The sequence below is a fragment of the Lampris incognitus genome, chromosome 6 (assembly GCF_029633865.1).
Source record: "Lampris incognitus isolate fLamInc1 chromosome 6, fLamInc1.hap2, whole genome shotgun sequence".
Taxonomy (NCBI): Eukaryota; Metazoa; Chordata; class Actinopteri; order Lampriformes; family Lampridae; genus Lampris; species Lampris incognitus.
This window is the reverse complement of record NC_079216.1, coordinates 1029839-1174017: the sequence shown is the minus strand read 5'-3', so window position 1 is coordinate 1174017 and position 144179 is coordinate 1029839. Positions and strand designations below refer to the sequence as shown.

Below are 144179 nucleotides of genomic sequence, written 5' to 3'. Positions count from 1 at the left end.
TTTCTGTAGCTAATACTCATCCAAAATGATACCTATCTAAACTAACTGGCAAGACAAGTTTCTGTAGCTAATACTCATCCAAAATGATACCTATCTAAACTATCTGGCAAGACAAGTTTCTGTCGCTAATACTCATCCATAATGATACCTATCTAAACTATCTGGCAAGACAAGTTTCTGTCACTAATACTCATCCAAAATTATACCTATCTAAACTATCTGGCAAGACAAGTTTCTGTCGCTAATACTCATCCAAAACGATACCTATCTAAACTATCTGGCAAGACAAGTTTTTGTAGCTAATACTCATCCAAAATGGTACCCATCTAAACTATCTGGCAAGACAAGTTTCTGTCGCTAATACTCATCCAAAATGATACCTATCTAAAAAATCTGGCAAGACAAGTTTCTGTCGCTAATACTCATCCAAAATGATACCTATCTAAACTATCTGGCAAGACAAGTTTCTGTAGCTAATACTCATCCAAAATGATACCTATCTAAACTGTCTTGTAAGACAAGTTTCTGTCGCTAATACTCATCCAAAATGATATCTATCTAAACTATCTGGCAAGACCAGTTTCTGTCGCTAATACTCATCCAAAATGATACCTATCTAAACTATCTGGCAAGACAAGTTTCTGTAGCTAATACTCATCCAAAATGATACCTATCTAAACTAACTGGCAAGACAAGTTTCTGTAGCTAATACTCATCCAAAATGATACCTATCTAAACTATCTGGCAAGACAAGTTTCTGTCGCTAATACTCATCCATAATGATACCTATCTAAACTATCTGGCAAGACAAGTTTCTGTCACTAATACTCATCCAAAATTATACCTATCTAAACTATCTGGCAAGACAAGTTTCTGTCGCTAATACTCATCCAAAACGATACCTATCTAAACTATCTGGCAAGACAAGTTTTTGTAGCTAATACTCATCCAAAATGGTACCCATCTAAACTATCTGGCAAGACAAGTTTCTGTCGCTAATACTCATCCAAAATGATACCTATCTAAAAAATCTGGCAAGACAAGTTTCTGTCGCTAATACTCATCCAAAATGATACCTATCTAAACTAACTGGCAAGACAAGTTTCTGTAGCTAATACTCATCCAAAATGATACCTATCTAAACTATCTGGCAAGACAAGTTTCTGTCGCTAATTCTCATCCAAAATGATACCTATCTAAACTATCTGGCAAGACAAGTTTCTGTCGCTAATACTCATCCAAAATGATACCTATCTAAACTATCTGGCAAGACAAGTTTCTGTAGCTAATACTCATCCAAAATGATACCTATCTAAACTGTCTTGTAAGACAAGTTTCTGTCGCTAATACTCATCCAAAATGATATCTATCTAAACTATCTGGCAAGACCAGTTTCTGTCGCTAATACTCATCCAAAATGATACCTATCTAAACTATCTGGCAAGACAAGTTTCTGTAGCTAATACTCATCCAAAATGATACCTATCTAAACTATCTGGCAAGACAAGTTTCTGTCGCTAATACTCATCCAAAATGATACCTATCTAAACTATCTGGCAAGACCAGTTTCTGTAGCTAATACTCATCCAAAATGATACCTATCTAAACTATCTGGCAAGACAAGTTTCTGTAGCTAATACTCATCCAAAATGATACCCATCTAAACTATCTGGCAAGACAAGTTTCTGTAGCTACTATCAGTAGATGAACAAAAGTTAACTAACAACTCATTAATTAACACGTGATAAAAATACCATCTTATATGAGAAGATTAACTGAGCAATATAAAATGAAAGGAAATAATAAATTAGGATAACCACAATTTGACCCGGGCCCTAACCACCTATTGGCCAGAGGTTACTGGAATAATACTAGCTGGGTTACTAGAGTGTCAGACATGTACAGAATCAGAGTTACTGTAAAGCTCTCTGAGGAATGTTTGAATTCATGACCTCAGATAAGTTCAGCAACATCTAACACATATGAGGGAGGGCTGTTCATGAGATCGTTATGTGCGTGCATGTGTGTGTGTGTATGTAAGAGAGAGAGTGTGGGTTTTTGTGAGTAGTGTGAGTGAGAGAGCTAGGGAGAGGCAGGGATAGAGAGAGAGAGAGAGAGAGAGAGAGAGAGAGAGAGAGAGAGAGAGAGAGAGAGTGAGAGAGAGAGAGAGAGAGAGAGTGAGAGTGAGAGAGAGAGAGAGAGAGAGAGAGAGAGAGAGAGAGAGAGAATGAAATTTGAATTAACTCAAGTCATTGTACTGACTTAGAGAAAAATACACAACTGCCATCTTCACCTATGAGAGATGAGGAAGTTCTTCCTCTTTTGTGGAAAAGAGCTCTGGTCTTGTGTGGAGATGCATTAACTCTCCTTCCTGTGATCAACAGTGAAGATGACTTGGAAAGGTTGTGAAGTGTTCTACTGTCCTGCTATAAACTGGATCATCATGTCAAAAACATGATTCCTCTGGAAGGTCCTCTGGTCTGGTTGATGTCAGTTTGGTCTCTTTATGTGGGCTGGGTCGAAGGCCACTTTGCGAACTCAGTATATGAAAAGACTTGGCTCACTTATCTCTGGTGAAATTCCAATGGGGGGAAGAGAGAGAGAGTGGGAGGGGCAGGAAGACAGAGTCCTCACTACACCGTTAATACCTTGAATACTTGTTAATTATTTGTTGTCTGTCTCTACTTTGTGAATTTTAAATTAACCTAATTAATTTCAAAATTTCATATATTTTTGTAATTGTATTTATGTTTGGAAAGATGAGGTGATGTGGAAAGGGTTGTAATGGTAATATCCGTCCCTCCATTATCCAAGCCACTTATCCCGATTGGGGTCGTGGGACGCTGGAGCCTATCCCAGCAGTCATTGGGCGGCAGGTGGGGAGACACCCTGGACAGGCTGCCAGTCCATCACAGGGCACACACACACACACACATTCACACCTAGGGACAATTTAGTACAGCCGATTCACCTGACCTACATGTCTTTGGACTGTGGGAGGAAACCAGAGCCCCCGGAGGAAACCCACGCAGACATGGGGAAAACATGCAAACTCCACACAGAGGGCAGAGGTGGCGCAGTGGTTAGTGTAGTTGCCTCACAGCAAGAGGGTCCTGGGTTTGAACCCTGGGGTTGTCCAACCTTGGGGGTCATCCAAGGTCATCCTCTGTGTATAATGGTCATGTAAATATTAGAATGTTTTATTTGTCCCAATTATCAACTATAACAAACTTATTTTCCATTTTTTCCATTATTTAAAAAAAAATACTTTGTTCTTCTATTTAGGCCTGTCATACCATCTCCAACACTCTGGTTGTTTATTCTTGCAGGGATGGAGCCTCTGACGCCCTCTCAGGTGGTTCTGGATGAGGATGATCAGGATGTGGATTCTGCTGATGAGTCGATTTCTGCTGAACTTCTGGTTTCTGCTGACGAAACCAAGCTGTCCTCTGGACCAGGCCGTCGGATTCGCAGGTTCAAGCAAGAGTGGCTGAAAAAGTTTTGGTTCCTTCGCTACTCTCCTACTCTAAATGAGATGTGGTGCCATGTCTGTCGCCAATACACAGTCCAATCATCCCGTACCTCAGCCTTCATCATTGGCTCCAAGCAATTTAAAATCCATACTATCAAGCTCCACAGCCAGAGCAACCTGCACAAGAAGTGTCTACAACTGTACAAACTCCGCATGCACCCTGAGAAGACAGAGGAAATGTGTAGGAACATGATGCTGCTGTTCAATGCAGCATATCATCTGGCTCTGGAGGGAAGGCCTTTCTCTGATCTGCGCCCACTGGCAGAGCTGCTGAAGAAGTGTGAGCTGAAGGTGGTGGACCAGTACATGAACGAAGGAGACTGTCAGATCCTCATCCACCACATCGCCAGGGCGTTAAAGGAAGACCTGGCTGAACGGATGCGTTTGTCCCCATTCCTCAGCATCATCATGGATGCCCAGAATGACGATCTTTTCTCAGACACTGTAGCAGTTTATGTTCAGTTCATTACTGGGGAGGGCTCCCCCAACACCGAGTTCCTGTCCCTTCAGAAGCTTACCATGGTCAGCGTGGATGGCTACCTCCAGGCAATGGACCGTGCCTTTGGCGTGTTGGGTCTCCGGTTCCAGGACATGTTGGTGGTGGGTTTAGGGGTTGATGGCACCAACATGTCCTCGACAATGAGAGCCAACCTGTACATCACTGTCCAGAAAACTTTGCCATGGATTCTCTGCCTTCCTATCATGATCCATCGACCTCATCTGGAAGTGCTGGATGCTATCAGCGGTAAAGAGCTGTCCTGCCTTGAGGACCTTGAAAACAACCTCAAACAGCTCCTCAGTTTTTACCGCTATTCCCCTCGCATGATGGCAGAGCTTCGATCCACAGCTCCAACTCTGTCAGAGGAGACAGAGTTCTTAGGAGATATCAGAGCAGTACGATGGATAATAGGAGAACCAAATGTACTCAACGCACTAATCAAAGATTACCTGGAGTTGGTCTCTCACCTGAAGGAGATCAGCAGGCAAACACAGAGAGCTGATGCTGCAGCCATCGCTCTTACCCTCCTCCAGTTCCTTCTGGACTACCAGTCAGTAAAGCTCATCTATTTCCTTCTGGACATCATTGCTGTTCTCTCACGTTTAGCCTTTATCTTCCAAGGTGACTACCTGTTGCCATCGCAAGTCGATGTCAGGATAGAGGAGGCCATTCTGGAGATAGGCCAGCTAGTAGACTGCCCTGGGGAGTATCTGCAAGAGTTTGAGGAACATTTCCGCGAAAGCTTCAATGGTGTGGCCCTAAAGAACCTGCGTGTTGCAGAGTCCAAGTTTCAGTCTATCCGGGAAAAGATCTGTCGTAGGAGTCAGGGCATTCTGTCGCAGAGACTGGATGTCCACAGCCGCTCTATTGCCAAAGCCTGCAAGGTGCTGGACCTCTCCACCTGGCCTCAGAGCAGGGAGGATCTGCAGGCTTATGGGGAAGAGGAAATCCTGCTGATGTTTGACCACCTGGAGTCAATTCCCTCATCAGGTCAGGAGGGTCACCAGGTGAGGATGGAGGCCCGGGACAGCCTGGTGTTGGAGTGGAGGGATCTGAAAGCTGACTACTTCAGTATGAATGGTTTCAAAGAGGTGGTTGGTCATGTCTGCAGGTACAAACAGCGTTTTCCACTTCTGAATCGGATAATGCAGGTTGTGAGGGTGCTGCCCAGCTCAACTATTTGCTGTGATAAAGGCCGAGGTTCTCTACAAAGGATGTGTAAAAATAACCGTTCGCGTTTGACCCTAGAGCAGATGAATGATCTTCTCACCTTGGCTGTGAATGGACCTCCCATGGCCAACTTTGATGGAAAACGAGCCTTAGACAGCTGGTTTGAGGAGAAGTCCGGGAGCAGCTACTCTATCTCGGCTGAGACTCTGAGCAGAATGTCAACTGAACAGAAGACCGTTCTGCATAGTGTTGACATCAACACGGACTTCTACCCCGACATCTGATCGGGACCAGGAGTCAGGCTATATTCCTCTCAAAAGCTATTGGCAATGGACATGGACTTGCAGGTATCAGTCCTCCCAGATTACAATTTTCCATTTAGGTCACTTTGACTGAGACAAATAGAGGGACTGATGCTGATCCCAGATGAACATTTCCACACTCCATGAGTTCAGGGGTCCGGCTGGAAGAAAACTCTTTGTGTTTCAAATTGATCACTTAGTGTTTGAAACTTGTTCACATCTGCACTACTGAGCAGCTCTCAGCTTTAACTGTCTGGCCATGAGGAGTCTTTTAGTGCCTGGCAGAAATCATGCAGCTGAACTCAGAAGTACATGTCTTAAAAATGATTCAAGGCCATATATTTCTATGAGAAACAGGAACTGAACATCTCTTTATTGTGTGTGTGTGTGTGTGTGTATATATATATATATATATATATATATATATATATATATATATATATATCTATATCTATATATATATATATATATATATATATATATATACACACACACAAGTCCATGCTTGTTCTTACGTGAGGTATTTTTCATTTCACTTTGATGATGGTGCCATTAAGAGATGGTGAGAGTGGATACTACCTTGCTGTGCCACATTTTGTCATATAGACATTTTACTGTTCTGGTGATATTTATATAAAACCTTTTAAATGTCTGTTTGTTAGTTTGCTATATTTCACTAATGCATCAACAAGGCTAACAGCTAAAGATTATGAAAATGTAAATATAAGTTCAAAATGCATTGTGCCATTCAACTCTCACTGCTTTTAGCACACACTTCTGTGTTGCTGTAGAATGATTAATGACTGTTGATAATACACCATGTTGAACCCTGCAGGCCTGTCTGAGGCTGGCTGACCAACATGGTGTTATGATCACCTCTTGATTTATTTTAGTCACAGTTTTGGTTCAGTTTGCTTCAGTGGATTATTTTTGTTCTTATAGTTTCCTGTAACTTACTGGATATGTTCTTATCCTGTCACTTAGAACAAATGAGCTCTGTAATAACGTGTTTGGTTTTTATCAAGATAGCCATGTTTGCATGTCTTTATTATATGCATGTTCTGAATGTTGTACAGTTCCAGGATCTTCTGCAGCCATGGATTTGCTATGTGGTTGTGCAGCTGCCGGTCAGGTCAGTGACTATGAATGTGTTTGATCGACTCCATCCAGACCCGGTCTGTTGGGACCTTTGCTCACAATCCAAAAATATTTGACTTATCAATAACAATATTTTGTGCTATGCCTTCAGTGTGTTTGACAGGCTGTTATCTTGATGCCAACCTTTGACCTGATGTTAATTTGACCTCAGATCAAGACAGAGTCATCTTCATATTGTTCAGCTCTGCTGCAGGTGGAGTCGTTAGCACTCATTTTTTGCTCCATGATTTCTCGTTTCATTGGTTCTTCTTTCATTTGCTTACAATTTATATTTCATGTCACAGTGGTTTGTTGGCTGTGCTGAATAAACGGAAGTATATTTTTATGCTGCTGGGAGACCGTTAATTATTCCAGTGCGTGTGTGGTCAAAGCAATAGGACAAGTCATTTCAACAGTGACGTAATTACACAAGAATACTGCATTGTCTGAGATGTGGTATTCACATATTACTCATCAGGCCCAAATGACTATTCTAAGTAAGACCTTTTAGTGATTAATTTGTTGAGAAATCGAGAGGAAATAGCTGTTTAAATTGACTCGGCGTCAGGGCTATGTTCAGGTCTCAGTTCTGCCATCTTTTCAAACTTGCGCAAAAAGTGACAGTTTCTTTCTGAACAGACTAAGTGTCATGTAGACTGAAGTGGTGGTTACTGTGTTCAGTTCACAGACGTCTGCATTAAGTGTCATGTAGACTGAAGTGGTGGTTACTGTGTCCAGTTCACAGACGTCTGCGTTAAGTGTCATGTAGACTGAAGTGGTGGTTACTGTGTTCAGTTCACAGACGTCTGCGTTAAGTGTCATGTAGACTGAAGTGGTGGTTACTGTGTCCAGTTCACAGACGTCTGCGTTAAGTGTCATGTAGACTGAAGTGGTGGTTACTGTGTTCAGTTCACAGATGTCTGCGTTAAGTGTCATGTAGACTGAAGTGGTGGTTACTGTGTTCAGTTCACAGACGTCTGCGTTAAGTGTCATGTAGACTGAAGTGGTGGTTACTGTGTTCAGTTCACAGACGTCTGCGTTAAGTGTCATGTAGACTGAAGTGGTGATTACTGTGTCCAGTTCACAGACATCAATGTTGTCATGTAGACTGAAGTGGTTACTGTGTTCAGTTCACAGACGTCTGCGTTAAGTGTCATGTAGACTGAAGTGGTGGTTACTGTGTTCAGGTCACAGACGTCTGCGTTAAGTGTCATGTAGACTGAAGTGGTGATTACTGTGTCCAGTTCACAGACATCAATGTTGTCATGTAGACTGAAGTGGTTACTGTGTTCAGTTCACAGACGTCTGCGTTAAGTGTCATGTAGACTGAAGTGGTGGTTACTGTGTTCAGTTCACAGACGTCTGCGTTAAGTGTCATGTAGACTGAGGTGGTGGTTACTGTGTTCAGTTCACAGACGTCTGCGTTAAGTGTCATGTAGACTGAAGTGGTGGTTACTGTGTTCAGTTCACAGATGTCTGCGTTAAGTGTCATGTAGACTGAAGTGGTGATTACTGTGTCCAGTTCACAGACGTCTGCGTTAAGTGTCATGTAGACTGAAGTGGTGATTACTGTGTCCAGTTCACAGACATCAATGTTGTCATGTAGACTGAAGTGGTTACTGTGTTCAGTTCACAGACGTCTGCGTTAAGTGTCATGTAGACTGAAGTGGTGGTTACTGTGTTCAGTTCACAGACGTCTGCGTTAAGTGTCATGTAGACTGAGGTGGTGGTTACTGTGTTCAGTTCACAGACGTCTGCATTAAGTGTCATGTAGACTGAAGTGGTGATTACTGTGTTCAGTTCACAGACGTCTGCGTTAAGTGTCATGTAAACTGAAGTGGTGGTTACTGTGTTCAGTTCACAGACGTCTGCGTTAAGTGTCATGTAAACTGAAGTGGTGGTTACTGTGTTCAGTTCACAGACGTCTGCGTTAAGTGTCATGTAGACTGAAGTGGTGGTTACTGTGTTCAGTTCACAGACGTCTGCGTTAAGTGTCATGTAGACTGAAGTGGTGGTTACTGTGTTCAGTTCACAGATGTCTGCGTTAAGTGTCATGTAGACTGAAGTGGTGGTTACTGTGTTCAGTTCACAGACGTCTGCGTTAAGTGTCATGTAGACTGAAGTGGTGGTTACTGTGTCCAGTTCACAGACATCAATGTTGTCATGTAGACTGAAGTGGTTACTGTGTTCAGTTCACAGACGTCTGCGTTAAGTGTCATGTAGACTGAAGTGGTGGTTACTGTGTTCAGTTCACAGACGTCTGCGTTAAGTGTCATGTAGACTGAGGTGGTGGTTACTGTGTTCAGTTCACAGACGTCTGCGTTAAGTGTCATGTAGACTGAGGTGGTGGTTACTGTGTTCAGTTCACAGACGTCTGCGTTAAGTGTCATGTAGACTGAAGTGGTGGTTACTGTGTTCAGTTCACAGACGTCTGCGTTAAGTGTCATGTAGACTGAAGTGGTGGTTACTGTGTCCAGTTCACAGACGTCTGCGTTAAGTGTCATGTAGACTGAAGTGGTGGTTACTGTGTTCAGTTCACAGATGTCTGCGTTAAGTGTCATGTAGACTGAAGTGGTGGTTACTGTGTTCAGTTCACAGACGTCTGCATTAAGTGTCATGTAGACTGAAGTGGTGGTTACTGTGTTCAGTTCACAGATGTCTGCGTTAAGTGTCATGTAGACTGAAGTGGTGGTTACTGTGTTCAGTTCACAGACGTCTGCGTTAAGTGTCATGTAGACTGAAGTGGTGATTACTGTGTCCAGTTCACAGACATCAATGTTGTCATGTAGACTGAAGTGGTTACTGTGTTCAGTTCACAGACGTCTGCGTTAAGTGTCATGTAGACTGAGGTGGTGGTTACTGTGTTCAGTTCACAGACGTCTGCGTTAAGTGTCATGTAGACTGAGGTGGTGGTTACTGTGTTCAGTTCACAGACGTCTGCATTAAGTGTCATGTAGACTGAAGTGGTGGTTACTGTGTTCAGTTCACAGATGTCTGCGTTAAGTGTCATGTAGACTGAAGTGGTGGTTACTGTGTTCAGTTCACAGACGTCTGCGTTAAGTGTCATGTAGACTGAAGTGGTGATTACTGTGTCCAGTTCACAGACATCAATGTTGTCATGTAGACTGAAGTGGTTACTGTGTTCAGTTCACAGACGTCTGCGTTAAGTGTCATGTAGACTGAGGTGGTGGTTACTGTGTTCAGTTCACAGACGTCTGCGTTAAGTGTCATGTAGACTGAGGTGGTGGTTGCTGTGTTCAGTTCACAGACGTCTGCGTTAAGTGTCATGTAGACTGAAGTGGTGGTTACTGTGTTCAGTTCACAGACGTCTGCGTTAAGTGTCATGTAGACTGAAGTGGTGGTTACTGTGTCCAGTTCACAGACGTCTGCGTTAAGTGTCATGTAGACTGAAGTGGTGGTTACTGTGTTCAGTTCACAGACGTCTGCGTTAAGTGTCATGTAGACTGAGGTGGTGGTTACTGTGTTCAGTTCACAGACGTCTGCGTTAAGTGTCATGTAGACTGAGGTGGTGGTTACTGTGTTCAGTTCACAGACGTCTGCATTAAGTGTCATGTAGACTGAAGTGGTGGTTACTGTGTTCAGTTCACAGATGTCTGCGTTAAGTGTCATGTAGACTGAAGTGGTGGTTACTGTGTTCAGTTCACAGACGTCTGCGTTAAGTGTCATGTAGACTGAAGTGGTGATTACTGTGTCCAGTTCACAGACATCAATGTTGTCATGTAGACTGAAGTGGTTACTGTGTTCAGTTCACAGACGTCTGCGTTAAGTGTCATGTAGACTGAGGTGGTGGTTACTGTGTTCAGTTCACAGACGTCTGCGTTAAGTGTCATGTAGACTGAGGTGGTGGTTGCTGTGTTCAGTTCACAGACGTCTGCGTTAAGTGTCATGTAGACTGAAGTGGTGGTTACTGTGTTCAGTTCACAGACGTCTGCGTTAAGTGTCATGTAGACTGAAGTGGTGGTTACTGTGTCCAGTTCACAGACGTCTGCGTTAAGTGTCATGTAGACTGAAGTGGTGGTTACTGTGTTCAGTTCACAGATGTCTGCGTTAAGTGTCATGTAGACTGAAGTGGTGGTTACTGTGTTCACTTCCTTATGATACTGTGAGGCTCGTGTCCATGAAGCAGCTAGGTTGTCTCCATCTGTGCTCATTAAAACTAAGACGAGGAGGAGCGTCCAGGTGGCGTAGCGGTCTATTCCGTTGCCTACTAACACAGGGATCAGCGGTTTGAATCCCTGTGTTACCTCCGGCTTGGTCGGGTGTCCCTACAGACACAATTGGCTGTGTCTATGGGTGAGAAGCCGGATGTGGGTATGTGTCCTGGTCGCTGCACTAGCGCCTCCTCTGGTCGGTCAGGGTGCCTGTTCAGGGGGGAGGGGGAACTGGCTGGAATAGTGTGATCCTCCCACACGCTACGCCCTCCTGGTGAAACTCCTCACTGTCAGATGAAAAGAAGCGGCTGGTGACTCCACATGTATTGGAGGCATGTGGTAGTCTGCAGCCCTCCCTGGATCAGCAGAGGGGGTGGAGCAGAGACCGGGACGGCTCGGAAGAGTCGAGTAACTGGCCAGATACAATTGGGGTGAAATAAAACAAAACAAAAAACTAAGACGAAGAGGATTTCAGAACTCTAAATTCTTCACTATGAGTAAAAATTCTGGATGAATTAGTGTTAAAGTCATGATTTTACATCAGCTTCAGCAAAACCTGCAGTATTCAGATGAACTTCATGCAACTCTTTCTTGCTGAGCCTCACTGAGGTCCTGTGTCCTTACAACCAACTCTGTTTATACATCCATCCATCCATCCATACATTATCCATCCATCCATCCATCCATTATCCGAACCGCTTATCCTGCTCTCAGGGTCGCGGGATGCTGGAGCCTATCCCCGCAGCCATTGGACGGCAGGCAGGGAGACACCTTGGACAGGCCACCAGACCATCACACAGGGCACACACACACACACACATTATTCACATCTAGGGACAATTGACCTTTCGCAAAGTCCCGCCCCCCTTAGTTACTGTTGCTATGCCCTTCAAGTGTTTCAGAACCATCCAGGAAGTAGCCGGAAAACACCAAAACATAAAGGAAGAAATCAGCGCATTCCCAGAGAAAATAAGTGATGTATTTTGGAGTAATTCATCCTTAATATCACCCCGTGAGAGGCAGAAGGGGGTACAGTACGCAGTGGCGGGATACATTCAGAATATTAACAGTAAAACTGACTTGCGTGGACTCCGGGCTGCCGGGGGCGACTGTGATGGAGCGTAAAGCTTACCGGTCGCATCAAAGATGAGAAACCCCACCAACTAATCCTGAAACACACTGTGGACCAGCTGTGCTCTTGCTCTGTAGGGTAAGTTACATATTCCAGCTTATTATTGGTGTATTTTTAATAACCCATTGTCAACATCACTGTATTATATTGTTGATTTTGGCCAAGGTTCCCCATGGCGTTCTTTTATCCAGGCTTATTCGGGGGTCCTGTATGGGCTCCTGGGGGCCGCAGGGCAGCCAGGGACATGCCCCGGGGCCGGGGGAACCGCCCCATGATTTTTTTTTAGCTTCGGACCAGAACCAGTATTATCTACAAAATAAGGCAAACGAGATGCCTCCTCGGGCGGGATGACTTTTCCGAACGGCCGGTCCCTACCTGGAGCTCCCAGAGGGGGAGAAACGTTTAAAATAGGCCGGATATGAGGAGGTCAGACTGGCCAGAGACCCTCCCAGCCGACCCTCCCCGCGGGTCTTGATGCTCTGAAATGAAAGGTGGAACCTGGCTAACCTGTGACTAGCATAACAAAGCTATGTTAGCGGGCTAGCTATAATTAGCTATCAAATTAGGTATCTCTGGCCACAGACTAAGCTGGTACATTCAGCAGGTACATTAATAATGTTATTTTGTTAGTCAGTAACACGTTGATATGTTGATAATGGTGATAATCATTGTGTGGGTAAAAGTAACAGTAATAATACGTTAGCTGTATTAGCTATCAATAATAGCTAGTAGCCAGCTTAGCTTGGAGCAGACAGGTATTTGTGTTGATTTTGGATGGATTAAGCTGGCCATGGGGTGGGTCTGCTATACTGCCAAATCTACTGCCCACATTGCGTTTCTTGTGTTCTGGGTTTTGGGAAGGGAAAGAAAATTACACCCCTCCAAACTTTTCACATATCTAGTATCCGATTTGCAGATCCCATAGGCACACCGTTTCAGTATTTTGCTGTGTGTTTGAAAGCTTGACGCACCTCCCTCAAACCGAAACCGGTTTGAAACCGTTGCTAAGGTAGGATTGGACAAGCACCGTTCTGGGGCGGTACTTTGCGAAAGGTCAATTTAGTACGGTGATTCACCTGACCTACATGTCTTTGGACTGTGGGAGGAAACCGGAGCACCTGGAGGAAACCCACACAGACACGGGGAGAACATGCAAACTCCACACAGAGGACCACCCCCACGGTTGGACTACCCCGGGGCTCAAACCCAGGACTACCCCGGGGCTCAAACCCAGGACCTTGATGCTGCGAGGTGACCGCGCTAATCACTGCCACTGTGCCGCCCCTCTATATATCTATAGATATTATATATATAGATAGATAGATAGATAGATAGATAGATAGATAGATAGATAGATAGATAGATAGATAGATAGATAGATAGATAGATAGATAGATATTAGATTGTTTATTAGCCACATGACCAAGGCCGGTGGAATGTCTTCATAACACATTAAACTCTGCAACACAATACATACATGGACAACAACAGACACTCCACATATCTTCAGGAACAATACAGTTACACAATAACAGAAATAAACATATCAGACGTAACAGGTGAATGGTGGTGTTTATGTCAGTGGTGTGTGAGGAGGGACTATAGGGAGGAATTCACAGTCCTGATGGCTGGGGGAAAACTGTTTGTGAAGCGTTTAGTCTTAGTGCATGAAACTTATTTAATTTATCTGGGAGGTTATGGTCATTATCTGGAGGGCAGCAGGGGCGTTTTTATTGTAATCTAACATTTCCTCAAGTTATTTCCATATTGATCTGGACTTAGAGAGAATTGTTGTTCGAGTTTTGGTGCGTAGCTGGACTTTGCTTTTCTTATTGCAGCGCGCAGCTTATTGACTAATCCGCCGACCCATTTGTGTGTTCCGCCATCTAGCGACGCCGCCATTACTGCGGTGGCAAGTAGCAGCGTTTGCTACTGCCTGCTAAGTGGCAGCAGCACGGGTAGTTGGATTGACCACGTTAAACAGTGGCCCCCAGTTACTGATGAAGGTACCTTATGGATGGCGATCTCAACGTTATTCAAATTGTACATATTAGTTAGCCATCGGTTGTGTCAACAGCCAGATAGAGAGGAAAAAATTACCACTTAATCATCCACCGCATTTCAAGCGATGAAGTAAGTAACATTTGTGTAGCTAGCTAATATGCTAACGTGACTGTACTAGATAGCTAGTAAACATTCAAGGGTTGCATTTAATCACAGACCAGTTATATTAGTAAAACGTTTTAAAAATACGAACGTGTTTTTTGTAGGTATTCAAGATTATTTCATTATCGCCTGGCTTGTGATGGGCAACAAAATACCAACCACAGGGGTCTCTAATAGAGGGTAAGAATTACCTGAGCTCCGGATGGGTTGGCCAAATATTGCACACTCTGCCAGATAATGAACACATCATTCTAAAAGGACCTGTCCGATACTCACAGTCCATTAACAACCACCATAATGTTAAATTAACTCTGCAGAGAAATTCCACACATCTTGAGAGTGGTAAGAATAATGAGGATGAGTAACAAATACCACAATAACTCAACAATATGACCTAAAATATTGTCCATTACATTACACTGCGTTTCATGTCATAGAAATGGCCTTGCACCTATCAAAATCAACTTAAAACCCACCCTTGAATACGCCACCCAATTCTCCTCGATATCACACAGCAATGAGACGGAAAAACAACTCTCTGAGTGAAGAAATGTACGCTTTTGCAAAGATTGTCGATTTTGTAAATCAATTCAGCTGTTAATTGATGACAAACTGACATAAAATATTGCTAGACTTATTGTCTGCCAAGTTTTCCATGGTTAAGAAATCCCTTCCACTGTGAACCATAGATAGGGCTGCCAGTTACCGTTAGAGCAATGAAGGCTATGTGTTCTCACGATAACGCCAGCTAGCTGGCTGAGTTACTGTGTCATGTGCAGCTAGCTGGCTGAGTTACTGTATCATGTGCAGCTAGCTGGCTGAGTTACTGTGTCATGTGCAGCTAGCTGGCTGAGTTACTGTATCATGTGCAGCTAGCTGGCTGAGTTACTGTGTCATGTGCAGCTAGCTGGCTGAGTTACTGTGTCGTGTGCAGCTAGCTGGCTGAGTTACTGTATCATGTGCAGCTAGCTGGCTGAGTTACTGTGTCATGTGCAGCTAGCTGGCTGAGTTACTGTGTCATGTGCAGCTAGCTGGCTGAGTTACTGTGTCATGTGCAGCTAGCTGGCTGAGTTACTGTGTCAAGTGCACCTAGCTGGCTGAGTTACTGTGTCATGTGCAGCTAGCTGGCTGAATTACTGTGTCATGTGCACCTAGCTGGCTGAGTTACTGTATCATGTGCAGCTAGCTGGCTGAGTTACTGTATCATGTGCAGCTAGCTGGCTGAGTTACTGTATCATGTGCAGCTAGCTGGCTGAGTTACTGTGTCATGTGCACCTAGCTGGCTGAGTTACTGTGTCATGTGCAGCTAGCTGGCTGAGTTACTTTGTCATGTGCAGCCACCGCAGCCCACTACCGTTAGCTAGCTAACTTAACGTACGCTAAGCAGTGTTAGCTTAAAGATGTGTTTCACCATGTTAGCCTAGGCAGCCGCATGCTAACGTTAGTCATTGTGAGATGAATATAGATTGTCCACTGTTAACCAAAACCTACCGTGCTGTTTTTATTGGGAACAGAGTCCTTTGTGTTGGTGTTCTTAATCCACGTCTGGCGAATGTCTTGGTCCTCTGCACGGCCAGGGCATCTGTGTCTATCTACCATGTGGTCTCGGACAGGGGCAGACTTCATGAAGTAAAGGCTTGTGTATTTCGCATTCAGTCTTTTTCCAAACGTGAAGTTTGCCACTACTGTTGGAGCAGCGAGGCCTGCACAGCTTCTTCCCGGCCTCCGAGACATCGCTGTCAAATGTCACGTTGAATAATGTTAAAAAGATCCAAGTAGGGAATTGTACACTTCTTAGCACAGCTTGCACTCACACGCTCACGCATGGTAGGGAAGCGCCACCGCAGTAACGGCCACTCGTTAACTTCCGGCACTTCGCCGGATTAGTCCACACTTGGCTGCTCTGTGCTGATCCGTCTCCGTGTTTGTGCGCCCAGTTCTTTTCTTTGTGTAGGAGGTGTAATTCTGTGGAGAAGCAGGGTTTTTATTGCCGTACAGTGTCACGGTTTTGGTAGGGAGTGTCCTTCAGTGCTAATAGCTTCGTGGCCCAGCAGGACCCGCGGCTCGTGGTGGAAGGAAGGAAGGATCAGCAGAAAAGATCAGTTTGCTCCGGTGGTCAGAAGAGCTGCACGTGTACCAGCGTCGGCAGCAGCGTGTGTGTTTATTGTGCCGCAATAAACACACAAACTTGCTTGCTGGTTGTCCATCGTGCCCGATGATGACCATCTTCTTCTATTTGTGGGTCCTTTGGTGGCTGAATAGTCCGATCCTGGATGCACAGTTGTGGTTGCAGACCGGGCATGTAAAAGTGGTGCTGGAGGGGGTAGGGGTAGCTTTGTGAGCGTGCCTCTTTGCACACTTTGCTACACGGTGTTGTGTGTGCTGGTTTTCCATGTATACTGCTCAAAAAAATAAAGGGAACACCTAAAAACACAATATAGACCTCGATGAATGAAATATTTCAGCTGAAAATCTTTATTTATCAGACAGAGGAATGTGTTTAGAGCAAAATAACCTAAGAATGATCAATGGAAATCAAAATCATTAGCCCATTAAGGTCTGGATTCAGAATCATACTCAAAATCAAAGTGGAAAATGAGAACATAGGCTGATCCAACTTCTGTGGAAATTCTTCAAGACGATTCAAAATGAGGCTCAGTAGTGTGTGTGGCCTCCACGTGCCTGTATGCACTCCCTACAACGTCTGGGCATGCTCCTGATGAGACGACGGATGGTCTCCTGAGGGATCTCCTCCCAGACCTGGATCAGGGCATCGGTCAACTCCTGGACAGTCTGTGGTGGGACATCGCGTTGGCGGATGGTACGAGACATGATGTCCCAGAGGTGCTCGATTGGATTCAGGTCTGGGGAACGTGCAGGCCAGTCCATAGCATCAATGCCCTCGACATACAGGAACTGCTGACACACTCTGGCCACATGAGGACGAGCATTGTCATGCATGAGCAGGAACCCAGGGCCCACTGCACCAGCATATGGTCTGACAAGGGGTCTGAGGATCTCATCCCGGTACCTAATGGCAGTCATGGTACCTCTGGCTAGCACGTAGAGGTCTGTGCGGCCCTCCAAGGATATGCCTCCCCAGACCATCACTGACCCACCGCCAAACCGGTCATGCTGGAGGATGTTGCAGGCAGCAGAACGTTCTCCACAGCGTCTCCAGACTCTCTCACGTCTGTCACACGTGTTCAGTGTGAACCTGCTCTCATCTGTGAAGAGCACAGGGCGCCAATGGCGAATCTGCCAACCAAGATGTTCTCTGGCAAAGGTCAATCGGGCTGCACGGTGTTGGGCTGTGAGCACAGGCCCCAATTGTGGACGTCGGGCCCTCATACCATCCTCATGCATTCTGTTTCTCACTGTTTGAGCAGAAACCTGCACATTAGTGGCCTGTTGAAGGTCGTTTTGTAGGGCTCCGGCAGTGCTCCTCCTGTTCCTCCTTGCACAAAGGACCAGATAGCGGTCCTGCCGCGGGGTTGTTGTCCTCCTGCGGCCCCCTCCACGTCTCCTGGTGTACTGGCCTGTCTCCTGGTACCTCCTCCATGCTCTGGACACTGTGCTGGGAGACACATCAAATCTTCTTGCCACAGCACGCATTGATGTGCCATCCTGGATGAGCTGCACTACCTGAGCAACTTCTGTAGGTTGCAGATACCGCCTCATGCCACCTCTAGTGGCGAGGGCACTAGCACAATGAAAAACTAACCAAAGATCGGCCAGAAAAGATGAGGACAGGCAAATGGTCTGTGGCCACCACCTGCAAATTCATTCCTTTTATAGGGGTTGTCTTGCAAATTGTCTAATTTCCACCAGGTGGAAATTAGACAATTTGCCAACAGGTGAAATTGATTCACAAATCAGTGTTGCTTCCTAACTGGACAGGTTGATATCTCAAAAGTGTGATTGACTTGGAGCTACATTGCATTGCTTAGGTGTTCCCTTTATTTTTTTGAGCAGTGTACTTCACTCCCTCTGAGATGTGAGAGCGCCAGGTTGTGCGGCAGAAAGCAAGTTCCTCCAAAGAAGAGGGGTTGATCCGACATCTTTTCAGTGTGGTCTTCATTTGGTCTTTGAACCGCTTCTTCTGCCCACCAGCAGTGCGTTGGCCAAGGCGTAGTTGGCCGTAGAGGACTTTTCGTGGGAGTCGTTGGCCGGGCATGTGAATAACATGCCCAAGCCACCTGAGTTGATGGTGGTTTAGGGTAGACTCCACGCTGCTGCTGCTGCTGCTGCCAGCCTGCCAGCCTGCCTGCCTGCCAGCCTGCCAGCCTGCCTGCCAGCCTGCCTGCCAGCCTGCCTGCCAGCCTGCCCGCCTGCCAGCCTGCCTGCCAGCCTGCCTGCCAGCCTGCCCGCCTGCCAGCCTGCCTGCCAGCCTGCCAGCCTGCCTGCCAGCCTGCCAGCCTGCCAGCCTGCCTGCCAGCCTGCCAGCCAGGCAGCCTGCCTGCCAGCCTGCCAGCCTGCCAGCCTGCCTGCCAGCCTGCCTGCCAGCCTGCCAGCCTGCCAGCCTGCCTGCCAGCCTGCCCGCCTGCCAGCCTGCCTGCCAGCCTGCCAGCCTGCCAGCCTGCCTGCCAGCCTGCCTGCCAGCCTGCCAGCCTGCCTGCCAGCCTGCCAGCCTGCCTGCCAGCCTGCCCGCCTGCCTGCCAGCCTGCCAGCCTGCCAGCCTGCCTGCCAGCCTGCCTGCCAGCCTGCCAGCCTGCCTGCCAGCCTGCCAGCCTGCCTGCCAGCCTGCCAGCCAGGCAGCCTGCCTGCCAGCCTGCCAGCCTGCCAGCCTGCCTGCCAGCCTGCCAGCCTGCCTGCCAGCCTGCCAGCCTGCCAGCCTGCCAGCCCGCTCCAACACCTCTGTGTGTGGCACTCTGTCCTCCCACACACACACACACACACACGTGTGTACAGAGCAGGGCGTGAGGCTGGTGATGTGGTTAGTGAACTGAAGCTAGTGAAGGAAGGTCTGCTGGCTCTTCTCACCAGGGCCTCGGCTTAACCGCACGGACACGCCCCACTCACCACGCCCCACTCACCACTCACCACTCACCACGCCCCACTCACCACTCACCACTCACCACTCACCACGTCCCACTCACCACTCACCACGCCCCACTCACCACTCACCACGCCCCACTCACCACGCCCCACTCACCACTCACCACGCCCCACTCACCACTCACCACGCCCCACTCACCACTCACCACTCACCACTCACCACTCACCATGCCCCACTCACCACTCACCACGCCCCACTCACCACGCCCCACTCACCACTCACCATGCCCCTCACCACGCCCCACTCACCACTCACCACGCCCCACTCACCACGCCCCACTCCCCACGCCCCACTCACCACGCCCCACTCCCCACGCCCCACTCACCACTCCCCACGCCCCACTCACCACCCCCCACTCACCACTCACCACGCCCCACTCACCACGCCCCACTCACCACGCCCCACTCACCACGCCCCACTCACCACGCCCCACGCCCCACTCACCACTCCCCACTCACCACGCCCCACTCACCACTCCCCACGCCCCACTCACCACCCCCCACTCACCACTCACCACGCCCCACTCACCACGCCCCACTCACCACGCCCCACTCACCACTCACCACGCCCCACTCACCACGCCCCACTCACCACGCCCCACTCACCACTCGCCACGCCCCACTCACCACGCCCCACTCCCCACTCCCCACGCCCCACTCACCACGCCCCACTCACCACGCCCCACTCACCACTCCCCACGCCCCACTCACCACGCCCCACTCACCACTCGCCACGCACCACTCACCACGCCCCACTCACCACTCACCACGCCCCACTCACCACGCCCCACTCACCACTCACCACGCCCCACTCACCATGCCCCACTCACCACTCACCACGCCCCACTCACCACGCCCCACTCCCCACGCCCCACTCACCACTCCCCACGCCCCACTCACCACCCCCCACTCACCACTCACCACGCCCCACTCACCACGCCCCACTCACCACGCCCCACTCACCACGCCCCACTCACCACTCCCCACGCCCCACTCACCACGCCCCACTCACCACTCCCCACGCCCCACTCACCACGCCCCACTCACCACGCCCCACTCACCACTCACCACGCCCCACTCACCACGCTCCACTCACCACGCCCCACGCCCCACTCACCACTCCCCACGCCCCACTCACCACGCCCCACTCACCACTCCCCACTCACCACGCCCCACTCACCACTCGCCACGCCCCACTCACCACGCCCCACTCACCACGCCCCACTCACCACGCCCCACTCACCACGCCCCACTCACCACTCCCCACGCCCCACTCACCACGCCCCACTCACCACTCACCACGCCCCACTCACCACGCCCCACTCACCACTCACCACGCCCCACTCACCACGCCCCACTCACCACTCACCACGCCCCACTCACCACGCCCCACTCACCACTCCCCACGCCCCACTCACCACGCCCCACTCACCACTCGCCACGCACCACTCGCCACGCCCCACTCGCCACGCCCCACTCACCACGCCCCACTCACCAACACAAACCTGCTGGCCTACCAACAAAGGGTAGGAGCTCATGTGTGCTGGACAACAAGCTCGTTCACACACACACACACACACACACACAGGCTGGACACACACACACACACACAGGCTGGACACACACACACACACACACACACACACACACAGGCTGGACACACACACACACACACACAGGCTGGACACACACACACACACACACACAGCTGGACACACACACACACAGGCTGGACACACACACACACACACACAGGCTGGACACACACACACACACAGGCTGGACACACACACACAGCATGGACACACACACACACACACACACACAGGCTGGACAAACACACATACAGCTGGACACACACACACACACACACAGGCTGGACACACACACACACACACACACAGGCTGGACACACACACACACACACACACACACAGGCTGGACACACACACACAGCATGGACACACACACACACACACACACACACACACACACACAGGCTGGACAAACACACATACAGCTGGACACACACACACACAGCTGGACACACAGGCTGGACACACACACACACACACACAGGCTGGACAAACACACACACAGCTGGACACACAGGCTGGTGTTTGTGTGCAGCTGCAGCTCTGCCAGAAGACATGTCAGCATGTCAGCCTGTGTGTCCACACTCACTGTGCTGCAGGACAAGTGTCTGCTTTCTGTCCAACCACACACACACACATCAGCCAGATAACACACACACACACATCAGCCAGCTAACACACACACACTCACACACACACACACACACACACACACTCACACACACACATCAGCCAGCTAACACAACAGTGCGGAGGAAGAAGATCGTTCTGTTCTTTAAGAAGATGTTTTGGGCTCAACAGGGCTCCAGCCAGTGACTTGGTGTCGGTGTGTTGTGGAGACGCCATGGACCAGTCTAGTGACCCGGTCAGCACCAGTCTAGTGACCCGGTCAGGACCAGTCTAGTCACCCGGTCAGGACCAGTCTAGTGACCCGGTCAGGACCAGTCTAGTCACCCGGTCAGGACCAGTCTAGTGACCCGGTCGGGACCAGTCTAGTGACCCAGTCAGCACCAGTCTAGTGACCCGGTCAGGACCAGTCTAGTGACCCGGTCGGGACCAGTCTAGTGACCCGGTCGGGACCAGTCTAGTGACCCGGTCAGACAAAGACACTGTACACTGATGAACAGAGTGACAGAAAGACGGGCTACAACAGCCATAATGTGTGCGCTGTGTGAGCTGTGTGGATGGCAGGAGGTGGAGACGCCATGGACCAGTCTAGTGACCCGGTCGGGACCAGTCTAGTGACCCGGTCAGACAAAGACACTGTACACTGATGAACAGAGTGACAGAAAGACGGGCTACAACAGCCATAATGTGTGCGCTGTGTGAGCTGTGTGGATGGCAGGAGGTGGAGACGCCATGGACCAGTCTAGTGACCCGGTCGGGACCAGTCTAGTGACCCGGTCAGACAAAGACACTGTACACTGATGAACAGAGTGACAGAAAGACGGGCTACAACAGCCATAATGTGTGCGCTGTGTGAGCTGTGTGGATGGCGGGAGGTGGAGACGCCATGGACCAGTCTAGTGACCCGGTCAGGACCAGTCTAGTGACCCGGTCAGACAAAGACACTGTACACTGATGAACAGAGTGACAGAAAGACGGGCTACAACAGCCATAATGTGTGCGCTGTGTGAGCTGTGTGGATGGCGGGAGGTGGAGACGGGACAGGGCATCTTTGTGGTCTTGTACACAAAGAGCTTCTCTCTGCTGTGTGAAGAGCAGCTGACGCCAGACCAATCAGCCAGACCGGATCTGCTGGGCCCCAGTCCACTGCTGCAGCTAGCTCCCCACTACGTGACGGACCGTTCAGTCACATCTGCTTTCACCCCGTACTCCTGGACTGGGAAAGGGCCACGGCCGGGCCAGAACATGAGGTGCTGTGCTGGACTCCGCCTGCTGCTGCTGCTGTGCTTCGGGATGCTGCGTGTAGGTGAGTGGACCGAGGGCTTCGTCCGCTGTCGGGACACATGTAGACGCAGGCTTGCTGCTGAGAGCTTTTCAGAACGCTCATTAGACAAGTGTCCCTCTTGTTTAGGAGCGGGCCTTCGCTGCTACAAGTGCTCCGATTACACCGGACGCTGCCAGAACGTGCAGGAGTGCACGTACGAGGACTCGTGTATTTCTCTGAGTGAACGAGGTCAGTGTGCCGGGGCGGTTCCATTAACAAGCACTCTACTGAGCTGGCTCACACATGTTCTTGCATGGTTTTTACCGGTGTCTTTGCTGCTGTGCAGGTGGGAAGACCATCCGTCAGTGCATCAGATACACAGACTGTGACAACTCCCGTCTGACGCAGATGTTTCCCGCCATCTCTGGCTTCACATACAGATGCTGCAGCAGCAACCTGTGCAACGGCAGCTCTGCTGCCGCCGCTGCGGCGGCGGCGCCCGCTGCGGCGGCGCTGGGATCTCTGCTGGCCGTGTGGTGGTGTTTGCTCTGACTTTGCTGTGCTGTGACTGACTAACTGCCAGGTTTTCCGTTTTAACAAAAGTAATGAGCTGAGAAATGAACATGAAATAACCCGAGCTGCTGTTTGTGTCGGTATCTGGGAGGTTCAGCGTCTCAGGTTGACCTCTGACCTGTTTTGTTTGGATTTGAGAATTGAAAAAGACTTAGAGCATCATGTAGGTTTGTGCTGCCACTACTGTATATAAAGCACTGGAAGTTGCTGTGCTCCTCTGGACTGGCCTTCAGCCGGACAATAATGTCGCATTTCTTTCCATTCTTTTTTGACACTTCCTCATTAAACCATTAAGCCTCCTCAATGTCAATCTCCTCTTTTTTCACACGTTGAATTCAAACATTTTTCCATCCATCCATCCATGATCCAAGCTGCTTATCCTAATTAGGGTCCCGGGATGCAGGAGCCTATCCTGGCAGTCATTGGACGGAAGAAGGTCAAACATTTTTACATTTTATTAAATGTAGATTATTGGAGGCCGTGCTTGCCTCCAAGAATCTACCGACAGTGTTTTACGGCCAGTCTAGAAACTAAATCGTTTTGAATCTGCAGTCTGTTGTGGCGAATGTGGACTGAGTTGTTGGAGTTCAGATCAGATGCACAACAGCACAGCGTGGCAGTGGAATGCTTAGGAACCAGTTCAACCTCAGAATCTACAGAAAGAGACATTTAAAAACTTAAAGGTTTCACAGTAGTTCAAGAGAAGACAAAATAAATTGCCTAATCACATGTATTTAGACACTCCCTGGATGTTTAGTCACTTGTTTCTCAAAGCCCCTCCTCTTCCGTTTATCGTCCAATCACCTCCAGCTGCACCTTCTTCTTCTGCCCATTCTCCTCCATTGGCTTCAGCAGCTCTCTCTCTGATGGAGCATACCAGGGCTGGGAGGCGAAGCCATCACAGGCCCTGCCCCCTCTACGGAAACCGCCTCTGCCAGCTCGGACCAATCCCCATCCCAGTAGCTGGCTCTCAGCCACACCCCCATCCTGTACACCCCTGGTCTGGTCAAGCTCTTTGGCACTTAGCGAGGACATGCGGACAGGAACTGTGTTCCCAAATTTAGAATAGTCCACCGAGTAATGTCCATCCTCCTCTGTCATGATGGAGACGAACCGTTGACCCCACAGGATTTCTTCCGGGGTGTAGGAGGTCCGGGCCTGCATGGTGATCCCTGTGGTCTCCACCACACCTGGAACTCAACCAGACAACCAATCAGGTAAACCTGCTCTCAGCTCTGACCAATCCTAGAATGTTATTGGAACAGTATAGGTTAAAAGTGGCATCTAACCTTCGAGGATGACGATGACCTCCAGGTCTTCGGTGGCCAGTGAGTGGGCGGAGAGCTCGTAGAGAGGACTTCCTCTCTCAATAGTGTGGCTGATGATGAGAGGAGAAACCAGGAAGATCCCATTACTCCTCAGAGGATTCTCCACCTGAATATCCAGCTGACACACTGGGATCACTTCACCTTCTGCTGTCACCGTCCTGCGGATCACCTACCAGGAGACAGCCTCAGTCTAATTAACCAATCAGAAGACAGCTCAAGCGTTATTAACCAACCAGAGGACAGCGTCAGTCTTATTAAGCAATCAGGAGACGGTCTCAGTCTTATTAACCAATCAAGAGAAGCTTGGGTTTGAAATAGCCTCATGGATTTACAAAAAAGAAATGATGTAGTTACCAGCAGCACAAAAAGAAAAGAGAAATAAAGTGCATGTTGTCCTTGATTCTTCTGTTTCCACTTCAGCTCCAACAGGATTGTGCTACAAGTCAACAGTGGTGCATATTTCACAGTTAGTAGTTCATATTTCATATTTACAAGTTCATACTTCATATTTAGTAGTTCATATTTAGAAGTTCATACTTTATATTTAGTATAGTTGATAGTTCATATTTAGTAGTTCATATTTACAAGTTCATACTTCATATTTAGTATAGTTGATAGTTCATATTTAGTAGTTCATATTTCATATAGTTGATAGTTCATATTTAGTAGTTCATACTTCATATTTAGTATAGTTGATAGGTCATATTTAGTAGTTAATATGTAGTAGTGATAGGTCATATTTAGCAGCTCCTATGTAGTAGTTGATAGTTCATATTTAGAAGTTCATATTTCATATTTAGTAGTTCATTGTTCATATTTAAAGGTTCATACTTCATATTTAGTATAGTTGATAGTTCATATTTAGTAGTTCATATTTAGAAGTTCATACTTCATATTTACTATAGGTGATAGTTCATATTTAGTAGTTCATACTTCATATTTACCAGTTCATACTTCATAGTTAGTATAGTTGATAGTTCATATTTAGTAGTTCATATTTCATATTTAGTATAGGTGATAGTTCATATTTCATATTTAGAAGTTCATACTTCATATTTAGTATAGGTGATAGTTCATATTTAGTAGTTCATATTTAGAAGTTCATACTTCATATTTAGTATAGGTGATAGTTCATATTTAGTAGTTCATATTTCATATAGTTGATAGTTCATACTTAGAAGTTCATACTTCATATTTAGTATAGTTGATAGGTCATATTTAGTAGTTAATATGTAGTAGTGATAGGTCATATTTAGCAGTTCATATGTAGTAGTTGATAGTTCATATTTAGAAGTTCATATTTCATATTTAGTAGTTCATTGTTCATATTTAAAGGTTTATACTTCATATTTAGTATAGTTGATAGTTCATATTTAGTAGTTCATATTTAGAAGTTCATACTTCATATTTACTATAGTTGATAGTTCATATTTAGTAGTTCATATTTCATATTTAGTATAGGTGATAGTTCATATTTAGTAGTTCATACTTCATATTTAGTATAGGTGATAGTTCATATTTAGTAGTTCATATTTAGAAGTTCATACTTCATATTTAGTATAGGTGATAGTTCATATTTAGTAGTTCATATTTCATATAGTTGATAGTTCATATTTAGAAGTTCATACTTCATATTTAGTATAGTGTATAGGTCATATTTAGTAGTTAATATGTAGTAGTGATAGGTCATATTTAGCAGTTCATATGTAGTAGTTGATAGTTCATATTTATAAGTTCATATTTCATATTTAGTAGTTCATTGTTCATATTTAAAGGTTCATACTTCATATTTAGTATAGTTGATAGTTCATATTTAGTAGTTCATATTTAGAAGTTCATACTTCATATTTAGTATAGTTGATGGGTCATATTTAGTAGTTAATATGTGGTAGTTGATAGGTCATATTTAGTAGTTCATATGTGGTAGTTGATAGGTCATATTTAGTAGTTCATATTTCATATAGTTGATAGTTCATATTTAGAAGTTCATACTTCATATTTAGTATAGTTGATAGGTCATATTTAGTAGTTAATATGTAGTAGTGATAGGTCATATTTAGCAGTTCCTATGTAGTAGTTGATAGTTCATATTTAGAAGTTCATATTTCATATTTAGTAGTTCATTGTTCATATTTAAAGGTTCATACTTCATATTTAGTATAGTTGATAGTTCATATTTAGTAGTTCATATTTAGAAGTTCATACTTCATATTTACTATAGGTGATAGTTCATATTTAGTAGTTCATACTTCATATTTACCAGTTCATACTTCATAGTTAGTATAGTTGATAGTTCATATTTAGTAGTTCATATTTCATATTTAGTATAGGTGATAGTTCATATTTCATATTTAGAAGTTCATACTTCATATTTAGTATAGGTGATAGTTCATATTTAGTAGTTCATATTTAGAAGTTCATACTTCATATTTAGTATAGGTGATAGTTCATATTTAGTAGTTCATATTTCATATAGTTGATAGTTCATACTTAGAAGTTCATACTTCATATTTAGTATAGTTGATAGGTCATATTTAGTAGTTAATATGTAGTAGTGATAGGTCATATTTAGCAGTTCATATGTAGTAGTTGATAGTTCATATTTAGAAGTTCATATTTCATATTTAGTAGTTCATTGTTCATATTTAAAGGTTTATACTTCATATTTAGTATAGTTGATAGTTCATATTTAGTAGTTCATATTTAGAAGTTCATACTTCATATTTACTATAGTTGATAGTTCATATTTAGTAGTTCATATTTCATATTTAGTATAGGTGATAGTTCATATTTAGTAGTTCATACTTCATATTTAGTATAGGTGATAGTTCATATTTAGTAGTTCATATTTAGAAGTTCATACTTCATATTTAGTATAGGTGATAGTTCATATTTAGTAGTTCATATTTCATATAGTTGATAGTTCATATTTAGAAGTTCATACTTCATATTTAGTATAGTGTATAGGTCATATTTAGTAGTTAATATGTAGTAGTGATAGGTCATATTTAGCAGTTCATATGTAGTAGTTGATAGTTCATATTTATAAGTTCATATTTCATATTTAGTAGTTCATTGTTCATATTTAAAGGTTCATACTTCATATTTAGTATAGTTGATAGTTCATATTTAGTAGTTCATATTTAGAAGTTCATACTTCATATTTAGTATAGTTGATGGGTCATATTTAGTAGTTAATATGTGGTAGTTGATAGGTCATATTTAGTAGTTCATATGTGGTAGTTGATAGGTCATATTTAGTAGTTCATATTTCATATAGTTGATAGTTCATATTTAGAAGTTCATACTTCATATTTAGTATAGTTGATAGGTCATATTTAGTAGTTAATATGTAGTAGTGATAGGTCATATTTAGCAGTTCATATGTAGTAGTTGATAGTTCATATTTAGAAGTTCATATTTCATATTTAGTAGTTCATTGTTCATATTTAAAGGTTCATACTTCATATTTAGTATAGTTGATAGTTCATATTTAGTAGTTCATATTTAGAAGGTCATACTTCATATTTAGTATAGTTGATGGGTCATATTTAGTAGTTAATATGTGGTAGTTGATAGGTCATATTTAGTAGTTCATATGTGGTAGTTGATAGGTCATATTTAGTAGTTCATATTTCATATAGTTGATAGTTCATATTTAGAAGTTCATAATTCATATTTAGTATAGTTGATAGGTCATATTTAGTAGTTAATATGTAGTAGTGATAGGTCATATTTAGCAGTTCATATGTAGTAGTTGATAGTTCATATTTCATATTTAGTAGTTCATTGTTCATATTTAAAGGTTCATACTTCATATTTAGTATAGTTGATAGTTCATATTTACTAGTTCATATTTAGAAGTTCATACTTCATATTTAGTATAGGTGATAGTTCATATTTAGTAGTTCATACTTCATATTTACCAGTTCATACTTCATAGTTAGTATAGTTGATAGTTCATATTTAGTAGTTCATATTTCATATTTAGTATAGGTGGAAGTTCATATTTCATATTTAGAAGTTCATACTTCATATTTAGTGTAGGTGATAGTTCATATTTAGTAGTTCATACTTCATATTTAGTATAGGTGATAGTTCATATATAGTAGTTCATATTTCATATAGTTGATAGTTCATATTTAGAAGTTCATACTTCATATTTAGTATAGTTGATAGGTCATATTTAGTAGTTAATATGTAGTAGTGATAGGTCATATTTAGCAGTTCATATGTAGTAGTTGATAGTTCATATTTAGAAGTTCATATTTCATATTTAGTAGTTCATTGTTCATATTTAAAGGTTCATACTTCATATTTAGTATAGTTGATAGTTCATATTTACTAGTTCATATTTAGAAGTTCATACTTCATATTTAGTATAGGTGATAGTTCATATTTAGTAGTTCATACTTCATATTTACCAGTTCATACTTCATAGTTAGTATAGTTGATAGTTCAAATTTAGTAGTTCATATTTCATATTTAGTATAGGTGATAGTTCATATTTCATATTTAGAAGTTCATACTTTATATTTAGTGTAGGTGATAGTTCATATTTAGTAGTTCATACTTCATATTTAGTATAGGTGATAGTTCATATTTAGTAGTTCATATTTAGAAGTTCATACTTCATATTTAGTATAGTTGATAGGTCATATTTAGTAGTTAATATGTAGTAGTGATAGGTCATATTTAGCAGTTCATATGTAGTAGTTGATAGTTCATATTTAGAAGTTCATATTTCATATTTAGTAGTTCATTGTTCATATTTAAAGGTTCATACTTCATATTTAGTATAGTTGATAGTTCATATTTACTAGTTCATATTTAGAAGTTCATACTTCATATTTAGTATAGGTGATAGTTCATATTTAGTAGTTCATACTTCATATTTACCAGTTCATACTTCATAGTTAGTATAGTTGATAGTTCATATTTAGTAGTTCATATTTCATATTTAGTATAGGTGATAGTTCATATTTCATATTTAGAAGTTCATACTTCATATTTAGTGTAGGTGATAGTTCATATTTAGTAGTTCATACTTCATATTTAGTATAGGTGATAGTTCATATTTAGTAGTTCATATTTCATATAGTTGATAGTTCATATTTAGAAGTTCATACTTCATATTTAGTATAGTTGATAGGTCATATTTAGTAGTTAATATGTAGTAGTGATAGGTCATATTTAGCAGTTCATATGTAGTAGTTGATAGTTCATATTTAGAAGTTCATATTTCATATTTAGTAGTTCATTGTTCATATTTAAAGGTTCATACTTCATATTTAGTATAGTTGATAGTTCATATTTACTAGTTCATATTTAGAAGTTCATACTTCATATTTAGTATAGGTGATAGTTCATATTTAGTAGTTCATACTTCATATTTACCAGTTCATACTTCATAGTTAGTATAGTTGATAGTTCATATTTAGTAGTTCATATTTCATATTTAGTATAGGTGATAGTTCATATTTCATATTTAGAAGTTCATACTTTATATTTAGTGTAGGTGATAGTTCATATTTAGTAGTTCATACTTCATATTTAGTATAGGTGATAGTTCATATTTAGTAGTTCATATTTAGAAGTTCATACTTCATATTTAGTATAGTTGACAGGTCATATTTAGTAGTTAATATGTGGTAGTTGATAGGTCATATTTAGTAGTTCATATGTGGTAGTTGATGGGTCATATTTAGTAGTTCATATGTGGTAGTTGATAGGTCATATTTAGTAGTTCATATGTGGTAGTTGATGGGTCATATTTAGTAGTTCATATGTGGTAGATAGGTCATATTTAGTAGTTCATATATGGTAGTTGATAGGTCATATTTAGTAGTTCATATGTGGTAGTTGATGGATCATATTTAGTAGTTCATATATGGTAGTTGATAGCTCATATTTAGTAGTTTATATGTGGCAGTTGATAGGTCATATTTAGTAGTTCATATGTGGTAGTTGATGGGTCATATTTAGTAGTTTGTATATGGTAGTTGATAGGTCATATTTAGTAGTTCGTATATGGTTGTTGATAGTTCATATTTAGCAGTTCGTATGTGGTAGTTGATAGGTCATATGTAGTAGTTCATATGTGGTAGTTGATAGGTCTTATTTAGTAGTTCATATGTGGTAGTTGATAGGTCTTATTTAGTAGTTCATATGTGGTAGTTGATAGGTCATATTTAGTAGTAGTTGATAGGTCATATTTAGTAGTTCACATGTGGTAGTTGATGGGTCACATTTAGTAGTTCATATGTGGTAGTTGATAGGTCACATTTAGTAGTTCATATGTGGTAGTTGATAGGTCATATTTAGTAGTTCATATGTGGTAGTTGATGGGTCACATTTAGTAGTTCATATGTGGTAGTTGATTGGTCATATTTAGCAGTTCATATGTAGTAGTTGATAGGTCATATTTAGCAGTTCATATGTGGTAGTTGATAGGTCATATTTAGTAATTCATATGTGGTAGTTGATAGGTCATATTTAGTAGTTCATATGTGGTAGTTGATAGGTCATATTTAGTAGTTCATATGTGGTAGTTGATAGGTCATATTTAGTAGTTCATATGTGGTAGTTGATAGGTCATATTTAGTAGTTCATATGTGGTAGTTGATAGGTCATATTTAGTAGTTCATATGTGGTAGTTGATAGGTCATATTTAGTAGTTCATATGTGGTAGTTGATAGGTCATATTTAGTAGTTCATATGTGGTAGTTGATAGGTCATATTTAGTAGTTCATATGTGGTAGTTGATGGGTCATATTTAGTAGTTCATGTGTGGTAGTTGATGGGTCACATTTAGTAGTTCATATGTGGTAGTTGATAGGTCTTATTTAGTAGTTCATATGTGGTAGTTGATAGGTCATATTTAGTAGTTCATATGTGGTAGTTGATGGGTCATATTTAGTAGTTCATATGTGGTAGTTGATAGGTCATATTTAGTAGTTCATATGTGGTAGTTGATGGGTCACATTTAGTAATTCATATGTGGTAGTTGATAGGTCACATTTAGTAGTTCGTATGTGGTAGTTGATAGGTCATATTTAGTAATTCGTATGTGGTAGTTGATAGGTCATATTTAGTAGTTCGTATGTGGTAGTTGATAGGTCATATTTAGTAGTTCGTATGTGGTAGTTGATAGGTCATATTTAGTAGTTCGTATGTGGTAGTTGATAGCTCATATTTAGTAGTTCGTATGTGGTAGTTGATAGCTCATATTTAGTAATTCGTATGTGGTAGTTGATGGGTCATATTTAGTAGTTCGTATGTGGTAGTTGATGGGTCATATTTAGTAATTCGTATGTGGTAGTTGATGGGTCATATTTAGTAGTTCGTATGTGGTAGTTGATGGGTCATATTTAGTAGTTCGTATGTGGTAGTTGATGGGTCATATTTAGTAGTTCGTATGTGGTAGTTGATGGGTCATATTTAGTAGTTCGTATGTGGTAGTTGATAGGTCATATTTAGTTGTTCGTATGTGGTAGTTGATAGGTCATATTTAGTAGTTCATATGTGGTAGTTGATAGGTCATATTTAGTAGTTCATATGTGGTAGTTGATAGGTCTTATTTAGTAGTTCATATGTGGTAGTTGATGGGTCATATTTAGTAGTTCATATGTGGTAGTGGATAAGTCATATTTAGTAGTTCATATGTGGTAGTTGATGGGTCACATTTAGTAGTTCATATGTGGTAGTTGATGGGTCACATTTAGTAGTTCATACGTGGTAGTTGATAGGTCATATTTAGTAGTTCATATGTGGTAGTTGATGGGTCACAATTAGTAGTTCATATGTGGTAGTTGATAGGTCACATTTAGCAGTTCATATGTGGTAGTTGATAGGTCATATTTAGTAGTTCATATGTGGTAGTTGATAGGTCATATTTAGTAGTTCATATGTGGTAGTTGATAGGTCATATTTAGTAGTTCATATGTGGTAGTTGATAGGTCATATTTAGTAGTTCATATGTGGTAGTTGATAGGTCATATTTACTAGTTCATATTTGGTAGTTGATAGGTCATATTTAGTAGTTCATATGTGGTAGTTGATAGGTCATATTTAGTAGTTCATATGTGGTAGTTGATAGGTCATATTTAGTAGTTCATATGTGGTAGTTGATAGGTCATATTTAGTAGTTCATATGTGGTAGCTGATGGGTCATATTTAGTAGTTCATGTGTGGTAGTTGATGGATCATATTTAGTAGTTCATATGTGGTAGTTGATGGGTCACATTTAGTAGTTCATATGTGGTAGTTGATAGGTCTTATTTAGTAGTTCATATGTGGTAGTTGATAGGTCATATTTAGTAGTTCATATGTGGTAGTTGATAGGTCATATTTAATAGTTCATATGTGGTAGCTGATAGGTCATATTTAGTAGTTCATATGTGGTAGTTGATGGGTCACATTTAGTAGTTCACATGTGGTAGTTGATAGGTCATATTTAGTAGTTCATATGTGGTAGTTGATAGGTCATATTTAGTAGTTCGTATGTGGTAGTTGATAGGTCATATTTAGTAGTTCGTATGTGGTAGTTGATAGGTCATATTTAGTAGTTCATATGTGGTAGTTGATAGGTCATATTTAGTAGTTCATATGTGGTAGTTGATAGGTCATATTTAGTAGTTCATATGTGGTAGTTGATAGGTCATATTTAGTAATTCATATGTGGTAGTTGATGGGTCATATTTAGTAGTTCATATGTGGTAGTTGATGGGTCATATTTAGTAGTTCATATGTGGTAGTTGATAGGTCATATTTAGTAGTTCATATGTGGTAGTTGATAGGTCATATTTAGTAGTTCATATGTGGTAGTTGATGGGTCACATTTAGTAGTTCACATGTGGTAGTTGATAGGTCATATTTAGTAGTTCATATGTGGTAGTTGATAGGTCATATTTAGTAGTTCGTATGTGGTAGTTGATAGGTCATATTTAGTAGTTCGTATGTGGTAGTTGATAGGTCATATTTAGTAGTTCATATGTGGTAGTTGATAGGTCATATTTAGTAGTTCATATGTGGTAGTTGATAGGTCATATTTAGTAGTTCATATGTGGTAGTTGATGGGTCATATTTAGTAGTTCATATGTGGTAGTTGATGGGTCATATTTAGTAGTTCATATGTGGTAGTTGATGGGTCATATTTAGTAGTTCATATGTGGTAGTTGATAGGTCCCGTCTTCCTGTTGTGCAGGAAGGAAGGAAGGCTCTGGAGGGTTTTGCCTGAAGGGAAAGTGTTGTTTTCTAGTCAGGAAGCGGTTGAACAACCTGCAGTTTTCAGGTCCGGTACAGCTGGAAGGTTTCAGGGGTGTTAAGCTAAAGGACCGTAATGCGTATGGTTAAACTGGAAAAAAGTAATAATAGTTATGAATATATATTAATAGTAATAGTAAGTAGAAGGAAGAGGTTTAAATGAAGGTGGAGGTGGAGCTTCACCTGCAGCTGAATGGTGGCAGAGATGATCATACTCTTCCTCAGGTCCCCGATGCGGAACATGAAGGTGGGTCGGCTGTTCCGTGGTGCGATGACAGCGTTTCTGGAGAAGATGAGCGTCTCAGCCCGGCGGTTGGCCTGAGCCGTCTTCATGAACACACAGCCCAGCATGACGGCATTGATGATGAGACCCAGGATGTTCTGGATAATTAACACGGTGATGGCGAGCGGACACTCCTCCGTCACCATCCGACCTCCAAACCCGATGGTGACCTACAGATGGTGTGACAGTGTTTTGTTTGGGCTGTTTACTTACAAATATAAACCTTCTAAGAAAGATACAGTATGCAATTGGAAAGAGAATGTGAAGGAGAACTGCCTAAGAACCCTCAAGGGGCTTGAGAAGATGGATTCTCCAGACAGCATGCTCCATGTAGGACACAACCACAGAAATGTGCTACGTATGATGCACAACCTGTATGTTTCATGGCAACAGACGGAGACACAGTTCAGCACGGTGCCTGACAATGCAGCCCATAAACACCCATGTTACAGCAATACAATGAATCAGTCATAGTCACAAGACACACACACACACACACACACACACACACACACACACACACACACACACACACACACACGTCAAAAACACACATTCATGATACATACAAGTATACACAAAACACTATCATTAACAGACTAAGAACACACACTCATGATATGGCTTAGGCGTTTCATAAGACAAGAAAGATAAAGGAGAAAATAAACACAAATAATATATTTTTGATGTATATGTGTGTGTATGTATATAATCCAAAGGAGTTGAATCAAGTGCAGCTGGACTTGGTATATATCCGTGAAGACGTTTCGCCTCTCATCCAAGAAGCTTCCTCAGTTCGGGCCTTTCTGACTAGACCAAGCTAGTCTGACTGGCTGCTGATGAGACTCAGAATTTATCCTCTAGGAGTCGTTGTCAGAACTATTGATGTCCATGGCTCTTTGTGTCCCGATGTTTACCAACGCCCGTCGCTAACAGAGCCATAGATATGAGTGACTCTTTTGTGTACCGATGTTTGGCCGCGCCTGTCGCGGGAGCTATTGATTTGCATTTGTTTAGCAGCAACGGTGGTTGGGGGGTGTTAGTTTCGACTTCACTGTTCAGTGGTCATGAGAGTGGTTGGAGCTGTTAGTGAGCGACTGTTGTTCTTGGAGGCTAGGCTTCTTGAGTCTTCTGGGTAGAGATGAAAGGACGGCATTGTAAGTGGGCGATAGGTGGTGTCGCAGACCTCCTCCTCTGTTGAGGGAGGGTTTTTCCAGTTTCTCATAGATGGCCTCCTTCACCCCTCTTTCAAACCATCTATCTTCTCTGTCCAAAATGTGTACATTGCTGTCCTGGAAGGAGTGTGTCTTCTCCTTTAGGTGTAGATAGACTGCTGAGTCTTGTCCTGAGGAGTTTGGCCTTCTGTGTTGGACCATCCGTTTGTGTAGTGATTGTTTGGTTTCTCCTATGTATAGGTCAGTGCAGTCCTCATTGCATTGGACAGCATACACCAGACTGCTTTTCCGGGTGTGTGGTACATGGTCTTTGGGATGAACCGGTCTTTGTCGGAGTGTGTTGCTGGGTTTGAAGTATACCGGGATGCGGTGTTTGTTGAAAATTCTCCTGAGTTTCTCGGAGACCCCAGAAACATATGGGATGACTGTGCTATTCCTTCTGTTCCTTTTCTCCTCGTCGCTCACCTGGTTGGTCTTTCTGGAACGTGTTGCAGTTTTCACAAAGGTCCAACTGGGGTAGCCACAGGTTTTTAAAGCTCCCCTCAGGTGTTTGTGTTCTTCCCGTTGGGCCTGAGTGCTGCTGGGCACATTGTCAGCTCTGTGTTGCAGAGTTCTGATGACGCTCAGTTTGTGTTCCAGAGGGTGGTGTCAGTCGAAAAGTAGATATTGGTCTGTGTGTGTAGGTTTCCTGTAAACCCCAATGTGGAGGCCCCTGTCTTCCCCAATCTAACTGATGAGTAACGTCTGACTGATGAGTAACGTCTGACTGATGAGTAACATCTAACTGATGAGTAACGTCTGACTGATGAGTAACATCTAACTGATGAGTAACGTCTAACTGATGAGTAACATCTAACTGATGAGTAACATCTGACTGATGAGTAACGTCTGACTGATGAGTAACGTCTGACTGATGAGTAACGTCTGACTGATGAGTAACATCTAACTGATGAGTAACATCTAACTGATGAGTAACATCTGACTGATGAGTAACATCTGACTGATGAGTAACGTCTGACTGATGAGTAACGTCTGACTGATGAGTAACATCTAACTGATGAGTAACATCTAACTGATGAGTAACATCTAACTGATGAGTAACATCTAACTGATGAGTAACATCTGACTGATGAGTAACATCTAACTGATGAGTAACATCTAACTGATGAGTAACATCTGACTGATGAGTAACGTCTGACTGATGAGTAACGTCTGACTGATGAGTAACATCTAACTGATGAGTAACATCTAACTGATGAGTAACATCTAACTGATGAGTAACATCTGACTGATGAGTAACGTCTGACTGATGAGTAACGTCTGACTGATGAGTAACATCTGACTGATGAGTAACATCTAACTGATGAGTAACATCTAACTGATGAGTAACATCTAACTGATGAGTAACATCTGACTGATGAGTAACGTCTGACTGATGAGTAACGTCTGACTGATGAGTAACATCTGACTGATGAGTAACATCTAACTGATGAGTAACATCTAACTGATGAGTAACATCTAACTGATACTCGTCAGTCATTCGTTACTCATCAGTCAGACGTTACTCAGCTCAACACTGGTTTCTGTGTCCCAAAGGGGCCAGGAGATTCATGAGTGAGGAATGGAACCTGTAAATACTGACTCAGAGCTTTTACCTGGACCTCGATGGAGAAGAGGAAGGCTGAGGTGAAGGAGTGAATAGCAGTAACACAGGGAACAATGGCAGGGTCAGCGCTGGGATCACGGGGTTCCAGGTCCCCATGGGCAAAGGCCAGGAGCCACCATACCATCGCAAAAAGCATCCAGGAGCAGAGAAAGGCGGAGGTGAAGATGAGGAGGGAGTGTTGCCATTTCAGGTCCACCATGGTGGTAAAAACATCCTGAAGAAATCGACCCTGTGCACCATGAAGACACATAAACCACACTGAGACAACAGCAGTACAACCAAGTACTCAACGCTACACTGTAGAGGAAAACAGGACTTATTCAGGACACACACCGTACATCAGCAACAAGACGTGTGACATGTTGACGATGCTTCTTGAAAAACAAGAAAGAGGACAAGAATCTTTCATGCTTGTCCTTCACCTTTTGGGGGGAAATGTAGAAAACAAAACGTCTTGATGCATGCTCTCTAATCCAGGTAAGAAAACACACAAGGTTGAATCCGTTCCTCCAGATAAACTGATTCAGCCTTCTTTGATGTAGATAAAAAAGAAGAGTTGTGTGTTCCTAGAGTCATTTTAACTAGCTATTGTGTTGGTGTACCTGTGTTCATGTGCCTGTTGCTCCACAAATACATGTAGGTGGATGATGTTTTCACCAACCTGCTCTCTGATGTTCTTGTGGGCTACATTACAAGAACCGCTCTTGGTTATGAATCGAGCACGCTGAGATTTGGACCTGAAGCGGTTGGGCTGCTCAGCATTCTCCGCCAGACGGGTCAGCACGAAGCCGTCCGGCAGAAGACCTTTCCGGGCCAGCATGTCTCACTGACAGCACAACACAACACATCACACAACAGCTTCACCCTCATCATGACAACCTGCCACAGAAAAACGCCAGCTGACATGTTTCTATTAACACCTTAAAATGGATGCTGCTCAGTAATGTTATGTTATTGATGCTGCTCAGTAATGTGATGTTATTGATGCTGCTCAGTAATGTGATGTTATTGATGCTGCTCAGTAATGTGATCTTATTGATGCTGCTCAGTAATGTGATGTTATTGATGCTGCTCAGTAATGTGATCTTATTGATGCTGCTCAGTAATGTGATGTTATTGATGCTGTTCAGTAATGTGATGTTATTGATGCTGTTCAGTAATGTGATCTTATTGATGCTGCTCAGTAATGTGATGTTATTGATGCTGTTCAGCAATGTGATGTTATTGATGCTGTTCAGTAATGTGATGTTATTGATGCTGTTCAGTAATGTGAGGTTATTGATGCTGCTCAGTAATGTGATGTTATTGATGCTGCTCAGTAATGTGATGTTATTGATGCTGCTCAGTAATGTGATGTTATTGATGCTGTTCAGTAATGTTATGTTATCGATGCTGTTCAGTAATGTTATGTTATTGCTGCTGCTCAGTAATGTGATGTTATTGATGCTGCTCAGTAATATTATGTTATTGATGCTGGTCAGTAATATTATGTTATTGATGCTGTTCAGTAATGTGATGTTATTGATGCTGTTCAGTAATGTGATGTTATTGATGCTGCTCAGTAATATTATGTTATTGATGCTGGTCAGTAATATTATGTTATTGATGCTGTTCAGTAATATTATGTTATTGATGCTGATCAGTAATGTGATGGTATTGATGCTGTTCAGTAATGTGATGTTATTGATGCTGCTCCGTAATATTATGTTATTGATGCTGTTCAGTAATACTATGTTATTGATGCTGTTCAGTAATGTGATGTTATTGATGCTGTTCAGTAATATTATGTTATTGATGCTGCTCAGTAATGTGATGTTATTGATGCTGTTCAGTAATGTGATGTTATTGATGCTGCTCCGTAATATTATGTTATTGATGCTGTTCAGTAATATTATGTTATTGATGCTGTTCAGTAATGCGATGTTATTGATGCTGTTCAGTAATGTGATGTTATTGATGCTGTTCAGTAATGTGATGTTATTGATGCTGCTCAGTAATATTATGTTATTGATGCTGCTCAGTAATGTGATGTTATTGATGCTGTTCAGTAATGTGATGTTAATGATGCTGTTCAGTAATGTGATGTTATTGATGCTGCTCAGTAATGTGATGTTATTGATGCTGTTCAGTAATGTGATGTTATTGATGCTGCTCAGTAATATTATGTTATTGATGCTGCTCAGTAATGTGATGTTATTGATGCTGTTCAGTAATGTGATGTTAATGATGCTGTTCAGTAATGTGATGTTATTGATGCTGCTCAGTAATGTGATGTTATTGATGCTGTTCAGTAATGTGATGTTATTGATGCTGTTCAGTAATGTGATGTTATTGATGCTGCCCAGTAATGTTATGTTATTGATGCTGTTCAGTAATGTGATGTTAATGATGCTGTTCAGTAATGTGATGTTATTGATGCTGCTCAGTAATGTGATGTTATTGATGCTGTTCAGTAATGTGATGTTATTGATGCTGTTCAGTAATGTGATGTTATTGATGCTGCCCAGTAATGTTATGTTATTGATGCTGTTCAGTAATGTTATGTTATTGATGCTGCTCAGTAATATTATGTTATTGATGCTGCTCAGTAATGTTATGTTATTGATGCTGCTCAGTAATATTATGTTATTGATGCTGGTCAGTAATATTATCTTATTGATGCTGTTCAGTAATGTGATGTTATTGATGCTGTTCAGTAATGTGATGTTATTGATGCTGCTCAGTAATATAATGTTATTGATGCTGCTCAGTAATATTATGTTATTGATGCTGTTCAGTAATGTCATGTTATTGAGGCTGTTCAGTAATGTGATGTTATTGATGCTGTTCAGTAATGTGATGTTATTGATGCTGCTCAGTAATGTGATGTTATTGATGCTGCTCAGTAATGTGATGTTATTGATGCTGCTCAGTAATGTGATGTTATTGATGCTGTTCAGTAATGTGATGTTATTGATGCTGCTCAGTAATGTGATGTTATTGATCCTGTTCAGTAATGTGATGTTATTGATGCTGCTCAGTAATGTGATGTTATTGATGCTGTTCAGTAATGTGATGTTATTGATGCTGTTCAGTAATGTGATGTTATTGATGCTGATCAGTAATGTGATGGTATTGATGCTGTTCAGTAATGTGATGTTATTGATGCTGCTCCGTAATGTGATGTTATTGATGCTGTTCAGTAATGTTATGTTATTGATGCTGTTCAGTAATATTATGTTATTGATGCTGTTCAGTAATGTGATGTTATTGATGCTGTTCAGTAATATTATGTTATTGATGCTGCTCAGTAATGTGATGTTATTGATGCTGTTCAGTAATGTGATGTTATTGATGCTGCTCCGTAATATTATGTTATTGATGCTGTTCAGTAATGTGATGTTATTGATGCTGTTCAGTAATGTGATGTTATTGATGCTGTTCAGTAATATTATGTTATTGATGCTGCTCAGTAATGTGATGTTATTGATGCTGTTCAGTAATGTGATGTTATTGATGCTGCTCCGTAATATTATGTTATTGATGCTGTTCAGTAATATTATGTTATTGATGCTGTTCAGTAATGCGATGTTATTGATGCTGTTCAGTAATGTGATGTTATTGATGCTGTTCAGTAATGTGATGTTATTGATGCTGCTCAGTAATGTGATGTTATTGATGCTGCTCAGTAATGTGATGTTATTGATGCTGTTCAGTAATGTGATGTTATCGATGCTGATCAGTAATATTATGTTATCGATGCTGTTCAGTAATGTGATGTTATTGATGCTGCTCAGTAATGTGATGTTATTGATGCTGTTCAGTAATGTGATGTTATTGATGCTGTTCAGTAATGTGATGTTATTGATGCTGTTCAGTAATGTTATGTTATCGATGCTGTTCAGTAATGTTATGTTATCGATGCTGTTCAGTAATGTTATGTTATTGATGCTGCTCAGTAATGTGATGTTATTGATGCTGTTCAGTAATGTTATGTTATTGATGCTGCTCAGTAATGTGATGTTATTGATGCTGTTCAGTAATATTATGTTATTGATGCTGTTCAGTAATATTATGTTATTGATGCTGTTCAGTAATGTGGTGTTATTGATGCTGTTCAGTAATGTGATGTTATTGATGCTGATCAGTAATGTGATGTTATTGATGCTGTTCAGTAATGTTATGTTATTGATGCTGATCAGTAATATTATGTTATTGATGCTGCTCAGTAATATTATGTTATTGATGCTGCTCAGTAATTTTATGTTATTGATGCTGTTCAGTAATATTATGTTATTGATGCTGCTCAGTAATATTATGTTATTGATGCTGCTCAGTAATATTATGTTATTGATGCTGTTCAGTAATATTATGTTATTGATGCTGCTCAGTAATTTTATGTTATTGATGCTGTTCAGTAATATTATGTTATTGATGCTGTTCAGTAATATTATGTTGTTGGTGCTGCTCAGTAATATTATGTTATTGATGCTGTTCAGTAATATTATGTTATTGATGCTGTTCAGTAATGTTATGTTATTGATGCTGCTCAGTAATATTATGTTATTGATGCTGATCAGTAATTTTATGTTATTGATGCTGTTCAGTAATGTGATGTTATTGATGCTGTTCAGTAATGTTATGTTATCGATGCTGTTCAGTAATGTTATGTTATTGATGCTGTTCAGTAATGTGATGTTATTGATGCTGTTCAGTAATGTGATGTTATTGATGCTGTTCAGTAATGTTATGTTATTGATGCTGATCAGTAATATTATGTTATTGATGCTGCTCAGTAATATTATGTTATTGATGCTGTTCAGTAATGTTATGTTATTGATGCTGATCAGTAATATTATGTTATTGATGCTGCTCAGTAATTTTATGTTATTGATGCTGCTCAGTAATATTATGTTATTGATGCTGCTCAGTAATATTATGTTATTGATGCTGTTCAGTAATATTATGTTATTGATGCTGATCAGTAATATTATGTTATTGATGCTGCTCAGTAATTTTATGTTATTGATGCTGCTCAGTAATATTATGTTATTGATGCTGCTCAGTAATGTGATGTTGTTGATGCTGTTCAGTAATGTGATGTTATTGTTGCTGTTCAGTAATGTGATGTTATTGATGCTGTTCAGTAATGTGATGTTGTTGATGCTGTTCAGTAATATTATGTTATTGATGCTGATCAGTAATATTATGTTATTGATGCTGCTCAGTAATTTTATGTTATTGATGCTGTTCAGTAATATTATGTTATTGATGCTGTTCAGTAATATTATGTTATTGATGCTGATCAGTAATATTATGTTATTGATGCTGCTCAGTAATTTTATGTTATTGATGCTGCTCAGTAATATTATGTTATTGATGCTGTTCAGTAATATTATGTTGTTGATGCTGTTCAGTAATGTGATGTTATTGATGCTGTTCAGTAATGTGATGTTATTGATGCTGTTCAGTAATGTGATGTTATTGATGCTGTTCAGTAATGTGATGTTGTTGATGCTGTTCAGTAATGTGATGTTATTGATGCTGTTCAGTAATGTGATGTTATTGATGCTGTTCAGTAATGTTATGTTATTGATGCTGTTCAGTAATGTTATGTTATTGATGCTGTTCAGTAATGTGATGTTGTTGATGCTGCCGTGAACAAATGTGATATGAGCAATGAGGGCAGGATTCTAACACCAAGATAAAAGCTATTGTTTGTGTTAACATCGATCATTCATTTGTATAGCTGATTACTTGTGCTTTAACAAGGCTTTGTAACGTTAGCTGAGCAACAGCACAACAAGAGGGAGGCGCTGTTAGTAAACATTGTGAGAGAGAATGGGAATAACGGGGACGTTACCCGTTTGGAGAGTGGCGATGCGGGCTCTGTCTGGAAGCTGACGGATGCCTTGGGAGGAAATATGGACGATCCGGTGAGTTTCAGTTCAAAACACTTTTCGTGTGTAATTCTGGGACACACGGAAAAGAAAGTCCATCTGAGGATGCTGAGGAGAAAATCCGGCTGCAGAGCGGCCTGCAGCAAACCACCAGCGGAACGGGAGGTGACCGCTAGAGGGCAGCACAGCACAGAACGTATTAATGACGTCATGACGCTCCTCGGCGCCCCGGTTCCTGTCCGCCCAGCCGAAGATAGTTCAGCCGCTTAACGTTTGTCTCCGCTACGTGTTCCGGGCGCCCTCGCCTGCAGCTCCCCAGCCCGTCTGCATGAGGGGGCTCCAAGGCCGAGACGCGGCTGCGTGCTGAAGCCTTCTAGCTCCTCCCTCCAGCTCCTCCCCCCAGCTCCTCCCTCCAGCTCCTGCGGCCGCCATTAACACACATGCGAGCACACGTTCGTGCTGTGATCCGCTGCTGCCGCTTCTTTTTTATTCCAGACTTAAAATCTGCAAAACGTCCGCAAGGCCAGTAGGCTGTAAAAGAAGAGCCGCTCGGAACAGCGCAGCACACAAGGCAGGCGACGAGAGCCAGACAAGCCGACCAATAGCAAGCTCAGAACACATCACATCCAGTCAAATAGGACAGCACAACAGCCCACGGGTTCAATTACATTCAGCTGTTCAGATGCAAAGAAGTGGGCGTTTCTGTTTTTCATACATTTTAGAGATTTGGACAAAGTTACTAATTCGTTTTTGAAGGCTGCTAAACAAGGAGGCGTTTTGCAAATTTACATTGTGTATAAACAAACAAGCAAACAAATCCTACTTTATTCAGACACAAAGGTAGGTCCGTGTTAAAGACAACATAATATAAAAGTAAAAATAATATAAAGTATTTTGCCAAAATAATTCCATTATTCAACAAGAATTCTGTATTTCTATCTTCCATAAACAATCCAAATTTGAATTTCTGCTTCTTCTTCTTCTGCTGCTGCTGATGCTTCTTCTTCTTCTGCTGCTGCTGATGCTTCTTCTTCTTCTGCTGCTGCTGCTTCTTCTTCTGCTGCTGCTTCTTCTTCTTCTTCTTCTTCTGCTGCTTCTTCTTCTGCTGCTGCTTCTTCTTCTGCTGCTGCTGCTTCTTCTTCTGCTGCTGCTGCTTCTTCTTCTGCTGCTTCTTCTTCTGCTGCTGCTGCTTCTTCTGCTGATGCTTCTTCTTCTTCTTCTGCTGCTGCTGCTGCTTCTTCTTCTGCTGCTGCTTCTTATAAAAATAAAAATAAAAATTTTTAATGGCGAATTGCCAGCTGTGGGGTTACGCTGTTTTCCCCAGTTCTGTGTTTTGGAGAAAACAGGATGTAGCACCGGAAATCCAAGGCTGTTTGCGAAGATTGTTTTGAGGTACATCTGTTTGTTCTCTTTACGTTCCAGTTCATTCCTTAATATCTGTTTTTCATTTGCATATTTTAGCGAATTCGGGGGGCAACCACAAGAACTGCGCCGCTGCCGGGACGCGAACCTCCCTCACCCGCGCCGCGGGCGACATCGCTGACCGCTCGACTACAGGGTCTGACCCGCCAGCTAGCGGCTAACGTGTCCCCTTATCCAGGCACGTTACACTATTTAAGACAAAGGACCATAACATAATCCAGCCTCCGTCTGTTTGAGACGTCACATGTTTCCCGGCGAGGTGTGGAGGTGAATTTAATGTGGCGCGTCCCAGTCTGGTAGTCCTACTGTTTGTATCTGACTGCTTATTGCAGCCCCGCGGGGAAAGTCTTCCTCTGCATGTGACCCATGCTGGCTGCGTAGCAGTGCGGGGACCAGCTCTAGTTGGTCTGGCCATGCCTCAGTCAGGGGCACAGACAGGAGTATTAACCCTAACATGCATGTCTCTTGGGTGGTGGGGGAAACCGGAGCACCCGGAGAAACCCCACCGCAGACACAGCGAGAACATGTAAACTCCACACAGAAAGGACCTGGATGACCTCCCAAGGTTGGACAACCGCGGGGTTCGAACCCAGGACCTTCTTGCTGTGAGGCGACAGCGCTAACCCCTGCACCACCGTGCCGCAACCAGACACTTGTAGCGAATTCAGGGGCAGCCGGGGCGCGACCCTGGATCACCCGCACCACGGGCGACTGGGCTAACCAGTCAACTACAGCGTCCAGCCACCACCGCAGCTGTTACCTGTCTACCCTGCACCAGGACTGGTTCCATGGCTACCACCCTTGCAGCAATACTACATTCAGCCACCCTGTATGTATGGACTCCAGCAAGCGTGAGCCTACAAGGGTGGCATGTTCGATTAGAACCATGGACTACTTGTAGACTATTGCCATGGACAAGAGAAGGAAGAGTCTGGTCTCAAAGTTTCCTGAAAAGCTGTGAACATCTTCTAGGAACCAAAGGTTGAGTCTGAAATATTAAATGCCCAAACACACACTCAGACAGCTGTTACTGTTATTTTGGATCTGCATGCAAGCCATACAACTTGTTTTGAGTCTTTGCTGTTGTCCTGTTTGTGTTTACATAGTCTGAAAAAGTTGTAAGTGTTCAGTCTCTCTTGGAAAAACTTCCATGAGATATCCAGATGAAAAGAGGGGAGCCTCACAGAGCTTCTTTTCAAAGCCAGAGCTCCTGAGTGTGGTGTCGGTCTCAATACACCACGTTGTTACTGTTCACTCCTGTTAGATGAACAAACATCTGGAATGACAATAACTATGCCTTTGCAGCAGAGATGCCAGTTTTCCTTCTTCGCTCCATGGGGGAAAGTCAGAGGTGAGGGTCCACCGTAGGATAGCAGCAGCAGAAGCTGATTGTAGTACAGCAGCTCAAGCAGCACATCTGCCTGCCAACACAGGCTCTGCAGTGTGTGTGTAGATATGTGAAACGCCACGACCAGAGACCAGCGGGTCTGTTGAAGATCCCTCTGGTCCTGTGTCCATTCCTGTGCCCACTACCCCTCTACAGCGTCCGGCAAGAGACCGGCACCCTCCACGCCACTTGGCGGATTTTGTTGACTGGGGGAAAGGGGTGTAATGTATTGGGACTTATGTTAATGCGCATGCTCTCTGGTTAGTCTTTGATGGGGGGCTCTCGCGAGACGAGACCAGGAAGTAATGTTAAGTACGAGCCGAACTGGAGGGAACGCAGATGTAGCCTGATGGCTGAGTATCCCAACTTTGCTAAATTCTAAGTAAAGAGTTCGTTTACAACCAATGTCTCTCTCGTCTCTAAGTCGAATCTTACAGCCATGATCCTAGAGGGGCTCCCTGACTTTCTCAAGCCGCTTGTAGTTCATGTTACGCAGAATGAAGACAGCGTAACCTTCACAGATTTCAAGAGAAGGCTGAGAAACTACGAAGAGGCTGAAAGAAGGAGCGCAGCAGCTGACAGCACGGACAACGTGATGAAGACGGCGACACGACAAGGCCGCGGCCTTCTACTAACAGTCCAGGGGATAACAGAAGGGAGGAAACAGCGAGCGTCACATGTTACAGGTGCGGAAGAAAAGGACACAAAGCGAAGGGCTGCAAAGCAAAAGTGTGGTGCAATTACTGCAAAAGGGACAACCACGCCGAGTCCATGTGCAGAAGAAAAGGACAAGACGATGCCAGAAAAGTGTTCGACGAGGATGAGGAGGTCGGCGACCAGGACCACGTCTTTAAAGCAAAGCATCGCAAAGAGGAGAGAAGCAACATCCCACAACGGAAGCCCCCGAGCAAGGTGAAGATGAAAGGCCTCATGGTGGACGGCGACGCAACGTCGCACATTATTAACGACATAAAGAAGTTCATCAGCTTCGGCAGCTCATTCAAGCCGGGCAGCCATTCGGTCGAGTTAGCTGATGGAACAACGTACAGCGGGATGGCCCAACGCAGAGGAACGGCTTGGTCTCCCTAGGAGGCAGCGAGGGGAAACAACACAGAGCGCAGCTGCCAGACGACGCTCTGTACATGCCGTCTTACCCCTCTGTACATGCCGTCTTACCCCTCTGTACATGCCGTCTTACCCCTCTGTACATGCCGTCTTACCCCTCTGTACATGCCGTCTTACCCCTCTGTACATGCCGTCTTACCCCTCTGTACATGCCGTCTTACCCCTCTGTACATGCCGTCTTACCCCTCTGTACATGCCGTCTTACCCCTCTGTACATGCCGTCTTACCCCTCTGTACATGCCGTCTTACCCCTCTGTACATGCCGTCTTACCCCTCTGTACATGCCGTCTTACCCCTCTGTACATGCCGTCTTACCCCTCTGTACATGCCGTCTTACCCCTCTGTACATGCCGTCTTACCCCTCTGTACATGCCGTCTTACCCCTCTGTACATGCCGTCTTACCCCTCTGTACATGCCGTCTTACCTCTCTGACATCTTTTCTGTCGCCAGGGCTACAAATGGAGGAGCGACGCTCACATTCAGAAAGGGGGACAGCTACATGGTCACCAAAAACGGGAACACTTTCAAAATATATGAAAATGGTAACCTGTACTACTTACCTACCTTTGATGAAAATGCAGACCAGTGTAAAGCATGTTATGTTGTACAAACATGGTGATATGAGCAGATGCCTACTTATTGAAAGTGGTTTGCCAAATTCCTTCTGGAGGTATGCTCTGCAGACGGCAGCATACCGAAGAAACAGGTGTCCCAATAGCAGAACTGAGGAAACGCCATATGACATGTTCACAGGACAAGAACCAAATTCTGTGTCAAAGTTACACAAGTGTGGATCTGCGTGTTTTCCATATAAATCAAACCAAATCAATTTAATTTGTATAGCCCAATATCACAAATTACAAATTTGCCTGAGTGGGCATTGTAAGAAATGCTACGGTGCGCGACAAGAAGCGGAGGGGGGGCGGGTCAGTCAGGAGGCGTGCGGAGCTTGGCTTGGGCGAGGGCCGAGGGCCGAAGGCCGAAGGCCAGGGGCCAGGGGCCAGGGGCCCTCGGGCGATGTGCCGGAGGAGCGAGTACATACGGCAGGGCTGCCGTCGTCATCAGCGCAGCAAAGCCTTCTTGTGGGTGTTGCGGGGCTTTGTGGAGAAGGCCTGCAGCAGCTGTTGGGAGAGGCTTTCAGCCCCTCTCGCCCCGCACATTTGGAGAGGGGAAAGATGACAGCAAACTGGGAAATGGCTGGAAAGGACTTCCTTAATTTAGTTAGTGTGGAGTTCCGTTTAAGCTCAGTAGATGGCGGTAGTGCGATATTTCAGATGCCAACCGCCAATAAAGCCAAGAAGAAGAAGACGAACCCGAAGAAGAAGGAGAGGGCCGAGGGGGAGGGCTTACGTGACGGATGGTTGACAGTCCCGTGCGGGTCGTTGCACAGGAAACCAGAATGGCGGTGCGGTTCCGGTGTGGAGGAGCACCGTCCAGCGCCGCACCATAGACAGCGCGGAGCTGACGTGCCGTCACGCTACGGCCCAGCAGGAGCGAACGCTGCGGGCGGGGCTGCTGCTGCTGCGGCGGCGGCGGCTTGTGTTGTTAGCCTAGCTGGCTAGCTGGCTAGCTGGCTGTAGTCCCGGAGGGGGGAGGGGGAGGGGGTCTTGTGTACCTCGGTGGTTATTCTCGGCACAGTGCACTTCATAGCAACCCGCACACCTGTCTCGACCAGGCCGCAGGCAGCAGGCAGCAGGCAGCAGGCAGCAGGCAGCAGGCAGCAGGCAGCAGGCAGCAGGCAGCAGGCAGCAGGCCGCCACCCCTGCAGGCTGCTCAAGCACATGTAGTTTTGCAGCATCCAGTTGTCCGGCCCGGCTGGGTCCTTCAGGAATACAACCCTTCACTACTTCCAGCCCAGGAGCCCATGAGCACGATGGAGTCCGCCATGACTCCGCTGCCCCATCTTCCAGAAAACTCCTATAAAAGTGAGTCTTTATGCATGCTCAATAATCCAGGTAAGAAAGTCGAAGAAAGTTGGACCACTTCATCTGCACCAGCGTTTATTGACAGATACGTTTCATCATCGTCTAAGAGACCTCTTCAGTCTCACCTGACTGCAGGTACCCCCACCCTTATAAACAACATAGTGACTGCAGGTACCCCCACCCTTATAAACAATACAGTGACTGCAGGTGTCCCCACCCTTATAAACAATACAGTGACTGCAGGTACCCCCACCCTTATAAACAACACAATGACTGCAGGTACCCCACCCTTATAAACAACACAGTGACTGCAGGTGTCCCCACCTTTATAAACAATACAGTGACTGCAGGTGTCCCCACCTTTATAAACAATACAGTGACTGCAGGTACCCCCACCTTTATAAACAACACAGTGACTGCAGGTACCCCCACCCTTATAAACAACACAGTGACTGCAGGTACCCCCACCCTTATAAACAATACAGTGACTGCAGGTGTCCCACCCTTATAAACAATACAGTTGCGTAGCGACCAAAACCAACCATCAGTTTCGTATGCAAATATGGGTGTGACCATTAACTAGAGTTACAGTGGTCATGTGTACTATTCACAGAGGATTTGGGAATGTTTGCAACCACAGCATTGTAAGATGGTGACAGATGTACTCTTAGGCCACCTGTAGTGGCCAACTTGTATATGGAGGAAGTGGATAAGAGGCTCTGGTGTCCTATCCAGCGACACCACCTAGCCGTTGGTTCAGATTTGTGGACGACACCTGGATTAGAATTAAATCTCAGGATGTAGCACATTTCACCACCAAATTAACTCAAGTTCACCAGAGAGGATGTGGAACATGACAGGTTAGTCTTCTTACACTGTGAAATTACAACTGGTGATGGGGGACATTTGATTGTTGATGTTCACTGTAAACCAACACATACTGGTCAGTACTTAAGGTTTGACTCTCATCATCCACTGGAGCACAAACTAGGAGTCATCAGGACACCGGACCACCGAGCTGACAATGTCCCCACCGACACAGCGGCCGGGGAAGAGGAGAAATCCCACATTAAACAGGCCCTGGTTAAGTGTGGTTACCCTAACTGGGTGTTTGTCAGAGCCAGGAAGACCCCAAACAGTGCACCAGCCTATCAAATAGAGGAGAAGGACAACAGCTGTCTAAGTGTAAACCAGTGGTGATTCTGTTTGTGGTGGGAGTGTCAGAACAGTTGAGATGTGTATTTTCCAAACACCACATCTCAGTTGCTTTCAAACCCCAAAACACACTGCACCAGAAGTTGGTCCACCCCAAGGATCGGGTCCCCCGGCACAAACAGAGCAATATAGTGTAGCTGTTAAGTGCCAGGAGGATTGTCATGACTTGTACATTGGGGAAACCAAACAGACGCTGGCCAAGAGGAAGGTACAATTATAACTCTAGTTAATGGTCACACCATATTTGCATATGAAACTGATGGTTGGTTTTGGTCGCTATGCAACTGTATTGTTTATAAGGGTGGGGAAACCTGCAGTCACTGTATTGTTCATAAGGGTGGGGGTACCTGCAGTCACTGTATTGTTTATAAGGGTGGGGAAACCTGCAGTCACTGTATTGTTTATAAGGGTGGGGACACCTGCAGTCACTGTATTGTTTATAAGGGTGGGGGCACCTGCAGTCACTGTATTGTTTATAAGGGTGGGGGTACCTGCAGTCACTGTATTGTTTATAGGGGTGGGGACACCTGCAGTCACTGTATTGTTTATAAGGGTGGGGGTACCTGCAGTCACTGTATTGTTTATAAGGGTGGGGACACCTGCAGTCACTGTATTGTTTATAAGGGTGGGGGCACCTGCAGTCACTGTATTGTTTATAAGGGTGGGGGCACCTGAAGTCACTGTATTGTTTATATGGGTGGGGTACCTGCAGTCACTGTATTGTTTATAAGGGTGGGGGTACCTGCAGTCACTGTGTTGTTTATAAGGGTGGGGGTACCTGCAGTCACTGTATTGTTTATAAGGGTGGGGTACTTGCAGTCAGGTGAGACTGAAGAGGTCACTTAGATGATGATGAAACGTATCTGTCAATAAACGTGTCCAGATGAACTGGTTCAACCTTCTTTGATAAAAGTGAGTCATTTTTGTGGACAAATGTGTTCAAGATTTCTCTTATGTCTTTGTGCTGAAAGCCTTTGACCTTTGACCCCTCAGTGACTGAAGAGGACGTCAAGAGGCTGATCGAGTTCAGGGCATCCAATGAGGCGCTTTTCACAGGGAAAAGGAACTCTGCCAAGATAGCTTGGAAGTAAGTATACATGTGGAAATTAGGCTACATTTCTAATTTGTTTCTTTTCAACTAATTACATTTTAGTATTAATGTCATCTTCCAGTATAATTTTAAAGGGCTTGGGTCTCCAAGGCAAACTGACAGCAGACCAGATTGCTAAAAAATGGGACAATCTGCGAACAAAATACAAGGTAAACTGCAGCGATGGGAGGCAAAGTGAGCACTTTGGTATCATACACATCATGATAAGGTTGAACCTACTGTCATACTGCTGTGTTTATGAGGGTCTAAAGACTCATGTGCTTCTTCATCTAGGATCTGAAACAGCCCTATCAGGGGCAGGAGAGCTTAGGCAGTACTGTGGAATCCTGGCCATGGTTCCACATCATGGATGAAGCCATGCAGGGTCGGCTTTACAACAGCAACCTGGTCCTGAGCCCAGAGTCCGTTGGCAACCACAACCGTATCACCTCCTGTCACCATGGCAGTGAGAAGGTGACCCAGAATGCAGAGAACGCTGATATCCTGGAGTTTCTCATCAAAACAGAGATGGAGGACACAGTGGGAGCAGAAACCACAGAAGATGAAGGAACGGTTCACAGTGAGGCGCCGCCCAATGAGGGCATTCCCATGGGCTGGAGGAGGATGTCTGAATGTACCTATAAAAGTAAGCAACCAAGCAATTCCCTTTTAACCCTAGAGAAATCTAATGGACATGTTGAATGTTTTTCTTCCTAGACTCATTAGTAAGGCTGGGCATCCAGCAGAGGCAAGTCAGACTGCTTTACCCTATAATGAGCCCATCCTGATATCAGGGGAAATCTTTGGATTGTTGACGAGATTATTTGCTACTGTGAGAGGTTCACAGATCCAGTCTTAACCAATGAGATTGACTTGCTGACTTAATATGGCAAAACATGTTTGATAGTCAAAGAAGGTTGAATCAGTTCATCTGGACACAACATTTATTGACAGATATGTTTCATCATCATCTAAGTGACCTCTTCAGACTCACCTGCCTGCAGGTACCCCCATCCTTATAAACAATACAGTGACTACAGGTACCCCCACCCTTATAAACAATACAGTGACTACAGGTACCCCCACCCTTATAAACAATACAGTGACTGCAGGTGTCCCCACCCTTATAAACAATACAGTGACTGCAGGTGTCCCCACCCTTATAAACAATACAGTGACTGCAGGTGTCCCCACCCTTATAAACAATACAGTGACTGCAGGTACCCCACCCTTATAAACAATACAGTGACTGCAGGTACCCCACCCTTATAAACAATACAGTGGCATAATGAGCCAAACCAACCACCAGTTTCGTATGCAAATATGGGTGTGACCATTAACTAGGGTTACAATGGTCATGTGTACTATTCACAGAGGATTGGGGAATGTTTGCAATCACAGCAGTGTAAGCTGGTTACAGATGTACTCTTAGCCCCCCCCCCCCCCCCCCCCAGTTCAGGGATGGTTGTTCCCTCTTCACATAGATGGCCTCTTTGACTCCCTGTTCATACCAGCGTTCCTCCCTATCAAGGATTTGCACATCCTCATCCTTGAAAAAGTGGCCACTGGTCTGTAGATGGTGTAGACTGTGGAGTCCTGGTCTGTAGATGGTGTAGACTGTGGAGTCCTGGTCTGTAGATGGTGTAGACTGTGGAGTCCTGGTCTGCAGATGGTGTAGACTGTGGAGTCCAGTTTTGTAGATGGTGTAGACTGTGGAGTCCTGGTCTGTAGATGGTGTAGACTGTGGAGTCCTGGTTTGTAGATGGTGTAGACTGTGGAGTCCTGGTTTGTAGATGGTGTAGACTGTGGAGCCCAGTTTTGTAGATCGTGTAGACTGTGGAGTCCTGGTCTGTAGATGGTGTATACTGTGGAGTCCTGGTCTGCAGATGGTGTAGACTGTGGAGTCCAGTTTTGTAGATGGTGTAGACTGTGGAGTCCTGGTCTGTAGATGGTGTAGACGGTGGAGTCCTGGTTTGTAGATGGTGTAGACTGTGGAGTCCTGGTCTGCAGATGGTGTGGACTGTGGAGTCCTGGTCTGACGTGTTAGCTCTCCTGTGTTGTGACATCCTCTTTGCCAGCGTCTGTTTGGTTTCCCCAATGTACAAGTCACAGCAATCCTCCTGACACTTAACAGCTACACTATATTGCTCTGTTTGTGCCGGGGGTTTGAAAGCAACTGAGATTTGGTGTTTAGAAAATATGCATCTCAACTGTTCTGACACTCCCACCACATACAGAATCACCACTGGTTTACACTTAGACAGCTGTTGTCCTTCTCCTCTCTTCCATCGGCTGGTGCACTGTTTGGGGTCTTCCTGGCTCTGACAAACACCCAGTTAGGGTAACCACACTTAACCAGGACCTGTTTAATGTGGGATTTCTCCCCTACCCCGGCCGCTGTGTCGGTGGGGACGTTGTCAGCTCGGTGGTCCAGCATCCTGATGACTCCTAGTTTGTGCTCCAGTGGATGATGAGAGTCAAACCTTAAGTACTGATCAGTATGTGTTGGTTTACGGTAAACATGAACAATCAAATGTCCCCGGTCACCAACTGCATTTTCACAGTGTAAGAAGACTAACCTGTCATGTTCCACATCCTCCCTGGTGAACTTGATGTGGTGTCCACAGAGTTCATGTGGTGGTGAAATGTGCTACATCCTGAGATCTAATTGTAACCCAGGTGTCGTCCACAAATCTGGACCACTGGCTAGGTGGTGTCGCTGGATAGGACATCAGAGCCTCTTTTCCCACTTTCTCCATATACAAGTTGGCCACTACAGGTGAGACTGGGGAACCCATAGCACACCCATGCCTCTGCCTATAGTACTGCCCCCCATATGTGAAGTACGTGAACTGAAGACACCGCTTCAGGAGCAGACACACTTGGTCAGTGTTAAGGGTGGTGCTATTGCTAAGGGTGGGGTCGTCCTGTAATTTCATATGGACCACCTGCACTGCTTCATCAGCAGGAACACACATGAAGAGAGACTTAACATCATAAGAGACCATTGTTTCGTCCTCTCCATAATGATGTCCCTCACCTTATCCACGACATCCATAGTGTTGTGAATGTGATGTTCATTACTGCCTACCAACGGGTTCAAAATAGATGCCAGAAACCTAGAGAGGTTATAGGTCACTGACTTAACCATACTAACAATAGGCCGTAATGGCACATCCTATTTATGTATCTTAAGTAAACCACACAGGCTAGGTGTAGCGCCCCCTGGGTATAATCTGTGGTACAACATTCTGTCAATAGCATTGTCCTGTTCTAACAGCTTCAGACCATCTATCACCTTTTTCTTGTAAGCACTTGCGGGATCTCGTTTCAGGGGCTCATAACTTACTGAGAGTCATGAGAGCTTTCCTCTCATCTCTACTGATGTTAGATAGCGGCGCCTTCGCATTGCTGAGGCAGACTGAAACTTTTGTCTGCAGTTGCTCCGCTTCCGGGTCCACGATGTTGTTTTTACGGATCGCTGATTCCGTGGCTGTGATCAGTTTCACTAGCGGGATTTCCCTCGGCATGACAGCAAAATTCAGCCCCTTAGCAAGGATGTCTTTTTCCGCCTGGGTGAGTTGTCTGTTGGACAGATTCTTCACCCACTTGTCCACATCGCAGGCGTGTGTCGCGTGTCCAGCTCTCTGTCTGCTTTTGAGGGCGCGGTCCGTTGTCAGGTTGGAGATACCTGCAGTCAGCTGAGACTGACAAAGTCACTTATAGATGAGTAATGAAAGTTTCTCCCACTAAACTTTGTGTCCAGATGAACTGATTCAACCTTCTGGGATATCCTTACCTGGGTTATTGAGCATGCATAAATACAGATTCTTCCTTTTCCTGCTGTTTTAAGTTTGCTCTCTCTGTGAAACCATGTGACTGAAGCCTGGTTCCCTATCTTCCAGTGACAGAACCAGAGACGGAGAGAATGATCAAGCTGCGTGCTGCCAATGAAGCACTCTTTACCGGCAGGAAGCACTCTGCTAAGCCAGCCTGGAGGTGAGTGAAGAAGGTAAAAGGTAGACAAAATCAAATCTCCTGGTTTCCTTGACAACAATCCTCAAGTTTATTAACATTCTGCTACCAGTTGAGTCCAGAGTGTGGCAGGTCTATGGTTACTTTGGGTTGTTGTCATGGTGACATTACATGAAGACAGCGTGTTTCCTCACAGGGTCATTCTGTTGTCATGGTGATAGTGTATTTCCTCACAGGGCCATTCTGTATGAGTTGGGTCTTCAGGGAAAGGTGACAACAGAGCAACTGGCCAAGAAATGGGATAACCTGAAGAGAAGATATAAGGTAGAAACAATGCATTCTAGTCCCTGTGGGAACAAGAGATAACACGATGCATCACACTTACTGTGGAAAACACATGTTGGCTTTTAGTAACTGAGGTGAAGGCCTTCTGGTCTTCTGTCCATACAGGAGCTGAAGTTTCCAGCACGTGGGTCAGAGGTCAACCCCAACTCCTGGCCTTGGTTTTATAGAATGAACGATGCCATGGAGGGACGTTTCGCAGGCTCTGCCCCCATCCTCACACCCATTGTGGAGGAGGGAGATGAGGAGTGTGAGCCGTCACCACCTGTGCCCAAAAAGCGTGCCCGGCGGAATGTGGGGCGGGGGACCATGTCCGAGTTCTTGACAGAGTCTGAAATGGATCTCCTGGTAGACAACGAGGAGAAGAATGGATCAACAGGCCTGGGAGACCTCCACAAGCTGGCAGAGTTCACTTATAAATGTACAGATACAGCTTTTGTGGTTGTGAAATTTTTCATGCCTCCATTATAAATGTACAGTATTTGATGGTCCCCTGGCTTTCTGAAGTACAGGGTCAGGGTTGTCTTGTCTGAGCTGACGTATGACCTCTCCTCTTCATTGACAGTAACAGAGGAAGACACCAGGCGGCTGATTGAGTTGCGAGCTGCCAATGAGTTCCTCTTCACTGGCAGGAGGAACACGGCGAAACCAGCCTGGAGGTAAGACTTTAATTAGATTCAAGATCATTTATTGTTACGTCTCATTATACAAGTACAAGAGAGTAAAATTCTTGTATTTCGGCTCCTCAACACTGCAGCAACAATAGCAATAAAATAACAACAAAACAGAACAAAAAAAGCAGTAATGATAATAAATAGTGTGTGGTGTATGTAAGGTGCTGTGTGTATGTAGGCCCAGCCCTAACACATGTGATGTGCATATGTGTGTGTAGTTGTTTGCATATTTGTGTGTGTTTGTGTATGCCAAGTTACGTCTGTGTGTGTGTGTGTGTGTGTGTGTGTGTGTGTGTGTGTGTAAACTGATGCTCTGCTGTGGCGACCCCTAACAGGAGCAGCAATAGCAAATCCTGAAGACCATAGGTCAGTTCCACCAGTCCAGCACCAGGCTTAGTGTCTTTAATGTTGTTTGTTCAGAAGCCTGGTTGCTTGGTGGAAGAAGCTGTTCCGGAGCCTACTGGTCCAGGCCTTGAGGCTGTGGTACCGCTTGTCTGACGGTAGCAGCTGGAACAGTCCATAGTTGTTCCGGAGCCTACTGGTCCAGGCCTTGAGGCTGCGGTACTGCTTGTCTGACAGTAGCAGCTGGAACAGTCCATAGTTGGGGTGGCTGGGGTCTTTGATAATCCTACAGGCTTTGCTGACACAGCGTCCATTGTCTATGTCCTGGATGGAGGGAAGCTCTCATCCACTGATGTCCTGGGCCGTCCGCACAACCCTCTGCAGTGTGTTGCGGTTGTGGGCAGTACAGTTCCCGTGCCAGGCTGTGGTGCATCCAGTCAGGATGCTCTCGGTTGTGCCTCTGTAGAAGGCCCGTAGAATCCTGGGCCCCGTGCTGAACTTCCTCAGTCGCCTGAGGTGGAAGAGGCGTTGCTGTGCCTTTTTCACCACATGGCTGGTGTGTTCATCCCAGGTGAGGTCCTCGGTAATGTGGACTGGACACCGAGGAACGTGAACCTCTTGACCCTCTCTACAGCAGTCCCGTTGATGGTGATGGGGTCCAGCCTCCCCCCTCTTCCTGTAGTCCACAATCAGCTCCTTGGTTTTGTCGATGTTAGGAGAGAGGTTATTCTCCTGGCGCCACTTTGTTAGATTGTTGGTCTCTCTCCTGTACGCCGTCTCGTCATCGTCAGTGATCAGGCCCATCACCGTCGTGTCATCAGCAAACTTTATCACCACGTTGGAGCTATGTGTGGCCACACAGTCATGGGTGTACAGGGAGTAGAGGAGGGGACTCAGGACGCAGCCCTGGGGGGCTCCTGTGTTGAGGGTCAAAGGGGCAGAGGTGTTGGAGCCCATCCTCATCACCTGGCGTCGGCTCGACAAGAAGTTCAGGATCCAGCTGCACAGGCTGGAGCTGAGTCCTAAGTCCCTGAGCTTGGTGTAAAGTCTGGAGGGGACGATGGTGTTGAATGCTGAGCTGTAGTCTACAAACAGCATTCTCACATAGGAGTTCCTTTTCTCCAGGTTGGGTGAGGGTGGTATGGAGTCTAGTGGCTATTGCATCATCAGTGGATCTATTTTGTCTGTAGGCAAATTGGTGGGGGTCAAGGGTGGGTGATAACATGCTACAGATTAGTCCCTTAACAAGCCTGTCAAAGCATTTACTCACTATGGGAGTGAGCGCAACAGGGCGCCAATCATTCAAGCATGTTACCTTCAGCACCAGTGCGATGGCTGATGATTTAAAGCAGGAGGGGACTACACACAGAGAAAGGGAGAGGTTGAAAATATCCGTGAAGACTCCCGCCAGCTGCGCTGTGCACGCTCTGATCACCCGGCCTGGAATGCCGTCCGGGCCGGCTGCTTTGCGGGTGTTCAGGCGCATGAATGACCTGCGCACATCGGACTCGGCGATGACCAGCGCGCTGCTCATTTCGGCAGTGGTGAGGGCTTCTCCCAAGAGGTTGGTGTCAAATACCTCAAACCGAATGTAAAAACTATTAAGCTCGTCCGGGAGGGAGGCAGCGGCATTGGCTGCACTGCTGGGTCTCCCTTTGCAGTCCGATATTGTGTGTAATCCCTGCCACATGCGACCTGGGTCATTGGCACTGAGTTGTTCCTCAATCTTCATGCCATGATATCGTTCGGCTGCTTCTTTCTTTGTTTTTTCTACTGGAAACCAGTGTTACATACATACACGTTAGACACAAAGAACAGGTCAGTGTTTCACAACATTTTCCCCTTTTTTGGCGTGTTAGAACAGAGAGCTACAATAACACCTTGTTCCAACTCCCACCCATCCCAAATTCTTAAAGAAAACAGGATGGAAAAAAATGATAATGCAGGTACAGAACTGAGTAAGTAAATAAGACACAGACACAGACACACACACACACACACACACACACACACACACACACACACACACACACACACACACACACACACACACACACACACACACACAGACAGACACACACATGCGGGGAGTTGATCAAATGGAGCAAGATAAAGTAGGGAGGTCAGTGCAATACAAGAAGGGGATGCTAAGAGGAGGAGGAGGAGGGGGGACTGTTGCCTGTTGTGCTGCGCTGTTTGTTCACCTGCACTTGCCGTAGTTTCCTTTACACGGAAGAAAGCCTTGAAGCAAACTGCTGTTGTTTACTCCTCATTTGTTCATTTTTCTCTGCTGAACCCTAAAGAGCATATATCTGTAAGTAATACTTACCTATTTATGTTAAACTTACCTGTTATGGTCTTCTGGAACACTTAATAGATGTGTGGTAAACTTAAAAACGCGAGCGATGCCAACGCGTTAGCCTGTCTATGGCATTTTCAATGTTAAGTTAGCATTAAGCTAATCGCTAGTTAGCTGTAGTGGCTAATCCATGATGATTTCAGCACATGTTTGTGTATATTTGTGTTGTGCATAATAATTAATGACTCAGCGTTTGTTGATATAAAGAAAGAGTCAAATACATCACAAATTGTAACATTTTATTCATTTATGTTTTATCTCTGTACTGCAGTTTCACAGTGCTTCTGAAAGTAAACATCTAAACTTAACTGCTGACTCCTGGATGTGTACTGAGGAACCCTGTTAGCTATCTGCCAAGCTAGAAATCAGCTGTATCCTAGTAAGGGCAGAATAATCCGTGAAGACTTCTTCACGGGTATGTAGTACCAAGCCCAGTTGCACTTGATTCAACTCCTTTGGATAGACTTGAGATATGAAGCGGGAGGCTGACTGGCGTTTAAGTTGGAGAGCTAGAAGGCGGCTAGCTTTGTTGCCATATTTGTAATATGTCCCTTTAGTACGTCTCAAGAGGTACTCTGCTTTGCTTGTGGAGAGCAAATCAAATTCAGACTGTAGTTTAACCCTTTTGATATACGGGTCTGGACTGAGAGAGTTGGAATACTCTGTATCTATGCTAAGAATTGCATCAATTAGCTCCTGATGTTTTTGTTTCTTTTTCCTGGCTAGATGTATGCTGTACGAGATAATTTCCCCTTGTTACTGCTTTTAAAGTTTCCCATAATAAAGAGGGTGAAGTTGACTCAGTCTTGTTAATCTCAAGGAAGGCACTGATTCTTTTTGAGATAAAGTCACAGAACTCCTCACTAGCCAGTAGACCTGTATCGAATCTCCATTGGCTCTTAGCATTGGGTGCGAGGTGCTAAATTCAAAATAAGCGGAGCACGATCGGAAATAATAATAGCAGAATACTCAGTAGATTTCAAAGCAGAGAGAAGAGCCCTGTCTACACAAAAATAGTCAATACGAGAATAAGCTTGGTGTACCTTCGAGAAATAGGAGAATTCCTTTGTGACCGGGTGAAAAAAACGCCAGGGATCTATGCAGCCCAATTGACTCATGAGGGATGAGAGTGTCTTTGACATGGCGGAGGGTGTGAGTGTTCTAGGGTGTGAGCGGTCAAGTTTAGGGTCTATCACTAAATGTCCCCCCCTAAAATAAGATGGTGGGTATCCAAATTTGGACTATTGGAAAAAAGGGAGGTCATAAAATGTGGGTTGTCCCAGTTAGGGGCATAAACGCTTGCCAACACCACTGAAGTCTGATATAATGTACCACTTACTATGATATAACGCCCTCCGGGGTCAGAAATAGTCTGTGTGGGGGAGAACTGGGCACGTTTGTTAATCAAAATAGCAGCGCCCCTGGATTTGCTGTTAAGAGCTGAATAGAATATTTGCCCAATCCAGGGTTTACGCATTCTGTTATGATCACTTACACGCAGATGCATCTCTTGAAGGAAAGCGATGTCAGTGTTAAGCCCCTTAAGGTGTGAAAACACTTTGGATCACTTTACTGACCCCCCCCCAATCCACGGACATTCCAACTCACCAGCCTAATAGAAGACCCATCTGTTCCTCTCTGAGGTGTGTTTGGATTAGCCATTGATCACATCTAAAGTGTTTAAGATGGAAGCAGAAATGAGGTGACCATCCCGGAAGTATCCTAGGAATATTAACATAGGATAAAAAACATGAAAAACCTCCCAGTGCATTGCAGTAATCAATATTCTCCCCCAAAAACAAAACATAAATTTACACAGTGAATTAATTTGAAATCAATCAACAAATCATTTCCTAAGCTCGCCATAACAGAACAAGACGAATTGCAGGATAGGATAGTACACAACCGATTTGCAATGCAGCGGATTTCGCCTCTTGACAGTCAAGAATATACGCCATCGTTTGGCTGCTTTGATCACTTACCTGAGATCATAGAAGGCTTTCTTCTTCTCCGCTTCGTCTCCCATGGCGAGGGCGGTGTCTTGTGCCACAAGAGCAGACTGAACGGAACTGTTTATCCATGGTTTCTGGTTTTGATACACCCGGACTGTTTTAGTGGGTGCTGCTTGCTTCAACTTCTGCCTATAGGCAGGCAGGAGCAGGATGGAGGAGTGATCCGATTTGAGGAACAGTAGGCGGAGGAGAGGTTTGTAGGCATTGGGGTAAGGAGAATAACAGTGAGTAAGTAAGCCATCTCCCCGTGTGTTAACATTGATATGCTGTAAGTATTTTGGTAATATTTTCTGCAGAGGCACTTTGTTGAAATCCCCAACCACGATAAAAGCAGCCTCCGGGTGCATGTGCTCCACGTTGCTGACTGTCCTGTACAGTTCCTTGAGTGCCAGGTCCAAGTTGGCATCAGGCGTGATGTACACAGCTATCACAACAACAGCTGTGAACTCTCTGGGCAGCCAGAATCGATGACACAGGAGCGAGAGATATTCCAGGTCCGGGGAACAGAAAGACTTGAGAGAGTGAATGTATGCTCCTAGGGCCACACAAAGCGTTACTGATCATGAAACATGCACCCACTCCCTCGCTTTTCCCACCGGAGAGTTGTTTTGACCTGTCCACTCAAAACACAGAAAATCCCATTGGAACGATTGCGTGGTCTGGGATTTCCTCCGACAACCAGGTCTCTGTTAGGCAAGTGATGTTACAATCCCTTGTTTCTCACTGGAAGGAGATCCTTGCTCTTAACTCGTCCAGCTTGTTGTCCAGGGATTGCACATTGGCCAGTAAAATACTGGAGTGGGGGCCAGTTTGCTCACCGCCTCAGTCTCACCAGCACTCCGGCTCGATGTCCTGGTCTCTTGTGACGCTTCCTTTGTCTCTGTGGTACCGCCATTGTTGTGCGTAGTTCCCCCGCGGTTCTTGTGAGCAGGGGGTCCAAGTGGGAAAAACTCTGGATCTCTGTGTATGACCATCAAATCTCGTATGTTCAGGAATGTGTCTCTGTCATATTTAAAGTAACTGGCTACTTTAGAGGTGGAAAAAAATAGACAAACAGTAAAATAAGTAAAAAACTGCAAGGTCGTTGGGGAGAACGAAACAAGATGTCCTTATACGGCGCCATTTTGTTTTCATTAATGAATCACAAGACTGGTTTCTGGCATCCAGCTGGAGAGGTGTAAAGCACACCGCCATTGAACTATGGAGTAGTGGAAAAGGGTTCTCTGGAGGGATGAATCATGCTTCACTATCTGGCAGTCTGACGGACCAATCTGGGTTTGGTGGATGCCAGAAGAACACTACCTGCTCAAATACATAGTGCCAATTGTAAAGTTTGGTGGAGGAGGAATAATGATCTGAGGCTGATTTTCATGGTTTGGGCTAGGCCCCTTAGTTCCAGTGAAGGGAAATCTTAATGCTACAGCATATAATGACATTCTAGAGAATTGTGTACATCCATCTTTGTGGCAACAGTTTGGGGAAGGCCCTTTTCTGTTTCAGCATGACAATGCTCCCATGTGCAAAGTCCATAAAAAAGTTTGGTGTGGAAGAACTTGACTGGCCTGCACAGAGCCCTCATTTCAACCCCATCCAACACCTTTGGGATGAATTGGAGCGCCGACTGTGAGCAAGGCCTTCTCCACAACATCATTGCTCGTCCTTACTAAGACTCTTGTGGCTGAATGGGAGCAAATCCCTGCAGCCATGTTCAACATCTAGTGGAAAGCCTTCCCAGAGGAGTGGAGGCTGTTACAGCAGCAAACGGGGAACAACTCGGTATTAATGACCATGGTTTTGGAATGAGATGGCCAACAAGCACACATGGGGTTGAGGCTCAGATATGGGTGGTGTGAGGCTCGGGTGTCCAAATACTTTTGGCCATGTTTTGTATATCCACAGAGGGAGTAACAGGCTTTCAGTTACTGCTGTTCTTGTTGCGTCTTTAGTCATGTGTTTTTATTCTGGCCGACCACAACAGCAGCTGATTTCAACGTATACCTTTAAAAGTGGGGAGCTAATGTGTAAAATGTGTTGCTGTTGAGTTCTGACATGATGGGACAGTCCTACCCCAATGTTTGGAGAACAATGTAGATTGTCTTCTAGATTTGAAATATAAATTACTAAAAGTTTGCCCTATAGAGAGAGAGTGAGAATTTCCATTACTATCCCAACTAATCTAATACAGACATAAAACTGATTGTTTCCCAATTCATCACTTGGAATTGTGTCAGTCTGTATCAGAGGTTTACAAACAATACCTTTTTACGGTTTCGCTAAGCCTTACCTAGCTAAGCTAGTTTGGCCGATGGCTATCATTATCTATTGTATGTGCTATCAAAGCTGATCTCAGATGCTCTCAATGGGACGTCAGGGGATTTTTAATTACTTTGAGCTGCTTGTGCTCTCAAAGTTTGATTCTTGTGTTCTCCAGAGGAATCGTAAAGGAGCTGGGTCTGACAGGGAAGATTACACCTGACCAGGTGGCCAAGAAGTGGGACAATCTGAAGACAAAATTCAAGGTAAGAAATACTGAATGTTTTTCAGCTACTGGAATCTATGCATCAAATTCTACCCAAGATTTGTGGGTCTGTGTTGGTCTCTCGTGTTACTGTGACTGAAGTGTATTTAAAGGAAACAATTTTTTTTTTTTTTTTTTTTTGGTTTGTTGCCCCTTTTTCTCCCCAATTGTACTTGGCCAATTACCCTATTTTCTAAGCCGTCCCGGGCTCTGCTCCACCCCCGCTGCCGATACAGGGAGGGCTGCAGACGACCACATGCCTCCTCCCATACATGTGGAGTCACCAGCCACTTCTTTTCACCTGACAGTGAGGAGTTTCACCAGGGGGACGTAGCACGTGGGAGGATCACGCTATTCCCCCCAGTTCCCCCTACCCCCTGAACAGGCACCATGACCCACCAGAGGAGGCACTAGTGCAGCAACCAAGACACATACCCACATTCGGCTTCCCACCCGCAGACACGGACAATTGTGTCTGTAGGGACGGCCGACCAAGCCGGAGGTAACATGGGGATTTGAACTGGCGAGCCCCATGTTGGTAGGCAACAGAATAGACTACTGTGCTACCCAGATGCCCCAGGAAACACAATTCTAACATACATTACCGTCCTTATTAACTGTATTCCTGTTATGTGAAAATGGGAATTTTCCACTTGACAGAAGTTGGTAGTCTGCATTCTAAACAGTACTGGACCAATAGAGTCACACAGTTGTTGTTTCTAACCAGCACACAGCATTATGGGAAATGCTTTTTCTACCAGTTTACATTAAGACCTTGTAAAAAATCCAGGCATTGGAAATGCAATACCGTAGACTTCTGAGGTGCTATGCTACTGTTGGGTGAAGGAGAAGGAGAGGGAGAAGGCATGTCCAGTGGCAGCAGGAGAGGAGGAAGGGTTGGACATTACATTACAGTCATTTAGCCGACGCTTTTATCCAAAGCGACTTACAATAAGTGCATCATTTAACATAGGAAATCAGGAGAACTGCTAGTCATCAGAGGTCATAAGTGCATCTTCTCTCTAAACAAGCATCTAAGAGCAAAACCAGTGCTAAAGTAAAAGCGCGAGAAAGAGATTTTTTTTTTTAATGAGTGAATACAATAAGTGCTAAGAACAAGTAACAGGGTAGTAGTTCTTAAAGAGGTGAGTTTTCAACCTGCGCTGAAAGATGGGCAGCAACTCCGCTGTCCGAACATCAGTGGGGAGTTCATTCCACCACTGTGGGGCCAGGACCGAAAAGAGCCATGACCGGGTCAATCGGCAGCAGGGGCCCCTGAGCGACGGGGCAACCAGGCGTCCCGAGGCAGCAGAGCGAAGTGGCCAGGCGGGGGTGTAGGGCTTGACCATGGCCTGGCGATAGGAAGGAGCTGTTCCTTTCACTGCCCTGTAGGCTAGCACCAGAGTCTTAAACTGGATGCGAGCAGCTACTGGGAGCCAGTGTAGGGACATGAGAAGGGGAGTTGTGTGGGAGAACCTAGGGCGGTTGAACACCAGATGAGCTGCAGCTAGGAGTGTGGAGGTGAGAGTTGGAACTTTGAATGTTGACACTATTACTGGTAAAGGGAGAGAGGAAAGGTAGGCATACTGTGTGTGCAAGAGACCAGGTGGAAGGGGAGTAAGGCCAGGAGTATCAGAGGTAAGTTCAACCTCTTCTACCATGGTGCGAATGGGAGGAGAAATGGGGTAGGTGTAATTCTGAAGGAAGAGTATGTCAAGAGTGTGCTGGAGGGGAAGAGAGTGTCAGACAGAATGATGAGTATGAAGCTGGAAATCGAAGGTGTATTGCTGGATGTTATCAGCGCATATGCCCTGCAAGTTGGGTGTGAGATGGAAGAGAAAGAATTCTGGAGTGAGTTGGATGAAGTGGTGGAGAGGGTACCCAAAGAGGAGAGAGTGGTGATTGGAGTGGACTTCAGTGGACATGTTGGTGAAGGGAACAGAGGTGATGAGGAGGTGATGGGTAGGTATGGTGTCAAAATGTCTGTGAATGTTCTCATTCATCCAGGTCATGGTTATCCAAAGGAATTGAATCAAGTGCAACTGGACTTGGTATATATCCGTGAAGACGTTTCGCCTCTCATCCAAGAGGCTTCATCAGTTCGGGCCTTTCTGACTAAACCAAGCTAGTCTGACTGGCTGGTGATGAAACTCAGATATTTATCCTCTTTTGAGTCGTTATCAGAGCTATTGATGTCAATGGCTCTTTGTGTTCCGATGTTTAGCAACGCCCGTCGAGGACAGCAACGTACACATTTTGGACAGGGAAGGTAGATGGTTCGAAAGAGGGGTGAAGGAAGCCATCTATGCGAAACTAGAAAAACCATCCCTCAACAGAGAAGGAGGTCTGCGACACCACCTATCTCCCACTTACAATGCCGTCCTGTCATCTCTACCCAGGAGACTCAAGAAGCTTAGCCTCCAAGAACAACAGTCGCTCATTAATGGCTCCAACGACTCATGACCACTGAATGGAGCACTAACGAAGTCGAAACTAACACCCCCAACGACCGTCGCTGCTTAACATCGGATCACAAAGAGCCATGCACATCAATAGCTCTGATAACGACTCCAAAGAGGATAAATATCTGAGTTTCATCACCAGCCAGTCAGACTAGCTTGGTCTAGTCAGAAAGGCACGAACTGATGAAGCCTCTTGGATGAGAGGCGAAACGTCTTCACGGATATATACCAAGTCCAGTTGCACTTGATTCAGTTCCTTTGGATATGGTGTCAAGGAGAGAAATGTGGAAGGACAGATGGTGGTGGATTTTGTGAAAAGGATGGAAATGGCTGTGGTGAATACATATTTCAAGAAGAGGGAGGAACACAGTGTGACGTACAAGAGTGGAGGAAAGTGCACACAGGTGGACTATATCTTATGTAGAAGGAGCGATCTAAAAGGGATTGGAGACTGCTAGGTGGTGACAGGGGAGAACATAGCTAGGCAGCAGCAGATGGTGGTCTGTAGGATGACTTTGGAGACCAAGAAGAGGAAGCGAGTGAAGGCAGAGCCGAAGATCAAATGGTGGAAGTTGAAGGAGGAAGACTGTTGTGTGGAGTTCAGGCAGGAGTTAAGACAGGCACTGGGTGGTAGTGGGGAGTTGCCAGATGGCTGGGCAACCACTGCAGAAATAGTGAGGGAGACAGCTAGGAAGGTACCTGGTGTGTCATCAGGACAGAGGAAGGAAGACAAGAAGACTTGGTGGTGGAATGAGGAAGTACAGCAAATTACACAGAGGAAGAGGTTGGCAAAGAAGAAGTGGGATAGTCAGAGAGATGAAGAAAGTAGACAGGAGTGCAAGGAGACGCAGCGTAAAGTGAGGAGAGAGGTGGCAAAGGAAGAGGTGTATGGTGAGTTGTATGACAGGTTAGACACTAAGGAAGGAGAATTGTACCGATTGGCTAGACAGAGAGGCCAAGCTGGGAAGGATGTGCAGCAGGTTAGGGTGATCAAGGATAGAGATGGAAATGTGCGACAAGCGAGGAGAGTACACTTGGAATCCCCCACCACTTCTTTTTACCTGCTTTATATGTCTGTCTCCCTGTCTTTGTCTGTCTCTCATTCTCTCTTTCTCTGCTTGTATACTTGTCTCTGCCTGTCTCTGTTCTCTCTGTTTCTCTCTGTCTACCTGTCTGTCTTTTCCCTCCATCTACCTGTCTGTCTTTTCCCTCTGTCTACCTGTCTGTCTTTTCCCTCCATCTACCTGTCTGTCTTTTCCCTCCATCTACCTGTCTGTCTTTTCTCTCTGTTTCTCGCTGTCTGTCTGCCTGTCTGTCCTTTCTCTCTGTCTACCTGTCTGTCTTTTCTCTCTGTCTACCTGTCTGTCTTTTCTCTCTGTTTCTCTCTGTCTGTCTGTCTGTCTGTCTGTCTGTCTGTCTGTCTGTCTGTCTGTCTGTCTGTCTGTCTGTCCTTTCTCTCTGTTTCTCTCTGTCTGCCTGTCTGTCCTTTCTCTCTGTTCTCTCTGTCTACCTGTCTGTCCTTTCTCTCTGTTCTCTCTGTCTGCCTGTCTGTCCTTTCTCTCTGTTCTCTCTGTCTACCCCTCTGTCCTTTCTCTCTGTTCTCTCTGTCTACCTGTCTGTCCTTTCTCTCTATTCTCTCTGTCTACCTGTCTGTCCTTTCTCTCTGTTCTCTCTGTCTACCCCTCTGTCCTTTCTCTCTGTTCTCTCTGTCTACCTGTCTGTCCTTTCTCTCTGTTCTCTCTGTCTACCTGTCTGTCCTTTCTCTCTATTCTCTCTGTCTACCTGTCTGTCCTTTCTCTCTGTTCTCTCTGTCTACCTGTCTGTCCTTTCTCTCTGTTCTCTCTGTCTACCTGTCTGTCCTTTCTCTCTGTTCTCTCTGTCTGCCTGTCTGTCCTTTCTCTCTGTTCTCTCTGTCTGCCTGTCTGTCCTTTCTCTCTGTTCTCTCTGTCTACCCCTCTGTCCTTTCTCTCTGTTCTCTCTGTCTACCTGTCTGTCCTTTCTCTCTGTTCTCTCTGTCTGCCTGTCTGTCCTTTCTCTCTGTTCTCTCTGTCTACCTGTCTGTCCTTTCTCTCTGTTCTCTCTGTCTACCTGTCTGTCCTTTCTCTCTGTTCTCTCTGTCTGCCTGTCCGTCTTTTCTCTCTGTTCTCTCTGTCTGCCTGTCTGTCCTTTCTCTCTGTTCTCTCTGTCTGCCTGTCTGTCCTTTCTCTCTGTTCTCTCTGTCTACCTGTCTGTCCTTTCTCTCTGTTCTCTCTGTCTACCTGTCTGTCCTTTCTCTCTGTTCTCTCTGTCTGCCTGTCCGTCTTTTCTCTCTGTTCTCTCTGTCTGCCTGTCTGTCCTTTCTCTCTGTTCTCTCTGTCTACCTGTCTGTCCTTTCTCTCTATTCTCTCTGTCTACCTGTCTGTCCTTTCTCTCTGTTCTCTCTGTCTACCTGTCTGTCCTTTCTCTCTGTTCTCTCTGTCTGCCTGTCTGTCCTTTCTCTCTGTTCTCTCTGTCTACCCCTCTGTCCTTTCTCTCTGTTCTCTCTGTCTACCCGTCTGTCCTTTCTCTCTGTTCTCTCTGTCTGCCTGTCTGTCCTTTCTCTCTGTTCTCTCTGTCTACCTGTCTGTCCTTTCTCTCTGTTCTCTCTGTCTACCTGTCTGTCCTTTCTCTCTGTTCTCTCTGTCTGCCTGTCCGTCTTTTCTCTCTGTTCTCTCTGTCTGCCTGTCTGTCCTTTCTCTCTGTTCTCTCTGTCTACCTGTCTGTCCTTTCTCTCTGTTCTCTCTGTCTACCTGTCTGTCCTTTCTCTCTGTTCTCTCTGTCTACCTGTCTGTCCTTTCTCTCTGTTCTCTCTGTCTGCCTGTCCGTCTTTTCTCTCTGTTCTCTCTGTCTGCCTGTCTGTCCTTTCTCTCTGTTCTCTCTGTCTACCTGTCTGTCCTTTCTCTCTATTCTCTCTGTCTACCTGTCTGTCCTTTCTCTCTGTTCTCTCTGTCTACCTGTCTGTCCTTTCTCTCTGTTCTCTCTGTCTGCCTGTCTGTCCTTTCTCTCTGTTCTCTCTGTCTACCCCTCTGTCCTTTCTCTCTGTTCTCTCTGTCTACCCCTCTGTCCTTTCTCTCTGTTCTCTCTGTCTACCCCTCTGTCCTTTCTCTCTGTTCTCTCTGTCTACCCGTCTGTCCTTTCTCTCTGTTCTCTCTGTCTGCCTGTCTGTCCTTTCTCTCTGTTCTCTCTGTCTACCTGTCTGTCCTTTCTCTCTGTTCTCTCTGTCTACCTGTCTGTCCTTTCTCTCTGTTCTCTCTGTCTACCTGTCTGTCCTTTCTCTCTGTTCTCTCTGTCTGCCTGTCTGTCCTTTCTCTCTGTTCTCTCTGTCTGCCTGTCTGTCTTTTCTCTCTGTTCTCTCTGTCTACCTGTCTGTCCTTTCTCTCTGTTCTCTCTGTCTGCCTGTCTGTCCTTTCTCTCTGTTCTCTCTGTCTACCTGTCTGTCTTTTTCACAGAAAGTTGAATCAGTTCATCGGGACACAACGTTTATTGAGAGAAACGTTTCATCATCATCTAAGTGACCTCTTCAGTCTCACCTGACTGCAGGTACCCCCACCCTTATAAACAATACAGTGACTGCAGGTACCCCACCCTTTATAAACAATACAGTGACTGCAGGTGTCCCCACCCTTTATAAACAATACAGTGACTGCAGGTACCCCACCCTTATAAACAATACAGTGACTGCAGGTATCCCCACCCTTATAAACAATACAGTGACTGCAGGTGCCCCCACCCTTATAAACAATACAGTGACTGCAGGTACCCCCACCCTTATAAACAATACAGTGACTGCAGGTGCCCCCACCCTTATAAACAATACAGTGGCATAACGACCCAAACCAACCATCAGTTTCATATGCAAATATGGGTGTGACCATTAACTAGGGTTACAATGGTCATGTGTAGTATTCACAGAGGATTGGGGAATATTTGCAATCACAGCATTGTAAGATGGTGACAGATGTACTCTTAGCCCCCCCCCCCCCCCCCCCCGGTTCAGGGATGGTTGTTCCCTCTTCACATAGATGGCCTCTTTGGCTCCCCATTCAAACCACAATTCCTCCCTATCAAGGATGTGCACATCCTCATCCCTGAAAGAGCGGCCACTCTGGGGTGGGGGTACCTTCAGTCACTGTATTGTTCATACGGGTGGGGTCACCTGCAGTCACTGTATTGTTCATAAGGGTGGGGTCACCTGCAGTCACTGTATTGTTTGTAAGGGTCCAGGACACTTGCAGTCACTGTATTGTTTATAAGGGTGGGGACACCTGCAGTCACTGTATTGTTTATAAGGGTGGGGACACCTGCAGTCACTGTATTGTTTATAAAGGTGGGGATACCTGCAGTCACTATTGTTTATAAGGGTGGGGGTACCTGCAGTCACTGTATTGTTTATAAGGGTGGGGATACCTGCAGTCACTATATTGTTTATAAGGGTGGGGGTACCTGCAGTCACTGTATTGTTTATAAGGGTGGGGTACCTGCAGTCACTGTATTGTTTATAAGGGTGGGGATACCTGCAGTCACTATTGTTTATAAGGGTGGGGGTACCTGCAGTCACTGTATTGTTTATAAGGGTGTGGACACCTGCAGTACTGTATTGTTTATAAGGGTGGGGGTACCTGCAGTCACTGTATTCTTTATAAGGGTGGGATACCTGCAGTCACTATATTGTTTATAAGGGTGGGGATACCTGCAGTCACTATTGTTTATAAGGGTGGGGATACCTGCAGTCACTATATTGTTTATAAGGGTGGGGATACCTGCAGTCACTATTGTTTATAAGGGTGGGGGTACCTGCAGTCACTGTATTGTTTATAAGGGTGGGGATACCTGCAGTCACTATATTGTTTATAAGGGTGGGGGTACCTGCAGTCACTGTATTGTTTATAAGGGTGGGGTACCTGCAGTCACTGTATTGTTTATAAGGGTGGGGATACCTGCAGTCACTATTGTTTATAAGGGTGGGGGTACCTGCAGTCACTGTATTGTTTATAAGGGTGTGGACACCTGCAGTACTGTATTGTTTATAAGGGTGGGGGTACCTGCAGTCACTGTATTCTTTATAAGGGTGGGATACCTGCAGTCACTATATTGTTTATAAGGGTGGGGATACCTGCAGTCACTATTGTTTATAAGGGTGGGGATACCTGCAGTCACTATATTGTTTATAAGGGTGGGGGTACCTGCAGTCACTGTATTGTTTATAAGGGTGGGGATACCTGCAGTCACTATTGTTTATAAGGGTGGGGGTACCTGCAGTCACTGTATTGTTTATAAGGGTGTGGACACCTGCAGTACTGTATTGTTTAGAAGGGAGGGGGTACCTGCAGTCACTATATTGTTTATAAGGGTGGGGGTACCTGCAGTCACTATTGTTTATAAAGGGTGGGGGTACCTGCAGTCACTATATTGTTTATAAGGGTGGGGTACCTGCAGTCACTGTATTGTTGATAAAGGGTGGGGTACCTGCAGTCACTGTATTGTTTATAAGGGTGGGACACCTGCAGTCACTGTATTGTTTATAAGGGTGGGGGTACCTGCAGTCACTGTATTGTTTATAAGGGTGGGGTACCTGCAGTCACTGTATTGTTTATAAGGGTGGGACACCTGCAGTCACTGTATTGTTTATAAGGGTGGGGGTACCTGCAGTCACTGTATTGTTTATAAGGGTGGGGGTACCTGCAGTCACTGTATTGTTTATAAGGGTGGGGATACCTGCAGTCACTATATTGTTTATAAGGGTGGGGGTACCTGCAGTCACTGTATTGTTTATAAGGGTGGGGATACCTGCAGTCACTATTGTTTATAAGGGTGGGGGTACCTGCAGTCACTGTATTGTTTATAAGGGTGTGGACACCTGCAGTACTGTATTGTTTAGAAGGGAGGGGGTACCTGCAGTCACTATATTGTTTATAAGGGTGGGGGTACCTGCAGTCACTATTGTTTATAAAGGGTGGGGGTACCTGCAGTCACTATATTGTTTATAAGGGTGGGGTACCTGCAGTCACTGTATTGTTGATAAAGGGTGGGGTACCTGCAGTCACTGTATTGTTTATAAGGGTGGGACACCTGCAGTCACTGTATTGTTTATAAGGGTGGGGGTACCTGCAGTCACTGTATTGTTTATAAGGGTGGGGTACCTGCAGTCACTGTATTGTTTATAAGGGTGGGACACCTGCAGTCACTGTATTGTTTATAAGGGTGGGGGTACCTGCAGTCACTGTATTGTCTATAAGGGTGGGGGTACCTGCAGTCACTGTATTGTTTATAAGGGTGGGGATACCTGCAGTCACTATATTGTTTATAAGGGTGGGGGTACCTGCAGTCACTGTATTGGTTATAAGGGTGTGGACACCTGCAGTACTGTATTGTTTAGAAGGGTGGGGGTACCTGCAGTCACTATATTGTTTATAAGGGTGGGGATACCTGCAGTCACTATTGTTTATAAGGGTGGGGACACCTGCAGTCACTGTATTGTTTATAAGGTCGGGGGTACCTGCAGTCACTGTATTGTTTATAAGGGTGTGGACACCTGCAGTACTGTGTTGTTTAGAAGGGTGGGGGTACCTGCAGTCACTATATTGTTTATAAGGGTGGGGATACCTGCAGTCACTATTGTTTATAAGGGTGGGGACACCTGCAGTCACTGTATTGTTTATAAGGGTGTGGACACCTGCAGTCACTGTATTGTTTATAAGGGTGGGGTACCTGCAGTCACTGTGTTGTTTATAAGGGTGGGGTACCTGCAGTCACTGTATTGTTTATAAGGGTGGGACACCTGCAGTCATTGTGTTGTTTATAAGGGTGGGGTACCTGCAGTCACTGTATTGTTTATAAGGGTGGGGTACCTGCAGTCACTGTATTGTTTATAAGGGTGGGGTACCTGCAGTCACTGTATTGTTTATAAGGGTGGGGTACCTGCAGTCACTATATTGTTTATAAGGGTGGGGATACCTGCAGTCACTATTGTTTATAAGGGTGGGGACACCTGCAGTCACTGTATTGTTTATAAGGGTGGGGGTACCTGCAGTCACTGTATTGTATATAAAGGTGGGGACACCTGCAGTCACTATTGTTTATAAGGGTGGGGGTACCTGCAGTCACTGTATTGTTTATAAGGGTGGGGATACCTGCAGTCACTATATTGTTTATAAGGGTGGGGTACCTGCAGTCACTGTATTGTTTATAAGGGTGGGACACCTGCAGTCACTGTATTGTTTATAAGGGTGGGGGTACCTGCAGTCACTGTATTGTTTATAAGGGTGGGGTACCTGCAGTCACTGTATTGTTTATAAGGGTGGGACACCTGCAGTCACTGTATTGTTTATAAGGGTGGGGGTACCTGCAGTCACTGTATTGTTTATAAGGGTGGGGATACCTGCAGTCACTATATTGTTTATAAGGGTGGGGGTACCTGCAGTCACTGTATTGTTTATAAGGGTGTGGACACCTGCAGTACTGTATTGTTTAGAAGGGTGGGGGTACCTGCAGTCACTATATTGTTTATAAGGGTGGGGATACCTGCAGTCACTATTGTTTATAAGGGTGGGGACACCTGCAGTCACTATATTGTTTATAAGGGTGGGGATACCTGCAGTCACTATTGTTTATAAGGGTGGGGACACCTGCAGTCACTGTATTGTTTATAAGGGTGGACACCTGCAGTCACTGTATTGTTTATAAGGGTGGGACACCTGCAGTCACTGTATTGTTTATAAGGGTGGGGTACCTGCAGTCACTGTATTGTTTATAAGGGTGGGGTACCTGCAGTCACTATATTGTTTATAAGGGTGGGGATACCTGCAGTCACTATTGTTTATAAAGGTGGGGACACCTGCAGTCACTGTATTGTTTATAAGGGTGGGGGTACCTGCAGTCACTGTATTGTTTATAAAGGTGGGGACACCTGCAGTCACTATTGTTTATAAGGGTGGGGACACCTGCAGTCACTGTATTGTTTATAAGGGTGTGGACACCTGCAGTCACTGTATTGTTTATAAGGGTGGGGTACCTGCAGTCACTGTGTTGTTTATAAGGGTGGGGTACCTGCAGTCACTGTATTGTTTATAAGGGTGGGACACCTGCAGTCATTGTGTTGTTTATAAGGGTGGGGTACCTGCAGTCACTGTATTGTTTATAAGGGTGGGGTACCTGCAGTCACTGTATTGTTTATAAGGGTGGGGTACCTGCAGTCACTGTATTGTTTATAAGGGTGGGGTACCTGCAGTCACTATATTGTTTATAAGGGTGGGGATACCTGCAGTCACTATTGTTTATAAGGGTGGGGACACCTGCAGTCACTGTATTGTTTATAAGGGTGGGGGTACCTGCAGTCACTGTATTGTATATAAAGGTGGGGACACCTGCAGTCACTATTGTTTATAAGGGTGGGGGTACCTGCAGTCACTGTATTGTTTATAAGGGTGGGGATACCTGCAGTCACTATATTGTTTATAAGGGTGGGGTACCTGCAGTCACTGTATTGTTTATAAGGGTGGGACACCTGCAGTCACTGTATTGTTTATAAGGGTGGGGGTACCTGCAGTCACTGTATTGTTTATAAGGGTGGGGTACCTGCAGTCACTGTATTGTTTATAAGGGTGGGACACCTGCAGTCACTGTATTGTTTATAAGGGTGGGGGTACCTGCAGTCACTGTATTGTTTATAAGGGTGGGGATACCTGCAGTCACTATATTGTTTATAAGGGTGGGGGTACCTGCAGTCACTGTATTGTTTATAAGGGTGTGGACACCTGCAGTACTGTATTGTTTAGAAGGGTGGGGGTACCTGCAGTCACTATATTGTTTATAAGGGTGGGGATACCTGCAGTCACTATTGTTTATAAGGGTGGGGACACCTGCAGTCACTATATTGTTTATAAGGGTGGGGATACCTGCAGTCACTATTGTTTATAAGGGTGGGGACACCTGCAGTCACTGTATTGTTTATAAGGGTGGGGACACCTGCAGTCACTGTATTGTTTATAAGGGTGGACACCTGCAGTCACTGTATTGTTTATAAGGGTGGGGACACCTGCAGTTACTGTATTGTTTATAAGGGTGGACACCTGCAGTCACTGTATTGTTTATAAGGGTGGGACACCTGCAGTCACTGTATTGTTTATAAGGGTGGGGTACCTGCAGTCACTGTATTGTTTATAAGGGTGGGGTACCTGCAGTCACTATATTGTTTATAAGGGTGGGGATACCTGCAGTCACTATTGTTTATAAAGGTGGGGACACCTGCAGTCACTGTATTGTTTATAAGGGTGGGGGTACCTGCAGTCACTGTATTGTTTATAAAGGTGGGGACACCTGCAGTCACTATTGTTTATAAGGGTGGGGGTACCTGCAGTCACTATATTGTTTATAAGGGTGGGGATACCTGCAGTCACTATATTGTTTATAAGGGTGGGGGTACCTGCAGTCACTGTATTGTTTATAAGGGTGGGGACACCTGCAGTCACTGTATTGTTTATAAGGGTGGGGACACCTGCAGTCACTATATTGTTTATAAGGGTGGGGTACCTGCAGTCACTGTATTGTTTATAAGGGTGGGGTACCTGCAGTCACTATTGTTTATAAGGGTGGGACACCTGCAGTCACTGTATTGTTTATAAGGGTGGGGACACCTGCAGTCACTGTATTGTTTATAAGGGTGGGGACACCTGCAGTCACTGTATTGTTTATAAGGGTGGGGTACCTGCAGTCACTGTATTGTTTATAAGGGTGGGGTACCTGCAGTCACTATTGTTTATAAGGGTGGGGGTACCTGCAGTCACTATTGTTTATAAGGGTGGGGGTACCTGCAGTCACTGTATTGTTTATAAGGGTGGGGGTACCTGCAGTCACTGTATTGTTTATAAGGGTGGGGTACCTGCAGTCACTGTATTGTTTATAAGGGTGGGGTACCTGCAGTCACTGTATTGTTTATAAGGGTGGGGGTACCTGCAGTCACTGTATTGTTTATAAGGGTGGGGTACCTGCAGTCACTGTATTGTTTATAAGGGTGGGGTACCTGCAGTCACTGTATTGTTTATAAGGGTGGGGACACCTGCAGTCACTGTATTGTTTATAAGGGTGGGGTACCTGCAGTCACTGTATTGTTTATAAGGGTGGGGTACCTGCAGTCACTGTATTGTTTATAAGGGTGGGGACACCTGCAGTCAGGTGAGACTGAAGAGGTCACTTAGATGATGATGAAACGTTGTTTCCAGATGAACTGATTCAACTTTCTGTGATTTCCTTACCTGGATTATTGAGCATGCTTAAAAGACTGTCTCTTTCTCTCCATCTTTCTATCTTCCTCTGTCTTTCTTTTTCTTTAGGACCTCAAGTTTCCTCCGAGGGGGATGGAGAATCAGACAAACCCCGCCTCCTGGCCTTGGTTCCAGCTTATGAGTGATGCTCTCGAGGGTCGTTTGGCCGGAAAAGCTCCAAGAGTGACTCCTCTCTGGACCAACGAGGAGGATATCTTCAGCACATCTCCGCCTCCGGGCGACAGGGATTGTCTGTTGACTGAGAGGAACAGTGGGTCAGAGCTGGAGGAGGGCCTCGGTGGTGGTGATGGTGCAGAGGCTGATGGGAATGTTACTTACATTGATGCCAGTGGAGAGGAGTGTTCAACCCCCTCTGATTTCTCCTATAAGAGTAAGAGAATCCTCCCATAGCCCTACTCATGTTTGCTGGTTGGAAAGACCTCATTACTTGAAGTTACAATCCTGAAGGTCATAGTTTGACTTGAACAGTGTGTCTCCTACATAGGTGTTATGGTGAGTGTTGTATGAGCGCTGTTCAAAATCAGCAAGTCAGCAGTGCTGTTGTGTCAGCAGCTTCCCCACCGCCAAACAAAAAAAACCTGGTGGAACCTGAGCTGTACTTGTGGATGTAGTACTGTGTGTTGGTAAAGGTCGTCCACCAGCTTGTTCTGTCATATCTGGTGGTTAGACACAAAAACTTCACTGATTCAAACACCACACTACCTGCCTTCTTCTCCCTCATTTGGCTGCTGGGATGAAGATGTAAAACATATGCACCCTTTCCGTTTTCCTGGCAGAGTCCTCCCAGACACCAACCATTTACATCAAATACTACTGGAGTCTGCAGGATGTGGATGTTGATGGTTTAACTCTTACATCAGGAAAATGTGTTTGTAGATCTTCGGGATTGTAGTTTCAAACTCTAAGGCTGCTAAACTCAAGCATTTTGTCAGTTTAATTCCACTGACACAGCGACATCCTGAGCCTCTGGTCCACAATTCCTTCATCTGTCTCTGCTTTACATTTTGATGTGCTGTCATGGCAACAGTGACGGAGCAGGACACCCGCAGGTTGATCAAACTACGAGCTGCAAACGAGGTCCTCTTCACCGGGAGGAGGAACGCCGCCAAGGCTGCCTGGAAGTAAGGCTCTGTTTTCCAGTGTGATGGTGTGTCACGGTGGCCGTCCAGCTCATGTCTGTCTTGTTTTTCTGCAGGGCCATTCTCAAAGAGCTGGGCCTGCTGGGGAAAGTATCCACATATCAGGTGTCAAAGAAATGGGACAATCTGAAGAGAAGATATAAGGTAGCACACAGTCAGCTGCATAACCGCTTCAAGGTAGAATGAGGAGGATCTTCCTAAAAATCAGTGTGTAGACTCATACAGATTTAATCCCTCTCAGTTCTCACTTAAGACCACTAGACGTGTGGGGATGCCGTCTCTGCAGAGACCCTGTCCTCTTCCTGTATGTTCTCATTGTTCTTATTTTGCTGTGTTTCTGGGCGTTAACCTTTAGGCAGCAGGACTCGGTTAAAAACGCTTATTATTTTTTATCGTTTATTTATTTATTTATTTATTTATTATTACTGTTTAATTTTTTGATTTATTGTTTTTATTTATTACTGTTAAGATTATTTACTGGGACAATTACCAAAATGTGGAGGTACAATCATTTCCATTGTATTCGTATGGGGTTTTTTTTTTTTAGACCCAATGTTCCTTCCAATAAAATATTATTGGGGGGAAAAAAACAAAACGTAGCGACCAGGTGCCAGATCGAAATCATAAGTATGCATCCAACAGGAAGCTACGACAATGGCGGACACAGCAGCAAAAAAACCCCAAAACACAAATATAGCGAGGCGAAATGCCAAGCGGACAAAGCTCGTTCCAAAACAAGTGTGAATCTGGGGGTTGTTTTCACCCACTGGTGAGCACTGAAGGAGAAGAAGGGGATGAAGAGTGACGCCGAGTTGGCCTGTCCACTGGGATGTGTTCTAGCAACTGTAGTCTGGGGGCGTCCACATCTGGTGACGTTGAGCTGGGGAGGAGGGGCCAACTTTGAATGTTGTGTTTACAAACGGCAACCGACAAATCCTACCGGTTCTACCTTTAGCTAGCTGCTTAACTACTTAACCGGCCGCCAGTCTGCTTAACCAGCTGCTTAACTACTTAAGCTGCCACCACTCTGCTTAACCAGCTGCTTAACTACTTAACATGCCACCAGTCTGCTTAACCAGCTACTTAACCTGCCACCACTCTGCTTAACCAGCTGCCAGGTCTGAACCTGCCACCAGTCTGCTTAACCAGCTGCTTAACTACTTAACATGCCACCAGTCTGCTTAACCAACTGCTTAACTACTTAACCTGCCACCAGTCTGCTTAACCAGCTGCTTAGCTACTTAACCTGCCACCAGTCTGCTTAACCAGCTGCTTAGCTACTTAACATGCCACCAGTCTGCTTAACCAGCTGCTTAGCTACTTAACCTGCCACCAGTCTGCTTAACCAGCTGCTTAACTACTTAACATGCCACCAGTCTGCTTAACCAACTGCTTAACTACTTAACCTGCCACCAGTCTGCTTAACCAGCTGCTTAGCTACTTAACATGCCACCAGTCTGCTTAACCAGCTGCTTAACTACTTAACCTGCCACCACTCTGCTAAACCAGCTGCCAGGTCTGAACCTGCCACCAGTCTGCTTAACCAGCTGCTTAACTACTTAACCTGCCACCAGTCTGCTTAACCAGCTGCCAGGTGTGAACCTGCCACCAGTCTGCTTAACCAGCTGCTTAACTACTTAACTTGCCACCAGTCTGCTTAACCAGCTGCTTAACTACTTAACCCGCTACCAGTCTGCTTAACCAGCTGCTTAACTACTTAACCCGCCACCAGTCTGCTTAACCAGCTGCTTAACTACTTAACCTGCCACCAGTCTGCTTAACCAGCTGCTTAGCTACTTAACATGCCACCAGTCTGCTTAACCAGCTGCTTAACTACTTAACCCGCTACCAGTCTGCTTAACCAGCTGCTTAACTACTTAACCCGCCACCAGTCTGCTTAACCAGCTGCTTAACTACTTAACCTGCCACCAGTCTGCTTAACCAGCTGCTTAACTACTTAACCTGCCACCAGTCTGCTTAACCAGCTGCTTAACTACTTAACCTGCCACGAGTCTGCTTAACCAGGTCATAGTAGCTGTCAGTCTGATCAACTAGCTTTCAAGCTGTGTAACTGTCAGTGTACTTAACCAGATGTTGCCTGCTGAACTAGTAGCTTAGAGAGACACTTGGTGTTGAGTTGATGGGAGGTTTGGTTTATCTCATAGTGAGGCTGCATGTTCCTCTTTCTCTTTCCCGGCAGAACAGATGATCTGGTAGAATCACGCATCAGATTTTCGGTATAAAAACATTAAAGTCATTTCACTCCCCTCTTACCAAAACACACTTCTTTGTCTCTTTTTGCCTCCTCTCTTCTTCTCTTCTCCTCTTCCCCTTCCCTCATCTTCCTTCCTCAGGACTTAAAGTATCCTCCTGTAGGGATGGAGAATATGGCAGAGAACGTCTCCTCCTGGCCGTGGTTCCATTTGATGAATGAGGCCATGGAGGGCCGGCTGGCTGCCAGTGCCCCCCTCCTAACACCCATCACTCAGGACGATGGACAGCACCCTGAGCCCAATCCCCGACACAGACCCCGCCCCCCTAGCCAGGACAGACTGATGTCTCCAGCCTCCTCTGAGTACGGACCGGATTCACTGACGGACGGCACCACAGAGGAGTGCCAGCGGGCAGCAGCCCAGTGTGACAAAGCAGTGCAGGAGCAAAGGCTGGGGGTGGGGCTGGAGTGGGAGATGGTCGAGCGGGAAAGAGCAGCAGTAGAGAGAGAGCGAGCAGCGGTGCAGGCAGAGAGGCTATGGCTGGAGAGAGAGAGAGCAGCTCTGGAACGAGACAGGGCCATGGTCGAGCAAGAGAGAGCGGCGCTGAGCAGAGAGAGAGAGATTTTAGAGAACCAGCGGGCCATGATCCTGAACTCTGTCGGACACAGCGGGCACCTGAGCTCCCTTGGAATGTAGCAAGAAAGAAGTCCACGTTATTTTTGTCAATGTACATGTTACAACAAAATGTGTTCTCTGCATTTAACCCATCCTATTGTATAGGAGCAGTGGGAAGCTGCAGCGCCTGGGGACCAACTCCAGTTCTTCTTTGCATTGCCTTGCTCAGGGGCACAGGCAGGAGTATTAACCCTAACATGCATGTCTTTTCGACGGTGGGAGGAAACCGACACCTGGAGGAAACCGACACGGGGAGAACATGCAAACTCCACAAAGAAAGGACCTGGGACAGCCTGGGGTTCAAACCCAGAACCTTGTTGCTGTGAGGCAACAGTGCTAACCACTGGGCCACCATGCCGCCCTGTAGACCCAGTCCTGCAGCTGATGGGTTCTGGACTTTATGTAGAGACTCTTGTCAGACACTAGTTTGATGGAAGCCTTAAGAAGTGCACTCCTGTCAGTGTCTTATTTGTACACCTCTTTACCGTGAATGCAATAACCTAGTGGTCCTCCACCACCTGCTGTCAGTGCTGAGTCCACACACGATGTAACGCCCTACTCATGCTACGTTAGTTTTGTTAGGGAACGTTTCTTAATTAGAATAATTACCAACAGCATCACTTTGATCCAGTATGAGTCTGCCTTTGTGTCATGTTTACAAGTGTGGAAAGTAAAAACTGTAGCATATTACTTACCATATTCTGTCAAGCTCACACGTTTCTGTAAGAGGCAGTTTAGCAGGCGGGTCTGACACAACAAGACCAGTAGTCAGCATCAGGAGGTATGTCAGGGAATGCCACTCTCCCATTCCACTCCCTTTGGATTAAGGAATTGATGATGTAAATTTAATTGCCAGTGTGTAAATTGTATCAATTGTTTTTTTTATTACAAATTTGCATCAGCTGATAGAGGAGAGGGGATGTGTGCATCTGCTGGGCTGCTTTGTTGGAAGAAGTGTTGGGATATCAGACTTGTCTGACAGGATGAATGCATGTTTCTATGGTGAGTGCACTGGGCACAGCATTGAAGTACCACAGCAGATGCTCGTGAAGGGAATGTTCCCAACAGGTATGTGACAGCACGGCTTCTAAGTTTGGCATTTAATTTTAATATCATTGACTTTATCAACAACTGTTTCCACGTGTCAAACAAAATTTTAACAAACAGAAGAGTGACATGTAAATCATTGTGTGTCTTTATCAGCTGGTTTTAATTAAATAAACAATGCACTGGTCACGGGGAGACTGTCTCACCAGAAGAGCAGCATCTCATGCACTGAACTGAGAGCTTTATGTTCATGGTTTGTTGGTTGAAAGTGAGCAAAACTTTTGTCCTGTTTTGTAACTTCTGTTTCAAAACACCTCACCTTTCCCACCTGATTCTGCACACGGTCAGCTATGTAAGCCTTGTAGTTACTGGTTCTAACCCACATTCAGCCATGCAAACTCCTACTGATCATCTGCCACAAGCACCACATGCAGGAGAGCCGTAGAAAAGAGAAACAAATAGAAAAATAAAAGTCCTGCAGAGTGAAACCTCACAGTGATGTGGTTTATCCCATAAAACTGACCTGCACTTGCCTGTGACACAACAAATATGACATTTGGTAACTATGTGGTTCCAGTAGTTTCCATTATGATGATAAGGTTGACATCCAGGTTACATGTAGTCATGGTGGGACATCTATGGAGATGCGGCCTCCTGCATGACTGGACTATCAGAAGTACAGGTGTGGTGCAGTTTGCACTGCAGGACTTCCCTCAGTAGAAGTACTGTAGTTTGAATAGGGCTTCAGAATGTGCTACATCTATATATTTTCAGCAAACACTCAAGTAGAGTTTACGAATAGTTGTATTTTATTATACTTGTATATTGTACAAATACAGGCTTGTTTGACTGGATTTATTGAAGGATGTAACCAGAGCCTGTTTGCCTTCTGCAATATCTATTTTGTTAGCAGGTCCACTGTATTGTAAGACACTTGTGTATCAAAACAGTTGCTTTTCTAACATGTTTAACATGGTTGATGTTTTATACAGAAGACTTCAGAACCCCTGGTTCTCTCAGAACAGCCGTATGGCAGAGCGGTCAGGTAGCTCTGACTGGTCCAGCTTTGTCTTCTGGCTGGGTGGAGAAATGGCTGTCTGCTTTCTAACACGGGCTGTCAGTCTTCTGGGCTATTAGGATGAGCTGGTCCTGTAGTCTTAGGAGGCTGTGATGATGGTAGCAGAGTCTTCTGGGCTGTTGTGGATGAGCTGGTCTTGTAGCCAGAGGAGGCTGGAATGATGGTAGCAGAGTCTTCTGGGCTGTTGTGGATGAGCTGGTCCTGTAGCCAGAGGAGGCTGGGATGATGGTAGCAGAGTCTTCTGGGCTGTTGTGGATGAGCTGGTCTTGTAGCCAGAGGAGGCTGTTATGATGGTAGCAGTCTTCTGGGCTGTTGGGGATGAGCTGGTCTTGTAGCCAGAGGAGGCTGGGATGATGGTAGCAGAGTCTTCTGAGCTGTTGTGGATGAGCTGGTCTTGTAGCCAGAGGAGGCTGTGATGATGGTAGCAGAGTCTTCTGAGCTGTTGTGGATGAGCTGGTCCTGTAGCCAGAGGAGGCTGGGATGATGGTAGCAGAGTCTTCTGGGCTGTTGTGGATGAGCTGGTCTTGTAGCCAGAGGAGGCTGTGATGATGGTAGCAGAGTCTTCTGGGCTGTTGGGGATGAGCTGGTCTTGTAGCCAGAGGAGGCTGGGATGATGGTAGCAGAGTCTTCTGAGCTGTTGTGGATGAGCTGGTCTTGTAGCCAGAGGAGGCTGTTATGATGGTAGCAGTCTTCTGGGCTGTTGTGGATGAGCTGGTCTTGTAGTCTTAGGAGGCTGGGATGATGGTAGCAGAGTCTTCTGGGCTGTTGTGGATGAGCTGGTCTTGTAGCCAGAGGAGGCTGGGATGATGGTAGCAGAGTCTTCTGGGCTGTTGTGGATGAGCTGGTCCTGTAGTCAGAGGAGGCTGGGATGATGGTAGCAGAGTCTTCTGGGCTGTTGTGGATGAGCTGGTCTTGTAGCCAGAGGAGGCTGTGATGATGGTAGCAGAGTCTTCTGGGCTGTTGTGGATGAGCTGATCTTGTAGCCAGAGGAGGCTGTGATGATGGTAGCAGAGTCTTATGGGCTGTTGTGGATGAGCTGGTCTTGTAGCCAGAGGAGGCTGTGATGATGGTAGCAGAGTCTTCTGGGCTGTTGTGGATGAGCTGGTCTTGTAGCCTGAGGAGGCTGTGATGATGGTAGTAGAGTCTTCTGGGCTGTGTTGGATGAGCTGGTCTTGTAGCCAGAGGAGGCTGTGATGATGGTAGCAGAGTCTTCTGGGCTGTTGTGGATGAGCTGGTCTTATAGCCAGAGGAGGCTGGGATGATGGTAGCAGTCTTCTGGGCTGTTGTGGATGAGCTGGTCTTGTAGCCAGAGGAGGCTGTTATGATGGTAGCAGTCTTCTGGGCTGTTGTGGATGAGCTGGTCTTGTAGTCTTAGGAGACTGGAATGATGGTAGCAGAGTCTTCTGGGCTGTCAGGATGAGCTGGTCCTGTAGCCAGAGGAGGCTGGGATGATGGTAGCAGAGTCTTCTGGGCTGTTGTGGATGAGCTGGTCCTGTAGCCAGAGGAGGCTGGGATGATGGTAGCAGAGTCTTCTTTTTTTTAATAAATTTATTTCTGATTTTTCCCTTTTTTCTCCCAATTTAGTGGCCAATCGATCCCTATTTTAATTCAAACACCCACCCTCGCACTGTATGCGTTCGCCAACTGCATCTCTCCGGCCGGCAGTCTCGAAGGAGACCGCCTCCCCACTTTCGTGACAAGGCGACTCCAAGCCGAACCACTGTTTTTCCGACACACACAGAGACGTAGCAGAGTCTTCTGGGCTGTTGTGGATGAGCTGGTCTTGTAGCCAGAGGAGGCTGTGATGATGGTAGCAGAGTCTTCTGGGCTGTTGTGGATGAGCTGGTCTTGTAGCCAGAGGAGGCTGTGATGATGGTAGCAGAGTCTTCTGGGTTGTTGTGGATGAGCTGGTCTTGTAGCCAGAGGAGGCTGTGATGATGGTAGCAGAGTCTTCTGGGCTGTTGTGGATGAGCTGGTCTTGTAGCCAGAGGAGGCTGTGATGATGGTAGCAGAGTCTTCTGGGCTGTTATGGATGAGCTGGTCTTGTAGCCAGAGGAGGCTGTGATGATGGTAGCAGTCTTCTGGGCTGTTGTGGATGAAAAAAAAGGATAAAGCGTTAGTTAATCAAACCAGGGAAAGGGGGCTTTCTGAAGCTAGTTGATGCTATCCAAGATTCAGTCCTTGGTGTCATGCCAACTTTACAGTTCTGGGATGGGTTTTGGTGCTCAAAGATACCAGTAAACATATAACCACACAATACAAGGAATTACTTTTTTTTAACTTTTACTATTACCACTTTATTGATCCCCGTGGGGAAATTCTTCCTCTGCATTTAACCCATCCAGCTGTGTAGCGAGGAGCAGTGGGCAGCCGCCGTGCAGTGCCTGAGGACACAAAAACATCCATCCAGCTGCTACACAGCCTGTTGCAGCAACCTGGAATACTAAAACTAGTTCTGTGTTAACCCACATTGTACCTGTTAGGGTCTCAGTTTAGAGGTGGGATGACTTGTTGAATGTACACTCCTCGAGCTATTGCTCATCTTCCTTTTCACTGGAAAAATGTGTCCGAATTGAGACAAAATTTAGCATATTGAAAAAGCCACTTAATTTGTCATTGTATTCTTACAACGAATTGTATTCTTACAGTGAGTGTGTTGTCTGCATGGAACCATCTTATTGTGTAGGAGCAGCAGCAGCTGCAGCACCCGGGGACCACCTCTAGTTCTTTCCATTGCCTTGCTCAAACTATGCAAAGCCTCAAAACAAGCAACATAATCTGTCAGTGCTGTACGACATTTCAGCTGGGTAGTAATATATCCTGAAACATGACAAACAAACTTACCTCAGTTGATAGATAAATTTAAATACATCTTGATGAGTAAATGATTCTTGAGACAAGCTGACAAGATCTGTGTGATCTGTGTGACTGTCAGACTTGTTCAGCTATACTGTTCTGCTGGTGGAGCACCATGACAGTCCTACAGGAGAATGAAACTTGCTCTTTAGACCTTCAGGCCCAGAGGCAGGAAACGCGATACTATTACCGCTCTGTTTAAACTTGAACTATTTATTTTCTGGTAATGAAAATGTGATGCTGAATGGTTACTTCTTTTGACAGTTGATTCTTATTTGATTACCAGACAAAGAAAACTGGACTTGAAACTCTATTGTCCCTTTCCTTAGACCGTGTTTATGGACAAATTTGATATTTCTGATACTAGGAGGGAGAAAAATCCCCAAGTCAAATTATACACTTGGAGTAATAAGGATGGCTCTAGGCAGTCAAGAATAGATTATTGGCTGGTATCTCAATCTATTATGAATAATAATACATCTGTTGATGTCCACCCCACTCCCTTGACTGACCATAAGGCAGTTTCCATCAAAGTCACCTTTTCCCACACTGCACAAGATCATCTTAGAACCTCTTACTGGAAGCTCAACAACTCTCTTTTGAAATTTGAGGAGGTTGTAGATACTATTAAACAGCTGAAGAAGGCATCTGATCAGAATAAATAAAGTAATCAATGGGAATGCTTAAAATGTGAGATTGGTAAATATATGAGGTCTTTTGGCAGTACTCTGGCCAAATCTAGAAAACTTGAGGAAGAGACTGTGGCATCTAGAATTACAGCCCTTTCCCAAAAGGCAACTGACTGCTTAACTGATATTGAAAGAAATGAATTTACTGACCTTCAGGACAAATGAGATATCTACAAAGGCAAGGCTCGGGGTGCTTTCATAAGATCTCATAGAACATGGATGGAAGAAGGGGAACAAAACTCTGCTTACTTTTTTAGATTAGAGAAATCAAATTCCAAACGCTCATCCATTGAATCATTAGAAACTGGTGGCAGAATTACAAAACATTACGGGGAGACTACACGGTTTGTGTGATGACTTCTACAGTAACCTTTACAAATCTAATTACTCTTCTAGGTTTTTTGATTCAATTCGCACTTGTAAAACCATATCCAACATTGATAAGCATTTCTGTGATAAAGTAATCCCCGAAGAGGAATTTCAGAATTCTTCAGGGATCTGAAATATAATAAATCACCTGGTAATGATGGCATTACATCTGAATTTTATAAATTATTTTCTGAAGAGTTAATTCCTTTCCTGCTTGAAGTCATCAAAGAAGGTGTTGATTCTGAAGCCCCCCCCAACCATGACGCAAGGCCTTATTACTTTAATTCCAAAACTGAAAAAAAGATTTGCAATTGATTGATAATTGGTGGCCTATCTGTCTTTTAATAATGACTACAAAGTCCTGGCCCTGGTCTTTGCAAAGAGAATTAAAAAAGTTTTAGATTCCATTATTGATGAATGTCAATCTGGCTTTATGAGAAACAGTCACATTGCAAATAATATCAGATTGGTTCTCGGTTTATTAGACTACTCTGATCTTATCAGTCAAAACCGTTTTATTTTATTTCTAGCATTTTATGAGGCTTTTGACTCTTTGGAACATGTTTTTATTTTTGAATCTCTGTAAATGGGGTTTGGCATTTTTTCTGCAAGACTGTGAAAAGTTTATATAATTCCGGGAACTACTCTATTAGACTCAAGCATGGGACTTCAGTCTCACCAAAGGGGTTAGGCAAGGTTGCCCAATCTCTCCCTAATTGTTCCTTCTCACTGCCCAACTCCTCTCAACACTTATCCTTGAGAGTGATGTCCAAGGAATTTCTTTAACAGGTCGTCAGATAATCATCAGTCAACTTACTGGTGATACTACATTATTTCTAAAGGATGCATCGCAGGTTTCCAAGGTGATAAATCGCATCAAGATATTCTCTGAAGCTTCAGGTCTCTCTTTAAATATGGGAAAATGTGAACTTCTGGCCATTAAGGAGTGTATCAGTCCTACTATATACAACATCCCTGTAAAGAGCCAAGTCAACTATCTGGGGATTGTGGTGACTAAGAATGCAAATGTCAGATGCTCTTTGAACTTTGGTCCCATTACTGAGAAAGCACAGAAAAGATTTACTAACGTATGGCTACAGAGAGACTTAGCCCTCAGAGGTAGAGCTCTGTTAACCAAAGCAGAAGGAATATCTAGAATAACATCAATCAATCAATCAAGTTGCATTTTATATAGTGCTTTTCTAGCTGCAACAGCTGCTGCACTTTATCTTTATGTGGACAAATCCGTCTTTAAACCAACAGATCAAATGTTGTTTAGATTTCTCTGGGAAAACAAAACTCACCACGTGAAGGACACTGTAGCTATGAATACCAGAGTTGAGCGGTCTCAATTTTCTTGATTGTTCTTCTTTAAATCACACTTTCACAATCAGTTGGATCAAGCAACTTCTGCCCAATCCCGAATCTATATGGAACTTTGTCCCAAACTACATATTATCGCAGTTAGGTGGCCTCCCTTTTGTATTAATGAGTAATTTGCTAGAAATTAAATTAATTAGTAAAATTTTAATTAATTAGTAAAGTGCTCCTAAAATACCCTCCCTTTTGTCAAATTTTCATAACAAATGCTTTTATCTTGGTCCCTAATGTACAAGCACATTTTCTCTCCCCACAATTATTTGATTTGGAATAATAAAAAGATTCTTTATAAGGACAAATCTCTTTTTGTCAAGAACTGGTTGGACAACAATATTGTATTAGTCAGTCAGCTATTCAATTCACAGGGCTTTTTACTTACCTATTGTGAATTTCTTGAGAAATATGGTATTCATATGACATCCCCAAAGAATGTTCTGTTGTCATGGATGCTATCCCTCAAGCGGTTACTATGCTCCTGCAAGATGTTGTTAAAACACAGCCATCTTGGTCCTTTCAGTGTAACCCTTACGATACCCAGGTAGGAGGAACATGCTTTATGTCTAGCCCCTCTACCCGCAACAGAAGGATTAGATCATGTTGTTACAAGTCCTTATGTTATTCCATACTGGAATGCCTTTGTTGGTAACATCAATTGGAGAAAAGTCTGGACCATACCATTAAAATTCTTTATCTTTAATCAAATAAGGGAAGTAACCTACAAACTAATTCTAGTAGATATTACCCAGCTAAACGTTATCTTAAGACAATGAAGGCTAACGCTGAGACATTCTGCTCATTCTGTGATAACGATAATTAAAGCACCTTACGTCTATCTTGGCCATGCCCATCCACTCAGACCTTTTGGTATGTGTGAACTTATCAAGAAATATTTATGTAATGATTTCTCCTTGTTATACTGTAAAGATGTATTGCTGCTTGGCTTCTATGATGACAGATCTAAAACAAATGAGTACCTTCTAATCAACCTCATTCTTTTAATGGGCAAATTTCACATTGACAAATGTACATTTAGTAACCAAAAACCTTTATTTATTGTATGTCAAAACTATCTCAACTTCCAACAACACCAAAGCTGTTAAAACCCTCAACATGTGTGGCCTTCTCAGCATCTTTACATCATGTGTAATATAGGACGTGATACCCCTGGCTCCCGTTATCCATGCTGGAGCTTTCTTTTCTTTTCCTTTCTTTTCTTTTCTTTTCTTTTCTTTTCTTTTCTTTCTTTTCTTTTCTTTTCGCTCTATCTGTTGTAGAGTATGGAGGGCTATGTTGCAAGCCAGCAATTCTGTGTATTTTTGTGTTATTAAAATTTAATTTTGCAATTATAAAAAAAAAGTTCGTGATTCCTGAAAGTGGGTTTAATTGTGAGGACCTGAGGTCACACAGAACTGAGGTTACTGCGGAGAATTCGGGGGGCAGGTCGGGAACCGCCACAGCCGGGACGTGAACCCGCGCCGCTCCCATCGCGGGAGGCGTCACTGACCGCTCGACTAAAGGGTCCTGGACCCACGTGCTCCAACAGAAGTGGCGTGCTCAGACCGTGAGGTCATCGGAAGCGAGTGCGCCCAGAGGCGTGAGGGAGCTGAAATGCTGAATCCCGAATGGGGGGCGGGGGGGGGGTAGGTAGTGTAACGTGCATGGATAAGGAGACACGTTGGGCCGTGGCTAACGGGTCGGACCCTTTCTCCACCGGTTAACGTTGTCGCTTGCGGAGCGGGAGACGCGGCTTCGCGTTTCGGCTGTGACGGCGGTTCCCGGACTGCCCCCCGAATTAGCTACAGAGTATTCACCCTCATGCTGGATACTCGGGCTGAATACTCGGGCTGAATACTCGGGCTGAATACTCGGGCTGAATACTCGGGCTGGATACTCATGCTGAATACTCGGGCTGGATACTCATGCTGGATACTCGGGCTGAATACTCGGGCTGGATACTCGGGCTGGATACTCGGGCTGAATACTCGGGCTGGATACTCGGGCTGAATACTCGGGTTGAATACTCGGGTTGAATACTCGGGCTGAATACTCGGGCTGGATACTCGGGCTGAATACTCGGGCTGAATACTCGGGCTGAATACTCGGGCTGGATACTCGGGCTGAATCCTCGGGCTGAATACTCGGGCTGAATACTCATGCTGAATACTCGGGCTGGATACTCGGGCTGAATACTCGGGCTGAATACTCATGCTGAATACTCGGGCTGGATACTCGGGCTGGCGTCAGGAGACTAGGAACCATGTAACGCTCTGACACGTTTCCACTCGGAGTGTGTTAGTAGCAGGACCGACATCCTGGCGATTGAACAGAAAAGAGCGGCGGGTTTATCGGTGGCGCACACTGGCGTTACTATGTGTCCAGTCTCCGTGTCTTCTTAGTAAATCTACAGCCTTTATGAATACGTGTCCTTCACAAGAATGGCCACGTTAGTTTTGGACAACGGAGCGAATACGGCCAAGATCGGGTACAGCCATGAAGCCGTCAGGTGAGCGGACACCCCGCCGCCGTCGCCCCCCCCCCGCGGCGCGTCGTCACAGGCGTACTTCTTCTCACCCCCCCCCCCGATTTCTCTCCGGTCACTTAGCGTGTCCCCCCCTCCGTCTTTACCAGTCAGTTAACGTGTCCCCCCCTCCCTGTCTTTACCAGTCACTTAGCGTGTCCCCCCCTCCCTGTCTTTACCAGTCAGTTAACGTGTCCCCCCCTCCATCTTTACCAGTCAGTTAGCGTGTCCCCCCCTCCATCTTTACCAGTCAGTTAGCGTGTCCCCCCCCTCCCTGTCTTTACCAGTCACTTAACGTGTCCCCCCTCCATCTTTACCAGTCAGTTAACGTGTCCCCCCCTCCATCTTTACCAGTCAGTTAGCGTGTCCCCCCCTCCCTGTCTTTACCAGTCACTTAGCGTGTCCCCCCCTCCATCTTTACCAGTCACTTAGCGTGTCCCCCCCTCCCTGTCTTTACCAGTCAGTTAACGTGTCCCCCCCTCCATCTTTACCAGTCAGTTAGCGTGTCCCCCCCTCCATCTTTACCAGTCAGTTAGCGTGTCCCCCCCCCTCCCTGTCTTTACCAGTCACTTAGCGTGTCCCCCCCTCCATCTTTACCAGTCACTTAGCGTGTCCCCCCCTCCCTGTCTTTACCAGTCAGTTAGCGTGTCCCCCCCTCCATCTTTACCAGTCAGTTACCGTGTCCCCCCCCCTCCCTGTCTTTACCAGTCACTTAGCGTGTCCCCCCCTCCGTCTTTACCAGTCAGTTAGCTTGTCCCCCCTCCGTCTTTACCAGTCACTTAGCGTGTCCCCCCCTCCATCTTTACCAGTCACTTAGCGTGTCCCCCCCTCCCTGTCTTTACCAGTCAGTTAGCGTGTCCCCCCCTCCATCTTTACCAGTCAGTTACCGTGTCCCCCCCCTCCCTGTCTTTACCAGTCACTTAGCGTGTCCCCCCCTCCGTCTTTACCAGTCAGTTAGCTTGTCCCCCCTCCGTCTTTACCAGTCAGTTAGCTTGTCCCCCCCTCCATCTTTACCAGTCAGTTAGCGTGTCCCCCCTCCCTGTCTTTACCAGTCAGTTAGCGTGTCCCCCCCTCCCTGTCTTTACCAGTCAGTTAATGTGTCCCCCCCTCCGTCTTTACCAGTCAGTTAACGTGTCCCCCCTCCATCTTTACCAGTCAGTTAGCGTGTCCCCCCCTCCATCTTTACCAGTCAGTTAACGTGTCCCCCCCTCCATCTTTACCAGTCAGTTAGCGTGTCCCCCCCTTCCTGTGTTCCGTTTCATTTGTCATGGATCAGTGTGTATTGATTACCACTCATATATACAGTGCATACACGAGGCAGTGAATGAGTTGCTGCTTGATGTACCATTTGTGCTGCAGCGTGACTCCATGTTGGACACGCTCCATGTTGGACACGCTCCATGTTTGACATGCTCCCATCATCCCCACAGTGTCATCCCGAACTGCCAGTTCCGCTCCAAGACTTCAAGATTAAAAACCTTCACTGCCAATCAGCTGGATGAAATCAAAGACCCGTCTGGGCTGTTCTACATTCTTCCATTCCAGAAGGTGGTCGTTTCATATTTACTGCGTAGCCTGCAGGTCTACTGAAGAGACGCAGTCAGCACTTACACATTCCTTCTGTGTCTTCATGTGTTCCCTGCAGGGGTATCTGGTTAACTGGGATGTCCAGAGGAAAGTTTGGGATCACCTCTTTGGAAAGGAAATGTTTAAGGTCTTTATTTGACTTCAGTTATTATTGGAGAGTGATCTGTCTGCCAGAATGAGACCTAAAAGTGTCCTGTAAAATTCCTATAATGGCATCTAATACTGTGTTTTTATTTACAGTATTTTTTTGGGGGGGGGGTTAAGCACCTGTGTAATGGGAATATTTATTTTGATGGTGGGTCTGTAATCTCACAGGCTGTTATGTTTTGGTTTGTATTGTGATATCAGGTGGAGTTTGCAGACACAAGCATTGTGATTACTGAGCCGTACTTCAACTTCACCTCCATTCAAGAGTCCATGAATGAGATTCTGTTTGAGGAGTATCAGTTCCAGTCAGCCCTCAGGATAAACAGTAAGTTCCTCAAGCTTGTGTTATAGACTAGGACTGTACTACTTAACTCTGTCAACCAGCGTGTCTGTTTCCTTACGCATGTGGTCTAAAACAGTGACCAGGTTGATTTGTTGAGGACTTTGGCCATGTGTCCACCAGAGACCTTTTTCAGGGCAACAGCTGTGGAGGTGAGTGCTGCACACAAAACAGCTGCTGAGCGTTGGGAGGAGACGCTTGGTAGATGTGCTATGGAACAGTGTAGGTTTCATCACAAAATAAGTGTTCCTCCATGTTGCTCCTTTATTTACAGTTTATTATGACAAGCCACTAATTTGGATAAAATAACATCAACTTTATTGTTCCCGAAAGGCAAAATTGTCTTGGACATCAAATGCTGCTCATCTAACATTGAAGACATGGACACATTGTATACAGATTGTATACAAAATTCAGCGAAAAAAACCCTACAAAAACAAAACCTTTCTACAAAAACACAAGCTAGTATTGTTAAAAATGAGCAGAAAACACAATGTACTGAAAGTTCATTCCCCCAGTCTCTGATGAGGAGCCATAGTTTAATGGGGGGCTTTCCATGTCACCCTGGGAGAGGCTTAGACTGCTACACCACCGTGGACCCTGAGACCAGCTATGTTGTATGGTCTGGAGACAGTGGCACTGATGAAAAGACAGGAGGAGGAGCTGGAGGTGGCAGAGATGAAGATGATAAGATTTTCATTGGGAGTGATGAAGAAGGACAGGATTAGGAACGAGTATATTAGAGGGACAGCTCAGGTTGGACGGTTTGGAGACAAAGCACGAGAGACAAGATTGAGATGGTGTGGACATGTGTGGAGGAGAGATGCTGGGTATACTGGGAGAAGGATGCTGAATATGGAGCTGCCAGGGAAGAGGAGAAGAGGAAGGCCAAAGAGGAGGTTTATGGATGTAGTGAGGGAGGACATGCAGGTGGCTGGTGTGACAGAGGAAGGTGCAGAGGACAGGAAGAGATGGATACAGATGATCTGCTGTGGCGCCCCCTAGCGGGAGCAGCTGAAAGTATTGGTAGAATTGACAATGATGAGCTGTGCACTTCAGTAAGAGTTGGATTTTTTTCATCTGCGGGAAGAAAAAGAGCGGTTACGGCACAGTTTGTAACTTTTCCATAGAAAATAGTAAAAAAAGAAATACATGTTCTACTGGTTGACACATGATCCTAGTCGAACCTATGTACATTTCCTCCCAGACTGAAAAACCTGTTTTTGTGTCTTCTTTGCTCAGCTCTATGTGATAGTAGCCTTCAGGACTACCTTGTGACTTTGGGCTCTACAGTAAACGTGAGCTGACATACAGAAACATGATGGCCTGACTACATCTTCTCTTCATGGTATTCCTCTGTTTTCAGCTGGTTCTCTGAGTGCCCATCGGTACTTCCAGATGAACCCCTCAGAGCTGTGCTGCATGGTGGTGGACAGCGGCTTCTCCTTCACTCATATCATTCCATACTGCCGTGGCAGGAGGATGAATGATGGCATTATCAGGTGAGTGTCCAAACAACAGGAAAGGTAGCATGAAGACCAGGACTCCAGAATATACAAGGTCCCCTTGAAGAAGGTCCAGAGAGGCTTATTTCAGGCATACTGTCACAGACCAGGATAGAGGCTGACATGTTCTCCTTAAAGTCAGGGCATGTCCATGTAAAACACAGCGGTTTTGACCACACGGGGTTCTGCTCAGGGTGTGGCAGGAATAAGTTGTCAGACATGAAAACACATTATCTTCGTCACAGCTCTGCTTCCTGACAGCATGGCTTTTTGTTTGTTATGCTTTGCAGAATCAATGTTGGAGGGAAATTACTGACCAATCACCTGAAGGAGATTATTTCCTACCGGTAAGCTCTCTCAGACCTGCTCCTCCTACCTGTTCCTCACTTACCATCTGGTACCTTCTTCCTGTTGGTTGAAGAGCAGCTCAGGGTCACACTGCAGTGTGCACACCCAGATCCTGGTGTGTTTGTAATGCTGAACAAGGACCCCGCTCTGCTTTAAACAGCCGCACATGCACACTATTACACACATTGTTACACACATAACTACTGTCTGCTACACGTTACACACATAACTACTGTCTACTACACGTTACACACATAACTACTGTCTACTACACGTTACACACATAACTACTGTCTGCTACACGTTACACACATAACTACTGTCTGCTACACGTTACACACATAACTACTGTCTACTACACGTTACACACATAACTACTGTCTACTACACGTTACCCACATAACTACTGTCTACTACACGTTACCCACATAACTACTGTCTACTACACGTTACACACATAACTACTGTCTGCTACACGTTACACACATAACTACTGTCTACTACACGTTACACACATAACTACTGTCTACTACACGTTACACACATAACTACTGTCTACTACACGTTACCCACATAACTACTGTCTACTACACGTTACACACATAACTACTGTCTACTACACGTTACACACATAACTACTATCTACTACACGTTACCCACATAACTACTGTCTGCTACACGTTACACACATAACTACTGTCTACTACACGTTACACACATAACTACTGTCTGCTACACGTTACACACATAACTACTGTCTACTACACGTTACACACATAACTACTGTCTACTACACGTTACCCACATAACTACTATCTACTACACGTTACACACATAACTACTATCTACTACACGTTACACACATAACTACTGTCTACTACACGTTACACACATAACTACTGTCTACTACACGTTACACACATAACTACTATCTACTACACGTTACCCACATAACTACTATCTACTACACGTTACACACATAACTACTATCTACTACACGTTACACACATAACTACTGTCTACTACACGTTACACACATAACTACTGTCTGCTACACGTTACACACATAACTACTGTCTGCTACACGTTACACACATAACTACTGTCTACTACACGTTACACACATAACTACTGTCTACTACACGTTACCCACATAACTACTGTCTACTACACGTTACCCACATAACTACTGTCTACTACACGTTACACACATAACTACTGTCTGCTACACGTTACACACATAACTACTGTCTACTACACGTTACACACATAACTACTGTCTACTACACGTTACACACATAACTACTGTCTACTACACGTTACCCACATAACTACTGTCTACTACACGTTACACACATAACTACTGTCTACTACACGTTACACACATAACTACTATCTACTACACGTTACCCACATAACTACTGTCTGCTACACGTTACACACATAACTACTGTCTACTACACGTTACACACATAACTACTGTCTGCTACACGTTACACACATAACTACTGTCTACTACACGTTACACACATAACTACTGTCTACTACACGTTACCCACATAACTACTATCTACTACACGTTACACACATAACTACTATCTACTACACGTTACACACATAACTACTGTCTACTACACGTTACACACATAAATACTGTCTACTACACGTTACACACATAACTACTGTCTACTACACGTTACACACATAACTACTGTCTACTACACGTTACACACATAACTACTGTCTACTACACGTTACACACATAACTACTGTCTACTACACGTTACACACATAACTACTGTCTACTACACGTTACCCACATAACTACTGTCTACTACACGTTACACACATAACTACTGTCTACTACACGTTACCCACATAACTACTGTCTACTACACGTTACACACATAACTACTGTCTGCTACACGTTACCCACATAACTACTGTCTACTACACGTTACCCACATAACTACTGTCTACTACACGTTACACACATAACTACTGTCTACTACACGTTACACACATAACTACTGTCTACTACACGTTACACACATAACTACTGTCTACTACACGTTACACACATAACTACTGTCTACTACACGTTACACACATAACTACTGTCTACTACACGTTACACACATAACTACTGTCTACTACACGTTACACACATAACTACTGTCTGCTACACGTTACACACATAACTACTATCTACTACACGTTACCCACATAACTACTATCTACTACACGTTACCCACATAACTAGTGTCTACTACACGTTACACACATAACTACTGTCTGCTACACGTTACACACATAACTACTATCTACTACACGTTACACACATAACTACTGTCTGCTACACGTTACCCACATAACTACTATCTACTACACGTTACCCACATAACTACTGTCTACTACACGTTACCCACATAACTACTATCTACTACATGTTACACACATAACTACTGTCTACTACACGTTACACACATAACTACTGTCTACTACACGTTACACACATAACTACTGTCTACTACACGTTACACACATAACTACTGTCTACTACACGTTACACACATAACTACTGTCTACTACACGTTACACACATAACTACTGTCTACTACACGTTACACACATAACTACTGTCTACTACACGTTACACACATAACTACTGTCTGCTACACGTTACCCACATAACTACTGTCTACTACACGTTACACACATAACTACTGTCTGCTACACGTTACACACATAACTACTGTCTGCTACACGTTACACACATAACTACTGTCTGCTACACGTTACCCACATAACTACTGTCTACTACACGTTACACACATAACTACTGTCTACTACACGTTACACACATAACTACTATCTACTACACGTTACACACATAACTACTGTCTACTACACGTTACACACATAACTACTGTCTACTACACGTTACACACATAACTACTATCTACTACACGTTACCCACATAACTACTGTCTACTACACGTTACACACATAACTACTGTCTACTACACGTTACACACATAACTACTATCTACTACACGTTACCCACATAACTACTGTCTGCTACACGTTACACACATAACTACTGTCTACTACACGTTACACACATAACTACTGTCTGCTACACGTTACACACATAACTACTGTCTGCTACACGTTACCCACATAACTACTATCTACTACACGTTACCCACATAACTACTGTCTACTACACGTTACACACATAACTAGTGTCTACTACACGTTACACACATAACTAGTGTCTACTACACGTTGCACACATAACTACTGTCTACTACACGTTACACACATAACTACTGTCTACTACACGTTACACACATAACTACTGTCTACTACACGTTACACACATAACTACTGTCTGCTACACGTTACCCACATAACTACTGTCTACTACACGTTACGCACATAACTACTGTCTACTACACGTTACCCACATAACTACTATCTACTACACGTTACACACATAACTACTGTCTACTACACGTTACCCACATAACTACTGTCTACTACACGTTACCCACATAACTACTGTCTACTACACGTTACCCACATAACTACTATCTACTACACGTTACACACATAACTACTATCTACTACACGTTACACACATAACTACTATCTACTACACGTTACACACATAACTACTATCTACTACACGTTACACACATAACTACTGTCTACTACACGTTACACACATAACTACTGTCTACTACACGTTACCCACATAACTACTATCTACTACACGTTACCCACATAACTACTGTCTGCTACACGTTACACACATAACTACTGTCTACTACACGTTACACACATAACTACTGTCTACTACACGTTACACACATAACTACTGTCTACTACACGTTACCCACATAACTACTGTCTACTACACGTTACACACATAACTACTGTCTACTACACGTTACACACATAACTACTGTCTACTACACGTTACACACATAACTAGTGTCTACTACACGTTACACACATAACTACTGTCTACTACACGTTACACACATAACTAGTGTCTACTACACGTTACACACATAACTACTGTCTACTACACGTTACCCACATAACTACTGTCTACTACACGTTACACACATAACTACTGTCTACTACACGTTACACACATAACTACTGTCTGCTACACGTTACCCACATAACTACTGTCTACTACACGTTACCCACATAACTACTGTCTACTACACGTTACCCACATAACTACTGTCTACTACACGTTACCCACATAACTACTGTCTACTACACGTTACCCACATAACTACTGTCTACTTCATATAATGTACATAACTACTATGTACTTCATTTTATATACATAACTACTATCTACTTCATGATATGTACATAAGTACTATCTACTTCATGTTATGTACATAGGAACTATCTACTTCATGTTAAACACATAAGTACTATCTATTTCATGGTATGTACATAACTACTATCTACTTCATGTTATGTACGTAAGTACTATGTACTTCATGTTACACACATAACTACTATCTACTTCATGTTACGCATATAACTGCTATCTACTTCATGTTACACACATAACTACTATCTACTTCATGTTATCTACATAACTACTATCTACTACATGTTATGTACATAATTACTATCTACTTCATGTTACGCACATAACTACTATCTACTACATGTTATGTACATAACTACTATCTATTTCATGTTATGCACATAATTACTATCTGCTTCATCTTACACACATAACTACTGTCTACTACACCTTACACACATAACTACTATCTACTACATTTTATGTACATAACTACTATCTGCTTCATGTTACACACATAGCTACTATCTACTTCATGTTATGTACATAACTACTATCTACTACAGGTATGTACATAACTACTATCTACTTCATGTTATGTACATAACTACTATCTACTCCATGTTATGTACATAACTACTATCTACTTCATGTTACGCATTTTACTACTATCTACTTCATGATATGTACATAAGTACTAGCTACTTCATGTTACACACATAACTACCATCTACTTCATGTTAAACACATAAATACTATCTACTTCATATTATGTACATAACTACTATGTACTTCATTTTATGTACATAACTACTATCTACTTCATGATATGTACATAAGTACTATCTACTTCATGTTAAACACATAAGTACTATCTATTTCATGGTATGTACATAACTACTATCTACTTCATGTTATGTACATAAGTACTATGTACTTCATGTTACACACATAACTACTATCTACTTCATGTTACACACATAACTACTATCTATTTCATGTTATATACATAACTACTATCTCCTTCATGTTATTTACATAAGTACTATGTCCATATTATGTACATAACTACTGTCTATTTCATGTTATGTACATAAGTACTATGTACTTCATGTTACACACATAACTACTATCTACTTCATGTTATATACATAACTACTATCTCCTTCATGTTATTTACATAAGTACTATGTCCATATTATGTACATAACTAATGTTATGTATCTAACTACTATCTACTTCATGTTACACACATAACTACTATCTCCTTCATGTTATATACATAAGTACTATGTATTGTATTTAGAAATCACGTCAGGACACAGCGCTGTCGCTCGACACAACCGCTACGTTGCATTCTTTATTTAGACTGACACAGCATCACAGGCAGACCCGATCAAACAACCCAGAGCCCGCAGGCATCACCAATCGATCCCAGCACAATAGAACAGCACCAAATCAAATGCAGCACTGTCGATGTGTGCAGACATAACACTATGTCCATATTATGTACATAACTACTATCGATTTCACGTTATGTACATAAGTACTATCTACTTCATGTTTTGTACATAAGTACTATCTACTTCATGTTTTGTACATAAGTACTATCTACATGTTATGTACATAACTACTATCTACTTCATGTTATGTACGTAAATACTATCTACATGTTATGTACATAACTACTATCTACTTAATTTTATGTACATAACTACTATCTACTTCATATTTTGTACATAAGTACTATCTACATGTTATGTACATAACTACTATCTACTTCATGTTATGTACATAAGTACTATCTACATGTTATGTACATAACTAGGTAGGCACTAGGTAACCTGTGTTGCAGATGCTTTTGCTTGTAGTTTGTTTGTGTACAGTCTGTTTTACGTTTTTAAACACTATGTCTTTTTTCATACTTTTTTACTCCACTTCATTTTCTCTTGACACCTACACCAAGAGGAATTCCTTGGGCACCTGCTACTTGGTGACTACATATTCTGGATGTGATTGCGATTATACTAGCCGCCAAGCCCTAACTCTCACCATAAAGCTCATCTACTTCTGCTAAACCTAATCCTGAAATAAACACCTGACCTACACACAGTTAAACACCTGAGCTACACACAGATAAACACCTGACCTACACACGGAGAAACACCTGACCTACACACAGTTAAACACCTGACCTACACACAGATAAACACCACACCTACACACAGTTAAACACCTGACCTACACATAGATAAACACCTGACCTACACACAGATAAACACCTGACCTACACACAGATAAACACCTGACCTACACACAGATAGATACCTGACCTACACACAGTTAACCACCTCTACTACACGCAGTTAAACACCTGACTTACACACAGATAAACACCTGACCTACACACAGTTAAACACCTGACCTTCACATAGATAAACACCTGACCTACACACAGATAAACACCTCACCTACACACAGATAAACACCTGACCTACACACAGTTAAACACCTGACCTACACACAGTTAAACACCTGACCTACACACAGATAAACACCTGACCTACACAAAGATAAACACCTGACCTACACACAGTTAAACACCTGACCTACACACAGATAAACACCACACCTACACACAGTTAAACACCTGACCTACACACAGATAAAAACCTGACCTACACACAGATAAACACCTGACCTACACACAGTTAACCACCTCTACTACACGCAGTTAAACACCTGACTTACACACAGATAAACACCTGACCTTCACATAGATAAACACCTGACCTACACACAGATAAACACCTGACCTACACACAGATAAACACCTGACCTACACACAGTTAAACACCTGACCTTCACATAGATAAACACCACACCTACACACAGTTAAACACCTGACCTACACATAGATAAACACCTGACCTACACACAGTTAAACACCTGACCCACACACAGTTAAACACCTGACCTACACACAGATAAACACCTGACCTACACACAGTTAAACACCTGACCTACACACAGATAAACACCTGACTTACACACAGATAAACACCTGACCTACACACAGATAAACACCTGACCTACACACGGATAAACACCTGACCTACACACAGTTAAACACCTGACCTACACACAGATAAACACCACACCTACACACAGTTAAACACCTGACCTACACATAGATAAACACCTGACCTACACACAGATAAACACCTGACCTACACACAGATAGATACCTGACCTACACACAGTTAACCACCTCTACTACACGCAGTTAAACACCTGACTTACACACAGATAAACACCTGACCTACACACAGTTAAACACCTGACCTTCACATAGATAAACACCTGACCTACACACAGATAAACACCTCACCTACACACAGATAAACACCTGACCTACACACAGTTAAACACCTGACCTACACACAGTTTAACACCTGACCTACACACAGATAAACACCTGATCTACACAAAGATAAACACCTGACCTACACACAGTTAAACACCTGACCTACACACAGATAAACACCACACCTACACACAGTTAAACACCTGACCTACACACAGATAAACACCTGACCTACACACAGATAAACACCTGACCTACACACAGTTAACCACCTCTACTACACGCAGTTAAACACCTGACTTACACACAGATAAACACCTGACCTTCACATAGATAAACACCTGACCTACACACAGATAAACACCTGACCTACACACAGATAAACACCTGACCTACACACAGATAAACACCTGACCTACACAGTTAAACACCTGACCTACACACAGATAAACACCACACCTACACACAGTTAAACACCTGACCTACACATAGATAAACACCTGACCTACACACAGTTAAACACCTGACCTACACACAGATAGATACCTGACCTACACACAGTTAACCACCTCTACTACACGCAGTTAAACACCTGACTTACACACAGATAAACACCTGACCTACACACAGTTAAACACCTGACCTTCACATAGATAAACACCTGACCTACACACAGATAAACACCTCACCTACACACAGATAAACACCTGACCTACACACAGTTAAACACCTGACCTACACACAGTTTAACACCTGACCTACACACAGATAAACACCTGACCTACACAAAGATAAACACCTGACCTACACACAGTTAAACACCTGACCTACACACAGATAAACACCACACCTACACACAGTTAAACACCTGACCTACACACAGATAAACACCTGACCTACACACAGATAAACACCTGACCTACACACAGTTAACCACCTCTACTACACACAGTTAAACACCTGACTTACACACAGATAAACACCTGACCTACACACAGATAAACACCTGACCTACACACAGATAAACACCTGACCTACACACAGTTAACCACCTCTACTACACGCAGTTAAACACCTGACTTACACACAGATAAACACCTGACCTTCACATAGATAAACACCTGACCTACACACAGATAAACACCTGACCTACACACAGTTAAACACCTGACCTACACACAGATAAACACCTGACCTACACACAAACACCTGACCTACACACAGTTAAACACCTGACCTTCACATAGATAAACACCACACCTACACACAGTTAAACACCTGACCTACACATAGATAAACACCTGACCTACACACAGTTAAACACCTGACCCACACACAGTTAAACACCTGACCTACACACAGATAAACACCTGACCTACACACAGTTAAACACCTGACCTACACACAGATAAACACCTGACTTACACACAGATAAACACCTGACCTACACACAGTTAAACACCTGACCTACACACAGATAAACACCTGACCTACACACAGTTAAACACCTGACTTACACACAGATAAACACCTGACCTACACACAGTTAAACACCTGACCTACACACAGATAAACACCTGACCTACACACAGATAATCACCTGACCTACACACAGTTAAACACCTGACCTACACACAGATAAACACCACACCTACACACAGTTAAACACCTGACCTACACATAGATAAACACCTGACCTACACACAGTTAAACACCTGACCTACACACAGTTAAACACCTGACCCACACACAGTTAAACACCTGACCTACACACAGATAGACACCTGACCTACATACAGTTAACCACCTCTACTACACACAGATAAACACCTGACCTACACGCAGTTAACCACTTGACCTACACGCAGATAAACACCTGACCTACACACAGTTAAACACCTGACCCACACACAGTTAAACACCTGACCCACACACACATAAACACCTGACCTACACACGGATAAACACCTGACCCACACACAGTTAAACACCTGACCCACAAACAGATAAACACCTGACCTACACAAGGATAAACACCTGACCTACACACAGTTAAACACCTGACCTACACACAGATAAACACCTAACCTACACACAGATAAACACCTGACCCACACACAGTTAAACACCTGACCCACACACATAAACACCTGACCTACACACAGATAAACACCTGACCTACACGCAGTAAACCCCCTCTCCTACACGCAGTTAAACACCTGACCCACACACAGATAAACACCTGACCTACACACGGATAAACACCTGACCTACACACGGATAAACACCTGACCTACACACAGATAAACACCTGACCTACACACAGATAAACACCTGACCTACACACAGATAAACACCACACCTACACACAGATAAACACCTGACTTACACACAGATAAACACCTGACTTGTACACTGCTGTGTACACTTACACACATTTACCTGAACCTGTTAGTCACACGTGCTTCCACCAAGGTGAACTGTGTTAATGTTACCTGGTGGTCTTGCAGCATCATCATTCCCCTCTGTTGTCCAGATAGTCCAGACAGACCTACATGTAACCCTTGTGGACCCCACAACTTAACAGAGCCACAACAAAAAGGATGCGTGTCACAAGACTTCCTGTCTCACTAGTGTGCTGCTGACCTCTACACTCTTGTTCCATGCAGACAGCTCCATGTGATGGACGAGACTTACGTGATCAACCAGGTGAAGGAGGATGTCTGCTATGTCTCCCAGGACTTCTACAAGGACATGGAGGTTGCACAGTAAGACAAAAGCACCTGCCAGCAGCTCCAACAGAGAGACAACCCAGACCTCTTAACCATGCTGGATTCATCACTGACCTGTGTTGTGTTACGTCAAGAAGAAGCTTTGGGAATCATTACTGCTTATTATTACTAATTATTATTGTGTCATGTCAGGAAGAAGCTTCTGGAATCATTACTGCGTGTTGTTACTAATTATTATTGTGTCATGTCAGGAAGAAGGGAGAAGAGAACACTGTGATGAGGGATTATGTTCTTCCAGATTTCAGCTCCATCAAAAAAGGTTTCTGTAAGGTATGGTTCAATATCTTATACTCTACTCTTCTGGTTTTTCATGGACATCTTTGTAACGTTATTCTCATACAGTCTGTTATTTAGGTCAGTTGTTCACATCACTTGATGCAAGTGATACAGCAGCCAAACTAGTAAATATTTGATAATTTCTTTTATACAGAATGCATGCATTATCCAAAGACTGGCACAGCCAGCTGTGATGTGCTTTTCTCACTGTGGTCTGGGAGGGCTCAGCAGGACTGTACTGGGTTCAGGGGTATCATCAATCAGTAAATTATTAGGAGGGTCTGGGAAGGCTCAGCAGGACTGTACTGGGTTCAGGGGCGTCATCAATCAGTGAAGTATTAGGAGGGTCTGGGAAGGCTCAGCAGGACTGTACTGGGTTCAGGGGCGTCATCAATCAGTGAAGTATTAGGAGGGTCTGGGAGGGCTCAGCAGGACTGTACTGGGTTCAGGGGCGTCATCAATCAGTGAAGTATTAGGAGGGTCTGGGAAGGCTCAGCAGGACTGTACTGGGTTCAGGGACATCATCAATCAATTAAGTATTAGGAGGGTCTGGGAAGGCTCAGCAGGATTGTACTGGGTTCAGGGGCGTCATCAATCAGTGAAGTATTAGGAGGGTCTGGGAAGGCTCAGCAGGACTGTACTGGGTCTAGGGGCATCATCAATCAGTGAAGTATTAGGAGGGTCTGGGAAGGCTCAGCAGGACTGTACTGGGTTCAGGGGCGTCGTCAGTCAGTGAAGTATTAGGAGGGTTTAAATGATGAGGACCAGTGAGCAGCACTGTGTTTAGAAAACTACAACAGTGGTATTACTGCTCACTGGTTGTCATAACCTAAACCCTCCACATAGTTTGCTGAGTGGTCCGGGTTCCAGATACTATCTGGTACAGTCAGTACAGTCATTAGTAGCCTGATGTCTCACAGCAAACTGAGCTAACATGTGAGATTTAGGCTATGCCAGGCTGGCAGTACAAGCTAAAGTATCCTGATGCTGCTCAATAATCCAGGTAAGAACATCACAGAAGATTGAATCAGTTCATGTGGACTCAACGTTTACTGACAGATACGTTTCAACATCAGCTAAATGACCTCTTCAGTCTCAACTGACTCCAAGGGTCAGGATGGGAGGGGGTACCTGCAGTCAGGTGAGACTGAACAGGTCACTTAGCTGATGATGAAACGTATCTGTCAGGAAACGTTGTGTCCACATGAACTGATTCAACCTTCTGTAACAGGCTAGAGTAGATGCACCGATCAGCCAAAACATTAAAACCACTGACAGGTCAGTGAATAACAGTGATTATCTCATTACAATGGCACCCGTCAAGCGGTGGGATGTATTAGGCAGTAAGTGAACAGCACACAACTTGAAGTTGGTGTGTTGGAAGCAGGAAAAATGGACAAGTATAAGGACATGAGCAACTTTGACAAGGACCAGAATGTGATGGCTAGACAACTGGGTCAGATTATCTCCAAAACGGCAGGTCTTGTGGGGTGTTCCTGGTAATGCAGTTGTCAATACCTACCTACCAACAGTGGTAGAGATGGGAAGAGGGGAAGAGAGGGGAAGAGATGACACCAAGATGCACTATGGGAAGAAGGCAAGCTGGTGGAGACAGTGTGATGCTCTGGGGAAGTGATGGCACCAGGATGCACTATGGGAAGAAGGCAAGCCAGCAGAAACAGTGTGATGCTCTAGGAAATGTTCTGCTGGGAAACCTTGGGTCCTGGCATTCATGTGGGTGTTACTTTTTTTTCTCTCTCTCTTTTTCTCCCCAATTGTACCTGGCCAATCACCCCACTCTCTGAGCCATCCCGGTCTCTGCTCCACCCCCTCTGCTCATCCAGGGGGGGGCTGCAGACTACCACATGCCTCCTCCCATACATGTGGAGTCACCAGCCGCTTCTTTTCACCTGATGGTGAGGGGTTTCACCAGGGGGATGTAGCACGTGGGAGGATCATGCTATTCCCCCCAGTCCCCCCTCCCTTCTGAACAGGCGGCCTGACCGACCAGGGGAGGTGCTAGTGCAGCAACCATGACACATACCCGCATCCGGCTTCCCACCCGCAGACACGGCCAATTGTGTCTGTAGGGACGCCCGACCAAGCCGGAGGTAACAGGGTTTTGAAGCGGCGATCCCCGTATTGGTACGCAATGGAATAGACCACCATGCCACCCAGACACCCATGTGGGTGTTACTCTGACACATGCCACCTTCCTAAAAATTGTTGCAGACCAGGTACACCCCCTCATGGTAGCGGCCTCTTTCAGCAGGGTAATGCCCCCTGCCACACTGCACACACTGTTCAGGAATGGTTTGAGGACAAAGAGTTCAAGGTGTTGCCTTGGCCTCCAAATTCCCCAGATCTCAATCTGATTGAGCGTCTGTGGGATGTGCTGGAAGAACAAGTACAATGCATGGAGGCCCCACCTCGCACCTTACAGGGTTTAAAGGATCTGCTGCCAGTTAGCAGAGGACACCTTCAGAGGTCTTGTGGAGTCCATGCCTCGACGGGTCAGAGCTTTTTTGGTGGCACGAGGGGGACCTACACAATATTAGGCAGGTGGTTTTAAAGTTTTGGCTATTCGGTATATGGGGCAGCACAGTGGTGCAGTGGTTAGTGCGGTCGCCTCACAGCAAGAAGGTCCTGGGTTCAAGCCCGGGATAGTCCAACCTTGGGGACAGATTCCACCTTCGTTGAAGCCCATTTAGGATTTTATATGCTATATCTCGTGTTTCAACTCTGAGCCAGTGGTAATTGCATCTTACTTTTATTTTATTTTATTTTGTCTTGTGTATGTATTTTGTTGATTATTCTTTTGAAGTTTTGTCTTCACTTTCTACTGATAATCTTCCCCTCTTGCACCAACATACCAAGACAAATTCCTTGTATGTTCTTGTACTTGGCAATAAATACGATTCTGATTCTGAAGTTCACATCTGCAAGCTGATGGTACACAGCCGTTTACCAATAAATGTAATATTTCAGAGACTAACAGTCCTTTCACCATTTCCCGCCATGTTTTCTTTGTGTGCAGCCACGAGAGGAGATGATCTTCACTGGGAAGTACAAGACAGGAGAGCAGATTCTACGGTTAACTAATGAGCGGTTCGCTGTTCCTGAGATGCTCTTTCATCCCTCTGACATTGGGATCCAGGAGATGGGAATCCCCGAGGCCATAATCCACTCCATCCGCTGCATGCCAGAAGGTAGGGGGCAGGACAGAGACACTGATGAGGAGGGAGAGCTCTGTTCTTGTTGTCGCATGAAAAGTTCTGTCAGAAAATATCCATATTACTAAAGGCCCTTTTCAGGTGTCAGCCCACGCCGCACTGTGCCGTGATGATATTCCTGGGTGCTCAGGTGCAGAAAGCATTTCCATGGTAAGGTTGGGGTTCTCTGTTGGGACCAAGTATTCAAATTTAGCACCACCTTATGATGTAGCTCCTTGTATGGTGAGTTGTACGAGAGGTTAGACACTAAGGAAAGAGAAAAGGACTTGTACCGATTGACTAGACAGAAGGACCAAACTGGGAAGGATGTGCAGCAGGTTAGGGCGATCAAGGATATAGATGGAAATGTGCTGACAAGCGAGGAGAGTGTTTTGAGAAGGAGGAAGGAGTACTGTGAGGGGCTGATGAATGAAGAAAATGAGAGAGAGAAGGTTGGATAATGTAGGGATAGTGAATCAGGAAGTGCAGTGGATTAGTAAGGAGGAATTGAGGGCAGCTATGAAGAGGATAAAGAGTGGAGTCAGTTGGGGGCGTGGCCGGGACGTCGAGGATGTAGGACACGTTTCTCTATTGCTCCTGAGTTAGTGACCAAATTTATATATTTAATCTCGCTAAATCGTGCATGTCTTTGGTGGTCAAGCGTCTAAAGAGTCCTTTAAACGATTCACACTATATTTGAGGACTTTGAAGGTGAAATGACATCTAATCGACCGAAAACGGAGTCTGCAAGAGCAGGCCGCAATAAGCCTGCGCCCTCTCCTGAATCTGATCCGCTCCCAACATCGGGTGCTACAGCTAGTGCTGACAGCATGACAGTACTGACCGCGGAAATGCTACAATCCATGATGGGCTCCCTCAAAACCGATATTTTCAGTAAGATTGACACTTCAGCTACCACTCTCAGATCAGAGATGATACTGGTCAAAGACGAGCTTAAAAGATCTATCGAGAGGATCCAGAATAAACTCGACGCACATGGAGTCGTTTTATCAGAGCTGGAGCGCAGTGCTACAGATCACAGCGCTCGGATTACCGAGCTAGAGGCGAACGTCGGCTCACTAACAACTAGGGTGACATACCTGGACAACAGATGCGAGGACCTGGAAGGTAGAATGCGGAGGAACAACATCCGTCTTCTGGGAATACCGGAGGGAGTGGAGGGCCCGCGACCGACAGAATTCGTAGCCGGGCTGCCTCAGGAGCTGCTCGGCCTGGATGAGAAGCCGCTGCTAGACCGGGCCCATCGCACCCTGCGGAGCCGACCCCGGGAGGGTGAACCTCCGCGACCATTTGTCATCAGGGTGCATTTCTTTCACGTCCGGAACGACATGCTGAAGAGATCTGGAGATGCGTCTCCTCTCCTCTACAAGGGCAGAAGAGTCTCGATATTTCCGGACTACACCACGGCTGTGGCCAAGAAGCGGGCTAGCTTCGGAGATGTGAAGCGCCAGCTACGCGCCTGTCCCGGCGTGAAGTATGGTCTCATCTACCCTGCGGTTCTGAGACTGACCCTGCCGGACAGCTCCACACACAGGTTTGAGGACCCGGCTGTTGCGGCCGATTTCATCAAAAACAGGGTGAAAAAAGCTGTCATGCCACCGCCGGGTCTGTAACTCAAAATATCAGTTGGCTGGTCTGGTTAGCAGGCTAGTTAGCGGGCTGGCTGGTAGGCAGATTAGCTAGTGAAGTTGGTCTTGCAGTGCTCATTGTTGACATTTGAACGCAGCTGTTTTTTTATTTTCAGTACATGTTGGAGAGTGAAGCTAGCCTTGCAGTGCTCATTGTTGACACTTGAATGTAGTGGGTTTTTTATTTTTATTTTCAATACATGTTGATGAGTATACAGCGGACTACTCACATTAAGGTGATATAATGTGGAGATATATTTTATTCCACTTACATTACTGCCTACTATTTGTGTCATTCTCATTTCATTTTGTTTTGATCTGAGCTGCCTGCACTGCCAGTATTTGGTTGTTTACATGGTTGAAGTTCAATTTTGCCACTTTATAGATTTTGTACCTCTCTTAACTGAGTTAGTTTTCCTCGGGTCCTAATGTTATTGGAGACCGACTTATGCACATTTGCTTTATTCTAGTTCAATGGTCACAAATCTCAGGTAGCTAAGAGTAAGCTAGCTAAGTTGGTATGTGTTGCTCTAAAGGTTTTTTGTATTTAGGGGTTTGCTTGCATCTCAGTTGGGGAGATGCTTCGGCAAGAGGGATTTTGTGGGAGGGTTTTTTTCCTTCTGTATTTGTGTTTTGTTTTCTTGTGTTTTGTCACTTGTTTTTGTTTTTTGAATTTGCACTATTGAGGTCAGCCAAAATATTTAATTTGCATTATGCCTTGTCCTTAACATGTACTCTCTCTCTTAAGACATGACTCAGCCTGACGTAGCTCATCCTGCTGGAGGGAATGGTTTTAATTTTCTCACTTGGAATTGTAGGGGCATTAACAACCCAGTTAAACGCAGTAAGGTTCTCCACCACCTCCATCAGTTGAAAGCTCACATTATCTTCCTCCAAGAAACTCATCTCAAGGTATCACAACACTCAATACTTAGGTGCAGATGGGTGGGTCAGGTGTTCCATTCCTCATTTCAGAGTAGGTCAAGAGGGGTGGCTATCTTACTTCACAAATCAGTACCTTTTACATGTTCTAATGTGATAGCTGATCCCAATGGTAGATATGTAATTGTCAGTGGTAGGTTATTCAATACGAAGGTGGTTCTTGTTAATGTTTATGGTCCTAATTGGGACAATGGGGATTTTTTCAAATCGGTTTTCTCCACACTCCCTGATATGTCCTCCCATATGCTGATCATAGGCGGTGACTTTAACTGCTGGTTTGACCCACATTTGGATCGATCCTCCACTAAATCTACTACTTTATCAACCTCAGCTGGGGTTGTCCGTACCTTTATGTCTGATTTCGCTGTTTCAGACCCTTGGAGAACACTTAATCCATCTGGGAGGGCATACTCTTTTTTCTCTTCGGTACACCACACTTTTACACGCATAGACTACTTCCTTGTAGATGATAGACTTCTCCATTCCATATCTTCGTGCTTATATAATCCAATTGTGGTTTCGGACCATGCCCCTGTCACTATGGGAGTAGTCTTTCAAACAGCTAATAATCAGAGACCGCCTTGGCGGCTTAACACTCAATTACTCAGTAACGAAAATTTTATTAACTTTGGTTTGGCCCAAATTGACTTTTTTATGGATACAAATAGAACCCCAGGTATCTCTGCGTCTACCCTATGGGAAACTTTGAAAGCTTATCTTAGAGGTGAAATTATTTCCTACACCACATATGAGAACAAACTTAAAAAAGATAAATTGTCCATGCTAACACGCCGCATTGCCCAATTAGATAACGCATATTCCGTTTCACCATCTCCAGATATTTATAAGGAGCGCTTAACTTTGCAAGCAGAATTTGACACTTTGCTAACAGATCAAGTTACTGAGCTGCTTGTCAAGTCTAGGAGCACCTACTATGAACAGGGAGACAAAGCCAGTAAGTTATTAGCACACAAGTTGCGTCAAGTTTCATCATCACATCAAATTCCCAAAATTCATACATCATCCGGAATATCATTAGACCCTAGGGAGATAAATGATGAGTTCAGAAGTTTCTACCAGTCTCTATATACTTCTGAAAGTGATGCTGATTTATCAGAATTTGATGACTTCTTCCACTCCCTTGATGTACCTTTAGTCAACCAGGATTTGGTTAAAGAATTAGAACAACCAATCGCTGTTGAAGAACTGTCTAGAGCTGTCAAATCCCTTCAATCCGGGAGAAGCCCAGGGCCTGACGGTTACTCGACAGAGTTTTATAAAAAGCTTTTCCCCAAAATAGCCCCTATTCTAATTGAAATGTATAATGAAGCATTTGTTAATGGTATTCTTCCACAGACTCTCACTCAAGCGACTATCTGTTTAATTCTTAAAAATAATAAAGACCCTCTTGAATGTGCATCATATCGTCCAATTAGCCTGTTAAATGTTGACTATAAGATTTTAGCCAAACTTCTGGCAACACGCCTGGAAACAGTTCTCCCATCGATTATCTCTCCTGATCAAACAGGATTTATTAGAAATAGACATTCATTCTTCAATCTTAGGCGACTATTTAATATCATGTACAATTCCTCTGACACCAACACCTCGGAGGCCATTATATCCCTGGACGCGGAGAAGGCGTTTGACAGGGTGGAGTGGAAGTACCTTTTCTATACACTAAATAAATTCGGCTTTGGTTCAAAATTCACTACTTGGGTAAGACTTCTGTATGCGTCCCCCCAAGCCTCTGTCAGGACTAATAACACTCAGTCAGGCTGTTTCCCTCTGCAACGGTCAACACGCCAGGGTTGCCCTCTAAGCCCTTTATTGTTTGCTCTCACCATAGAACCCCTTGCAATAGCACTTCGTTCCAACCCTCTTATCAAAGGTATAGTTAGATACGGACATGAGCACAAGGTGTCTTTATATGCAGATGACTTATTGCTATACGCATCTAATCTTTCTGTTTCTGTTCCTGCTGCCCTTGCTACTATTACATCCTTTGGTCATTTATCAGGGTATTAACTGAATCTCAGTAAAAGCGAATTTATGCCGCTTAATGTGACTGCGGAAAAATTCCCATTACATACCTTGCCATTCAAAGTTGCTCATAGTTGTTTCACTTATCTTGGTGTACAGGTCACGAGTCGATTTGAAAACCTTTTTCGGGCCAACTTTTCCTCGCTTTTAACCCGCACTAAGGATGATTTTGAATGCTGGTCAGTGATGCACCTCTCTTTAGTAGCGAGAATTAATTCTGTTAAAATGAACACACTCCCTAAATTTTTATATCTCTTTCAGTGCCTACCGATTTTTCTTCCCAACACATTTTTCAAAAAAATAGACGGCCTAATTCTACCTTTCATATGGGATAAGAAGACTCCTAGGATACGAAAACAGCTCTTGCAGAGACCCAAGTCAGACGGAGGTATGGCGCTACCAGATTTTAGATTTTATTATTGGGCGGCTAATCTTAGGGTCATTCAGTTCTGGTTGCAAGGTGGAGAGATGTCCCCGTCCCCAATTTGGTTAAAGATGGAAGCTGCTTCGTCTGTACCGGCATCATTGTCTTCCCTCGCTCACTCCTCCATTACAGGCCCTTATTCCTCTTTCACCAAGAATGTGTGTGTCAAAACAACATTGAGGATCTGGAATCAATTTAGACGCCATTTTGGGTTTCAGACAACCGCTCTTTCTGCTCCGGTGGCCTCGAACCCTGCTTTTGCCCCATCTATGGTTGATAGTGCTTTCTCAATATGGTCTAGTCTTGGTATAAAAAGGTTTAAAGATCTCTACATTGACAATACATTTAGTACGTTTGAGCAACTAGCAGTTAAATTTGGTCTTCCCAGGCATCATTTTTTTTAGATTTTTACAGATCCGGAGTTACGTCCGCAATTTGGATCCTCATTTCCCCACCCTTCCTGGTGAAACACAGTTTGACACCTTTCTTACCCCGCTTCCCACTCTGAAAGGTACCTTGTCAATAATTTACAACTTTGTTCTTTAAGAATTGCCTCACTTAATGACATTAAATCCTCATGGGAGGAGGAACTGGGGGAGGGAATATCTGATGGGCTGTGGGAGAGGGCACTCGGAAGGGTACATACCTCTTCGGTCTGCGCCCGACATGGTCTCATTCAATGCAAAATCATTCATAGGGCTCATTGGACCAAAGCGAGACTAGCGAAAATATACAAAGACATAAATCCTAACTGTGTGAGGTGTAACCAGTCTCCTGCTAACCATGTGCACATGTTTTGGTGTTGCTCATCTCTTGATGGTTTTTGGAAAGATATTTTTAGCACACTTACAGAAGTATGTGACACACAGATCAAGCCAGACCCTTTTATTGCGCTATTTGGGGTGCCCTCGCCCACATTGCAACTGACCAATATTAATAAGGATTTTATTGCCTTTGTTACCCTGTTGGCGAGACGATTGGTTTTGCTTAGTTGGAAATCCTCTGTACCCCCTTCTCATGCTCTTTGGATTAAGTCTGTTTTAAATTGTATAAAGCTGGAAAAAATTAGGCACACACTCAAAGGGTCCCTAAACAAATTCTGGGCAATGTGGACCCCCTTCTTTTCTTATGTTAAGCGACTTCATTTCCCTGTTATTCCAGAGTGATGTGTGTGTATATATATATATATACATATTTTTTCCTTTTTATTGATGTCCTTGTTGGATGGAGGTGGGGGCGTGGCAAGCTCCGGTGATGAAGGAGGTAGGGTGTATGTGTACATGATGTCTGTGAGGGACTGTGCTGGGTTGGCTGGCCTGCGGACAAGTGCATTGGAATATGTGTACTTGTATTTATTTATTTATTTTTATTTATTTTTTATTTTTTAAATTATTTTAGTTAATTTGTTTTGATTTGATTTGATTTTTTTTTCTCCTTTGAGGGTGTGTTTTTATTCCTCATTGTATTCTGGTGTGTTAGTGTATTGTTGGATATGTTTTGTGTTCATGCTGTACAACTTATGAGGACAATTATTTTGTAAATGTTGATTATGCGGAAAATTCAATAAAGTTATAAAAAAAAAAAAAAAGAGTGGAGTCAGTTGGTCCAGATGGCATATCTGTGGAGGCATGGAGGTGTTAGTAGGAGCAAGACGGAATACATATGTGAACGAGAGGGAGGACAGTGGAATGGTGAAGATGCAAGTAGAGGTGACAAAAGTGGATGACTTTAAATACTTGAGGTCAACTGTTCAAAGTAGGGGCATCCAGGTAGCATGGCAGTCTATTCCGTTGCCTACCAACACGGACATTGCTGGTTTGAATCCCCGTGTTACCTCCAGCTTAGTCGGGCGTCCCTACAGACACAATTGGCCGTGTCTGCGGGTGGGAAACCGGATGTGGGTATGTGTCCTGGTCGCTGCACTAGCGCCTCCTCTGGTCGGTCGGGGCGCCTGTTCGGAGCGGGGGGGGGGGCAGCATGATCTTCCCACGTGCTATGTCCCCCTTGTGAAACTCCTCACTGTCAGGTGAAAAGAAGCGGCTGGTGGCTCCACATGTATCGGAGGAGACGTGGTAGTCTGCAGCCCTCCCCGCATCAGCAGAGGGGGTGGAGCAGAGACCGGGACGGCTTGGAAGAGTGAGGTAATTGGCCAAGTACAATTGGAGGGGAAAAAATCCCCCCCCCAAAAAAAGACTAAGACTTGTGCTGGTGTTGCAGTATGTGTATATGTGATAAGAGATGATGTGCCAAAGGTAACTCAGAAATGAGCTCAGTGTTGTGTCAGTGATCACGTGTTGGCTTGTTGTAGTAGAGAGACCATGAGAGTGAGAGACCGTGGGAGTGAGAGACCATGAGAGACCATGAGAGTGAGTGACTGTGAGAGTGAGAGACCATGGGAGACCATGAGAGTGAGGGACCGTGGGAGTGAGAGACCGTGAGAGACCGTGGGAGTGAGAGACAGTGGGAGTGGGAGACCGTGAGAGACCGCGAGAGTGAGAAACTGTGGGAGTGAGAGACCGCGGGAGTGAGAGACAGTGGGAGTGAGAGACCGTGATAGTGAGAGACCGTAAGAGTGAGTGACCATGAGAGGGAGAGACAGTGGGAGTGAGAGGCCGTAAGAGTGAGAGACCGTGAGAGTGAGGGACAGTGGGAGTGAGAGACAGCGAGAGTGAGAGTCTGTGGGAGTGAGAGACCGTGTGAGTGAGACGCAGTGGGAGTGAGAGACCGTGAGAGTGAGAGGCCGTAAGAGTGAGAGACCATAAGAGTGAGAGACCGTGGGAGTGAGAGACAGTGGGAGTGAGATGCCGTGAGAGTGAGAGGCCGTGAGAGTGAGAGAACGTGGGAGTGAGAGACCCTGGGATTGAGAGACCGTGGGAGTGAGAGACCGTGAGAGTGAGAGACCTTGGGAGTGAGAGGCCGTAAGAGTGAGAGACCATGAGAGTGAGAGACAGTGGGAGTGAGAGACCGCAAGAGTGAGAGACTGTGGGAGTGAGAGACCGTGGGATTGAGAGACTGTGGGAGATAGAGGCCGTAAGAGTGAGAGACAGTGAGAGTGAGAGACAGTGGCAGTGAGAGACCGTGAGAGTGAGAGACCATGAGAGTGAGATACCGTGGGAGTGAGAGGCCGTAAGAGTGAGAGACCGTGAGAGTGAATGACAGTGGGAGTGAGAGATCACGAGAGTGAGAGGCTGTGGGAGTGAGAGACCGTGGGAGTTAGAGGCCGTAAGAGTGAGAGACAGTGAGAGACAGTGGGAGTGAAAGACCGCGAGAGTGAGATACTGTGGGAGTGAGAGACCGTGGGAGTGAGAGACCGTGAGAGTGTGAGACAGTGGGAGTGAGAGTCCGTAAGAGTGAGAGACAGTGGGAGTGAGAGAATGTGGGAGTGAGAGACCGTGGTAGTGAGAGACCGTGGGAGTTAGAGGCCGTAAGAGTGAGAGACCGTGAGAGTGAGAGACAGTGGGAGTGAGAGACCGTGGGAGTGAGTTTAGGTTTGATGTGAACGTGTTTGGATGCTTTTCCAACAGAAATGCAGCCCCACCTGTACAGGAACATAGTTCTGACCGGGGGAAACAGCTTGTTCCCTGGGTTCAGAGAGAGGCTATACAATGAGGTGAGGGCACTTGCCCCTTCCGACCTCCTTGTCTCCGTACTGCAACCACCAAAGTAAGAAATATGGCACCACATGTCACTTATCCCTCACAATCACAATGTTACCTCCTCATTGATGGTTTTTTACCGTACTGATAATTAATCATTAATCGTTATTACTAATCCATGATCAGTGTTTTATATATTAACAAGTAAAGGCATCATTAGTAGTCTCTTCCCATCTTCTACTACTACTACTACTACTACTACTACTACTATTACTTTTGGCTTCCTCTTTTGGCTGCTCCCATTAGGGGGCGCCACAGCAGATCATCGTTTCCATCTCTTCCTGTCCTCTGCATCTTCCTCTGTCACACCAGCCACCTGCATGTCCTCCCTCACCACATCCATAAACCTCCTCTTTGGCCTTCCTCTTCTCCTCTTCCCTGGCAGCTCCATATTCAGCATCCTTCTCCCAGTATACCCAGCATCTCTCCTCCACACATGTCCAAACCATCTCAATCTTGCCTCTCTTGCTTTGTCTCCAAACCGTCCAACCTGAGCTGTCCATCTAATATACTCCTTCCTAATCCTGTCCTTCTTCATCACTCCCAATGAAAATCTTAGCATCTTCAACTCTGCCACCTCCAGCTCCACCTCCTGCCTTTTTATTAGTGCCACCATCTTTCCATTATATAATTTAAATATAGAAACATATATAGTAGTCTCTTCCCATATATTTGCTATTTATGAATTATTAACATTACACATAATATGGTGTCAGTATTTTGTTGTTATTGGTAGGGAGTATTTACTAGTAGTCTGTAATGCTCTTCCTTTATTGCAGCCCCATCTGTTACCCATGGGAAGGAGGGAAGCTTCTTGCGAGGAACCCAGACTATGATGAGATGGTGGTGACACGTCAGGACTACGAGGAGAACGGCCATTTTATTTGTGAAGAGAAGTTTGATATCTGAGAAGATCTCTGGCCAGGTGGGACCATCAGTGGTCCATCCTCCCTGTCAGTGATGAACAGAAGGGTGACCTGGAAAGACAAATAGAGTCTTTTTCACAAACTAAACTCTCCCTGAACAGAGGGCAGCCAGGGGTCCAACGGAGTAGCCCACCCACTGAATTTTTATTTTTAAGTCTGATGGAATTTTTTGATAAATGTAGTCAATTAAAAGCATCTACCATCTATGTAAATAGATTCAACAAAGAGAAATGTTGAAAACCAGTCATTTTATTTTAGTGCTTGTTTGGATGCTGATCTCTTCTTCCAGCTTAACCATCACGTCATGTAGTCATGAACATTAAAGTGCTGGACTGGCTGGGCTCTGCTGTTTATTGAACTGGGTCAGTAGAACTAAACGAACCCTGTTTGTTCATATTCCTTTACATTTTTCTGTGCATTGATGGTTGAAAGGCCTTCAGCTAAACTCCTCCGTCAACAGATGCTGCGAGACATGGGCTCCTGGACTGGTTCAGCAGACCTGTAAGGTGATGATGTCATTTGGTGTCCCTAGACATGTCTGTTAGGGACATACTGCTGACTTTGCCCTTGACCAAGGGTCTGGCTCTAGATCTGGAGCTGGTCCCCAGGTGCCGGAGAAATGGCTGCCTGCTGCTCCTAATATTTAGACTGGGTTAAAACTGGACACATTCTGGGTATGAGGGAAAATGTGCTTGGCAAATGAAGTGATTCTACTTCTGCTTCTACCAGCACACCTGGATCCATTTGATTTTTTCATCTATAGAAAAATTAATGGGACTTTTCAGTCCCATTTACCAATCGCTCTGTCCTTTCATTATGCAGCACAGCTGCTGTACAGGTAATATCACACACTGACTACTGTGTTACTGGCAGGTCTCCCTGCATGTACTTTCAAACCTCTGCAAATGATCCAGAACGTGGTGGCGCGTCTGATCTTCAACCAACCCAGAACAGCACATGTCACTCCGCTGTTCATACCCCTCCGCTGTTCATACCCCTCCGCTGTTCATATCCCTCCACTGTTCATACCCCTTCACTGTTCATACCCCTCCACTGTTCATACCCCTCCGATGTTCATATCCCTCCGCTGTTCATATCCCTGTTCATGTCCCTCCGCTGTCCATATCCCTCCGCTGTTCATACCCCTCCGCTGTTCATACCCCTCCACTGTTCATATCCCTTCACTGTTCATACCCCTTCACTGTTCATACCCCTTCACTGTTCATACCCCTCCGATGTTCATATCCCTCCACTGTTCATACCCCTTCACTGTTCATACCCCCTCACTGTTCATACCCCTCCGATGTTCATATCCCTCCGCTGTTCATATCCCTGTTCATATCCCTCTGCTGTTCATATCCCTCCACTGTTCATACCCCTTCACTGTTCATACCCCTCCACTGTTCATACCCCTCCGATGTTCATATCCCTCCGCTGTTCATATCCCTGTTCATGTCCCTCCGCTGTCCATATCACTCCGCTGTTCATACCCCTCCGCTGTTCATACCCCTCCACTGTTCATATCCCTCCGCTGTTCATATCCCTCCGCTGTTCATACCCCTTCACTGTTCATACCCCTCCACTCTTCATACCCCTCCGCTGTTCATATCCCTCCGCTGTTCATATCCCTGTTCATGTCCCTCCGCTGTTCATATCCCTGTTCATGTCCCTCCGCTGTTCATATCCCTCCGCTGTTCATACCCCTCTGCTGTTCATATCCCTTCACTGTTCATATTCCTCTGCTGTTAATATCCCTCCACTGTTCATGCCCCTCTGCTGTTCATATCCCTCCACTGTTCATATCTCTCTGCTGTTCATACCCCTCTGCTGTTCATATCCCTCCGCTGTTCATATCCCTGTTCATACCCCTTCACTGTTCATATCCCCGCCCCGCCCCGTTGTTCCAGTGGCCTGGCGCCCTCTCGCACCCTGGAGTTCGGGCGTCGGTGAAGTTGGTCGGCTCCAAGTTCGTCTGGCCTGGCCTCCGCAAGGACGTCAAGGGGTGGGCGGCTGCATGTGTAGCGTGCCAACGTGCTAAGGTCCACCAGCACACTAAGTCGCCCCTTGAACCGTTTCCGATCCCGGCCAGACGTTTCGACCACGTGCATGTGGACCTGGTGGGCCCTCTACCTGCTCACAGGGTTTTACGCACCTGCTCACAATGGTGGATCGGACCACCAGGTGGCCAGAGGCTGTCCCTCTATCCTCCACAACATCCTCGGACGTTGCACGCGCGTTTCTTTCCTCCTGGGTCGCCCGTTTCGGCACTCCGTCAGATATCACCTCAGACAGGGGCCCCCAGTTCGTGTCAGAGCTCTGGTCGGCACTTGCGCGATCCTTGGGTGTGCAGGTACACCGCACTACCGCGTATCACCCTCAGGCTAACGGCTTGTGTGAACGTTTTCACCGGTCGCTCAAGGCAGCACTGCGCTCTCAGATGGTAACTGGGTGGACCGTTTACCTTGGGTTATGCTCGGGTTGCGTTCGGCTCCTAAGGAGGACCTCGACGCGTCACCCGCTGAGGGTGCTCGGTCAGCCGCTCCGCGTCCCTGGGGAATTTTTGCCTGGGAGTTCCGCTCCTCGACCCCGTCCGGCCCTTTATCCTTTTTTGTCCGACAGCACTCGGGTTCCAGGCCCCGTTCACCACTGTTTTCCGCGGTCGTTCGTGCCTGCGGAGCTCATGTCGGCTCGTTTTGTTTTTGTACGGCATGATGCTCACCGCTCGCCCCTACAACCCCCATACGATGGCCCATTTCGGGTTCTTGAGACGGGTCCTAAGGGTTTTGTGCTGGACATGGGTGGGCGTAGGGAGCGTGTCACGCTTGATAGGCTTAAACCGGCGCACAGGGTGGCAGGCGAAGTTGTGTTTCCGGCCCAGGTTCCCCGTCGGGGTCGCCCTCCTTCCAGGACCCCGGCAGTGTCTTCACGGGTTCAGCGTTCTGCTTCTCAGCCGGCTTTGGACTGTGTTTCACCTACTGTTTCGGCTGAGGGACGGCGCAGCCGTTATGGCAGGCTGCTTAAGCCTCCAGTGAGACACTAAGTTTCTTTCCAGGAGTCCCTTCTGGGTGTTCGGGGGAGGGGGGGGGCTGTGTGGCGGACACTAGGGGCTATGCCTCTCACCCAGCAGGACTGTGAGCTGGGGGCGTGGTTTACGTTCCCGGGCTCTCTGGTGCAGGGTTGTTCCTGCTGCAGTTGGTTTTTGGAGTTGAGGAATAAACATCAAACTCGCCTTGGTCTCCTGTGTTTTTCCTCATTCCTGCCACAGCATAATATATCAGAAATATATCTTCCTTTTAATAAATATATAATTAATTAATATATAGTATATCAGAAATATATCTTTTAATAAATATATAATGAATGAGTATATAATATATTAGAAATGTATCTTTCTTTTAATAAATACGTATATCATGAATAAATATATAATATATCAGAAATATAGGGACAGCTCAGGTTGGACGGTTTGGAGACAAAGCAAGAGAGACAAGATGGAGATGGTTTGGACATGTGTGGAGGAGAGATGCTGGGTATACTGGGAGAAGGATGCTGAATATGGAGCTGCCAGGGAAGAGGAGAAGAGGAAGGCCAAAGAGGAGATTTATGGAGGTGGTGAGGGAGGACATGCAGGTGGCTGGTGTGACAGAGGAAGATGCACAGAACAGGAAGAGATGGAAACGGATGTTCCACTGTGGCGCCCCCTAACGGAAGCAGCCGAAAATATTGGTAGTAGTAGATACTGTTAGTAATATTTGTTATTAATATACTGTTAGTGATATTTGTTAGCAATACAATGTTAGTGATAGTTGTTAGTAATATACTGTTAGTGATATTTGTTAGCAATATATTCTTAATAATATTTGTTAGTAATATACTCTTAGTGATAGTTGTTAGTAATATACTGTTAGTGATATTTGTTAGTAATATATTCTTAATATTTGTTAGTAATATACTCTTAGTGATAGTTGTTGGTAATATACTGTTAGTGATATTTGTTAGTAATATATTGTTAGTAATATATACTCTTAGTGATTAGTAATATACTCTTAGTGATATTTGTTAGTAATATACTCGTAGTGATAGCTGTTAGTAATATACTCTTAGTGATAGTTGTTAGTAATATACTGTTAGTGATAGTTGTTAGTAATATACTTTAGTAATATACTCTTAGTGATAGTTGTTAGTAATATACTCTTAGTATTTGTTAGTAATATACTCTTAGTGATAGTTGTTAGTAATATACTCTTAGTAATATACGCTTAGTGATAGTTGTTAGTAATATACTGTTAGTGATATTGGTTAGTAATATACTCGTAGTGATAGCTGTTAGTAATATACTGTTAGTGATATTTGTTAGTAATATACTCTTAGTGATAGTAATATACTCTTAGTATTTGTTAGTAATATACTCTTAGTGATAGTTGTTAGTAATATACTCTTAGTAATATACGCTTAGTGATAGTTGTTAGTAATATACTTTTAGTGACAGTTGTTAGTAGTATTTGTTAGTAATATACTCTTAGTGATAGTTGTTAGTAATATACTGTTAGTGATATTTGTTAGTAATGTAAGCGGTTATTTTCTTGCCCGGTGCGGGATTCGATACGGGGTGTACTGCACCACAAGGCGACGTCACTAACCGCTCGGCTGAAGGGTCAGACCCGTTAGCTAGGGACTAACGTGTCTTAGTAGTTTACAGTAATATACTCTTAGTGATAGTTGTTAGTAATATAGTTAGTGATATTTGTTAGTAATATTTGTTATTAATATACTGTTAGTAATATTTCTTAGCGCTTGACATTGAAGGGCAACTCACTTCAACCACCACCTATGTGTAGCGCCACCTGGCGGTGCACGGTAGAACGCTCACCACGCATCAGCTTGAGGTGGAGAGGGAGGAACCATTGAGGCAGTTAGATGGGGGATGATGAGGTGGCCAGATGGAGGGAGCCAGGTGGGGACAGGACACCGGCGGGGACCCTTACTCTTTGTGATAAGAGCCATGGGATCTTTAATGACCACAGTGAGTCAGGACCTCAGTTTAACGTCTCATCCGAAGGACGGCATCTCCTACAGCACAGTGTCCCCGTCACTGCCCTGGGGCATTGGGATTTGATATTGTTGTTTTTATTAGGACCAGAGGAAAGACTGCCCCCTACTGCCCCACCAACACCACTCCCTGCAGCAACTCAATTTTTCCGGGATGTCTTCCATCCAAGTACTAGCCAAGCCCACACCTGCTTAGCTTGTGTTATTTGGCAGAGCCAGGGTACATGTTGGTACGGCTGCCGACATTAGGCACTAATAGTAATTAAAAATACTTTTTATTGCACCTTTTAGCCCATTAAAGTCAATTAAAGATGTAGAAATGTAAACATGAAACAAATGAATGCAAGGCGGTCAAATACACTCCGTTGATTTGCGACATGGATCCGGAACTCCATGTTTGGACATCGACATGAAGGCACGCCCCTGTTGGTCAGTGGTTCGGGCGGGTGCGGGATTTTCCCGCTCTGCTACGCCGTGACTCACGCGCGCGTGGCTGCTGACGTTGGTCCGGATTCATCGGAAGCTAGGAGCTAACGAGAGCTAGCGGGGCGCTAACGAGAGCTAGCGGGGCGCTAACGAGAGCTAGCAAGGAGCTAACGAGAGCTAGCGGGGCGCTAACGAGAGCTAGCGGTGCGCTAAGGAGAGGAGTTGTAAGTAAGAAGAAGAAAAAACGTCAAGTTACTGTCAGATACCAGGGTGGAGTTTTAATAATAGGCTTTTAATAAGCTTTTCATCCAGGTAAACCACCTAGTTACCAAGTAATATTCATTCAAGAAAACGTATTAAAATAATGGCTGCGAAGGCGAGGAAACAGAAAGCCAAAGAGCCGGAGGAGAAATTTGATTTGAAAGCGTTTGATTTTCCAATGGAGGAGGCGAAAGGCCACACTTCGGAGGACGATGGAAGAGGTTTGTCTTTGTCTTTGAGGAGTAAATTGTTTAGTTTCACTGCTGCCGGACAACTCTCACGCTGTTGTTCTCTTGTGTGACTCCTTTCTAAGATGCCACCCCGTTTGTTGACAAGTTGGCTAAGAAGAGAAGCTCAGCTGAACTGGAGGAAGAGGCGTTAGATGCTCCTGCTGTGGGGTGTGTTGACAAAGATCTGTCGAATTTTAGCACTCCTCAGTAATAATCATAATCATAATAACAATCATCATCATCATCACAATAAAGCCCCGTGACCCTGAGAGCAGGATAAACGGTTTGAATAATGGATGGATGGATAATAGAAAAGTAAATTTACATGTTCACCCTTTCCACCCCAGGAATGAGGTCCAGACCATGTTGGAGAGATTTGGGGGTAGGTATAGTCTCGGTGTGTGTGTGTGTGTGTGTGTGTGTGTGTGTGTGTGTGTGTGTGTGTGTGTGTGTGTGTGTGCGCGTTTTGATGAAAACAGTTACGTGTATGGAGCAAAATGTGTGTGTTCATATCTGCGACGTTTCCTGTAGCGGATATCAGCAAGGTGATGCAGGCCAAGAGAAAACGTCTGGAGTCCCTGACGAAGAACTCCCTGAAGGGAAGTCACCACAAACTGGAACAGCTGTGGAAAATCCAGTATGGGCAGAGGTCAGAGGTCACTTTTCCTCCTTTCAAATCTGTAAAATTACAGTGGACACCACTTCTAATAAGTTCTGCACTAACGTTTAAATAGTCTGGTCATTGAACATTAAACATTTGCTTAAAGTCATCATTTTGGGTCTTTCATACATGAGAAATGTTTTTTTTAAAACCAAGGTAACTCAGGAAATCTTATGTGTTTAATTACTTTCACACTTATTCCCATGACACTGAATGGCAGCACCTTCACTGTGAAATTCAAAAAAATCTGCCTCCAAAACAGTGTCATAGCTGCTTTCATTTTTAGATTTTGACCTACTGTTACAAAAAAGTAGCCCTTGGTCTATTTTCAAATTCCTGGTTTGAAGGAGCTGATAGTTTGTCACAGTAGAATACCCAACAGTAGGCTACTGTTTTCCAGTCAGTTAAATAAAGTAAAAAAAGAGAAGCTGTCTGTCTCATTACATTTGTTTTGATAAGTGCACACGTGTCAGTTAGATGGTCATCCGGAAGGAAAAAGTTCGAAGTTTGAAACTGACCCCACTTAAAGTGATCAACAGCTTATAGTGATCATATCAGCCTTGAAGGATGTAATCACTGTAGTCAAGTCCATTTTTTTATTTGTGTAGCCCTATATCACAGATCACTATAAACGGTTTCCAGTGTATTCATAATATGGGTTATTTTCATTAAGAGAACGCTTTGGTGCAGTCAGCCCCTGAACGAGAACCACTTTAATAAGTTGTGACGCTGTAACGGCTAATAGTGCACAGGTTGGGCATTAGTTAATTTTATTTTTATAGCCCAATATCACAAATTACAAATTTGTCCTAAGGGACTTTACAGCAACACAACATCCAGTCCTTAGACCCTTGCATCGGATAAGGAACAACTCCCTAAAAAACCTTTAACAGGGAGAAAAAATAGGAAGAAACCTCAGGGAGAGCAACAGAGGAGGATCTCTCCCAAGTCCGACAACATGCAATAGAGCCTTGTTTGTCTATTTTTCCAGGCAGAAGCTGACCCAAGACTATTCCCAGCAGGTCTCCTCTGTGCTACAGCAGTGGGAGACAGAAGCACAGAGAGCTGAGGAGCAAGAGGAGAAGCTTAATGTCAGCTGGTTTGCTTTTTTGTTGCTCATAGAAAGTCCTTCATGAAAAGGATTGCAGAATGTTTCTGGAGAAGGATAATAATGTCATAATGTCAACTGTCTACCCACTACCCAACATTGAGAGACTGCTACACAAAACACAAACTAAAAGACACAGGATCATAACACTGATGAGTGAAACATAAAATAACTTGGACAAAGTATTTTTGAAGACAGTATTAGTGTGGGTGATAACTTAATAACAGAGTATTGGTGGGCGGCACGGTGGCCCAGTGGTTAGCACTGTTGCTTCACAGCAAGGTCTTGGGTTCAAACCCCAGGCCGTCCCAGGTCCTTTCTGTGTGGAGTTTGCATGTTCTCCCCATGTCTGCGTGTGTTTCCTCTGGGTGTTCCTGTTTCCTCCCACCATCAAAAAGACATGCATGTTAGGGTAATACTCCTGTCTGTGCCCCTGAGCAAGGCAATAGAAAGAAGAGCTGGAGTTGGTCCCCGGGCACTGCAGCTGCTCACTGCTCCTATACAATAGGATGGGTTACATGCAGAGAACACATGTCATCGTAGCCGAACAACTATACAATGACAAAAATAAAATGGCTTTCTTAGTGTGGGAGATAACTTAGTGTGGGAGTATTAGTATAGACGTTGACTTGGTAAGAGTAATAGTGTAGAAGATAACTTGATAACAGATTTAAGTGTAGAAGTTGACATGTTTGGAAATGTGTGTGCCCTCCTTTAGAATCTTCTTAGACAGCAGCAGAAACTTCTCCAGCAAGCCAAAGTAGCACAGAGCCAGAGACTGAAATCCATCAAAGAACTGTATGAGCAGTTTGTGAAGGTGAGTCTAGAAACCAGCTTGAAAATGAGGAACAGAGTTTTTACCTGTAATCACTTCCATCTCAAATTTCCCTTTTGCTGAAACTGTTTAGAGAACTGTCAGAAGTCACTCACACTGGTTTGGACACATCAGAACAAATATGTAAGTAAGGCGTATTAAACAGTGTGCCATAGAAGCCATGTGTATGTAGGTTCTTTCCAACTCAAACTACACCATCTGATTTCACTCGTTAGTCCTTCCCTGTCTAGAAAGTGTGCAAATCAGTGAAATTGGCTGGTGTAGTGTGATCGGCTGCTTTTCAGGCAGAGAACCTGCATACACATGTGTTGAACCCATGACTGAATACTGGAGTAAAGCAGCAAAGGTTACGTCATAATGAACAGGACCCAGAAGTTTTTAGCATCAGCCATGACAAGGAGCATTTTGATAGTTTATTTTGTGGAGGAGCCTCATAGCTCCTTTCCCTCATCTTTCTCACACCTTGGTCACAACCTGTTCCAACTCACAACCTGGTCACAACATGTCTGTGAATGTTCTCATTCATCCAGGTCATGGTTATATATACAGTGCATCCGGAAAGTATTCACACCCCTTCACTTTCCCCACATTTTTTTATGTTACAGCCTTATTCCAAAGTGGATTAAATTCCTTTTTTCTCTCATCAATGTACATACAGTAACCTAAATGACAAGGCGAAAAAGATTTTGTAGAAATTTTTGCAAATTTATTAAAAATACAAAACTGAAATATTGCATGTACATAAGTATTCACACCCTTTACTCAGTACTTGGTTGAGGCACCCTTGGCAGCGATTACAGCCTCAAGTCTTCTTGGGTATGAAGCTACAAGCTTGGCACACCTATATTTGGGGTATTTCTCCCATTCTTCTCTGCAGATCCTCTCGAGCTCTGTAAGGTTAGATGGGGAGCGTCACTGCACAGCTATTTTCAGGTCTTTCCAGAGATGTTCAATGGGGCTCAAGTCTGGGCTCTGGCTGGGCAACTCAAGGACATTCACAGACTTGTCCCGAAGCCACTCCTTCGTTGTCTTGGCTGTGTGTTTAGGGTCGTTGTCGTGTTGAAAGGTAAACCTTCGCCCCAGTCTGAGGTCCTGAGCGCTCTGGAGCAGGTTTACATCAAGGATCTCTCTGTACTTTGCTCCATTCATCTTTCCCTCGATCCTGACTAGTCTTCCAGTTCCTGCCGCTGAAAAACATCATGCCACCACCATGCTTCACTGTAGAGATGGTATTAGCAAGGTGATGAGAGGTGCCTGGTTTCCTCCAGACGTGACGTTTGACATTCAGGCCAAAGAGTTCAATCTTGGTTTCATCAGACCAGAGAATCTTGTTTCTCATGGTCTGAGAGTCCTTTAGGTGCTTTCTGGCAAACTCCAAGCGGGCTGTCATGTGCCTTTTACTGAGCAGAGGCTTCCATCTGGCCACTCTACCATAAAGGCCTGATTGGTGGAGTGCTGCAGAGATGGTTGTCCTTCTGGAAGGTTCTCTCATCTCCACAGAGGAACTCTGGAGCTCTGTCAGAGTGACCATCGGGTTCTTGGTCACCTCCCTGACCAAGGCCCTTCTTCCCCGATTGCTGAATTTGGCTGGGCGGCCAGCTCTAGGAAGAGTCCTGGTGGATCGAAACTTCTTCCATTTACGAATGATGGAGACCACTGTGCTCTTCAGGACCTTCAAAGCTGTAGAAACTTTTTTGTACCCTTCCCCAGATCTGTGCTTCGATACAATCCTGTCTCGGAGGTCCACAGACAATTCCTTTGACTTCATGGCTTGGTTTCTTCTCTGACATGCACTGTCAACAGTGGGACCTTATATAGACAGGTGTGTGCCTTTCCAAATCATGTCCAATCAGTTGAATTTACTAGAGTTGGACTCCAATCAAGATGTAGAAACATCTCAAGGATGATCAGTGGAAACAGGATGAACCTGAGCTCAATTTTGAGTGTCATAGCAAAGGGTGTGAATACTTATGTACATGCAATATTTCAGTTTTTTATTTTTAATAAATTTGCAAAAATTTCTACAAAACCTTTTTCACTTTGTCATTATGGGGTATTGTGTGTAGATTGATGAGAAAAAAAATGAATTTAATCCATTTTGGAGTAAGGCTGTAACATAACAAAATGTGGGGAAAGTGAAGGGGTGTGAATACTTTCCGGATGCACTGTATATGGTTATATATATACCAAGTCCAGTTGCACTTGATTCAACTCCTTTGGATAACCTGGTCACAATCTGTTCCAACTCCTCCCCTCTGGTGGCGCTACAGAGCACTTTACCCCAAAACAACCAGATATAAAAACAGTTTCCTTCTGCAGGCTGTCATTCAAATGAACACTTAACACTGTCAATAAATCCACCATTTTGTATATACTGTACTGTACTGTACATGTATATACTGTACTGTATATGTTGTATATACTGTACTGTACATGTTTATACTGTACTGTACATGTTGTATATATTGTACTCAAGGCTCAGCGTTTTTGGTTTTTACCGCTTTTCACCAAAAAAATACCCAGATTTTTTTAAAAGGAGCAGATCGGTTTAAACTGATTTTCACCCGGATTTTATGTTTCCATGCATCCAAAAGTTGTTCCTGTTCATGTGAGGTTATGTAATAGTGTCCTCTTGTGGCAAAATTCGGCATGCTGGATGGCTTTGAAAAATAAAAACCGAAAACGCTGAGCCTTGACTGTACTGTATATATGTTGTATGTACTGTACTGTACATTGCACGTATACTGGTACACTCTGTCGTGTACATCTACCTCAGGCATGTATGTAAGTAAGCTGCCAACATGTATTTCAGCATCTCTGATATATTCTCTGCACCACTGCACTTTATCATCTCTGATTTCATCTGTATAAGTCAGTCCTTGTATATACTATGTGAAGGTCGTTGTGTTGTAGTGTTATTATTCTATGTTAAGTACACTGAGAGAGACATGAAACCGGAGTCACATTCCATGTATGTGCAAACCTACATGGCCAGTAAACATGATTCTGATGCTGATCTTTCCAATGAGGTTACATAGGGCCAACCTTGGCAGAAGGAAAATTAACATTCCTAGACCACAATCCATTGCAATTTCAGTGTCTGCTATGACTTTTCTTTGTATACATTATATATGTACCAGAGTTTTCTGATAAATTGTAAAGTAGTCATGAAAGGATCATTAGAACTCTGGCATGGCAGAAAAAGGACTAAAGTGTATTGTCCATTAAGGCCTGATTCTTAATCACCTTTATCCATCCATCCATTATCCAAACCGCTTATCCTGCTCTCAGGGTCGCGGGTATGCTGGGGCCTATCCCAGCAGTCATTTGGCAGCAAGCAGGGAGACATCCTGGACAGGCCGCCAGGCCATCACACAGGGCCGACACACACACACCCATTCACACCTAGAGACAATTTAGTGCGCTGAGTCACCTGACCTACACGTCTTTGGACTGTGGGAGGAAACCGGAGCCCCTGAAGGAAACCCATGCAGACATGGGGAGAACATGCAAACTCCACACAGAGGACGACCTGGGACGACCCCCAAGGTTGGACGACCTCGGGGCTCGAACCCAGGACCTTCTTACTGTGAGGCAACTGCGCTAACCACTGCACCACCGTGCCGCCTAATCACCTTTATATTGATTAAAATTTAAATGGGCAATAATATGGACTGCGAGTGTACTTTGTAAGCGAGTTTTCCATGAATTTGTAGTTTTTCCAGCTGAGCAGCATCGTCATTATCAAGTCAATGTTGACTTCATTACGTTTGAGTAGCAAAATAAGTTAGAATTCCACAAGGCATGCTCAAAGATACTTAGAAATTTTCCTTGTAATTTTAATTTTCTGACATTTTCAAGCAAGGTCAAGAAAGAGTGATAGGAAAAGGGGAAATTTTACTTTTTTATGTATTCAGATCCACACATGTTCTTCCTGGTGCAGTGCTGCTCATCATCCAGTCCATGAAGTCCTGTGATGAGCCTTGGTTTGTCTTTTGTGCTCCTCCAGAATATGGAAGAGATGGAGAAGAGCCACGAGGCCTTTCTGCAGGGGGCACAGCAGGAACTGAGGAAAGAGATGGCAACACTGCAGAAAAAGATCCTCATGGACACGGTGAGAAAAGTGCCAGTGTTCAGTTGAGTTAGAGTTGAGAAACGGCTGAGGTGCATTTTCTTAAACCAATTATACTTACCCAAGAGTGCTAATTTACCTTCAATATCGAGCAGTTAGAATTATTTGCAAGACAAATGCATGAACATATACTCCAGTCTGTAAACCTGAAGAGCAAAATGTGTGTGTGATATAACTTTGAAAACTTGTAATGATTTTGTAAGCAGCTATCTGCAAATGTGCCAAATACATTTTGTAAAAAGAATGAATTTGATATTATGAGGTTTAATTGGAACTTTTCAAGTCATTAAAACTTTTGCTGGCAGTCGCCATCCTCATAGTGAAACTGAAGCTACGAGCCGTTGCATTAAAAGATGTGTGAACCTGCAAACCTGGAACACAAATGTACTAACATGTACTCCAGTCCGTAAAGTCCAGTTCTTATTCATCTGTGTTCAAATTTACTGGTTGAACGGACTAAATTAAGGTCAGCTACGAAAAATACATGTCTACGAATATTTACACTTAAATGTGCCTTTATTCTCAAGGCTGAGCACCACAGCAGGATGTGATCTAGCTCCAAGTAGCTTAACAATGATCTGCAACACAAAACCTTCAAGCCACTTCTACAGGAGGACGCTGCCAGCGTGGCTGCAAAGGATTTGAATGAGTGTTGGTTGGCAAAATGTGTTTTGTGTATTTACAGACAGAACTATAAAACCTCTCACAAGTTTGCAGGTTGTGTTGCAAACATAAAACACACAGTAAACACAGCCTTTTCTTCAGTGTTACAGACTCCATTGCACATTTGTTCGTTTGTGTTACACATTTGAAGGTCATGTCACAATCATAACATCTTGTAACATGAGGACAAGCCGTTGTAACTTTTATAATCTTAACATCTTTTAACACAAGGACAAGCCCTTGTAACTCCCATAATCTTAACATCATGTAACAAGAGGACAAGCCCTTGTAATTTCTACAATCTAAACACCTTTTAACACAAGGACAAGCTCTTGTAACTTCTACAATCGTAATATCATTTAACACAAGGACAAGCCCTTGTAATTTCGACAATCTTAACATCTTTTAACACAAGGACAAGCCCTTGTAACTTCTATAGTCTTAGCTTCTTTTAACACATGGACAAGCCCTTGTAACGTCTACAATCATAATATCTTTTAACACAAGGACAAGCGCTTGTAACTTCTACAATCTTAACATCTTTTAACACAAGGACAAGCCCTTGTAACTTCTACAGTCGTATCTTCTTTTAACACAAGGACAAGCCCTTGTAACTTCGACAATCTTAGCATCTTTTAACACAAGGAAAACCCCTTGTAACTTCTACAATCGTAATATCTTTTAACACAAGGACAAGCCCTTGTAACTTCTACAGTCTTAACATCTTTTAACACAAGGACAAGCCCTTGTAACTTCTACAATCTTAACATCTTTTAACACAAGGACAAGCCCTTTTAACTTCTACAGTCTTAGCTTCTTTTAACACAAGGACAAGCCCTTGTAACTTCTACAATCTTAACATCTTTTAACACAAGGACCATCCCTTGTTACTTCTACAGTCTTAGATTCTTTTAACACAAGGACAAGCCCTTGTAACTTTTACAATCTTAACATCTTTTAACAAGGACAAGACCTTGTAACTTTTACAATCTTAACATCTTTTAACACAAGGACAAGCCCTTTTAACTTCTACAGTCTTAGCTTCTTTTAACACAAGGACAAGCCCTTGTAACTTCGACAATCTTAACATCTTTTAACACAAGGAAAAGCCCTTGTAACTTCTACAGTCTTAGCTTCTTTTAACACAAGGACAAGCCCTTGTAACTTCTAGAATCGTAATATCTTGTAACACAAGGACAAGCCGTTGTAACTTCTACAATCTTAACATCTTTTAACACAAGGACAAGCCCTTGTAACTCCAACAGTCTTAACATCTTTTAACACAAGGACAAGTCCTTGTAACTTCTACAGTCGTATCTTCTTTTAACACAAGGACAAGCCCTTGTAACTTTTGCAATCTTAACATCTTTTAACACAAGGACAAGCCCTTGTAACTTCCACAGTCTTAGCTTCTTTTAACACAAGGACAAGCCCTTGTAACTTCTACCGTCTTAACATCTTTTAACACCAGGACAAGCCCTTGTAACTTCTACAGTCTTAACATCTTTTAACACAAGGACAAGCCCTTGTAACTTCTACAGTCTTAACATCTTTTAACACAAGGACAAGCCCTTGTAACTTCTACAGTCTTAACATCTTTTAACACAAGGACAAGCCCTTGTAACTTCTACAATCTTCTATAATCTACAATTGGGTTCACGGGGATGCTCCAGCATCCCCGTAAGCCCGAGAGCAGGATAAGTGGTTTGGATGATAGATGGATGGATGCTATTTGGCACATAGGTAGATAGCTGTTTACAATGACAAAACACATCACCAGTGCACTAATCACATCACTCAAATGCATTGTGCTTTTCAACGTTACAGACTGGAGTACACATTAGTGTGTTTGTCATGCAGGTCAAGTTACAACCTCACACACCTTTTAATACAACACATTATGATACAGGTACAACCAATGCTGTCACTAATTCATGCCCAGAAGTCTGAATTGTCATATTTTTGTTTCCATAGCAACAACAGGAGATGGCCACAGTCCGCAAGTCTCTCCAGTCCATGTTGTTCTAGTCTGCTGTCACCATGATAACTGACTGACTGCCTCTAAATTTGAAAAAGGCAGTGTTTACCAAGCTTTTATTTAGTACTTGAAGATGTATTTCTACAACTTACTGGGTTTCTGTTGTATTACGGTGCTGCTTCTTTGTAGTTATTTTTTGGTAGTTTAAGAAAATAAGTGTTGTATTTATTCAGATGAGGCTCTGTACAGTAGTTTTTTTTCCCACAATGCACTGAGCCAGACAAGGGGTTGGATGAAATGCTATTGTCTTTGCATTTTGTGGTCAGTGTGCAAAAGCTATAGGGTCAAAGCTCAAACCGGTTCAGTGTCCAGGTTTCAAGGTTCTGTTGGTGCCCAGGTGACCTGGATAAATAAAGGCCACTGTTGAATGTTGCTTTTGATTTGAAATGCTAAATGAAAGATCTCTCAAACACCCCACCATGTGTTCCACTCATCCGTCATGGTCCAGTCCACCACAAGATGAAGCACTGGTGTGAATGCTTTGTTCTGGTTTGTAAGCAGAATTAAATCCAAATGTTAAATTCATTCAACAAGCAAAAGCAAATTTGTTAAATGATGCAAATATGGGCTGACCTGTCAACATGTTTATATTGTTGTCCTGTGTCATGTTAGTGTAACGTGAACATCTTCTCTGGTGTTATTCAGACTTCCTGTTACAACATGTGCATGTTGTTGTCATGTGTTGTGTTAGTGTAACATGAAGCTCATATCATCTGCTCTTGTGTTACTCAGACTTCCTTTTACAAAATGTGCATGTTGTCATGTGTCATGTTAGTGTAACATGAACATCTTCTCTGGTGTTATTCAGACTTCCTGTTACAGCTGTCTGTTTTCACAGCTGAGAGCAAGTTATTTAAGGATGAAAATTAATACTTTCAAAATAATAAAGCCATAAAAAGATGTGTGATTCACTACTGGGTTTAAATACTCTGTGTCTTAAGTAACACCAGGCCTTGGAAGAGATGATTTAAGTAACACCAGGCCTTGGAAGAGATGATTTAAGTAACACCAGGCCTTGAAAGAGATTATTTAAGTAACACCAGGCCTTGGAAGAGGTGATTTAAGTAACACCAGGCCTTGGAAGAGGTGATTTATGTTGACCTCACCTCACACCGTACACTTGACCTACGCTGTAGAGTGTAGACGTCACACGCACTGCGTGCTCTCTCTGGTCCTTCACTACATTCAGCCGCTCACCAGCAGGGGCGCGGGAATGGGGCGCTGAGGGTGCTGCAGCACCCCCTAGCTGCACGGAGAAGGAGCTGCAGGCAGGTGGAGCACTCCTACTGCTGCCTGCAGTTTTATTTTCTTTTTCAAGTATATTGTAACGTGCATGGCTAAGTAGACACGTTGGCCCTTGGCTAACGGGTCGGACCCTTTAGTCGACTGGTTCGCGTCCCGGCGGTGTCACTTTGATGTTGATACAAACGCTCAGTCACGAGGCACTGATTGATAAACGGCCGTCGGACGAGGCCACTTCACTTAATGGCATGGCGCAAAAACGAGTCTCAAGACTGTTTAGACTCTAAAAACGTGAAAACCGCCAGGACGACCGAGATAGAAGCAGCAACACCTAGGCCTACTTCTACTGTCCCCACTGACGATCACCAGGAGGATATTAGCAGTGCGGACGGCGTAGCTAGCGGGTTAGCGGCTGCTAACACCCAAGAGCTGAGGTTAGCAAACCCAGTCCGGCAGGACTCAGCAGGCTCGGCAGCTGCATGCTCCAGGCCAGGCCGCCGGCAGGACTCAGCAGCTCCATGCTCCAGGCCAGGCCGCCGGCAGGACTCAGCAGGCTCGGCAGCTCCATGCTCCAGGCCAGGCCGCCCAGCTAACGTGAGAGTGAGAGGACCTGACGAGCCTTGTCGACCAGACCTGCGTTTTCCTGGGAGGGGACCTGGAACAGAGACCTTCCAGGGGTCATTTGAAAAAGCTGGTTTAACCGGTGGAAATGGCTGCACTGTGATATCAGGAGTGCTTTGGAAGCTAATGATGGAGAGGACATATGAGTTGCCTAAATCCCGCCAGTGGCTGCCGCGAAGAGACAACTGGATGTGGGACACGATTCAGAAGGAAACACTGCACATATGTGCCCTGCTCTTCAAAGGGGACTCGTGTCCGAAGTGAGGGAGCATCATTATCCTCTGGTGTAACTGCAGATGCGAGTACAACAGATCAGGTTTCCTGTAGTCTGCAATACGTGGATTCACAAGTGGAGGCAGTGAAGGTTTTCCTTGGGGTTTATAAGGCGCCTGATTCAACTGGAGAAACATCGCTTCCCCGCATTAGAGATGCTTCTGTGCGCTTGAATTTGCCGCTGGGACGTCTGAAGGGATTTTGCTTCGATGGCGCTGCTAATGTGTCAGGCCGCATCTCAGGCGTGCAGGCAAAACGGGAAGAGCCGCGTCCAGGTGCTGCAGGCAAAACGGGAAGAGCCGCGTCCAAGAGCCGCGTCCCGGTGCTGCAGGCAAAACGGGAAGAGCCGCGTCCAGGTGCTGCAGGCAAAACGGGAAGAGCCGCGTCCAAGAGCCGCGTCCCGGTGCGCTCCGCGTGCCCCGCAGTAACTATCCGCCAGCTCTGCTGTTGCAGGACGTGGCGAGGCAAGTTCACGTCGCTGCAGACACGCTACACTTTGCACGGAATGTCTCAGTGGTGGTAGGGGAGTCCTCAAAGCGTGAGTCGCTGTTCCGGTCTATGTTTGGTCGTGACGAGGTGGTCTGCCACTTGCTGTCATTATGCACAAGGGCTATTTCACGGGTTTGCTCCTCATATGCAGCCCTGTTGGAGACACCCAAGGTGCTAGAGCAAGACAGGACAGTAAGGGGAGATACTCGGGCGAAAATACCTGGTCGATACAAACAAGCTACAAAAGCAAGAACACACTTTGGCCTTTTGAGCTGTGAGGCTCTGTTTGGACCGTGCGACACCGTAGCCAGAACTCTCCAGAGTGCGAAGGGCGCACTGGACTGTGTGACTGCGCTACGACAGCGCATGCATGCACTGTGAGAAGGTGGTGTTGTCCAGGAGAGGACTGCCAAACTGGAGGCTTGTGCAGAAAAAAAACAATGTTCAAATGCCCCTTCCTCCACGAACCAGCAGAACCACCCCTGCCCGTCTAAGGGTGACAGAGAAGGCCGAGGCCATGGTGACTGATGTAGGAGAGCAGCAATGGCGGCGTGACTTCTACAGAAGGACTGCAAGTCGCAGCCCTGAGAGAGCCGACTCTCATCAGTGCCGTAAATGGAGCGTCCTCTGGGGGGAATGAGATCAATGCTGCACAGACTGACAAATCCCGTCTACATATGCAGCTCACACTGCTGGCTGAGCTCTCCAAGACAAAGGGACTCGAGTCAGCTCAAGATGTTGCTGGATTTGTCGGAGCACTGCATTCTCAAACAAGGGAACTACTCACAGAGGTGGAACAGTTTATTGAACTTTGCCTATGTCTAGTATCTGTCTCCGCCGCTTCCTCCCCACCCTTCTACCTGTCTCCGCCGCTTCCTCCCCACCCTTCTACCTGTCTCCGCCGCTTCCTCTCCACCCTTCTACCTGTCTCCGCCGCTTCCTCTCCACCCTCCGCCGCCTCAAAACGTGACCCAGAGACGACTCACACACCTGACTTTACTGCATGTCCACCGTGACGTTCTTGGTCGCACGGACATTCAACCACTGATGAAGAGATGTACTGACGTCCCGCCAGAACGGAAGTCCACATGTGGGGTCTTCAAGTAGGTAAGCCTGCCATGCGTTATTCTTCCTGTTTGGCTTTTGCTGCCGCCGTGCAGCATGTGTGTAATAGTCAGTGTCATGTTTGCAGAGGCTAAGTATGTATGTATGTAGCCAGGAATTGGCAATGCTGTGAACTGAGTGGCATACTTTAAAATGACATTCATAACCACTAGCAGGAAAGGCTAGTTATTACGTTTACATACTCCGTAACACCACCCGAGCCCCCACCTAATCCCATTTTTAGCTTTAGAAGCCAGCTTCTTTGCCAGGAGGCTGAACGGCAACGATTGGCCATGTTGTCTCAACAAGATGCCGTCAAATCCACTGTTTCAGCACATACATGTGTGACGCAATGACGTCACGCCCAGTATGGACACGGCCTATGGAAATGAGGATCTATAGGAAGGTAAGTCCCCAGGATTGCGATGTGGTTTGTGATGTTGTGAAATTCGCCGATTGGTCCCATTTCTGTCCCACTCGCGGCGCTTGGAGCAGCTTGTCTACACCAGCTTGAGAGTGGCACCCCTGTCGTTCCGGCTGGAGTACCTTCTACAGTAGACTAGCGCTAGTTCAGACAGCCAGTTAACTAACCTGATGTTTACCCCAATCTCATACCATTGAAAGATGATACATGATGATACTGAATTATTGCCCAGCCCTCCTATCAAGCCCTTATCTGTTACTGGAAGCGCAGCGGCCAGCTGGAGCCTTCAGAGTGGAAGGAGACAGCAGCTGGTGTATGCTGCATGGTGCAGGCCTTAAGCAGTGTGCTGCTGTTTAAGACTGCCGGTGGGAGACGTTTTGAGCTGGTCTACCTCACAATCCTGCTAGCTGGTAGGGCGGATGAGCGTTTGTAGCAGCATTTGTGACGCAATTGAAAATGACAAGTATGAGTTATTTATCATATGCTTGATGTTCATGTCCCTTCTGTAAGGGCTTTGTTAAATTATTTTGGTTCACTTCTGCGGCCTCGGGCGGCACCGTGGCGCAGTGGTTAGCACGGTCGCCTCACGGCAAGAAGGTCCTGGGTTCGAGCCCCGGGGTAGTCCAACTGTTAGATCTGCACTGTTACTGAGGAGTAAGTTTCACTTGAACATTGGGGGGGCACATTTAGTGGGGGGTCAGGGGGTCCTTCCCCTGGAAATTTTGAGCATCACACATTTAATTTCCTGCATTCTGGTGAATTCGTATGCACCAAATTGCTCTTTTTCTACATCGATTTCTTGTGGAAATGTCTTATTTATGTAAAAGACAAACAACTTTCAGATAGGCTAGCCTATAGTGACACAAAAAGGAAAATAATGGAGTAGACTGTCATTAAGTATTTCAAATATTTATTCTCCTTCAGCTATTGTTCACAAACAGTTGGATTCACAAAAATAACAATACTTCACTTTGTATTTAACATAAAGATTAGTCTAATAATCACTATATAATGTCTGTTCCAAAAAAGGAAAATAAAAAAAAATCTCTCATGTGCCCGAAATGATCAGTTCAAGTTCATTTAAGCTAACATAAACGCCTAGGGGCTACTGTTAGCAAGCGCTAGCTAGCTAGCTAGTTCATGAGGGGGTCTGAATTGATAACCCCAAATACAAGTTATAAACTAGATAAGGCTATAATTCATCCGGAAATACGTAAGAAAATCTAACTCAGAAACCCCAAAGCTAAGAACTTTGTCATTATGGGGTATTGTGTGTAGATTGATGAGAAAAAAAGGAATTTAATCCATTTTGGAATAAGGCTGTAACACAACAAAATGTGGGGAAAGTGAAGGGGTGTGAATACTTTACGGATGCACTGTATATCACATCAACACATGGTATAAAACAGGTCCGGGGATCAGGGCTGAGCAGTATATATCACATCAACACATGGTGTAGAACAGGTCCAGGGATCAAGACTGAGCAGTATATATCACATCAACACATGATATAGAACAGGTCCTGGGATCAGAGCTGAGCAGTTTATATCACATCAACACATGATATAGAACAGGTCCAGGGATCAGGGCTGAGCAGTATATATCATATCAACACATGGTCTAGAACAGGTCCAGGGATCAGGGCTGAGCAGTATATATCACATCAACACATGGTATAAAACAGGTCCGGGGATCAGGGCTGAGCAGTATATATCACATCAACACATGGTATAAAACAGGTCCGGGGATCAGGGCTGAGCAGTATATATCACATCAACACATGGTGTAGAACAGGTCCAGGGATCAAGACTGAGCAGTATATATCACATCAACACATGATATAGAACAGGTCCTGGGATCAGAGCTGAGCAGTTTATATCACATCAACACATGATATAGAACAGGTCCAGGGATCAGGGCTGAGGGGTATATATCATATCAACACATGGTCTAGAACAGGTCCAGGGATCAGGGCTGAGCAGTATATATCACATCAACACATGGTATAGAACAGGTCCAGGGATCAGGGCTGAGCAGTATATATCACATCAAAACATGGTATAAAACAGGTCCAGGGATCAGGACTGAGCAGTATATATCACATCAACACATGGTATAGAACAGGTCCAGGGATCAGGGCTGAGCAGTATATATCACATCAACACATGGTATAAAACAGGTCCAGGGATCAGGGCTGAGCAGTATGTATCATATCAACACATGGTATAAAACGGGTGCAGGGATCAGGACTGGGCAGCCATGTCAGGGGATGAACAGTGATGACATCTGCATCCTTTTCAGGAAAGCCACTTTGTTTTTGTCATTGTGCAGGTTACAACAAAATGTGTTCTCTGCATGTAAACATCCTATTGTACAGGAGTAGTGGGCAGCTGCAGCACCCAGGGACCAACTCCAGTTCTTCTGTCCACTGCCTTGCTCAGGGGCCTGTCTCCAAGCCATGCATGTTATTAACATTAACATGCATGGCTTTTTGATGGTGGGAGGAAACCCGCACAGACACAGGGAGGACATTGAAACTCCACACAGAAAGGACCTGGGACAGGCTGAGGTTCGAACCCAGGACCTTCTTGCTGTGCGGCAACAGTGCTGACTAATGGGTCACCGTGCTGCCGTACTGTAAGAGAAAGTACTGTATCTCCAAGGGCTGAAGTTGTAAGTTTGAAAATGAAGAGAAACCGTTTCCTGATTATGCAAATTGCTGATACCTTATATAACATGTTGTTTCAGGGCTGTTTAGTACTGAAGGTTCATCTGGGATGCATCCAAAATTTAACCTCCTGCTATGTACTGGAGGACTACCTTCTCATAGTATGTACATTAGAATTTGTTAAGGGCCGTACACTCAGATAAAGCTACATGCTAACAGAAAAACTATGGCTCAAAAATTTTTTTTTTCTTTGCATCTATTTTGAAATTGAAAAAAGTTTTGATACCTGAGGTTTGAAAGTGAAAAAGTTAAAAAAAATGTCAAAAATTATATACTTTTTCAACTGTGGATTCTTCTTTTTTCACGCGATGCCACTTTTTTCCATTAGTTTAAATCCTGTAGGCCCCGTTTCAGCAGGTTGGGGTGATCAGGCACACTCAGGATGGTCTCATGTAAGATGACAGCATGTAAAATGACACGTGGATCATGAGTTCTGTCCATCTTTATTGTGTAGTCCACTAGCCAGCAGTATGAATTAGACCAGCGTTTCCCAACCCAGTCCTCAAGGAAACCCTATCCTGCAGATTTTCATGTTAACCCTGCATAGGTAGCCCTGCTTGTACTTACTCAACCAATCATCTCACAGCACTTAATTATGCAAGGTGTGCAACATCTGACATAATTCATTGCTGACTGGCTGAATAACTACAAACAGGTACCTATTCAGGGTTGCAAAGAAAATCTGCAGGATAGGGGTTCCTTGAGGACTGGGTTGGGAAACACTGAACTAGACATCCTAAAGCTCTGACAGGCAGCTGCTACAGACCACAAAATAAACCCATACTGAAAACCATTTGGCATAAAACCAATTGTTGTGTTTGTGGACACTGCATTCCATTGCCACTGGGTGGCACTGTGAGACGATCGATGGCAGAGAGGGACTGCTGTAAGGTGACAGAAGAACAAGAAGCAATTCAATTCAATTCAGTTTATTGTCATTAAAAACAATGTGCAGGCACATATTAAAAATGAAATGAGGGCTGTGGCTTCACCAAACAGTGCAAGACAGACACACACACACACACACACACACACACACACACACACACACACACACAGCAAATACAGTATAAGGTATACACACATGAAGACCAAACACAGTATAAGATATACACACAGGAAGACCACACACAGTATAAGATACACACACATGAAGACCACACACAGTATAAGATACACACACATGAAGACCACACACAGTATAAGATATACACACATGAAGACCAAACACAGTATAAGATATACACACATGAAGACCAAAAGCTAAAAATAAGTTAAAAAAAAGAGCTGGAGTACAAAATATTTAAACATATCTGCAGACATTCAGTGGGTAGCCAGGTTCAGGTGGGCAACAGCTTGTGGAAAGAAGCTGTTTTTGAGCCTGGTAGTGCGGGCTCTGAGGCTCCTGTAGCGCCTCCCAGAGCGCAGGGGGGAGAACAGTCCATGGTTGGGGTGGGTGGAATCTCTGCTGATGCTCAGACCCCTTCCAAGGCAGCGTTTGTGATAAATGTCTTTTATGGCTGGGAGCTGGGTACCGGTGATACACTGGGCCGCCTTGACGGCCCGCTGCAGAGCTTTCTGGTCTACTGAGGTGCAGTTGCCGTACCACACTGAGATGCAGATGGATGCTCTCTATGGTGCAGTGGTAGAAGTTGGTGAGAATTTTGGGGGGTAGACGGGCGCTCCTCAGGAAATGCAGGCATTGTTGGGCCTTTTTCACAAGGGCCTGGGTGTTTAATGTCCAGGAAAGGTCCTCGCTGATGTGGACTCCAAGGAATTTAAAGCTGGAAACACGCTTCACTTCCACCCCACTGATGTGAATGGGGGAGTGGCTGCAGCTTCTAGACCTCCTGAAGTCCACAATCAGCTCCTTTGTCTTCTGCACATTGAGGACAAGATTGTTGGTAGTACACCATGATGTGAGGTGCTGAATCTCGTCCCTGTAGGCCGTCTCGTCATTGTTGGTGATACGGCCAATGACTGTGGTGTCATCTGCAAACTTAACTATAACATTTGAGGGGTGAGTTGGCAGGCAGTCGTGGGTAAAGAGGGAGAAAAGGAGGGGGCTCAGAACACAGCCTTGAGGGGCACCTGTGCTGAGGGTCAGGGTGGAGGAGGTATGGTCACCTAACCTAACAGACTGAGGTCTGTTGGTCAGGAAGTCCAGGATCCAGTTACAGAGGGAGGGGTTGAGGCCAAGGGAGAGGAGTTTGGTGGTTAGTTTGGCGGGGGATGATAGTGTTGAAGGCAGAGCTATAATCTATAAACAGCATCCAGATGTATGTGTTGTTAAGTTCAAGGTGGGTCAGAGCAATGTGTAGGGCAGTGGCACTGGCATCCTCAGTAGACCTTTTGGGACGGTAGGCGAACTGATGTGGGTCGAATGTGGGGGGGGATAATGTTTTTGATGTGAGCCAGAACCGGTCTTTCAAAGCACTTCATGGCAATGGGGGTGAGTGCTATGGGTCGGTAGTCATTCAGACATGTGGATGTTGGTTTCTTGGGGACAGGAATGATAGAGGTGGTCTTAAAGCATGCCGGGACTTTGGATTGGGACAGTGAGAAGTTAAATACAGGTGTGAAGACCTCAGCCAGCTGGTCGGCACATTCCCGGAGGACCCTACCCGGTATGCCGTCCGGTCCGGCAGCCTTGCGTGTGTTCACTCTGTGCAGTGATTCTCTGACCTCTGCGACTGATACAGTGAGCACCTGGTTTTCTTGATGGCTGGGGATTTTTGTGGCTGGGTCAGTATTGTCCTTGTCGAAGCGGGCATAGAAATGATTTAGCTTGTCTGGCAGGGAGGTATCATGGACAGTGGGACCGCGATTAGAGCTTTTGTAGTCTGTGATAGACTGAATGCCTTGCCACATTCGCCAGGGATCAGAGTTATTGTGAAAGTGGTCCTCTATTCGTAGGGAATATTTATGTTTGGCTGTTCTGATGCCCTTTTTGAGGCTGGATCTGGCTGCGCTGTAGGCCTCACAGTTACCTGACTTGAATGCTGCATCCTGGACTTTCAGCAGCTGCCGGACCTCACTGGTCATCCAGGGTTTCTGGTTTGCAAAGGCGCAGATCGATTTTATGTAGTGACACTCTCAGTGCAAAAGTTAGATGAAAGCTAGTTGTTGCTAAATAAAGTTGAACAACAGCTCATTCGTCTCCTGTGATTCACTCACCAACATAAAACCAGTTTTTTAACATTTAATATTGGCGTGACTGCGGTCACCTTCAAACCCAGTTACTAGATACCAAGATTATGCTCTTCTCCAGTTGCTAGATACCAAGATGATGCTCCTCTCCAGTTACTAGATACCAAGATGATGCTCCTCTCCAGTTACTAGATACCAAGATGATGCCCCTCTCCAGTTACTAGGCACCAAGATAATAATAATAATATTAAATAAATCTTGTATAGTGCTTTTCTAGTACTCAAAGTCGCTTTACAATAAATGGGGTGAAACAGGACGACAGAGGAATATAACTCAGATATACAGGGGTGGATGGGAAGGGGGGCAGACATACAGGGGTGGATGGGAAGGGGGGCTACGAGAGGGAGAAGCGGCAGCCACACACGACACCAGCAGTACTCTCCGACTTGGACAGATATAAAGGGAAAGAAAAACAAACATAATAAATCACATAAATTTCAGATGCAGGTAAAGCGCTCAGTCCCCAGCCTGCCCCAGACCAGGGGTGTATGAGCGGACGGGGGGGGGGGGGGGGGCAGGCACAAGAAGGCGATGGAGAAAAGGTGCATCTTGAGACGGCATTGGAAGAGTGGGAGGAATTCTGAGTCTCTAATGATTTGGGGAGGTGAGTTCCAGAGCCTGGGAGCTGCTCTGGAGAAGGCTCGGTCACCAAAGCCATGGAGGTTGGACCTGGGGGTAGAGAGAAGGGAGGCTGAGGTGGATCTGAGGGACCGAGAGGGTTGGTAGGGGGAGAGCAGCTCGGTGAGATATGGGGAAGCCAGTTTGTGAAGGGCTTTATAAGCAAGAACCAGGATTTTGTAATTGATCCGGTGGGAGATGGGTAGCCAGTGGAGGTCTTTTAGGACTGGGGTGATGTGGTGCCTGGATTTGGTGAAAGATAAAAGTCGGGTGGATGCATTCTGAACCAATTGGAGTCTCTTGATAGAGCTAGCACTGATGCCATAGAGGAGTGAGTTGCCGTAATCAAGGTGGGAGGAGATGACGGCATGGATCAGTATCTCAGCAGCAGGGCATGTGAGAGAGGATCTTATTTTTGCAATGTTGCAAAGGTGGTAGAAGGAGGATTTGACCATTTGACGGATATGTGGCTCAAGGGAGAGGGTGGGATCAAGGATCACACCAAGGTTGCGTGCCTGGGGGGAAGGGGAGACAGTAGTGCCATCGATGGTGAGTGTAAGGTTGTTGATTTG

The 144179-nt window shown here is 44.6% G+C and overlaps 6 protein-coding genes across 7 annotated transcripts in view; 5 read left to right on the top strand and 1 right to left on the bottom strand.

The window, feature by feature from the left end:
- The window catches only part of prdm11 (PR domain containing 11), a 20778-nt gene extending 14830 nt beyond the window's left edge, over positions 1-5948 (top strand). For both annotated transcript variants that reach the window (XM_056282275.1, XM_056282276.1), the window contains one exon: positions 3330-5948. In XM_056282275.1, the coding sequence (XP_056138250.1) occupies positions 3330-5485 (2156 nt within the window). In that variant the 3' untranslated portion in view covers positions 5486-5948. The remainder of the gene's footprint in view (positions 1-3329) is intronic.
- Positions 5949-22284: 16336 nt separating this feature from the next.
- Positions 22285-23500, top strand: LOC130114410 (uncharacterized). Its single transcript, XM_056282279.1, has 3 exons — positions 22285-22696; positions 22802-22903; positions 23001-23500. The coding sequence occupies exons 1-3, from the start codon at positions 22345-22347 to the stop codon at positions 23204-23206; spliced, it is 660 nt and encodes a 219-aa protein (XP_056138254.1). The 5' UTR covers positions 22285-22344; the 3' UTR covers positions 23207-23500.
- Positions 23501-23839: 339 nt separating this feature from the next.
- On the bottom strand, positions 23840-43065 carry kcnj11l (potassium inwardly rectifying channel subfamily J member 11, like). The gene is made up of 6 exons (XM_056282278.1): positions 42786-43065; positions 37605-37769; positions 36933-37172; positions 34003-34272; positions 24517-24724; positions 23840-24417 (listed from the first exon to the last, which is right to left on the bottom strand). The coding sequence occupies exons 2-6, from the start codon at positions 37761-37763 to the stop codon at positions 24017-24019; spliced, it is 1278 nt and encodes a 425-aa protein (XP_056138253.1). The 5' UTR covers positions 37764-37769; positions 42786-43065; the 3' UTR covers positions 23840-24016.
- Positions 43066-48473: 5408 nt separating this feature from the next.
- LOC130114408 (uncharacterized) lies at positions 48474-81487 on the top strand. The gene is made up of 13 exons (XM_056282277.1): positions 48474-48682; positions 50891-50984; positions 51070-51157; positions 51282-51633; positions 54893-54986; positions 55199-55286; positions 55413-55725; positions 55870-55963; positions 63123-63210; positions 76018-76339; positions 76997-77090; positions 77165-77252; positions 79463-81487. Exons 1-13 carry the CDS (start codon positions 48622-48624, stop codon positions 80015-80017), a joined length of 2331 nt encoding a protein of 776 aa, XP_056138252.1. The 5' UTR covers positions 48474-48621; the 3' UTR covers positions 80018-81487.
- Positions 81488-89745: 8258 nt separating this feature from the next.
- Positions 89746-117826, top strand: actr6 (actin related protein 6). The gene is made up of 11 exons (XM_056282155.1): positions 89746-89918; positions 91364-91481; positions 91579-91647; positions 91869-91992; positions 93374-93509; positions 93803-93859; positions 104245-104343; positions 104559-104637; positions 107681-107852; positions 116438-116576; positions 117349-117826. Exons 1-11 carry the CDS (start codon positions 89851-89853, stop codon positions 117476-117478), a joined length of 1191 nt encoding a protein of 396 aa, XP_056138130.1. The 5' UTR covers positions 89746-89850; the 3' UTR covers positions 117479-117826.
- Positions 117827-123334: 5508 nt separating this feature from the next.
- Positions 123335-132950, top strand: sycp3 (synaptonemal complex protein 3). Its single transcript, XM_056282321.1, has 8 exons — positions 123335-123452; positions 123545-123629; positions 123809-123843; positions 123993-124110; positions 125114-125213; positions 125949-126047; positions 130075-130179; positions 132835-132950. Exons 1-8 carry the CDS (start codon positions 123335-123337, stop codon positions 132886-132888), a joined length of 714 nt encoding a protein of 237 aa, XP_056138296.1. The 3' UTR covers positions 132889-132950.
- The last annotated feature ends 11229 nt before the right edge of the window (positions 132951-144179 follow it).

What these genes read in the sequence shown, in the direction of transcription:
- sycp3 (XM_056282321.1), top strand. Translation starts at nt 123,335, where the DNA reads ATGGCTGCGAAGGCGAGGAAACAGAAAGCCAAAGAGCCGGAGGAGAAA. An exon ending in AGCAAGAGGAGAAGCTTAAT is followed by an intron (nt 125,214 to 125,948) that starts GTCAGCTGGTTT and finishes GCCCTCCTTTAG; the next exon opens with AATCTTCTTAGACAGCAGCA. An exon ending in AAAAGATCCTCATGGACACG is followed by an intron (nt 130,180 to 132,834) that starts GTGAGAAAAGTG and finishes TTGTTTCCATAG; the next exon opens with CAACAACAGGAGATGGCCAC.
- actr6 (XM_056282155.1), top strand. Translation starts at nt 89,851, where the DNA reads ATGGCCACGTTAGTTTTGGACAACGGAGCGAATACGGCCAAGATCGGG. An exon ending in TTGGAAAGGAAATGTTTAAG is followed by an intron (nt 91,648 to 91,868) that starts GTCTTTATTTGA and finishes TTGTGATATCAG; the next exon opens with GTGGAGTTTGCAGACACAAG. An exon ending in TCCGTACTGCAACCACCAAA is followed by an intron (nt 116,577 to 117,348) that starts GTAAGAAATATG and finishes CCTTTATTGCAG; the next exon opens with CCCCATCTGTTACCCATGGG.
- kcnj11l (XM_056282278.1), bottom strand. Translation starts at nt 37,763, where the DNA reads ATGCTGGCCCGGAAAGGTCTTCTGCCGGACGGCTTCGTGCTGACCCGT. An exon ending in ACAAGAACATCAGAGAGCAG is followed by an intron (nt 37,173 to 37,604) that starts GTTGGTGAAAAC and finishes CATGGTGCACAG; the next exon opens with GGTCGATTTCTTCAGGATGT. An exon ending in CTGCCACCATTCAGCTGCAG is followed by an intron (nt 24,725 to 34,002) that starts GTGAAGCTCCAC and finishes GTCTCCTGGTAG; the next exon opens with GTGATCCGCAGGACGGTGAC.
- LOC130114410 (XM_056282279.1), top strand. Translation starts at nt 22,345, where the DNA reads ATGAACAGAGTGACAGAAAGACGGGCTACAACAGCCATAATGTGTGCG. An exon ending in CTTCGGGATGCTGCGTGTAG is followed by an intron (nt 22,697 to 22,801) that starts GTGAGTGGACCG and finishes CCTCTTGTTTAG; the next exon opens with GAGCGGGCCTTCGCTGCTAC. An exon ending in TATTTCTCTGAGTGAACGAG is followed by an intron (nt 22,904 to 23,000) that starts GTCAGTGTGCCG and finishes GCTGCTGTGCAG; the next exon opens with GTGGGAAGACCATCCGTCAG.
- LOC130114408 (XM_056282277.1), top strand. Translation starts at nt 48,622, where the DNA reads ATGAGCACGATGGAGTCCGCCATGACTCCGCTGCCCCATCTTCCAGAA. An exon ending in TCCAGAAAACTCCTATAAAA is followed by an intron (nt 48,683 to 50,890) that starts GTGAGTCTTTAT and finishes TTGACCCCTCAG; the next exon opens with TGACTGAAGAGGACGTCAAG. An exon ending in GCCGCCAAGGCTGCCTGGAA is followed by an intron (nt 77,091 to 77,164) that starts GTAAGGCTCTGT and finishes GTTTTTCTGCAG; the next exon opens with GGCCATTCTCAAAGAGCTGG.